Below are 143833 nucleotides of genomic sequence, written 5' to 3'. Positions count from 1 at the left end.
CTTGCGTACGACACGATCAATCGCATTGCTGAAGGTTCGGACACCGAGGTCGTCGAATCATCGTATACTCTCCAGGCTGAAGATGCCTGCCGTCCCTCGGAAAAGCATGCAGTGTGATCTCGTCTTCAATTACTGAAATACCAGGACAGTCCCTCACACAGCACCTTTTAGGCATTGTAGTTGATCACGTCAATTCACTGACTCCTCTTCTTCTACCTTTACGGCAACATTAAGCGATGAAAAGCAGATAAAGGAAACCTTGTCTGCTTGGATCGCTCGTGGAGGTGCGGAGAACAACAAAAATATTTTAAAAATATTACACGCGCTCGCGGTAAGCACGAGGAGGGATACAACTCACGTGACTTCCGCCGATGCCTGTTGGCCAATAGTTTGGCCAACAGCCAATAGGCGGAGCAAAGGCCGCCGCCAGCTCCGAATATTCCCCCCGCGCTTAGAGCGTAAACTAAATTTCTGACACAGCGTCGACCAATCAGGAGACCGCGACGTCACAATATTGCAAACGGCATTTAAAGCGTGCAATAGAAACGTTCAATCTCGGCCTCTCTACTCCATCTCACAAATGTCTGCACTAAAGACAAAGGCACAGGCGCGCGAGCCTAGCTCAGCAAAACGCTTTTGTTTGTACTAGAACTCGTGCATAGGAGGCACTTTCCAAAGCCACGCGCTCGTGCCCATGTCTTTGTCTGCACTGCTGATGCTTGTGCAGATGGAATATAGGTGACAGTTCGCTCTGGGCCGGCTGGGCCGGCTTGCTAGAACAGCGTCTAAGCTGAGGCTGGCTGAAAGAAGAAAAAAAAAAACAGTGGTGGGGCGCGCGAGCGTCTTGAGACGCGGAGTCCCGCTCGGCTCGTGCGCTGGCTTTGGCAGCGCTTTCTTTCCCCGCCTCGGCTGAGACGCTGTTTCTAGCAGGTCGGCCCTGGTTTGGAACGCACGTTCGTTTATTCTACACTCGAATATTGGCGTGACTAAAACCTCACATGCACAAAGTTTTCAGTCACCGAGAGCTAAACCTTTTCACTCTAGCGACGCTAAAACGGCTCAAATTAGTCGTGTCACAAACTTAGAGCACACCACCACCGCTAGGGGCTGTTTCGCGGCCTGTGGTTGGCCCCGAGATGCCCGCCTATTCAAACCAATATATGGCCAAACTCTCTCAATAAACGGCTCTGCCTCCCTTTAGAGTGCCTTCATACATACGCGCGCCTTTGCTTGAGTGGTGACATCTCAGCCATTTTTCCGCTCAATTGTTTTTCATGCCTTTTGAAGTGCGCGCAATCTGGTGTCACTCAGCTCGAGCGCGTAGCTTTGGCTAATGCATAGACGCCATTTTACCGCCCAAGTCATGCACCGAGTGCGCGAGAGCGTCACGCGCTGGCACATTCAGTGCAACAATGGATGTCTTCACCCTGAGACAGACAGACATGCAGGCACCCTACCTCCCTTCTGAACGCCCCGACACCTTGTGGTACAGTGTTACGTCACAGTGCTCTGGCGGGAACTTTGAATTGGGCCACGTATTTCTATTTTTATAAAAAAAAAAAAAAATTACGCACCTTTACAGGGAAATCTGTGCTTCGTATTAAGTGTGGCTACCAATGCAAGGAGATAGCCTGGCACGCGACATTCTAAACACGAATGTTTCGGTGACGACGACCTACGACGGTGAGTTTTCGTGGCAACCAAAGACACAAGGCTCGTCATAACGTAACGAAAGGAGTTGAACTCGGCTCAACTTTTCACACAGCACCGTTTTCTTACGTTACGTCCAAATCACCGAAACATTCTTGAATCGAATGTCGCGTGCCAGGCATACCTCCTCGAATTGGTAGCCACGCTTGATAGGAAGCACAGACATCCCTGTGGCTTGTACGTAAGCTTACGTAACCTATAAGTAAGGAGTCGGGGCTGTGTGAACCAGCCTTAGGGGCCGCAGTCACATTTTATAACACTTTATCAACCATATCTCACTACCACCGTCACCGCTGGGCCATACTAAGTAGTCGCCACCCAGCATTCCATTGTTCAATGAACGTTTAACCATCCCCATGCCTTCAGTACCGCTGGAGCCCTGAGCAGCTTTACACTCTGCAGGTGGAGTTTCACTTATACCCCTGTCAGACGGGCTAGTTTAGTGTCACTACAAGCGAGTGCACTTCAACCCGCCGAAACACACTCCAAGTGTGTTGGTGCTAAACGGGAAAACTTAGTGTCACTCCAAAATGATGGCAATGACGATGGGTAAGTGATGGGCACGCTAAATATTACAGTGCATACGCATTTTTTCATAAATAACTTCGTCGTCTTATTAGAAACACCTTACCACACATTGTTGCGCTGTCACGAGCTTTAATTCAAATTTAAATCCAACTTGATAATTACGATCAGCCATTACAAGCTAGTGATACACGTCCGCACGCCGGTACAATGCTCATCTATACTCTGTTTCACCTTGTGTCGTACCGCAGGAAAGGCTATAAGCGCGAGCTCCTTGCTCAGGGCACATCTCGGTGGCACAAGCTTTCGTGCGTTAAGAGTAGCTCCCAACGCTATGAGTTCGCGCTTCTAGCCTTTTCTGCGGTATAACATAAGGTGAAACGGAGTACAGATCGAAACGAGCAGAAGTAGGGATTGAACCCAGGATTCCTGGGTTCTGCAGCGCGAGCTTTCGCTCCGCGTGCTCCGAGCTGGTGTGCGCGAGCCCACTTGGCCACTCGCACGGTGGACACTCGCCACAACGAAACATCATGGAGTGTGTGGAGGACGAGCTGGAGGGCGATATCCGCGATGTTGGACAGCGGAAGCGCGTGATTGGGGCACTTTTCTCCGTGAGAGCCCAACGCCTTTCATATGAGAGGCAGCTGGACCTGGATGCCGACACACAGGGAAGAATGTCAAGTGAAATCGATAAGCAGCTGCAGGCCAATGCCTTCACCATAGCCGCTCTCATGACCGACAACCTACCCGGGATCAGTCGAGAACGGTGGACTTTCCAGAGGAACGAATGGTGGTTCGAAGACACCTTGCCCCATTTGGGCGAGTTCCATTTCAAACAAGCCTTTCGCGTCTTTCCTGCCATTTTCAGATTCCTGGCGGAGTCTCGCAGGTGCCTCCTGGCCGTCGCTGGCCGTCGCGCAGGGGCCAAGGCTGGAAACTAGATTAGCCGCTTGTTTTTCTACAATGCACTACTTTCCTGCCAACAGAAAACAAGTGCGCATCTAATATTACTCCTATCCAAATAATACTAATTTTACGTAGCGTTAATTTCTTCTATTATTTTTACTCCTTGAACACTGCTATCGAGATTACACACTTGGTCTACAGGAGCGAGCGTAGTGTGCTCCCCGAACTCACTTCATCGGAAGTGTGTTCTTCGGGCAGGACTGGGGATTGAGCTCAGGATCACTGGGTTCTCCAGCGCGAGCTTTCTCTCCACGTACTCCGATTTGGTGGGCGCTAGCCCACTCGGCCACCGATACCCCTTAATAAAGACACGTTAAAAAAATTAGACGTTACAATTCTCTTTAATGCCGAATTGGTGCGCAGCTCTTGAGAGGAGGGAGGAGGGGTACGAAGGGGAGGGTTATGCCAGCTGCTCCCCCTCTGTACCCTCCCATCCTCCTCTCCTATTCCCATCCCCCTTAGCGTAAAATATTCGCTAAATTTCTCGCTAAATTTCCCGCTAACTTTAGCCGGGAAATTTTCCCGCTGAATTAACGTGTGACGTCACATGACACGTCATCTGAAATTTTAAATGTGACGTCAAACGGGTAAAATTTTTCCTCTAAATTTAGCGGTAAAAGTTTCCGCCAAACTGAGAAAAACTTTTACCGCAAAATTTAGCGGGAAAAGTTTACCCTCGTGACGTCGCACGTGACGACACACGTGACGTCACATGTGACGTCATTTTGGGAAACAGCCCTTAATGCAACGCGCGGTTACGCCGACGCCACTTAACTCAGAAAGGTGTGCCTAGGAGCTTTGCTCTCAAACAACGTTGCATTAATGAACGATTTTTACGCCAATTGGATCATTCTGATCGGTCATCGCAAGCCAAGATAAAGAACAAAACATATCCAACTTTGGCGTTCCGTTTCGTTCCACGGAAGCCTACGAGGAGGCCCTGACACTGCCTAATCAGATCATAATTATCGTGTTGTCTCGAATAATTACATGCTGAAACAAAAGTAGACTCTATCATTCTCTGCTAACCAAGACAGCCATGAATGACTGACTTTGTCGTCGTCTTTTATAAATTCACCGCTGTGCTAATCTTGATTCAGGTAAGCCTAAACTCCAAGTCCACCCACTACTTTTTTTGCAATGCCACTCTTCTACATGTCGTCTCTTTAACGAATTTATTTTTCTTTATAAAAAAAAAAATTACGCAACGCTTTTGGTTTCTGAGTTGTTATGTTTTACTGTTGAAACACTCCTACTGATTCCACGCGCTCGATCGAGCGAAGTGAGTTCGTCAAACTCACTCCAAGCCAAGTGTGTCCCTCAGGAAGGAGCCGTGTGGCACACTACAGAAATGACACTAAGGGCGAAGTGTACTCGCTTGTAGTGACACTAAACTAGCCCGTCTGGCAGGGGTGTTAGAGATCGATGGCCGAGCGGGCTAGAAAACCTTGGATTTCATATATACTATCGGGGAAAAATGAAATGCGAACAGAAAAGCGCGTGGCTCGCGATACAGGCTGCGCCGCCTGGAAGTGAGCCTAGGTGCGAGGACGCGTGGCCTACTCCGCTGTGTTTAGACCCTTCGCTCGGCGCTCCCCAAGCTTCGGCATTGCACCTCTTACCGCTCATTCACACTGGAAGCGGATCTGCGTTCGCAACCGCTTTGCGAACGCGGATCCGCTTCCAGGGTGAAAGAGCGGTTAGTGCGCTGAAAGCTATCACCGCTATCTTTGCTCGCTCGGCGCGTGCGGTCCGAGGAAGCTCGCCGCTAAGCGCGCGCTGTGAGCGCGCGCTTTAGCTTTAGCTTGACGTCAGCGCGAATGCTGAGCGCGTGTTCACGTCGAGCATCCACAGTTCTTTTGCGGCGTGCACTCCACAACATCAAAATTGCCAGCCTTGGCAGCCTATTAATGTGAGCTCCTACTAAGCGTGCTGTCTGAACTGCGCCCTCAATTATAAATCCGCTTCGCGGTTGCAATTCGAACGCCAGTGTAAATGCACATAAATAGGGTGCCTCAATGTCTTTCTGTTTAGGGTGATGCCACCCTTTGTAGTACCCGATGCCGACAGCACGCGCTCACGGGGAAAATACAAAGAAATCGACGAAAACAAAATGTCGCCGTAGCACAGTCAGCGCCACAAACGCGTGCAGGGACACGCTCTTTCACGCGCTTCTGAACAAAAAATAAAAATAAACGTGTGTGACAAAATGGCGAGATGCCACCACCCTAAGCAAAGCGCACATGAAGGCACCCTACACATAAATAGCGGACACTTATAAAAGGCAACTCATAGGTAATTTCAGCCCCAGATACACCACCCACATTCCGGTATAGCTTTCTAAAGCAGAGCAAAGCGTCCGACGGCAATCGGAAACCCCTCCGAACAAGGCGCAGATAACCGCGTAAATTCGGAAACAGCGGCGGAAAAAGCGAGACGAGGACGTTGTCGTCGACGGCAGGTATTCCGGGCGCGAGCCTTTCAGCGCGATCTTGGTTTTCGGGGAACTCGATAGATAGCTTCATTCCTCTTCGAGTGGGTGCACAGACCAGTACAACCCGGAACGACAAGGCCCGCGAATTACGTCATCGCTTGTGGATTCCCGACCGTTCCCACAAGCGGTAAACACGCCGAAGCTCAATCCAGAGCCTCCGCAAAGCGGCAGGCGCGTCCACGTCTTGACCGTCTTGACGCACATGCTAACGTCGCGCTCGTTGTGTGACACTGCGAGACGCGCTGGCATCGACGCTGACGCAAGCTAGGAGGCCCTGCGTAGATCCACTAGTGATGATGTCAGAAGGGGAATTGATGCCGGCCTTTTCATCTAAGTGGTATTGTACGGACGCTCCGTGCACCGACTGTTGATGTGTCCCTGTCGGTGGTGCTTCACATAACATCGACAGAGTGTCGCGGCGGCAGCCAAAGCTCTCGCAGTTTCGATTTCCGGAAGGCGGCATGTGATTTCGTCGTCGATTTGTTTCATGCACACGGTCCTGCTGAGCTCGTTAATTCTTTCCGCCACGCAGGCGGTAATTACGATTACATAAATTGTAACATATACGTTTAAAGGTCCCAGGAAACAAGTGACAAAATAAGCGGCGTGCGCGTTCGGCAGACGCTGAAGCTTCCTTTTTTAATATATTTTTATCATATGGTGGGTGCATTTGGGTAAAAGAGGAGAGGGGACGGGGAAATATATCAAAGGAAACTTGACAAAATAAAAAAAAGGTACGAACTTTTAATAGACACATTAACACATTTTTCAAGTTGAATTGGGACTGGCGTTCTGACAATTTTTTTTTTATATAATTATGATTAAAATAATTTGTCCTTGTTCGGGACTTTTGTAGGAGTGGTCGCATAAATAAGTAAAGTGTTTTCGAATTTTATTCCTCTTGAAATTTGTAGGGTGCTTTTCGGGGGTCATTTTTTGCCGGAGATTTGGAGCTTAACGTAGTTTATTAATGATAGATTTCTGATTTTCTGAAGTTTGGTGTTAAATTTTGGTGTGAATTCAATTTTTAACAATTCATTACGAAAACGAAGATTATCCGGGCACAAACCTTCCCCACAATCACAATAACTCACCTGTATGAAATGATATTTCTTCAGCTGGATTGAACATTCGCCGCCTTGCCTTTAGTAATACTAACTGTTCGATAACTAAACTTGCAAACAAATGTTGATTTAAGTACCGTCGCTACTTTAAAATCACTGGATATATTTGACATAATATCTATAAAACTCGGTTTTTGGTGTAGTGACAGAGTCCTTAGGTCCCTCTCATGATCATAGGTTTCACCGTTATAAAAACACAACACCACCTTCTCTTTATAAGTTTAAACTGAAAACTAAAACAGTGTTTTTTGTCGTTCCCCAAAATTACGGGGACCCTTTGTCCCGAACAAAAGCTTGACGAGATAAACGGTGAACACCCTTTTGTCAATAATCCGAGATTTTAAAGGAAACTGAAGAGTCCTCTCCTCGTGACCGCTGACCCAAGTTGTTTGTAAAATACCGTACGTTTTTGTTTTGTTCTGTTTTTTTGCCATCGTTATATTGAAATTTGGAGTGTTTTTTCGTATAAATACTGATAGACAGATATTTTACCGTTGTGTGTGTGTGTGTGCTTTATTATTATTTTGTTGGATTTATCTGAAGGCCCAGAATTCGACGTATAAAAAAAAAGACAATAAACGTGGCAGATATTAGAGCAATCAAATATGTCGCATTGACACAGCAGTACATGCAAGCAGAAAGCAATTTCTCTCCGAACGTAGAATTTTGTTTTTGTTTACATTGCTGAGTTTTATATTTGTAAAAACGTTTGAGAGCTTTACCTGTGCCAAAAGACAACAAAATGATTTCATTAAAATGCCTCGCGCTGCAAAATTCAGGGATCCTTTCTGGGTCTTGCATGAGCATCGTATCGGCGTGCACGTTCCCGGGCTAGCAGTGATACTTCACTGAAAAAATTGGCCATCCATAGCAGGGACATCAGACGCCACTTTCAAAGGAAGACTGACTTTCTTATACAAATGAAATAAAAATTCAATTTACACACGTGAAAGAATTCTCGAATGCACCTATCGTATTGTGACATCGGGCACCAGGATCGGCAGTCGTCCCACGTAGTGCGTGCTACACCGAGAAAACCCGCGGAGGTCAAATGCAACTGAGACAGGCATTCGCAAAGTCGCATTTAACTTATGTCTGGCTTCGCTCCAGCAGAACAATGAACCGGCACAAAAGGATCTGGGGGAGAGAAAAATACGGCTGAAAATCACGAGCGTTAGGGAAGATAAAGAATCCGATGTACTACCTGGTAGCTTCCACGCGGCTTCTACCACGCGAGGCGGAAACAAAACAATCGTGCTTGCGCACGGGTACATACACGCATAGGCACGACAAAAAAAAAAAAAGGCTCAGTGTCACAAAACGGGTGCGACCGACAACACCCCGTAGAGGTATTTATTCCATAACTCGTGCGCTGGGGCTAATCCTCGAGTCCCGGGATGCCGGCGGCCTACCGATGCCAGCCTTGATCCGGTTGCCTCGTCGAGAGCGGACCCATTAGGACGGTGCCCGGGGCCAAGTCTTCGGGTCACGCTGGCTGCGCGCTCTGTGCGCAGCCAGCTGCTCTGCGCGCACAACCACGTCCTTCTGTAAAAAAAATAAAGAAAAAAAAGTTTTGCTTGCCAGTTTTGTCATGTGACCCGAAGTTAGGTCTTTGGAGAACGCCATTTTTGTTAACTCAAAAGGAACCGACGCGGACGGCTGCAGGGAGCGAAAGTATGCAAGCGAGGTGGTTAGGAAACATATGATCTAAAACCTGAGACATCGAGGAATGAAATAACGGACAAGACGACACAAAATTTATGCCGCCTTGTCTGCTATTTTCTATTTGTCTTTGTACCGGGTTATGTTTGGGTGAAAATATACCTTCCTTGTTGCACTCGAAAAAACTGTCTCTGTTGGTGGCTACTATTATCTCCCGTGCGGTACGCGGAAAAGGAAAGGATTGAGATCCCCGAATTTGTCCTAACTAATAAGAGCTTTCGGGTTTTAGCAAACCTGCGACTCAGATATTAGGCATGTGTGTAGGACTGCTGCAGCGGCATCTCTGAGGCTGCCTCCCAAATGTGCCGTCGGCAGGCGAAACAGTCCTTGCATGTGCTTAACCCTCTATGTGGATTCTAATGACTAATTCTCTCCGCATGTTTCTCAGAATGTGCTCAGAAATGATTTTTACCGCGAAAGTTACAAACCCGGCAAGAAATTCGAATAGTGACAGAAACTTTATGAGGCTAAATATCTTTCGGAAAAAGTTTTTCCGAGACGGGCAGACCTCCTCGTAGGGGATAATCAGTCTGCAATGGCAACCCGTAACCAGTTCCTCCACAAATTCGTGCATTAAAATTCTGAAAGTAAGTTTGCTATCATAAACTAAAACATAACGTTTGCTTTTTCTAAACATGGTTTCCTTCGACGGAACCTCATGAAATTCTTACACTAGATTTTTGGACTGAAGCTTGAAACAATAAATAATTTTACAGGTAGTATCCTGACGAACCTATAAGCTTCCACATAAGGTACAGCTTGTCCCATACAATATAGAACACCCATAAGCCTAGACAGTTTATGTGGTGGTGCTAAGCACACGTCGACCTTAGGAATATTATTTTTGAAAGGGAATAGAACAAAGCTTGATTTATTTTTTCACCCTAAACGATGTGAACCTGGCCAAAGCGAATCCTGCATACCCGTCTCAAACTGCCTCGTCGAATGGGTCTTTCATATTGCTGGGTACTGCATATTTCTCTTAGCAAGGAAAGAAGCCTTTGAGCTGAAGAATTGCGTACATTTACGTGCATATCTCGTTCAAAATCAATGAATAAAACCTTCAGTGACAAGGAGACCAAGACAATGTTTCCGCACAGAAGTGTGATTAGGGGTGGAACACTGGAATTTTGAACATTAGGCTTTGTGGTGCCCTTGGCGTGCTTGGTTCGAATTCTTCAGCCAAGGTCCCGAGTGATTTACAGCGCATGAAACGAGCGCTGCATAGACGCGTGCAGTTACCAATTTTCGGAATAGCACAAGCACTGCACGGGTGCCCACACTCAAACCGCTTGTACGTAAATTTGCGCAAACTTAAGAACCGTTCCTAGAAAGGATGTCTGATAAGGACCATTTTCAGCGAAAATGGCTGACGCTTTGCTCGCTCTCCAAAGAAATAAACTGGAGCGTTCTGGACTCTGGAGGTATAGACTTTTTTTTTTTCCTTTCGTCGTCAGTCACGTGGGTCTAATATGAGCGACAAAAACGAAAGTTAAACCTGGAATATGAGAGAAAATATAGGTAAGGCAAAACAGGAATGTGTGACAATCAAACATTTTTCGGGAACCCCTTCCAGCGGCGTTGAGACATCAAACCGATGTTTAAACCGCATACCAGAAGTGACGAAATTCAGGATGGCTGTGCCCTTGTGAAAAAGATGAATAGGTGACCATCGTTAGGGCAATTTTCCACGTGTTCTATCTTCCAAATTATTTCGCTCCCAACGTCGTTTGAAAAATTGCTAACACTTACGCAACCCGTATTGTGAAACACAGCGACAGCTGAGGTGTGACGCCGGAGCCACTAAGGTGTCATTTCGGAGAAGACGGACTGAATGAGCGGTAAAGGTGCAAGCACGCGCCATAGAGTCTGCATAGGCGTTTTGTATTAAAACGAGTAACACACCGGACGAAAATTCCAAAGCGTTTTGGAACCAATAAGGGTGTATTAAGTAGTGAGCATTTCAGCTGTCTGCGTAAGAGGGGAGCGTGTTTTCGTACGTCACTTCAAAACAAATAGTCACACGTGCTAAAGAAAAAGCGCCGAATAAACTGGGACAAGGAAGAATACAAGACGAAGTGCACTCTCCAGTTGAGGTTTATTTAAATAAACACAAAATATTATTATCATCTTACTGGCTATTTGTTTAGAAATTAAAACTCTGTATCTGTCAGGTGCATTGGTGAGGCACTGACGCACTTGCTTTCCCCTTTCTTTCTGATACAAAAAAAAAAAAAAAACATGGTAAAATTCTAGGGCACTTTTATCTGCGTATATCCCGAGAATTGTTGTTTGTGCTAATACTGGGTCACAAGGGCACCTATCCCAGTGCACTGCCAGATTGCCCGGCGCGGAGTGTTTTACTGACCATGCATGTTATCTTGCTACCGTGCATGACCATGCATGTTATCAGTTGCTCGTTATCTTGTCATCAGCGGCCCGTTGGCTGTTTAGGGGGAGTGCCGAAAACGGCCCGCGTCGATATGAAGCGCGGTCGACGGCGCGAACTCGCGAAGTGTCCCACTAACAGCTATCGCTATATCGTTGTAAAAACTGCGCTGGTTGGACGTGCGCACCAGAGACGCCCCAGACTCTAACGCTTGTGTATCGTATCGTGTTTTGCATGTGAAGCGGCGACATGTCAGAGAGAAACGGAATTTAACAATTGTCAATGCCCTATTGCACACTGGCCTGTATACATTTGTAAACATGGGACGGTGTATAGATATAGATTACATACTATTGGGACCTCTCGTGCACCACAGAAAAGTGTGCGAGGGTACGCTTCTTTCTTTCTTTAAAGGGAGGGTATTATATATATCTTGTGTTTTTGATATATGTTTCTCGCAAGCTGCTTTTTTGACGTAATAATTAGTTACATGAGGCCGCCTTTTTTTTTTTCACAGGTGTCCCGAAGTTTACGTTTTAGACTGCGCATGTTCGGGCCGCAGTACATGTACAAAAACTGTTCTATGGAAACTGTAAATGAAAGCCTACCTGTCGGTTTGCTGCTCCTCCAACTTGATACAGATGTTTTCTGGGACGATGGAACTTTCACAGCTATAATTGTCAGACCAATCGACCGATTCAAAATTCGGAAGTGTTAAAAAAGATTAAAAGAAAAAAAAATCATATAGTCTGGTTGAAACACGCGTGTCGAGAAATTAATTTCACGCGAAAAAAAATGAGCAATATTGACGGCGCAAGACGCGATTTAGACGGTAGTCATATCCTTTCCACTTGTTTTCTCTCTCGGAATTTCGGGCGCGTGGAGCAGAGGTGGATCGGCTTGGCCATCACGTTGAGGCGGAGAGAGTGTATGACCATCCTGTTTAGGTGCAAAGAGTGTACGACCATTTCGTGATGTCATGGAGTTTACGCGCAGAATTTGAAATAAATCTTGCGCCGTCAATATTGCTCTAAAAATATTTTTTTTTCGCGTAAAATTAATTTCTCGACACGCATGTCCCAATCAGACTGTTTAAAAAACATGTTTTTCTTATTTTCAGGGGCTCTATAAAGTACTGCCGTTGCCGACTAGCTTCAATTCAATGTAGCACGTAAAGTATCACTATCTCCCATCGTCCGGTTTACTTACAGAATGATCAAAATATGTGCCAAATATTATCCCCTGACAAGGTTGGCGCGCTTCCCCGAGAATACATTGCGCTTTAAATTGATGGTATAGTAGCGAGAACGGATACCTAATAGCAACTGTATCTGTGATAGCCTGATAAAGCATGTGAGGCCATTTATCGACATTCCAGTTGAAATTTCTGCCGCGATGGCATCCGGAGGATTGATTCATCGAGAGAGTCTCAAGATACCAGACAATCTGGCGTCAGCGAAGTTGTAGGTATTTTATAGCAACAAACACATCAGGGCCGATCCATACGCTCCAAGACATCGGCAGCGTCTGTCTACTTTACTAAAAAAAAAAAAAAAAAGTGATTGGGAGAGCACATCGCAGCCATCTACGGAGGCAGTTGGACCTAAAAAAAACAGTCTTTGCTGTGGCACTGGGCATGACGTTTTACCATGCTTACGGTGCTACAGCGCGCTTTTTTTTTTTTATTGTCGAAGCCTATTTTTTGTTTTGTCATTCGCCAAACTCCCTTCTTGGGTTGGAGCGATTGGCTCTTTCTTGGCGAGAACGTAGGCGCACCGAATTTCCTTACGCCGTGGTCCCACTCTTAATACCATCATGCAGAAGACAATCTGCAAACACTGTCTGAGGCTTGTCTTTCTTTCTTTTTTCTTTTTTTTGTAAACAATGCCGTCACGTTGGTCAAACATAAACTGTCTTCAGACATCTTCGAAGCATACTTATACGTATAGAGCAAACGAGCTTCGAGGATGTCTGAGGCCTGTCCGCAGACTATTTTGTCGCCATCTCCGCAGAGAAACTCCGTGTCTTTTGTACGGCGTATGCGAGCACAGTGTCTGCGACTTTGGTGTGCGTACCGGTGGCAAGGATTAATCTTGCAGGTATCCATGAATACTACGATCGAACATCGGCGTAAATAAACGAGCAATCGTCAAACGATATTATGAGGGGAAACAAATAACCGGGATAAAGTTTCGATTCCTTCGTTCTGTAAACACGGCCTTTGAAAGCAGCAGTGCGGCCGTTAAGTAGCCGCTTAAGGACCTCTCTCTTTTTTTGAGGAGAAGATGATGCCTCTGGTGCTGGGTTAACCGGTTCGTCCGCTCGTTCGCATGCGTCGGTTATCGCCGACACACGAGCGTGAAGCAATTTGACGCTGGCCGCGTGGACGCTCCGCGCAAACCTCACGCAGTCGCCAATCAAAGAAAAAAAAAACAAAAAAAAACTCTGTTTTGTTTTAGTTTTTCTTGTTCCGTGGCCGCGACCGACGGACGACCTCGCCGAACGCAATTTATGTTTTGACATTGAGAAGGAATCCTCCGGAGAATGTTGATCCCCGCTGTCTTTTAACCTGAACCTTTTACTCGGGAATATATATGCTGTTTCTTTTATTTCTCGTTCTTTTTCTGTGTTGTTGTCGTTCTTCACGTTAGACTCTAGGACACAATAAACACCTTAGACTCGAGGGTGCGTCCCACCATACAGTGTGACCCTTCTTCGAGTCTAACATGTTTATTGTTTGAGTCAACTACTTTATGTTTCAGCTTCGGAGTTGGTACGCTGTGCATCATGAATATGCCGTCAAGTTCCTCGTAGAACTAAATATACTATATGAAATCAATAGATGAATGAATGAATGAATGAATGAATGTGCAAATAAATAAATAAAATCCGTTTGCTGTAATCGCGAACAAAGAAAAACAGAAAACATTCCTGTACTTTGAACATAACGATATGCGGAGTGTTTCAGTATAGAAGTATATAAACTGGTTGACGACCGAAAACTGACCCAGGGATGTATCACTGACTGAGAAGAGTATGATGCATTACCGCGACTGGTTCAGAAACGAGTTACTGTAACCCAAGAATGCTACTGGGGTCAAATCTATCGACGAGATCTTAATTAACTTTTCTACGACAAATTTGACCTTTGCCTTGATTATATAACACCACCGCACCGCCTGACCGATAGGTTTGAGTTTGACACTGGAAGTAGTTTTCCTTATTATAAAAACGTATGCCTGTTTATCGCACCCGCATCTGTCCGATTATTTAGAAACTGTTCGTTGAAATTACGAAATCATTCACCACTCCAGGTCCTGCGTATGCTTATCAGGCAGCTCATTCAGGAAAAAAATATTTTTCCAAATTACTGAACTTAGAACAGAAAAGAAAAAAAAAAAAACTAGTATGTTGCTTACGAGAAACCTCCCAACATACGCACTCTGTTAAGATTTTTTTGTTGTTTTGTTTTTTGTTTCTTTTTATAAAATACGTTATAGCAATATTCGCTAAATTTGACGGGCGACACATCGCCCGTCGAATTTATCGGATTTCCTTGACTCCATGCATCCCGAACTTTGGTGGCCATACCAATAGCGCCACCGACGAAGCAAATGGCTCCCTCGAAGGTGGCGTCACATTCCCATTAGCTACCATGCATAAGTGACCATGTCACAATTACTGCATTACATCAATCAATAACGTTTTTGTCGGAATTCGCGGTATGGGTTTCATTACACAAACGATTGGCATAAGATTTGCCGACCCAAAACCAATTCTGCGAATAACGATTTTGTCAGGTTGAATGACAGCTTTCTACAGCGTTCTGAGTGACGGTCCTTATAAAGTTGTTAATGAAGCTCGCTCTTCGCCCAAGATGAGTGCATCTGGATGTCCCGCATATATAATGACTTAGATGTTTCACTGACCGAACGCTCAGGCAACCTAGACTAAAGGCGCAATAAAATGAACGCGAACATAACAAAAGAAGAGCCAAAGGTCAATGGTAGATCATCGACCAACTTGTTATTCAAAGTGAAAGAGCTCGGGGCACGACGAAGACGGCTTAAACTGTTGTATCGGCTCGCTTTTCAGGTGTATGGGATCAGCGTAAGTGTAACTTATTGCTACAGATATAGAGCGTATTTTGGAGCGTTCCCGAAGGCAATTAAGATTTCCGAAGTAATTTATCACGCGCTACTTAAAACGTTAGCGTGTAAAACCGGTAAAGGCTTTCTTTCTTCTTTCTGACAGGTGCGTACGCGCGTACAGAACCCCTCGAAACGGTTGGTGTGTGCGCCCCCTTTCAACGAGGAGCATTGTATATACTTTGTGTGGTTGAAAGCTTCACTTTTTTATTTTTTATTTTATTTTTATTGCCGCCATAGGTTTTTCAGTACACTTCGAAGCTCGGGCGGGCTTTCATCGATCCCACTCATATAACTTATACGAGGCTTCAAATGTCGGCCTTTTTTGTTGCTGTTTTTTTACTTTGGGGTGCTTATCGGCTAATGCCGCGTTCTAATTGGCAACTGAGCGATAATAAGATGGGCAGGACCCACCACGTCCTGCCCAGTGCCATGTTCTCGTTCATCTTATATCTGGCGAACAATGACCGCACATGTTTGTTTTTTTTTTTTGTGCAAGTTGTGAATTATATTATGCGGCCGCTTGGTCACCACGGGTAGCCTCTCTATAATTAGGGAGCTCATAAAATTCCGACTGCCAATGACTTTTCGCTGATTCGACGAAATAACGTTCGGCATATATTTATAGACTTGTATGGAAGCTCAGTAAACATTAACCACTACTTCGCTATTCAAGTAGGGTGTTCGCTTATTTATTTATTATTTTCTCTCGGTTTCAGTTTCTTGTGGCGTTCTCATTCCCAGAACCCGTCTTTGCTGCTGGGTCTGTAATCCCTCTCTGTGATTTTTTGTTTTCTTTTATGTCATAGGGCAAGATATCTTGTTCTTTTTTCCACCCACCACTTCCGCCAGACGGCGTAATTGGGAAAATCAACACGGGTCAGCCGACTGCCTCCGAGTGATCCGATCGCGCAAATCTGCCAAGGCCGTTCACGCATGCAGTCCAAGCACACACACGGAAAACTGTACACACACGAACACACACGCACGTCTTGGCCCAGCGTTCCCTCGGCATGCGCGCACTGGATGACTGGATACACGCCACTGCCGCGATTCCGGTGATTTTCCACTCACCACTTTTCATCTGCGGCGTGGGGTATGTATACGGGTATATACACCGAGCTCGCGCAATACGTTCCCACGTCATGTCTTACGAACGCGAAACGCATACAGCAAGTTTATCTCGCCGAAGGCATTCATCTGCCAAGGGTGCCAGTAATTTTGGACTTTTTGTCGAGTGCTGTCTGTTGGAAATTATTTTCCCAGCTTCCTTGCATGCGTGTGACGAACCGTGTATCCGCTCGTTAGGACGGATTCCATCGGTCCTGTCGGAATCGAGCACCACGTACGTACTCTTCCTCGCGAGGAAACTGCACTCCGTGTTGTCATTCTTATAGCTAGCCTACTGCAGAAGCTACTGTCCCGCTCAGCCAATAAAAACGCAAAGCGAAGGAGTCGACAGTGCACCGTCACCGTCGAAGTCCAAATTGTACTGAGACGGAGTATGAGGGCACTTTGGTATGAATGCGAGTTTTTCGCAACAGTTTTGGCTTTTAATTGAGAAAAGCACTTTATATATATAGACAGGAACACGCATCGATTGGTGCTCGCGGTTCGCCTGGTACCTGGGTGGCAAACGTCGTGTACTTTTTACTTCTATACCAATTACGCCGCCGCTATTCCACTCCCTAACCATCGGAAAGCAAGGATTGGCTGGCAGTTTTCTGCACTCTCATCCAGGTTTTCATATTGGCTTTACTTTTACGTAAAAGAGGCAGGTTACTGCAGCATGTACACTCTAACAAAACTCAGTGCGTCTACTTTCACGCACACCACTCCGAGAGCCAATCGCCACAACTTACGGAGGCAGCTCAGCGAATGACGATGCGGAAACATATGTTTAGACCAAAAAACGCAGTCTGAGTTGTGACATTAAGCAATGTAAAACTTCACGCTTGCATTGCTTAATGTCACAACTCAGACTGCGTTTTTTGGTCTAAACGTATCTTTCCGCATCGTCATTCGCTGAGCTGCCTCCGTGAGTTGCGGTGATTGGCTCTCCGAGGTGGTGTGCGTGAAAGTAGAAGCACAGACATTTTTTAGAGTGTACTATACATAGTGTGAGGTTTTGTTCCGGGAAAGACTGGGCAGGGCTTTGAAATTCAGGGGCCGCTGATTGTTTTGATGCATTTGAATATTCCCCCTTTTTGCTTTTCGTAAAAGTTATTTTTTGACCATTTGTCTGTCGCGTAGAATGGCGTCCTGTTTCGCTGTTATCGGTTACTTTGTTGTGTGCTTCATAAACGCATGCGCTGCCTTTAACATTATAAGCGTAAATAACGGTTCGATTTACCCGATTGGGGGGTCCGGTGACAGACGGAAACCCCTTAACTCGCTTACTGTTAACGACAATACCGTAACTAAATTGCATTTCGGTTGTATAATATGCTGTGTTGTATTCTTTTTTTCTTCGTGGAATTTCATCAGGAGCGCGTGTAAATCTCTCGCACGGCAAAGTCGAACATATTTCTTGGTTTTGTCACCCAATCTTTCCTGTTTTCTTGCGCCAGATGAGTGATTTGTCTGGGGACGCATTATCCTACAAGAAAATAATTCAAAGAAAAGAGACAGGGAATTTCCAGGTAGCTGACCGCCTGCGTTACACCTGCTTATGACTGTTTACGACGAGACGGTTGCTATAGCGACAGAGGCCTGCCCGACGCGTCGTATGGTGTAACACAAGGAGAGCATTCAAGCGTACTGAAAAGGAAATGTCAGAATTAGCCTTGAGTTGTTCAAACGTGGCCCTTTGTGCCCCCTTCTTGTACTCTTCAAACGTTGTCCGGCACTGCGCGATCTTCGCGAATAGTCGCTGCCGGCTCCTGGATAGCTGATGATTCAAACTCTAACCACGCTGTCGCCTTCATCTCTGCGCAGCCCCAGCAGTTTGGCAACGACAGTGCGAAGACGTCGTACTTCTTCAACGCACGGAGGACCGCCTACGTGCGCAACAAGTTCCCCATCATGCGACCGCGGTTGCGGACTACGACGTCTCGGCCCAGGAGGACCACAACGACGACGGAACCTCCGACTGATCCTCCACGTCTTGAGAACCTCCAGGTCAGATGTCTTTGCATTCTCACCACCGAGACTGACGAACTTGCGCAGTTTTCACGTGCGCCAAAGAACTGCAAGATTTGTAATGCCTAATTTACATGATACGATTTTATTTATGATATCGCAATCGCGACGTTGCTTTTGCGGCGAAAAACAGAACACGTGGTGGAAGGTGCGGTGCTTGACGTCGCAGCTGCAAAATTGCAAAAAAATCGCACGGTCTAAGTCAGGCTTGAGACACATCTTCCCTCAAAGGCCAGAACTGAAACGTTTTTTTAAAGGTCCCCTTGGCAGTCTTTTGACCAAATGAATTACATTTGCGTAATATAAGTAGAATATTTTTTTTTTATATTACATGTCAATACCATTATTAGCCCCTTTACAACACGCCGGGCAAAGTACAGATATCTTAGGCTAAGAACTGAATCAGGGCATCATATCGAATTGCTAAACCATGGCCTTTTTTTTCTCTGAAAGCTATGAGGTAGCACTAACAGTGGCATGTGCGCTATGTAGCATGATGGTCGATAGTTTCGTGTTTATGTAACACGAATTAACAATATCACCAAGTGATGGGAACTACAGGGGTAGATCCTTTACCACTAAACTGAAATTAGATTTATAACCTTTTTCACAATTCACACTTCACATAGTCGTCAGCGCGAATAAAATTATTTAATTTACGATCACCCGATTTATGCGCAGAAACGTATCACATACTGCAAAAGGCACTAAGAATAAGCTCTCATGAAACACTCACAATGAACCCTCTGTTTTTCTATGGATTTTTTTTTTCATCTTTTAGAACACGTTTAGCTTTCGTTGATTGTAATAGTTATGCTGTGTGTGAATGAAGCGTTCTTTTTCAGTAATTTCAACAAAACCTCAACTGTGAGATAACGCATCCGTCTTTCCGTATTCCCCTGTCCCGTTTTTTCCCCACGCCTTCTTCGCTGCTTTTCTGATCCACCTAATGAAGCTACTCCAGGCTTGGGTTACTTTCGAAGTTGACAATATAATGCCAGTTAAACAATTGGAACAATTGGTGAGTGGTAGCCGCGCAACAAGAAGTCCACGGGAATGTCGTTCTCAACAGTCCTTGGCTAAGGCGAGATTTCGGAAGTCACTGATTTGCAGTGTTGGGTAAAGTACATCTAAGAAGTACTTAAAGTAACGTACAAAGTAAGTGAGAAGTTATGTACTTCAAGTAAAGTAGTAAGTACACCGGGTGCAATGAAGCTACGTACTATAATTACTAAATATAATACTAAAGTACTAATACATAGTAATAGTACTTTACTTTGAAAGTACTATAAGTACTTTCAAAGTAAAGTACAAGCACTTTATTTTTAACACAATCCATCGGGATGCCCCTTCATTCCCCTATACTGTATTTTCTCTTACTGATGCGCATTACCCTAAGGGTAGTCGGGGATGCATCAGTTGTTTTCGGAAATGGCGGCGAATATTGGATAAAGTCAAGTGGCTTCCGAAATGACAAAGCATAATTTTTTTATACACATTTAACAAGACTACATTTTGGGAATGTACTTTGAAGTCGTGAGTTCGACTTTCCTCGGAAAGTACCACAAAAAGAACATTTTAGGTAAAGCACAAGTACATACTAAGAGAATGTATTGCAAGTAAAGTAAAGTTTTCTAAGCATACTTGACGTAGTACCTTAAGTACAATTTACTTTAAAATACTTCCCAACAGTGCTGATTTTCCTAAAAAATTGGTCCAACACATTAATACACACGTCTGAACAAGTAACCCAAATTACAAGCCGCAATAATCCCTGCTAATCCTCGTGCGATGGCAACTTCATAGAGCAACAACCGTCCGTAAAGCTTAATCCTGAAATAGAACCTCGCATCTTCTATATCTTAAGCCGCATTCACACTACTCATAGATCACACGAAAGACTGTTCGCTGCAGACATCATGACAAAATTATCTGAGCACACACCTCAAGCATCTTCGGAGCATGTTGGCTTCGTATATGCTTCAAACACGTCTGCAGACTGTCTCTTGCATGATGTACAAGCAGTGTGACCGCGGCATTAAGATGTCAGTGAAGGTAGCCAACGTCCGTTGCCATGACTGCAGGTGAAGCGTCAAGCGGTGCTGGACACTGTGCTCAAGCAGGCGGACATCTTCGAGCTGTCCTCCTCCGACTTCAGCCCCGCGGTCGCGTGGCCCGTGCCTCGGCGGCCGGCGTCCCGCAGGTTCCGACCCAACTCCGTGACGCCCTCGTCCACGTCCCGGCCTCTGCTCAAGCTGCGGCAGCCCAAGCCCACCAGGCCCCCGGCGTACTCGCTGGACGGCTTCGTGCCCAAACCGTCCATCATCCGGGTGACCACGACGGAGGCTCCGCTGCATATCAAGAGGCTGTACGCGACCGCCAAAACGACGGAGGCGCCCTACCGAAAGAGCTACTCCAAGTTCGGCTCCAAGAAGTCCAAGGTATGTGAGCGCTATAAGCTGATCACGTGCCGGCTTGCACCGTGCCGTGTTCCAGTGGGCTGCAAGACGCTTCGTCTTTATACCACTAGACGCTATGAGTGTTTTGATTCGCTCGAGCAGGCTGGCGAGTGAACCTGTCGACACAGCTTCCGCTTTTAGCCTCCAGGGGCCGTCAATTTCGTTGGAGTTGCCAGTACATAGAGCTTGCATTCATCTCAAATCAGCGGCCATTGTGGTTGCCTTGCTTCTGACAGCGGACAATCTGCAGCATACATTTCGCACCGCTGAATTCGTTTTTCTCAACAGGAACAAGTAAGAAGACCACCAGCATGGTGGTGATCACGTCACGTGTAAGCGATGGCATGCAAATGAACAAGTTTCATTTGTGCTCGTCCTCGTTGAACACTCTAAAAAAAAAAAAAGCCTGAGCGTCTACTTTCCCGCACCCCCAACACTCGGAAAGCCAATCACCGCAACTTACGGAGGTAGCTCAGCGAATGACGTTGCCGAAACATATGTTTAGTCCAAATGCAAGGGTGACGTTTGGCATTGCTTAATGTCACAACTCAGACTGCGTTTTTTAATCTAAACATATGTTTTGGCATCGTCATTCGCTGAGCTGCCTCCGTAAGTTGCGGTGATTGGCTCTCCGAGCGTTGGTGCGGAAAAGTAGACGCACGGGCTTTTTTTAGAGTAAAATCTCGTGACAGGTTCTGAGTCTGGCAGGGGACACGAATACGGATAAATCCCCGTATCTGTCTGGGTCAACTCGCTTAAAACAAAATAAGCAAAGGTATTTTTCTTGAAGAGGAGAAAGAACAAAACAGAAAAACGGAAAGGTTAATCTAGGGTGAGTGTTTCGGCTGGCTACGCTGTGCTGGGGGCGACAGTGAGAGGAATAGGGAGAATGTTGGCAAAATTATGGCGAAATCTATAGCCTATTGAAGAATGGAATCTATAGTTTTTAAGCATCAGCGTGACAAAGGTAAAACTGTTTGTTTTGTTTTGATCGCTTGCCGAGGTAAAAGTTGAGTCCATTAATCAGGCAGCGACTCTCATGGCCGCACAGCGGCCCCGATCGCCAATGAGTTTACAGTAAGCCACGCCAAGTCAAGTCGAGGCTGCAGGCGCTCTTATCGGAGCTTGAACAGTTGATTGGGGAATAGACGTTTTGCTAATTTACCCAAGCAGCATACTCCGAGTGTATTTACACGCGCTGTGACACGTGCTGGCGTCTGCAGTAGGAACTGTTCCAAGCATAAATCTAAAACAAATGACTTTTTGAACGTGTGTACGTCAAAGCATCATTTGTGGTTATTTACTTTGAAACCTTTGAGCAAATAAGGCGAGCGTGTGCCGTGTGTGTGCTGGCATTAACAACGTTCACCTTGGTGCTTGGGTAATTTGGTAATAGGTTTATTCCGCAGGCGGGTTCATGGTGAGTTTGGAACGCTTTTTTTGTTCAATGTCTATTTTATTTTTCACGTGCTTACCAACAGCCCGAAGGCCTTTGCGGTAAAACATCTTTATGCGCAGGCATGCGCAATCTAGCATTTGGTATCCTACAGGCGCATCCGTGAAGTGCTTTTGGATTTCTGCAAACCTCCCAGCGGTGCAATACGAGCTCTTCATCCGCAACATATCCGCATGAGGTTAAAATGCGCTCGAGCATCTGGGCCCACAATAGAATTGGGACCCTTGCTCCAAGTTGTTCAAAAAGCCTAGAACGGTCAATGAGAATGTCTGTAAAACAGACGGAGATGTTGACTGCATCTTAGAGTATTTAATATCTTCATTTCTTTTAGTTGATCAAACATTCAAGAAGATACAGTCGTGTACGAGACACAGGTTTTATTAAAAACGCATAGAACCGAATCTTTTTTTCGTTACACTTAAACAACGGAAGACTATACTCTCATTTCCCATTCATACACTTTTGGCAAGAAGATTTTCCGTCGTCTACTCCTTGAACCGCACGCTACAACCAACTCGGTGCTGCGGACGTTTTGTATACACGGTATTTTATTGTCTGCAGAGTCCGCTCTTGCACTAATCAAGAAGACTCAGCGACGAAAAACCATTTGCCTCTCGAGTTCACTGTGCGCTTCAACTTGCCGTGAAGCCAGACTTGCAGCTACTATAAGCAATCAAATTGCTTGTAATCGATTACATTTTGAAGTAATCTTGTATACATGTTATTACTTTTATTGGGAAGTAATTGCGGCGGTAATTCAATACCTTCCCCTTCCTTGTGGCGCCCTTTGTTTCTGCAAGTGTCGTACCGAGGAATACTCGAATCAAGTCTCCTAAACGCGGATTTTCTACCAAAATCGGTGTATTAAGAGAGGAGTAGTTTGTAAATTCCCCGATTCTAAATCAATATTGAACTGTACGTAAAGCCTGTTTTCAAACCGTTAGAACAGTGTGTCGTTTTGAAAATTGGCAATAATCGGAGATGGTTTTTTCATCTTCTTTTTTTTTTTCCTTCTTCAAATAACGGTGAATTATTTTTTCTGACAAGTAATCGAGTAATATATTTGAATTTTTTTTAAACCAAGGTTAATTATAATTTTAATCGATTGCTTTTTTTTTTTTTTTCTTAGTAGCGTGTAGAAGATTGCGGTGGCGCATCTTAAGGCTGGTTCAGACATCTGCGTTGGTTGCATTCGCATGCAACCGAAACAACCGTAAGGACAAAGTGACTGGGACAAGTGTTCGCCGTATAAAGCATGGCAAGCGATGCGAGGGGTAGCTTTGCGAAACAATCCATGAGTCCCGGTTGTTGCGGTGTTTTGGTCGTTACGGCTGTTTCGGTTGCGTGCTAACGCAACCATTGCAAATGTGTGAACCAGCCTTTAGGCCTTATTTGAGAAAAAACAATTGGCGCGTCTTGTTTCGCGCAGCCGTTGACGAACGACTACGACGACGACAGCCAGTACCGGAAGCCGTACAAGCACCGGGACTCGAGCAGCCGCAAGTCGTCCAACCGGATCATGTCGAACCGGGGCCCGCGCAAGGGTATCCCGGGCATCGACTACCCCAGCTTCCACCGCATCCCGGCCACCTCGTTCGATTGCAACGAGAAGCAGTTCCCGGGCATGTACGCCGACACCGATGCGGGCTGCCAGGTACTAGACGCACGCACTCGGACGACGAAAACACAACATACGCGTGACTCTGCTTATAGTTTACTGCACTAGCGGACGAGTAGACGTGCGGAACCAAACCTAGACGTACACTATTAGCGACCTGCCGCTTTATTGTCACTCAAAACCAAAAAAAAAAAAAAAAACATGATTTTTTTTTTTTTTAAGCTAAAGGGCTATTCACACGAGAGAGAAATCCCGGGGATTTCTCCGCGGCACGCGCATCCTGCGCCGAAAACGTCAGGCTTTGCGATGTGCAAAAGCCTCGCGTTTTCGTCTCTTGATGCGCGCGTGCCAGGAGAAATCCCAGGGATTTCTCCCTCGTGTGAATACCACTTAAGTAATCCAGATTGCTTTTATTTAAATCGTCGCAGCTAAAAATTAGTCACTCGCTATGTGTATTTTAAACGTGTCATATTTGATTGACGAATCCGTTTGGTCGCTGATAACAATGCGGAAGAAATAAGTGTTGTAAATTTAAAGCACAACTTAATCAACAACTTCTCACTAAAAAAAATATACAGCTTTATTTTTTTAGTTAGCTAACAACTTATATTTGCTTTTCTCGCGATCTGATTTTGTTCTATATATGATATTAGTACCTTTCTAGCTTCTGTTTCACGTTCGGATTTGCTCGCAATGTATAGACTCTAAAAAGAGTCTGTGCGTCTACTTTCACGCACAGCACTCGGAGAACCAATCAGCGCAACTTACGGAGGCAGCTCAGCGAATGACGATGCCGAAACATCTGTTTAGACCAAAAAACGCAGACCGAGTTGTGACATTAAGCAATGCAAGCGTGACGTTTTGTATTGCTTAATGTCACAACTCAGACTGCGTTTTTTGGTCTAAACATATGTTTCGGCATCATCATTCACTGAGCTGCCGCTGTAAGTTGCACTGATTGGCTCTCCGAGTGTTGTGCGTGAAGGTAGACGCGCAGACTTTTTTTAGAGAGTAGGACGTCGTGGTAACTGACGGACGAACTAGAAGGTAGAAAGAAAGTTCACAGTGAGCATATTTGCTGAAAAAAGCAAAGCTTTTTTTTGTGTTTGGCTTTTGTGTGTTTTTGTGTGTGTGTGGCTCAATGATTCTCCAATTTACATAGAGAACGAATTCACATAGAAAGCATCAAATGATAGACAAACCGTAAATAAAACAAAACTGTATTCGGAAATATTTTTACGGAAAAGGTTCGATTTAAATCGTCACACTAACACTGGCTCGATATAAATCACGATTTAAATTGCGATTTCAATTATCTCGATTTTTATTCTCCACCCTGCCGACAACTTGAGAACCTCGGGGCGTGGCGAGTTCTGTGAGCATCTCATTATCGCTCGGCAGTTCAGTCAGGTCGCGGCATCGGCCAATTCGTTGAAGTACGAATCACGATAGAATCATTAGCATAATAAGCCACTCCCCGAATTTCTCGAGCTGTCGGCGACACAAGAAATTGTTCGCTCTAGTCTGTCCGGCCTTCCATGACTATCGTCCCGAGAAGGATTCCTTCTAAGAGAAATTTTGTTGCACGTATGCTTAGGCAGCGGGGAGTCAGTCAGCCCCCGGCGGGCGTCTGGTGTCTCGGCTGTGGTCGGAAAACGGAGAGCTTTGAGCCGCGGACGGGGCTCAAAACTCTCCGCAAAACACTCTTTGAGTGCTTTGCGGGTAACGCGCAGGCCTTTTTTAGTGCGTACAGGGTTGTTAAGAAACAAAGCCTTACGAAAGCTGCATTAATCTGGTTCGTGCAGGTGAGCTATACCACTAGGGAATCATGATATATAGGGTAAGTCGTGACGACGAGTCAGATAATTAACTGAGATCTGTTCATCAACGTTTAATTCGTGAAAATAAATATAGGATACCAAAAGACCGCTCTCACAGCCAGTTTCAGAATTACGCCACCGCTGCCGCTATGCATCGTGGGGTCTGTAGTCTTTCTGAAGGCCTGCGCGAGAAAAAAACACGAAGCGGCACAAACTGTCTCGGGCACTAGTGCCTGCCCCTTAGGAACTACAGTTTCGGTGACGTCCCACATGCGTGGAACGCTTAGTGAGGTCGGTCGATTAGAAACTTGATGAGAGTCGTCAAAAAACAACCAAATGGGTAACTTGAGAAAGGTTTGAGGAGCGTTAAAGTAATCAATCGTGCGAGTGGCGCAAGGCTAGAGGTACGAAAAGACGGATAATGCCACCATAATGAATTTAACCCCAGCGGAGAAAAAGGTTCTGACAGTGGTCGAAAAAAAACAAAAACAAACAAGGACAGACAACGTCTCTATTGAAATCATTATGGTGAACTTCCACCAGGTCGTCGGCGCACTGACTGTATTTTCGATAATACCATCACCGTGCGATCTTCGTCGGCGCTTTCGCGTCGCCTGCCTTGAGCTAGCTGTTGCACGAGCAGTAACTTTGGTGCACCACCGCACCTCCCGCGCGCTCCATGTGTTTATTAAATTGATTTTGGTAGTTTTGGATTACGCTCAACAAATTTCTACTCTGAGCAAGGTTTATTTTCGCTACTTAAGAAGTTAGTTAAGAGATTTTAGTTCAGTAATCAACTTATCGCGAAGATCAGCCCCCTTGGCCGTATAACTCACCTCCACAGACAGCGTTAATGTAGCTTCGGGCTTTTTTTTAAACAAATTTGTTAAGTTTAGGAATACACCCTGTACATATTGCATCCTCGTGTTCTTAGCATATAATTTTTTTACATACATTATTATGTGTTAGGTAAAATAAAAATGAGTAGCGAGCAGACTTCTTAAGAGAACCGGCGCCGTAAAATGTCTGTTTCCGGGGAGCGCATGTTGTTCCCTGTCGGGTGCCGGAACTGAAAACAAAATACGAAGTATACTAACCATTCTGTCATTTAACAACTTCGAAATAAAACAGCATCTGAACAATTGGAACTATTAAGGCTTGTTCACACATGCAGCGGAGCGCTACAAGCATAGCGCTGACCTCGCGCTAAGCGCGTGCTGACGGGAGCGTCCACCAGCTTTGTATCGCACCGTCAGAACTGTTGCTCATGGCAGACGATAAGTAGCTGACGACACGTGAGCAGCGCTACATTAGCGCTTCGCTGCATGTGAAAACAGGCCTTTATAGTTAAATTGAAAGGTTTCTGCGGAAGTCATTACATTCTAGAATAAAAATATATATATATAAAAAATGGCATGATTTTTTTTCTTTCAGCAAGCTAGTTTCCCCTATTGAATAAACAACCAAATTTGCTCATTATATTCTTGCTTATTTAATTTATTTTTCTTCTTACGTAAAAAGACCGTAATTTCGCTCACTTCGTACTTCAGTCGAGGTGAATTGCACCCTAGAGTGATTCGATGATTAGTCGCAGGCGCGACCTCAATGCCTTCTTCCGAGTGTCGGCGGGGCAGACCCTAGTAATAACTGCAATAGAACAACGTTAAAGGAAGGGGAAAACGAAAAACAAAAAAGAAAGAGAACAGGAAATCTGACACGTTTTGGATACTCACTTCGTTTGTTATGCCGGCTAAGGTTCCCCACCGAGCAATCTTTGCGGTAACGGCGGCGATTACTGCGCATACAATAACACGGTTATGGGAAGCTTGGGCGTCCGCAGCTTGAATCTGCGTTACAGCTTTCTTTCGCCCCGGTCAGCGCGCGTCGGCGGTACGAAAAAGTGTAAATTTATTGCCAGTTTGTCCAATTTTCCTCTCGATCTGGGACTAAAACAGCCGGTCCTCCGGCAAGATGCAGAAAGAGACGCGCAACCCGAGAGAACCGAGAGGACTAAAGTCCCTCGATGTTTTTTTCACCAGGGACGTTAGAGAGGACGACTTGCTGGCGCCCTCTCTTGCCGGAAGTTCAGATGAATCCACCTGCGCAGAACGCGCGCGCCACGCTTGAAATTCTTTCTCGAGTTTTATGCGTCGCTCAGTTTATACCCGGCATCAACATTTTCTTTTTTCCTGCGTTGTCAAGGTTAACGTAGTCTCCTTCATCGCTGTCCAAGCTGCTTGCGCGAGCGCGTGCACGTGAATGACCCGCAAGGAGAAGCCAGACGTTCCTCGCAGATAGGGCGGGGCTGGGGAACCGTAGAAACTACGCTAACAACACTGACTCAGCTGACTTCAGCTCTGACAATGCAGCATGTTGACTCCGTTCCAGTGTTTACGAAAACAGAGCCCACGCGTGTTGCTGACCACAGGCTATCACACACGTGTTCGTTGCTTCGGAAAGCGAGCAAAGCGCGCGCCGTACGCACGTACACGCAAAATTGGAATGGTCTATAGCCCCAGCGTGGTGAGCAGGAGGCACCTCGGTCGGTCAGCACTGCTGGTGGCCGTAAAGCGCAACTTTGAGCAGTCAATGGCACCGAACAATTGCTCACGAGCGCCGCGCGTCAAGTTCGGCGGGGCACTCTAATTCAAATGCTTTATTTCTCTCCACTTGAAGAGGGGAAGCAGCGAAAAAGTATCTCAGTGTTGCTTTTATACAGCAGCAAAGGACATACACGCAGACACGCAGCAGCAGAGGACATACACACATATACGCACAGTATAATGTGTTATGCAACGCCGACGGCATCCCGGTGTCAGCTTATAGTATACGATTGCGGTTTACGGAAACAGCATCTAACCATCGGGCATATTTTCAGCAAATCTTTGGAGTCACCGACTGTTAAATTAAGAAAAGTTTTTAATTACCCTTAAAAAATAAAACAATTAACCAGTTATTATGCTTGCGTCGTTGTGACAAACGTAAGCGAGACAAAATCGCGGCGCGTCGAAATTAGAAGGCGACAACTGCAACCGGCCTCCAGACTTTTACTGTCCGCACCAAAAAAAGGCGGGAAGTCGCGTCATGAACCACGATACATGCGCGTGTGGTTTATTCACCGTGCTCTCCATCGCAGGTCTGGCACATGTGCACCGGGGTTCCCAACCTGGGGGCACGGCACAGCTTCCTCTGCCCCAACGGCACCATCTTCAACGAGCGTCGCGGCGTGTGCGACTGGTGGTACAACGTGGAATGCAGCGAGTTCAGCTTCTGAGAACGCCGCCGCCCGCAACCTCCGCTCCCCGTCTCTCCAGACGTCCATCCTCACGCCAGATTTCCCGTGTCAAAGTCCGGCGGTCCCTCACGCGACGAAGCCCACGGCCGCCGGGTCTTCAAATCTGCGACCCTCCAAGTGCACAAGACCGTCGTGGCAAAAAGAAAATGTTACGCGGTTCTATCGCTGTCATCCTCGGAGTTACGGTTGTGGCTAGCTATTAGTGGCTAGAAACGGTGACGAGGTGTTATTATTATTTTTGTTTTTTTTGCCCGTCGCATCGTTCGCGTTGTGTCCAGGTATGCGTTTGTTCGTGGTTTGTGTAAATCTCTGCCAAGCGATTTCGTGCACCAGCTTCCTCACTCTTTCTCTTTGTTTCTATCTCGGCGCTATTGGGGGATTGCGAAAATTGAAGACAGCCTGTGTCCGGTATGCGATCACGTTATTGTTGTGCTATGTACACTGTCAACTCAGGATCGGTTTAAGACCCGATGTGTGTCGCGTCCCGTTCCGCATTTCGTTTCCCGACATTAGGGAGAAGAAAGGTTTAGGCAGGTCGAACGCTATTTGTGTGTGTGTATGTTGTTTGTATGTAGTACAATAGTGTGTCCAAAAAATGGCGGCTCCGGACGCAGGTTTGTTGTTCCCTCGCACCTGTGTAGTACTACAGTTTCGAAAGCGTCAGAGGTGGCTCGCGTAAGGTACGGTCGACGCGATGTCTTGAAAGAAGTGTCGTGTCTTCAAATCTACAGCCTGCGTTTTTGTTCACTCATAAACGTGGGATCTTTTTTCTTTTCCTCCCCTCTTTTTTTTTTTTTTGTTTCCTTTCCCCGTACTCTCTCTCTCTTTCTCTATCATTATGGTAGATTATATTATTTATATGGTTGATATGTTAGTTTACTTATAAACGGACCCCCTGCGGCCATCTTAAAAGAACGTATTTCACATAAATTGTTGTCGTTATATATATATATATATATATATAAAAGGCGCACGAGGGAACAATGTCACTCCTCAATTTTATCTCATATGTGCAATGATGTTTAGGGATAACAACACCCGTAATTTACCCTTGTTAAAAGCACAAGGACCAGCCTATCCGGCAATTAATGCAGATAACTTCATGTCTGCAAAATACTAGCCGTAAAATGGTTAGTGGTAGTGGTGTAATAGTTAGGCGCAATTAAAGTCAGGTCTAAGCTATAAGGAGAGAAGGAAACATACTTCATATAAGCACTAAAAATGATGAGTAATCGAGATAATATAACTTCATAAGCACAGATTCTATTATTACACACTAAATTTAAAGTTATAGGAGTTTTTTTTTTTTTTCTAGTGTGGTTTTGAAGATCTTTTATATTCCTCGATTGTTCGTAAACGTCGCAGGAGAGCCAATTTTTTGTTTCAATTTTATTCTTTCTTTCAATAACAGAAATATTAATAAAGGCATATTGCTCTTTTCAAGATGGCCGCCGTTGGACCGCATATGAAGATTTTCGCAGATAAATCTTTTATTTTTTTAGGAGTTTCCTTTATTGTTGACTGAAGTGACTGATTTTATTAGCAGGCACCTAATTGTTTCTGAATTCCTTCTAATAACACGGGGGAGAGTTGACTCACCTTGTATTTCCCTCCTGTTCTTTTTTTTTTTTTTTTTTGTCGTCAGTTTGCTGTGTGTGTTTTACCCGTTTTTGTACGTCTTCCTCAGGTTTCTGTAGGGGTTTGCTCTTTACGCTCGTATACCTATTTATTGAGTGGTGCTGCTGAACTGATTACTTCTTGGGTATCTTCCCTACACCTATTTCTCTTCCTTAGTGTTCCTCGAGTAGGTCATTATCTCCTCCCAGAAACGTTCGTCCACCGCACACCTTACGTAACAACATAAACTTTCTTTATCGTCATTATACCTTAACAAAATCACTTTGGGCCAATGGTAATGTACGGTTTTGTAAAGGGTAGCGTGATCTTTTCATTGCCTATTGTCGCCACATTCGTCAAACACGTATGCATCGGAAACAGAATTGTGTGCCGATACTTGAGGGTCTTTGCAACAGCTCGATCAGGGTCATGGGGTTTTCGGAACGTATTTGCAATACGAGGTTTGAAGAGGATGCGAAACCGTCCGTCGTCTGCAGAACTCCTTTACTAGAGAATACATCTTACACCGCGAAAATCCAATGGCCTTGGAGCCGACAGCTGTGTAGTGCCACCATGAGAGCGCTGGGTTTGGCTCTGCACAGGCTGGGTAGACTGACTTTCAGAAAGGGTTTATGGGGAGTGATGGCTGCCGCCATTTATCGTCGTGGAAACTCGTCGAGACAGCGCAGACAGCCGTCTCTGGTGTCTCGGCGGTTCCGGTAGCTCGGTGCGTCGGCGGCAGCCCTCTCAACCCACTATCCTCCTCTCCGTGCGGCAACGCACGCATGCGCATAAACAACCAATCTGCGCAGGAGTTGGCCGCCATTAAATTGCAAGCGCTCGCCAGGGTTATAGTTAATCGCTCCCTCCCCTAAATCTAGGCTCTCTTAAACAAAAAAATAGACAGGTGGCGCCTCTTATGGATCGCACCCAGTATTACTACCGTTTCGAACCTGTTCACCCGTGTCTTTTCTCGATGGCTCGAAATCACGAATTCCTAGAAAGAGGCACCTGCGGGTTCCGTCACCTCGCTATAACGCGCTTCATCGATGTAATACACGAACATTTGCCTTAAACACGTTCCTCTTGTCTCGTTGTCCCTTTTTAACGGTTATTCACCATTGACATGTTCATTCTAAATGGATTCTACGGAGGATAGGGAAATATCTGATGAGCTACGCTCAGACCACACGGATGTCTCCCAGCTGCAAAAAAAAAAGTAAAAAAAAAGTGTTTTGGAGTTTGGTCACCTTGCTTCCCGCCTTCGCCGTTTTACAGCGGAGTCCTATTTGTAGCCTGAAAAAAAAAAAGAAAAGAATCGCTCTAAAAAAGGAAAACAAAAGGGGGAGGCAGAAATTTTACTACATCCGTTAAACTTCTTCCTTTGTGACACAGCGCTCTTCTTTTTCTCGTACTGTATATATTTGATACCGACGAATAAATGTTGTTACGAAACAGTGTTTTTTTTTTCTTCTTACTGGCAAGTCTTATTTTATTTATCTAAAATATATTACTGCACTCCATGCTGCTGCAAGCCTGCATGCAGTAAACGTTTTTGGTGTACCGGTGCTACGAAACCATGGGCACCTCTTTGATGTGCCTCCAAAAACGAAGTGCAACCGACAATGGCCACGCACTAGAAATATACTAACGCCTCCTAACAACAAAGCAAAGTAAGAAAACAAAAAAGTCCGAGGACATTTAAGCATTTTTTTATGAGTTGTGAATGCGAAAGCATGAATGTCGCTCTTCCGCTCCCTTAGTTCGTTTATACGGCGCGTAGTGCGCGGACAGCCACATTTCGGCACTGCCGAAGTAGCGGCCGACTGTCGAAGCGCGCGCGGTCTCGGGAAGTGGCCGCGCCGCGCTGAGCTCGGCCGTACAACCCCTGCGGAGTTTGCACGGGCGGGATATGGGGCCAGGCCGTCACCACCGCAACTCGCCGGGTCGTTTTCCGTGGCTTTTTGCGCTGCTTCAAAGCTGGGGGGCTTCAGAACGCGGCTTCTCTAGTGGCTGTTTTTGGAACTACGATGCACGAGAGCCAATGGGAGCCTCGTTCCTTGATGACGTGCGCCAGCCAATGGGAGCTTATCCATCAGAGATCGGCTTCACTTTGCTGCTTTTGGAGAGGTGAATTTACCTAAGTGTCCCGATACCGCCCTGCAGTTTGTATGTAGTGTTTACCGCAGAAAAGCCGAATGAAATATACAATTAAATTATCAGAAAGAGTAAACAAAAAGACGGACAAGACGAGAAATCTTTCGTCTCGTCTTTTTCGTCTCGTCTCGTCTTGTCCGTCTTTTTGTTTATTCTTTCTGATAATTTAATCATCGCCAACGCGCTCATTAGTGCCACTAAATAAGCTACGCTTCAGAATAACGACACTTGGCCATATTGCGTTTTAAAATGATGCTGCCAGTTATCTGAAGCTTTATCTGAAATCACGGGAAACGCTTTTCCGGCCTCCACAAATGTTTAAACAGTTCGCGACAAAGCAAAGCAATATTATATGAGCTTCCTAACACAGAATCTAATGCTGAGGAAGTCACACTTTTGAATCATGACGATCGGCAGTTGCGTCTGCTCTGCATACTAGCCAAAACGGCGGCGCCCACAACAATGCCTGGGAACGGAGTGCCGATACCCGAAGCGCAGCTCATTTAGTTGCTCTAACGCTCACCATAACTTTAGTCGAAATATACAACTTTTTTTGCGCGTTCACCAAACCGATCACGATGCTTCTAAGTATAAAATCCCCCCCCCCCCCCCCACAAAAAAAAAAAAAAAGCTGTGTGATTAATTTTTTACAAAGTTTAGAACTCAATAGGGACAAAGACGACAACAGTGACATCTACCATCTTTCCTATTTTCTTCAACCCATGAGCAATCCTGTTGTAAATACGAAAGCACAGCACCTTTGTTTATTTTTTCTTTGGAAACGCCTACCGCATTTACACCGCCTTCTGTTTAATTTTCTTTATTAAAGTGTCTGCAACCGAGGTCAGAAGATGTTCAAGATACCCCACCGTCCGAAGACGGGAAAGTTGAGCGTCGACGCCCCTTTTTACTAATTTGGAATGGGCAGATCGGTAAGTTAAAAATTTTTAGTCCACCAGGGTCATATGACCAACAAACGCGATCTTCTGAAAAATGAAAACGGGGGTCGAGGAAACGCATGGACCAATTTTCCGCCAGCTCGTTTCTCAAGACTGATGGGGCCAGGCAGTTACCAAGTACAGACAATATATTTTACACCAAGTGCTGGCGTCATTGTTAGTACAATCTAAAACCACAGGAAAGCTGTCAACGTACCTACAAACTTTGACCACTTTTGCACCGTCTGAAAGGTCAAAGAGGTCTCTGTCGTGATGTGCAAAATCGCTGAGAATGGGTGTAATGCAAGACTTCACGCTCCCTTCATTTGTGCAAAGGTTGTCCCATGTCGCGAAAGTTGATTTAAGATAAAAGAAGAGTAATTTGAGAACGCCACTGACTGAAACGGCTGTCACATCCTGGAAGGCGACCGACCCATAATTATCTATGCACTCCTCGACACTTTACAGCCATTTTCTAAGAGGTGACGAATAAAAACAAATCTTTGACCATGCTCGAACAACGTATCGAGCAACTTCTCATGCAAGTAGAGCTTTTACTCCAGCACCAAGTTCAACGTCGTCAAGACCCGACCCCGGAGAGGGACCCCGAGGCCACACCACTTACCTCTCGCGCCCCTACGCCCGTTCCAACAAATATTAGCTACCTTGAGCGCATCATCTACGAGATGGGCGAACGCCTCAACAGCCGCTTGATCGACCTCGATCAGCGCATCTACGCCATCGAAGTAGCAAAGCGACAGGCGCGCAAAAAGCCCAAACAGTGCACCTTACCCCGCACCTCCGGCGACACGTCCCTTCCCCTCCAAATTGATGATGACTAACCCCCCATCGCCCAAGAACTCATCCGCACCCCCACCCCCGCTAACCGTATGGCAGTGGAACTGTCGCTCGTTTCGCAACAAGAAACCATCGCTCACTCTCCTCGCCCTTCAACACTCGCCAGACCTCATCGCCCTTCAAGAAACGAATACGGACAACGTGTCGCTTCGGGGTTACACGACATATGCCACTGATCCAACATCCCGAACAGCCGTCCTTGTTCAAGCCACCCAAACCGCCCAAAGGCACACTCTACCTACAACGATAGATTATACTTTCGTCGAGCTCCTACCCCGTAAAAAGACAGAAGCCAGCCTGTGCGTCCTTAACATCTACAGTCCTCCAACACAGCCTCTCCCGGCGATCGACCGCCTTTTACGAATCGTCCGCCAACGTACCAGGGGCCACAAACTCGTGGTCCTCGGGGACTTCAATGCCCAGCATACGGCCTGGGGCTACCCCAGAAACAACAAAAAGGGTACAAGCTTACACGAAGCTACTCTACAAAATCAACTCTGCCTATGTAACTCCCTTCACACTCCCACTAGAATTGGCAACAGCGTCTCGCAGGATACGACCCCCGACCTGACGTTTACGTACAACATCAAACGGGCGACGTGGTCGCGCCTGGACGAAACTCTGGGCAGTGACCATTACATAATGCAGCTCCAAATCCCACACCAAAGGGCCAGGAGCCAAAAAATTGGCACGGCACGCATCACCAATTGGAAAAATTTCCGAGAAGCAACTCCCACCGGTCCCATCATAAGCCTCGAGGATTGGACTGCCCAGCTCCTTGAGAAGGCACGGGAAAACGCCAAGGAACTTTCCCTTACGCAGGACAATCCCGCCATCGACGCCCATCTCCTCCACCTCAGGGACGCTCGTAGCGGGCTACTCAGACGGTGGAAGAAAAACAAGACAAACCGCAAACTGAAGACCCGCATTGCAAAACTAACGGCAGAAGCGGAAGCATACGCCCTCCAACTTAGCCAGTTAAACTGGATGCAACTTTGTGATAAACTCAAAGGAACACATGGGGACCCGCCGAACTTGGCACCTGCTACGCTCCCTGTTGGGGACCGGCGAGTCCAAGGCGGTCACGACCCACCAACTCCGCGATTAATTCACAACCACCCGGGTACTGAAGCCGATTGTTAGATGAACTCAAACAACCTTTGGCGGCCCCATCTCATGCCCAACCCAAGCGGGCACCAGACTACACGGGTGACCCCAACCCTGAAATGGACGAACTGTTCTCACTTGCTGAAATCGAGGCGGCGGTGTACACTCTCACCCGCAACACCACCCCGGGTCGAGACAAAATACCCAACAAGCTACTTCGAAACCTCGATCACCTTGTACTGGAAAATCTGCTAAACTATATCAACGACTGCTGGCTGGCGGGCTCCCTGCCTCCTCAGTGGAAACACGCGGACGTCACTCTTATTCCAAAACCCGGCAAACCCCTGAACCCCAAGAATCTCAGGCCCATCTCCCTCACTTCCTGCGTTGGCAAGCTGTTCGAACACATGGTCCATAACCGGCTGTCGCCTCACATTGAGGACAAAGGCTACTTCCCCGACACAATGTACGGCTTTCGCCCGCATCTGTCCACCCAGGACATACTGCTGCAGCTCAAGGAGGAAGTGCTGGACAGCTTGAATAACCACAGCAAGCGGTCGATCTTGACCCTAGACATTAAGGGGGCATTCGACAACATTTCACACCAGGCCATCCTTCAAGGCGTTGCATCCACTAACTGTGGCGAGCGCACATACAAATACTTCGCCTCATTTCTCACCAACCGCACGGCAACAGTAGGTATCGGACACCTTCGATCCGACACGTTCACAACCATACCAAAAGGCACACCACAAGGGTCGGTAGTGTCCGCCCTACTGTTTAACATCGCCATGAAGGACTTGCCACCCCTACTACAAGCCATCCCGAACCTACATCACGGCATCTACGCAGACGATCTAACACTCTGCCCCTACAAAAATATGTATGGACGTCCTATGTCTATTCTTTTGCCGTTCTATTACCCCTTTGTCCATCCTATGGATTCCTGTAGACAGTTCTTAGACCGTCTATGTACCACTGGTTTGCCACAGGATGGACACAACAACGCTATAGGGATCTTCGCGAAAGAAAAAGTTTTTCATTCCTTCCTATTTCCGTTCTATGGTCCTGGTGAGTCTATGGATATCCTACTGCCTTTCTATGGTGTGAGCTATATATTGGTACATTAATAGAGTGTTGCCGGGTAGACGTTTTATTTAGGTGTAGCGAGGTGTCCGAGTTAAAGAGTTGTTAATTAAGTTCCGGGTATCAATATGTTACATTGATGTCTGGAGGCATATCCAACCTCAGGGTATATTCATTGTGCAGATGGAAGTGTTTAGTATGTGCCGGAATAATGTTTTTACTTTCTCAGTGGGAGGTAGATATATGTGGGTCGCTGCGGCCCCCGTAGATAGTCGCAACTCTCACAACCCATAGGGGGCGCACTGGTGCCTATCAAAATTGCGGTCATCTGGATGATCGTCGTAAAACAGCGGTATACTAGGCTGGGTCTGCGCGCGACGCGTAAGTAATTCTAGTTATGCTGTATACGCGCAGTAACAAAACCTTACTTTATGTTTTTTTTTTTTTTTTTTCACGTCAGGAAAGTGCATGCAAGCCATTTTATTATAAGGCCAATCATCCAGGAGCCAGGGAGTGCGATTCTCACACCGCGGTACCACCATCGGTTAAAGTGGCTTCTCTATGGACCCCGTAGAGACTCCGTGCAAACCCTGTATGGCTTCTCTGCAGACTCCATAAGGAGCCCGTGTAGACCCTGTATGTCTTCCCTGTGGACCCTGTATGGCTTCCCTGTGAACCCCGTACGTACTCCCTATAGACCTTGTATGGCTCCTTTGCAGACCCCTAAGGACCCTACACTCTTTAAAATGACTTTTACAGAGCACGTTTTTGCATAAAAACAAATGGGAAAAAGCTCTTTTTGTAGAAACTTTTATTGGAGATAGTACAAAATGACAAGGGCGTGATGTTTGCATACAGTTTTAGCTTACAGGGTTTTGCGGCACAATTAATATTTCTTTTTACAGCCATGCCTCACCGGCGACTTCAGGTAGCGCGTCCCGACTTGGGTGCGTCCTAACTTCGGTTGTAATTCGCGGCGCGTCCGCCTGGGAGCCGGGGTTGGCATCCCTGAAACCCCTCTTCTACCGTATATGTTTTGGCGCCAAAGTGGCCGATTAAAGCCAAAGCAGAACAGTCTCATGCTGTCGAATATCGATAGTCCCAAACCAGCAAACGCGGTCGTGCAGTTATCCGAGTGGCCGCTGCGGGTGGAATGGTGGCGTTGCGATCGCAATTAGTTCGGTTTTTGAGTACAGATCGGTGCCGCTTTTTCAGAGCAAGCTCTTTAGCGTTTCCCAAATGACTTGCTCTAGAAACGTAGGTCGGTGCGGACCCCGTAGCAGACCCCCTGCAGACTGAGTGGCTTCTCTGCGGACCCTGTAGGGACTCCCTGTAGACCTTGTATGGCTTCTCTGCAGACCCCTTGAGGACCCTGTGTAGACCTTGTATGGCTTCCTTGTGGACTCCCTAGGGATTCCTTGTAGACTTCGTATGGGTTTTCTGCAGACACCCTATAGACACCGTAAAGACCTTGTGTAGACACCCTATGGAGTCCCTATAAACTCTATATGGCGTCTTACCATAGAGAGGGTATAGGATGACTACACATCATCCATAGAATAGGACGTCCATAGAATGTCTGTCGGCCAATATTCTATAGGGCAGCCATAGGACGACTTCACGGAGGCAACAGAGGTCGTGGACTGCCTATAGACGCCTTTTGTTCTGCCTATGGACGCTGCTCTATAGAACGTTCTAGAAGTGTCCATACATATTTTTGTAAGGGTGGGTCCCCACCGGATCACCGGGGGGCCAGCAATACGCACTTCAAGCAGCCATCCAGGTGACCCAACAATACCTGCAACCCAGGGGACTTGAATGCGCCCCAGAAAAATCTGCCCTTCTAACGCTGTGCAAGAGAACATACAAGAAAAACAAAGACCCCATACCAGATTCAGAGCTCACCATTGACAACCAACCCGTCCCCAACGTCCCACACCTTCGCATCTTGGGCCTGAACATACCAAAAGATGGCTCAGGCGCCCAGACCATCCTCTTCCTGCAGCGCACACTCACTCAACTCATGCACCTCATCCGCAGAGTCTCCCATCGCCACTTTGGACTACAAGAAACGGACACTATACGCATCATTCAAGCTATCCTCATCAGCCGAGTCACGTACGGGACACCGTACTTGGCCCTGAAATCCTCGGAGAAGGAGAAACTCAACGTTGCCATTCGCCAAGCCTACAAGGCCGCCCTGGGACTACCCCTAAAGACGGCCACACGAAAACTCCTGCAGCTCGGCGTTCATAATCCATGGGAGGAAATACAAGAAGCCCATCGAGTCTCACAATTCACCCGACTCAAACTCACATCGGTAGGAAGAGCTACGGAAGAGCTACGCTCAGCCGGCTCGGCTACAGGCCTCCTACAGAATGCGAGCAGAAGAAACGCATCCCTCTCGCCATCCGACATTCCATCAAAGTCGCACCTATCCCAAGAAACATGCATCCCATCTACAACAAGGCACGCCGAGAAGCCCGTATACGAGCCCTCAAAACCCAATACGAACACTACCCGGATTCTTCTTTTACTCGCTACACGGATGCTTCCCCGTACGCCAAACAACCAGCCCACGCCGTGAGCGTCACCGACGCCCAATGCAAAGAACTGACGACAGCTACAATCCTCACTACGTCTATCGAGACAGCAGAAGAGGTCGCCATTGCTTTGGCGGCCACCACTGGCAACGAGTATATCACTGTACTGACCGACCCTCAAGCCGCTTGCCGCAACTTCCTACTTGGCCGCATATCACCAGCGGCCCTCAAAGTTCTACAAAACGTACGTCAGCTCCCGGAACTCCATATCGTCTGGACCCCCGGACACGAGTCCTTCGAGGGAAACGAAGCGGCACACGCCGCTGCCCGCGCTCATATACACCGGGCCGTTTCTCAAGAAGGCAACGACACGCAAACCCCGTGCACTTTCAAACCCACTCCTAAAAATACGCGGACATCCTCGCTCATTACCGCCACGAACGACGACAGTTCCCGCCACCGCACCCCCACCTATCCAGAGCCGAAGCCACCTCTTTTCGTCAGCTACAAACTAACTCGCATTCCCACGGCACTCTACTGCACGCCATGTACCCCACCCTATATCCTGCTACCTTCAACTTTTGCTCCCAGCCTGGCACCCTGTACCACATGGTCTGGGAGTGTCAGCAAACCCCATCCCTTGCCCCCAACCCTCACGCAACCTACGAGCAGTGGGTGGACCAGCTGACCAGTTCCGACCTCTCAGCCCAGCGTATAGCCTGGTGGAGAGAGCCTGGAAAGCCAGCGCGGACCAGGGCTTCCCGGACTAGAGGAGGCCCCCCACCGGGCGGGCGCCCAACCATCAGCGCCTGAAGCTCTATTTATTAAAAGTTTATTCCTCCTCCTCCATGTTGAATTAATCTGAGACTGAGGTAAAAGAAAAATATCAATAAGTTTTTAATGTTTCTCTTCTACCCCAGTCTCAGGTTAACTCAACATGGTTAATATTGACCAGCTCGCCTGCACCCTTACTATATTTTCTAAGATCTATGATATCTGCTTAGCAGGCGTTAAAGCTTTGGTCGTTATGGTAATTTAAAGACCCAATGAATTTGTTGGAGTCTTTTAGAACCCGATTTTTGCCAGGTCCCTTTTTCGGAAGCCAACCCTCAATTCTCATAAAGTCATGAGCTAATGTGGCGATGCAGGCGAGTTGGTTATGCATGTTGAAAGTAGTGAAAGCGCACAATAAAGACAAATACGAAGACGGAGAGGCAAAGCTCGTCTTGTTTGCCTCTCCGTCTTCGTATTTGTCTTTATTGTGCGCTTTCACTACTTTCAAAGTCATGAGGTGTGCATTGTAGTTCAGAAGAAGCTCCTCCTACCACTTTCCACTTTAGTAGAACGAACGCTTAAAAGGAGGCGACATCCGCTCCAAGTTTTTTTCTGTTAAAGTGGAAATAGGAGGAAGGAGCTTACCTGTAGTGGAAGCCAAGCTGGAGAGAGAGGAAAGCCGCGTTTGTACGAGTTCTGACTAGTGACAGGCGAATCTTCAAGGGCATGAAAAGCAACGTTTGAAACGCACAAAAGAGGGTTCGGGTAAAGGCCTGTCCAAACCAGAGGTCGGCATTTTAGGTCGCCCTCACTTACCCTCACCCTCACAGCCACACTCACCTAAGCCCCTCACTTACCCTCACCCTCACAGCCACACTCACCTAAGCCCCTCACTCACCCTCACCCTCACAGCTACACTCACCTACAGCCCCTCACTCACCCTCACCCTCACAGTCACACTCACCTTCAGCACTTCACTCACCCTCACTGAACCTCACGGCCCTCACGCACTCACCGCCCTCACGGCCCTCATGCCCCTCACGGCCCTCACGCCCCTCACGCCCCTCACCACCCTCACGGCCCTCACGCCCCTCACTCACTCATGGCCCTCACGCCACTCACCGCCCTCACGCCACTCACCGCCCTCACGGCCCTCACCGCCCTCACGGCCCTGACGCACTCATAGCCCTCACCGTCCTCACCGCCCTCACCGCCCTCACGGCCCTCGCGGCCCTCACGCACTCATAGCCCTCACGCCACTCACCGCCCTCACGGCCCTCACCGCCCTCACGGCCCTCACCGCCCTCACGGCCCTCACGGCCCTCACGGCCCTCACGGCCCTCACGGCTCTCACGCCACTCACCGCCCTCACGCCACTCATGGCCCTCACGCCACTCAGGCCAGCTTCAGATGGGGCAATTTCGCCCAGAAACTTTACGTCGCAACACCAGCAACACGCGCCGCCCGCGATCACACGCAGCAACCAATTGCTGCAATTTGCCATCGTCATCATAAAATTTTATTTTTCTTGCACTATTTAGACACAATTACGCGTTATAAACGTGTTTGTATGCATTTAAATCTCGTTAAGAAAACTAATGCACGTTTCTGAAACAGTTTATTTCCAAAAAACGATCGAGTTCAAACGAGAACCAAGTCTTTCGGTGTCATCATCACCGGCACGAGGTATCACGTGAAAATTTTGCGTCCCTGATTAGATGCAGCCGCTTCAAACGTATTCGAATTGCTCCGAGTTGCTTACTTATTTCGAGCCGGACCCGATCTCAGCAATTCGTGTCGATCCAGGGAAAGCTAGAGAACAACCCGCCATTAACACCAAAAATGCTGAGAAAGATGCTCGATCTGAAGGGGGGCTCACTGCCCTCACGGCCCTCACACCACCTCATGCACTCACCGCCCTCACGGCCCTCACGCCTCTCATGCCACTCACTGCCCTCACGCACTCATGGCCCTCACACCCCTCACGCATTCACCGCCCTCACACCGCTCACGCACTCGTGGCCCTCACGCCACTCACCGCCCTCACGCCCCTCACGCACTCATGGCCCTCATACCCCTTACCGCCCTCACCGCCCTCATGGCCCTCACGACCCTCACGGCCCTCACCGCCCTCACGGCGCCCTCACGGCCCTCACGGCCCTCACAGCCCTCACGGCCCTCACCGCCCTCACAGCCCTCACGGCCCTCACGGCCCTCACTCACCCTCACACTCATGAATTTTCCTGGTTCAGAAACTCATCACCCTCACCTCACCTGTGAAGATGAGGGTGAGTGAGGGTGAGTGAGGGCCCTCATGAGTGAGGTTTGCCGAGGTATGGTCCAAACAGGCTACTACAAAAATCGTCAGGCCACACGACTCCTGCAAAAATCGTCAAAATTGAAGCGTCCGGTAGTCGTGTCGTATGTCTGCACACCGGCCAAGCCAAATTCATGACTTTCCTCCTCGCCTCCTCCACTTTTCTTTGACGTCGGTGCTCGTCAGACTTGACGTCACAGGTCACCTGCCAATGGTGTGCCCAATGCCTGTCTATCTCCCCCGGCTCACGATGTCGCCGACCTTGCTACCGCCGTCACCTCGGCAGGAAGATCAAAGAGGTCCGGCTTCGGGTGGATTTGGGAGATTCCTGCGTCGAAGCGCGCGTTTTGACCGCCCTGACTCAGCTTTCTTCCTTAGCGTAGAAAATTTGAAGGTTCGAAAAGCTTCGAACTTTCTAGTGCAAGGTCGAAAATTCGAAAATCCTCGATTTTTTGGTCTATGAAGGTCGAAAGTTCGACAAGCATCGAGTTTTGCAGCGTAATAAATTCGAAAGATCGAAAAGAATCGAAATTTTTAGCGTCATAAGTTCGACGGTTCGAAAAGCGTCGAACTTCTTAGTTTATAACAAGTTCAAAAACTCGACTTCTGTCGAATTTTACAATATAGAAAGTCGAAAAAATGAAATCTTTCGAAGCTTTCGAACCGTTTGATTCGATAGTCGAAACTTGGCTTCGAAAAGAGTTCGCGGCATCCCTAGTTGGAAACAAGAGCCGCGGGAATCCAATCCAATCCACAGAACTGCTGGAAGATGACACGACCAAATACTTCAAGTATTTGACAAGCGTGTGAATCGCCCTTGACGCTCTTGTCCCTGTTTTTTTGGTATCGTGTACCGTTGTCAGAAGGGTAGCCAGGTAGGTAAACAAAGGGCTCCGGATAGGTTATGTGCAGCGTAAGCGAAGGCAACGCCAGACGAAGAGACGGGCGCTAGCAACACCGTATAGAAGACAAGGCCGCAGTGCAGACATTTTTGCGTGACCAGCGAAGGCCATTGTTGGACACAGATTGGAAACAAGTGCTGCGTCGGCGCTCTGCTTCGAGTCAAGCGTGAGCCGAACGTTGACGCAATCGTCATGTCCATACTGTGCCCAGCGTTGGCCTTCGCTGATGACGCCATCTCATTCAGCACTACGGCTTTGTTATCAAGGAGGCAAGCTTGGGCAAGCACTAGGAAGGCGGGACAGGAAAGGAGGGTAGTGAGAGGAAAAGGGAAGAAAGGGAGAACGTTAGAGGGGAAACGATATTTCTCTCCTCCTCCCCAGCCTTCCTAGTGCTTGGCCTTTATCCCCTCGCATGGGAGGAGGAAGCAGACGGGACGCTAGATAGAGGAGGAGGTTTCCTCACATATTTTCGAGGAAGCCTCCTCCAGTAAAAAAAAGAAAGCCCAAATCCGCTTATAATAAGCAGAACTGGCCACCCTGGAGTGCCTCCAGAAAATTATCGCGACAGGCGGTGGAGCTTCGCGAAAGAGTAGAAAAAGTCGGAGCTATGATCTGTCTATTTTTACACGGGCCACAGTTTGCAATTTGTTTTTTTCAGCAAACTGTGGTATGTTTTACAAATCTTGCATTGTTCGCGGGTAAATGTGCAGAAATTGCACCGGTATTTGCAGTGTCTATCTGGGGCTCCACGTGGGAGCGATCAAGTAGGACGAATCTTTTCCGGCGCGTACTTTGACGCACTTGTTTTTACGCCAGGTTGTTAATCGGTTCATGTATTTTCGGGACATAAGTGACCCCTTTTTGCGCACCGTTTGTCAAGTGAAAGTTGCTAGCAGGTTGCCTAAGTTGATTGTTTCCACGTCTTCGATGTCGGGTTGGTATTCATGGATATTTAAAGGAAGTCGTCGCCTCATGTAAATTTCTGTTATCTCGTTTTTCAGTTGAGTATTTGAGTGAAGTTCCTAGGAAAAGATTGTATAAGGCTGTGTGCAATACTGTGTTCCTTGTACCTCTATACAGAGCCTTAGACTGTGCAGGCCCAGGGCAGGATGTCTTGAAACGCGTTAAAGGGGCCCTGCAATGACTTTTTGACTGGTTTTTAATTTGCACTGAACCTGAGCGTACCGAACGTAGTAACTTAATCCAACTTTTCTTTTCTCAAATTTCGCTTTATTTTAAAAGTTATAGGCAAATTAGAATTACAAAAACAAGCAAAAAATAACCTCCTTCATGACGTCGTAGGTCCTGGCTTGAGTGGCCTTGAACTAGAGGAGGAGTAGTGAGCTCATCGAGCTATGGTGAGCGCACACGGCTGCCGCGCTCCGTGTCGACGGCTCGAGAGGGCGCCACTAAAGCACGTGTTGGATAGGCTGTATGAAGCGGGCGGCCAGGGCAGCTCGCATTGCATTTGCAGCGCGACTAAACACTAATTCGGCATAACATTTCGTTGGCCACAAGCGACAGTAAACACGGGGTAAAGATCAGTTCAAAACGGGAGCCACTTCGCGCTGACGCACCGCCAAATGGCCAAATCGCCAGCAGGGCCCGCGCCGAAGGCCTTCGGAACGCTCGGAACCGGTCGGATTCTTGAGCCAGTATACGACCACAGCGCCGCCGCGTACATCCGGGGCTTTTCTACACTCCTCGTTTGGCGGAGCCTCATCCCACTAGCCTTTTCTAGTATGCGCCGTTTTTTTCCGCCGCTTGGTAGCGGGTATGTCGACGGGTCATTTCTCGTTTCCATACTTTCTAAACTGCATTTGTTTCTTTTCTGATCTAAAATAGTGAACAAAAACTACTTTCATACATAATTGAAACGGTTCGCGACACTTATATTTTGTATCTTGACTAAAAAAAAGCTCTTAGCGGCTTTGACCAGTGGCAAGCCCAGGACCAAAGACGTCACATTTTGAGCGCTTTCGGTACCGCGGGTCGCCCTTGTCGGTGGAGGAGGTTTCCGCGTCGTCCGGTTAAAATATGACGCACTGATATTTAGTTACTCTCTCCGTGCCCGCTGGCTTGCCTTAACCCCGAGAGACGTGGAAACCGCAAAAAAGGTAGACGCTTAAATATGATTGCAGGGCCCCTTTAAAGGGACACTGACAGGGTATTTATGCTCGCCGAGGTTGTTAGTTGTACGTGACATATGAGGGCTCAACTACCCAGAACAGAATTTGCGGCTCGAAATTCGGTTTCTTTCCGCCCGAAAACCGCCGATCAAGAACTGGCCGGTTCGAGTCTCGCTCACTCTCTTTTCCGCGGTCACGGGCCATTTTCTAAGGTATCGATGCGACCACCAAATTTAATCAAAGTCATGGGTCACTGAAGGCACACACTCAATATTAAAAATAGAAAAAAATATGAAACCCATTTTTTGTGGCTTCTAAAAAGCTGCAAATACGTTGATTGAAAAAAAAAGTTCCACAGACAACCGGAAGCATTCTGTGCGTTCGTCGTTTCGCGTATCGTGGGACTCGCGGGGACGGCGATGGCAGCGGACGACGGGCGTGGGACCTCTATTTCAGAACTGTCGTTCGCGGTACCGGCGAATTCTGTCTACCGTTAAAAGAGAAATTTGGGACTGATCAAAAGAATTGGTATTCATCCCGTACGACACGCCCGGCCACCAAGCCGATTTGCACGAAGACGTCGCCGAGCCGTCGCTCCCTTCTCGTGGCTGAAGACAACGCTCGCGCAAACGTCAAGCACGACGTGTCTACTTCGAGTTGAGTATGCACGCGTACGATTTCTTTACTAGGTGCGAATGTCCCAAAGCGTGGTGCTTCCCGACTTCGACCCGGGAGCGCTTTTGCTAAAGAAAAATCGACAGCAAACTTTCAAACTTACAGTTTACCGGCTGAATTATTACTAAGGAAAGAGATCCACCAGAAACGAGATGCCCCAGTAGCTCAGTGATTCCACGCCCGGCGCTCGCCAGCGACGGTTGTGTAATCATGCTCTCCCAAGGAGCGGCGATAACGGCCCTCGCAGGCCGCGGAAACTCTGTCTTTGCTTCCACCGACGACTACCGTGTTGTTCTGCCCCCGCTTCCTTCAAGAAGTGTTGCGCTGAACTCCGTTCTACTTCATGGCGACGTCTCCGGAAGACCGTACAAGATTTCTGATTTCCGGGCAGAGCTGGAGCGCCTGGACGTGATGGCCGACATCGACGCATTTGGAGGATACCAGATGAACCACGTCTGGATGCTCTCTCTGAAGACGGCGGAATCTAAGCGGCGTGTGGTAGAGGCGGCGGAGCTCTCCGTAAAAGGCAAGCGCTGTGTGATCATCGACCCCGACAACGCGGATGTTCGCGTGAAGCTGCACTGGGTTCCTTTTCACGTCACCGACGAGGTTGTGCGGAAGGCCCTGGAGCCTTTCGGAAAGGTGAACGGAATCACCCGTGACGTCTGGAGAGCCGATGGCTTCGCGGGCATCCAGTCCACGACTAGGCTGGCTCGGCTAAGCCCAAAGGAGGGCGTATCCCTGGACCGCCTTCCACATCAGTTGAGGATCGCTGGCGGGAACGTCTTGGTGATTGTACCAGGGCGCTCACCGCTCTGCCTGCGGTGTAAGGGCACAGGACACATACGCCGCGAATGTCGCGTACCGAAGTGCGAAAAGTGTGGACGCTTCGGGCATGAGCGCGTCAACTGTGTGGTGACGTATGCCACCGTCACCGAGGCAACCATCGAAAACGAAGCGTCGAGCCTCGAAATGGACGAGGAGGAGGCTGAGAAGGCAGCAGAGGGCGCGGAGCACATCGTCGCAGTACCGGCCACGAAGCCGGGTCAAACGGAAGCTGAAAGTGCGCCGCCCGAGAAGCAGCAGACGGCACCGGTTCCGACGAGTCCCCCTGCTTCGGCTCCCGCGGCATCGACGGGGAGCAATCCCGGCAAAAGGGACTTCAAGGTTCCAATGCGAGACGTCAAGAAGAAGGGCCAGGCATCTAATTGGGCGGACGACCAGGACGGCACGGCGGAGTGGGCGACGGACGACGACCCCGAGCTGAGTGACTCTGGGGAGAACTTCAAGCTCCCGTCGGACCAGCGCTCCGAGGACGACGGCCAAGTGCAGCGGTCGGGCCTCAAATGGCAGAAGGTCACTAAACCCCGACGGGCCAGGTTCAACCCCGCCACGCGACTTCCGACGGAGGAACATGGCCGGAAGCCACCGGAGTAGGTGGGGTTCTTTTCGTTCATTCCTATTCGATTCTCGGTTCGCTGAGACGTTCGCAATGTTTTTACTGACGCTGCCAGTGACCCTCCCTTTATAGAAATCAAAGGAAACATAAAGCGTCTCAAGTTTGCCACGCTAAACTGCGTTAGTGTACAAGCGCAACAACGCAAACAGTGGGTGCTGAACTTTCTTCTTGAAAAGAAGATAGACGTATTGTTTTTGCAAGAAACCAAACTTTCGACAAATGCACAAGTTGAAGCCATGGCTCGTTTTGTGGCGCGTCACTACGCAATCTTAGTGTCCGTCGCAAACGGCCAAAGCGCTGGAACGGCGGTAATGGTTAAAAAAGGGAGAGGAATAAATGTATGCCCCGAGTGGGAAACAGATAAGAATGGCCGGATCTGCAGTATTGACGTCATTTATCATAACGAAATGTACAAGTGTGTGTCGGTTTACGCTCCGAATGACTCGGCGAGTCGGAAAGAATTTTTTGCGTCTTTGCGACAGTACCTGGATACTCCATGCAAAACAGTGCTTGGCGGAGACTTTAATTGTGTCATGAAAGCGGTGGACTGTTCGAAAGGCGCAAGGGCAGACTCAAGTTTGGTCGAGTTGCGCAAGCTACTGCGTGACTTTGATCTTCAAGACGTCACAGAGCTGACGGAAACCGCCTTCCCTGGGTACACACACTGGCAGGGAGACTGTCACGCACGGCTAGATCGAATCTACGTATCAAGCGAACTCGCCGCAGCTAGCCTGACCTATAAAGCTGTCCCGGTAGCTTTCTCTGATCACGCCTGCGTCATCATGACAATGGGAAAGGTCGTCCGCAGAAACGTCACGTCATCATGGTGGAGTGGCTGGAAACTGAATGACGCACTTTTGGAAGACGAGCAGCTCTGCAAAACGATAAAACAGATAATTCAAGAAGCCAAAGGAAACCACTCGACGAACGCAGTACAATGGGGACAGCTGAAAGAAGAAGTTAAGTTGACCACGTACAGATACGGCCGAGAAAAGGCTGCCCACGGACGTGCCGAGAAGCGCGAACTCATGCAAACCCTCTCAACACTGATTCACGAGGAGAACAAGACTCCTGGCGTCTTCACTGAAGACATCAAAGATTGCAAGGGACGACTTCTCGAAATACTCGAGAAGCAGTACCGGGGAGCTATGATCCGGTGTCGCACGCTTGCGTTGGAAAGAGACGAAGAACCAAGAAAAGTTTTTAAAACGAAGGAAAGGCAGCGCTCTGCTCAGAAGCGCGTTACGTCGCTCCGAGTCCTGGATACCATTCTGACAGAGAAAGAAGATATTGAAAACGCTTTCGTCTCAGCGTACAAGGATTTGTTTACGGAAAAAGACCACCTTCAGCCGCTCCGGGTACCCGGAGTGCCGCTTCCGAAGGTGTCGGAGGAGCTGCGAGAGGAAATCAACACGAAGATTTCCGTCGCAGAAATCGAATGGGCCGTAAAAAAACTCGCCCCACGGAAGTCTCCGGGGATCGATGGTCTAGGCGGCGTTTTCTACAAGACGTTCCTGAGCGAACTTGCCCCGATCCTCTGTGACGTCTTCGAAGACATTCGGCGACGGAACCTGATGCCACCATCCATGCGACAGGCTCTGACAGTTCTCATACCGAAGAAGCATGGTGGGAGAGAACCCAGTCTGGACAGCTTTCGTCCCATCAGCCTTCTGACCACGGATTACAAGGTGCTGGCCAAGGTAATTGCCCGACGGCTGGACGCTGGCCTACGTGACGTCGTAGGCGGACACCAAACCTACGGCCTCAAAGGCAGGACTATCGCCACAAATCTGCACACCATGCGAGTCGCGTGCGAAGCGGCGCAGGTCCTCGGCCAGCCCCTCGCAGCACTTCAAGTAGACCTGAGCAAGGCCTTCGATCGTGTATCGCACTCATTCCTCTTCGGCATTCTTGAGAGCTGCGGGGTTGGAGCGCGGCTTCTGAAGTACGTGAAGCTGTGCTACCGGGACGTGTCGACTTGCCTGCTTGTGAACGGAAACAGGACTGCCTCCATCCCCATCAGCAGATCGGTGCGACAGGGGTGCCCAATGTCGCCCATTTTGTTCGCGCTCTACCTCGAACCTATGTGCAGAGCTATCGCGGGTGACGTGAACATTCGTGGATTAACTCTGCCGGGAGGCTCCGTAAATGTGCTTGCGTATGCGGACGATTTAACAGTGCTGTGCTCTTCGAAAAGTCAAGTGCAGGCGGCGGTTCAACATATCGGCGCCTTCTGCACTGCCTCCGGTGCCCAAATGAACCCGGGGAAGTCAAAGGGAGCGTGGCTTGGCGAATGGGGCTCCAAGCCGGAACAATTTCTTGGCATAAGTTTTGCGGACTCGGTGACGAACTATTTAGGAGTGAATTTGAATCCGGAGCGTCTCAGCACGGGACGTGGTGGAATCGATCTGAACCGTCTAAATGTCAAAGTGTTAGAGTGGCACGGTAGGCAGATGTCTCTGCCTACTCGGGCTTTTGTCTGCAATGCTGTTTTTTTTCCAACCATATGGTATCCAGCCCAAGTGGGACCATGTGCACAAAGTGAGATTTGCAAAGTGCACCGCTTTCTTGCCACCTTTGTGTGGGAATCACTGTTTGAGCGCATGAGACGCGACAACTTGTTTTTGAGCCAAAAGAAAGGTGGCCTGGGGTTAGTAAACGTTGAACTTAAGTTAAAAGTTCACCGTTTTATGTTTTTCAGAAGTCAGAGGAACGACATTGTTTTATCCTCCTTCAGAGTGCTCGGAGGTAATTTTTTAGGAGAGTGGCTAGAAGGTGAGGCTGGATCTTCCCGTTCGCGGATCTTAAAATTCTACAAAGAAATTGAAGCAGCGATTAAGTTTTTTAAGGACCGCTTCTCTGATGAGTACCTTGACAAGGTGAAACGAAAGACCCTGTACTGGGACACGCTCGACATGCTAATTCCTGTCCCACTGTATCGGATGTGGGGAGGAACAGCAGTGGAATCGGATGTTTTCAAACGGCTCCGACGCTATCCCGTAAGAACAGCTACAAAAAATTTTTTCTTGCGTCTACATCTGAGGGTTCTCCCGGTAAAAACATGGTTGGTGCAAAAGGGTTTTTTCGTACTGTGGTCCACGAATTGCGCGCTTTGTCCTTTTCCAGAGACTCTTGAACATGTTATCCTATTTTGCACAAATGCTGAACTTTTTTGGGCACAGCTGCGGGCGGCACTAGAAGTTGATCTGTATGTGTCGTGGCGAAGTGCAATGTTTCTTGAGTGTGGGACGGGAAGAGATAGTCGAGCCTTTGAGGTTCTGACCATCCTTGGTTTGCACGCGTTGTGGAGGTCAAGAACGGATCACCTTCATGTTGTCGAAGGAGGGAAACCAGCTTGGAGGCATTTTTTGGATGGTTTTGTGTATGCCAGCTCGCTGGTAGCGACGACAGAGCAGGATGGGCTTGAGTGTTGGGAAACACTGAAGGCTCGGCTCGGAGTGCGCGGGCTCTCTGCCATCACCAAGTAGAGGCACGCCATTTGCTTTGCGGCGGTCTCCAGGGTTAGTACTGCCTATTCATTTGCGGCCTTTGAACTGCGGATTAGACACGTGAACTGTTGTGTCGCTTTGTGTTACTTTGCACGCTGCACACTGTGTTATGCTGTTTTGTGTTTTTTTCTGCACTTTGAGTGCATGAGGAAGTGTGAACGAATTTTTTTAAACATGTACATAAAAATCAATTTTAAATTAAAAAAAAAAAAAAAAAAAAAAAAAAAAAAAAAAAAAAAAGCCCCAGTAGCTCAGTGGGAAAGACGTCCGCTTCACACACCGAAGGTCCGGGTTCGATCCCCCGTGATTTTTTTTTTTTTTTTTGCAAACAATTTCTGATGTTTACATATCTTTTTCTTTTTTTTACAATCATCACTGAAGAAACAAACAAAAAAAAATAACAAACAAATGTTGTGGACGATACTTCGCTGAATTAAACGGTATGGGATTTCCGTTTTGACACCTGCGAACTCAATGTAATCACTTTCCACAAAGTGCAAGGAGCATATAAATCAGGTAGCGTCCGCTTTCCGAGGTGCCCGTAAATGTTCTAGAGGAATTGCAGCCAGCCATTGGTCCCGATCCCGTTGATCTTTCGACAATGCCACTTTTTTTCGGATGCAGGACATGTGAGCCAGCTCTTCACGCAACATCTGGGGTTTATTCTTTTCGGGGCCGATCATGGAAATTCACCACGGGCACTCACTACTCATCTCTAACTCCTCAATGTACAAAACAACTCATCTTGGAGTACATAACAACGAGCGGAACAAACATAACTGCAAAAGAATGGCACGGCAAGCAGTTCCCGCACGCCGCATGTCGTGTCGTCTGCTACCGGAGAGGAGAAAAACAACAAAAAAAAAAAGCACGGTCGGGTGTAGCCACGTGACTTCCGCCAGTCACTCTCTTCTCTCCACTTCTCCGACCTCCGTCGGGTTTCGGTTTCGGTTTCGAGCAGTTGCGTCTTTTGGCTTTATTAAAGAAATACGCTACTCTGTTGCAAAATATTAATTGGGTAGTCCTCCGACACCATAATGAAGCGCCTGGCAAAAAATAAAAATTTTTTTTTGGGGGGTGTCAGTGTCCCTTTAAGAGTATGGTGGTGCCCGCAGGCACCAAGACTTTCTTCTTTATATTACATTCAGGTACACTGCCGGTCAAGACGTGTCTAAACGAGAGGGGACTTTTTGTACCGTGGGGGGATCACTGTTTTTTATGCAAGAAGCCAGAGACGGTCGAACACGTGTTTCTTGAGTGCTGGGATGGGGTCTTCTTCTGGGACGTCCTGCAACGTACCCTGAAGAAGGACCTCACCCTAGACGCGCATGGAATCCGTTATTTTTCGGTTAAAAACGAGGAAGGTTTTCCCTTTGACCTGGCTATGCTGTTGGGTCTACACAGTATTTGGAAGTCCCGAATGGCTGTACACAATGCTGACAATAATGTACGGGAGGCGCGGGAATATTTTCGTGAAAGTGTATCTTTGTTAGTTGAAGTCAACAGAGCACAGAAGTGCGAGCCCGAGTGGCTTCCGCGCGTTGAGGCACTTTTGTCCATGAAACAATGTTAGCCCCCGGCGCCAGTCACTTCGGACTGGTTTAGTTTAGCCCTGCCCTGTTTCCTATGTTTTGAGAAATACGCCTGGCCTATTTGACAATGTAAAAAATTCTGGCACAAAAAAAAAAAAAAGAAAAAAAGATCGGTGGCCGGGTGGGCTAGCGGACACCAGCTCGGAGCACGTGGAGCGAAAGCTCGCGCTGCAGAACCCAGGATCCTGGGTTCAATCCCCACACCTGCCCGTTTCGATCTGGATGAGGATCGTACCAGCGTGCGGTCAATTGTACTGCACTGACTAAATTTCTCATCTACAGCTGGGAGACTCGTCGCCCGTTGAGGCAGACCAAGTTCTAGGCTGAATGAACATACACACAACCCAATTTTTTTTAAACTTTTTAGTATCTTCAACGAAGTGTCTTGAACACCAAGGCATGGTTCTTCGTGGTTGCCTCGTGCTGTAGCACTGTGGCGACAGCTTTCTGCCTTTCGCGATCCTGTGTGCAAGCGTGCGAAGACTCATAGACGCAGCGCTTTGGCGAGCCAAAAAAGCTTTAATCAGGCCGCGAGACTGGTGAAACTTGCTTCCGACGAGTTGTGCCTTTTTCCTGCGGCACTACGCTTCCGTAAAAATGTCCACGTGTTCTCAACGGCAACTCTCACGACTTACGCGACGCTTTCAAGAATTTCTTCGGCGAGTGACGACAAACGAGTAGAAAATCTGTCTTCAGCACGCTGCCGCCAGCCTCCTCAACGCTCCAAAAAACGCGATTTTAGGCATGCAAGATGGCCATCCGGTGGCTCCTCTCGCGCTGCAGCAATCAGATCAGCGGAATAAATTATTATTATTATTATTATTATTATTATTAATATTATTATTATTATTATTATTATTAGACTGGTTGCTGTCTGCTTCAATTTGCATCACGAAAGCAGCATGTAAGTACACTAGCGCCTCTGCAAAAAGCCGAGGCACACAGCATTTTCTTTTTTAACAAATGAACCAACATGCACTAAATACTTTAGTTTCTTTTATATAGCCTGGAATACATTTCGGATGTTTCAATTTCTTTTTGAAATTTAGCATTGCGCTTTTCGAACAAACAAATTCTTCCATGAACGTCGAGAAAATCATTTTCGTCTGACAACACTGATTCACAAAGACGTCGACGGAGGAGGAAGCGAAATAGCGCTGCCGGTCGTCTTTCTCGGGTAAGAAAGTGTAATATTCGATGATAACCTGAAGTAGCTGTATTTCTAGAGTGTTAGGGAGCGCCTCTAACAACCCGCGACCACTTTCTTCTTGCATTTGCATCATTACCAGTGTTACGGAGGTTCATCCCCTTCTACGTCACCCGTGGTGTCGTGTCGCTTATTTACACGGATGAGTTGAGAGAACTCGGACTACGTGTCATTTTAACGTCCTTCACTGCCTGTACAAAATCGCATGTGTACCACCGCAACGAAACCGTCCTAGACCAGCCACCGATGCTTCCCATGCTCACTGCTTTGATATTGATAGTGTTTACCTCGTTTGCGAAGCGTGTCGTGGTTGACTCATAGAGGTCGAAAATCCTATTGCAGCATCATGAACACCTACCACTCGTCAGCGAACGAGGAAGCCAGCACGTTCCCTCATTTAGACCTGACTGGGAAGCTGATAATAAAAGCACAGCTAGGAGACGACATTCGACGGATTCCCATTCACAACGAGGACATCACCTACGATGAGCTGATACTGATGATGCAGAGAGTTTTCCGCGGAAAACTGACGAGCAGCGACGAAGTGACAGTGAAGTATAAAGACGAAGGTAAGTCGTTGTTCGTACTGGTGTTTTTCAGTATTTTTCGTTGAGGCTCGTAATCATTTGTTGACCTTGCTCTTATCACCCACACAGACGGAGACCTGATAACCATATTTGACAGCTCCGACTTGTCATTCGCGTGCCAGTGCAGCCGAATCCTTAAGCTGACGATATTCGGTAACAATTACTGAAGTTGGCACGATTTACGTGGTAGTTTGCTACGAGGGCTGCGAGCCACACCCACTTGTGGGCTTTGCTCATGCAGTTGTTTTCCTCTAGTGAACCACCAGCCAGTGCCATTGGAGCCTGATGAGATCAAGCACCTGAGGAAAGAGCTTCAAGACATCAGGAACATAGTGAACCGGCTGTTGGACAAGTTCGAGCCACGCACCTTTGTACCCGCCAGCTCCGAGGCCGAAGAAAATTCAAGTTAGTGGTTTGTTTCTTTTGGCTCTTGGATGAACCATGCAGAGATTTCAGGTATGCATGACAATTTTGTTGATTTTTTTCTTCAAGATATTGTTTAGTAGAAAGTTTCATTATAATGTAATCATTCCAACTACAAGGGGGAGCATGAGAAAAAAAAAAAAGCACAAGCTACCTGCGCTTTTATTTTTTAGTGAAAGGGGTCGTTTATCAGAATATGCGACTTATACAACGGTGCTACCTAGGTGGGAAAATACTGTATGTGCTGAGTGTAGCCCTAAGGACCAGCACATTGGCAGGCCTTGCAAAATTTTAACTGTAAACATACGTAGTTGAAATTGGGCATGCAAACGGGTTTTGCAAAGAGTTTTATGTCTGTTTTTTAGAACTGAACTCTGAAGTGGTGAAATAATTTAAAAGAGCAGAAACGGCGGCCGTGCATTTCCTATGTCCTATACATTACTCGTGTTTACAAAGAAACGAGCGTCCCTAGTGGCCACCATTGGTGCCGTGCATGCGCGATGGGGTGTGGGCAAGAAGCTCGCCGTCCCAGATCAACAAACCATTAGAATGTGATGTTGTCGGCATTAGTGTGAGACACCAAGCTCTATTTTGCATTGTTACTGTTGATACCACGTCTTCCTAGCTATGTCTCACATCTCCAGCGAAATTATTGAGGCTCAATGCATTGCAAAACTTCTCTTAAATAATGTGACATGCGGCAATTCAACTTGTATGAACGCTGCTGAATGGAGGCTAAAACCTGATTAACATGATGAGAGTGTTTGCTAATTTCAGTTGCAATGTCGCTCGCGCTGCAAAACCCTGAACGGTAGCTGCAATGCTCGACGTCGATACTGAAAATCGCAAGCAGAATCGGACCAAGTGACTCCTCGGGCATAACAAGTCTGTGATGGACACTGATAACAATAATCAACATCTGCTTGTATCTATTGTTTACACCAAGCCTTCTTATCCTAAACAAGCTTCAAAAAACTTAAAAGTCTGAGGCCTGCACTTCTTATTGCAATTACCAGGTCAACGTTTGGTCTGTGTGCCACTGTCGTTTGAACGAGCACAAACAGTTCGAACAAGCAGACGAGTTTGAAAAAGCAAGCACCAGTTAGAATGATGAAACGGCTGTCTGAATGTGACGACACACTGGACATGGTCGGCGGGTGGTCCGAACAACTTGGCGGTTTTCCTGCGTTCATGTTGGAACAAAACAAATAAATCTGATGACCACAAGTATCTGTGAATTCAACGGAATGCCCATCCCATACAGCGACTTCCGCCCGCACCTCCAGTCCAGAACTGTGCCCGATGCACCACCACCGCTTGATGTAACAGAGTTGAGTTGGTGTATACCAGACGTGTCGTTTACACACTACTTTGCGAGCTTGCTCCCAGGCAGTCATCGTCGATATATTTCGTTAAAACTATTGCTTGTCATGATTACCCTGCTTGTTTCCAGCCTCTACAATGCCGTTATCAGCATTTTTGCACTCGGCAAACTGCCCGTGAACGAGCTCGCAAACCAGTGTGCAGACAACGAACGGCCTGGTATAGGACATAAAAAATGCACAGCCGCCATTTTAGCTTTATATTTAATATGTCACCACGTCCGAGTTGTGCTAAAAGAAATTTAGACATAAAACTTCTTGCAAAACAATGTTTCTGTGCCATATATTAGGCATGTACGTTTGGAATTTAAATTTTGCAAGGTGTGCCAAATGTGCTGGTCCACACCCTGTGTGATCGTGGAATTTATGCTGCAGATCTCCACAGTGCTGTTGGACATGAAATCGACGTGCTTGACAGGGGCTCAGGAAGCCCAATAGAGTCACTTATTTTGCAAAAATCTATTTAAACAAACTTGTGCAGCCAATTGTACCACACTGCGACATCTTTGCACATGTTATGGCGGTTTCCGATCGTCGTTGTGGCACGCTTTGGGATCGCCTTTACGGAGCGTTCATCTGCCATTTGGCGATTGGCAAGAACTTGTATAGCTTCTGTGTTTTCTTGTTTCGGAAGGGTGCCGCTTCCAGATGTGCCCCAGATCCTGGGAGAACCCGCTCCTCCAAAATCTGTAGATTTGGCTGGAACCCAGCTTTTGGCATGCACATTGCTTTCTTTTTCGCTGATCGTGTTGGAACACACACTGCGGGAACAATCTGCCATGTTTATTGTTTATATAATTTCGTGCACAGTGAAGCATTGCTTCTATTTTTTGTGTGTGTTTAGCACAGTTGAAAGAGTGCCACGGGACGGCATTCTCCAGTGATGTCGATTGCAAATATCCAGGAGGACTATCACAGCAGAGCTGTTAAGGGCTAGTTTCCCCAGGATCGTGACCCCGCAAAGAAATGTCGACACAAAACACTGGTTGCCGCCGTCGCTCATAGATGGCGGTAGCTGTCCAGAGTGTTGTGTTTGCCAGTTGTCCGCTTGCCGCCGTCGCTCATTGATGGCGCAACCTTTCAAGCCTTTCCACTCTGGCTTGCCGACTTGCGGCCGGCCATTACTTCATTCCCACTATAGTAAAGCTTCTCTGGTTCTCTTTCTCCACCAAAGTAGAAAGGCTGAAAGTTTTTTTTAGGTTGCTTTTCATTTTATCAGGTTGCTCTTCAATTGCTGGTAGAGTGTCTTGGCCTAACCGAGAAAGGATTCACTCATGCTTTCGGGGTTCTTGCTGCGTTAGCCGGCTGATCGAGTGTCCCTGTGTTTTCACAATGTTTATCTCTAGTGTAAATGTTATTAGCACTAGCTGGACCCACAAACGTGTTCGTGCAACGGGATGCGTTCCAAACTGAGATTGTCTAAAACTTGTGACCAATGGTTTCGGCCTTTGCTTTGATAGGGATAATAGCTATTACTCAACACTGACCATTTGCCCTCATTGCCTGCTTCTTAATCACTTTATTTTTTTAACATTTGCGTGGCTCTAAAGCATTTACAGACGTCCGGCGACTGTCATTTTGTTGAGTCGAGCATAGAAAACTGTCTGGGGGCACTTGTGTTGACACTGCGGTCATTGAAAGTTGTCTTGCGTCGCTCATTTTTTTAAATACATTTGACTGCACTGTGGCCTACTTCAAGCACATGCTGTGATAGTGTAAAAGCACATACTTTTCGGGGGAAAGGTGTTTGCCTCTTTTATCGGCCGCTCCCAGAGGAAAGATTATCTTGTCTTGGTGGATTTGAAGGTGCATCGGCTCTGCACAGATCACATGCTTCAGCGCTGATTTAAGTCGTTTCTCCAAAACAACGATTGGGAATTGCCATCAGATTGCACAGGACACCGAAAAGAAAACTGCTGTATAGAATAATGGAGCACAGGAGACTTCATAGGTGTTGCCTTCTAAAAGTATGCAGACAGTAGTTAATGCAGAAGTGGTCTTGGCACTTCTGGTTTAAACATTCAAAATATCTGTCCGTGGCATGCTACATGTATAGACACGAGGCATCAATATCTTCCCGGGGTGGTCTAAAAGAGGATTGAAAAGCTTGCTTTTGTTTCATAGCGAAAGATTTGTATATTTGTTTTTTGCAATCCTTCGTGCTTCCTGCATTCGTTGAAGGTATATTTTTCGGCCGACGTGCAGGCAGCACTTTCTGCTAGGCAGAAAACCCTTCTCCAATTTCCTTCTTTCTACTTGCATTCTTCCCTCACCCGAAGAAGCGAGTCCTGGAGCTACTTCCCTTCGATAAGGGGAAGCAGTTTCATTCTTTCTGGCAAGGGAAGAAAGAATTGAGCGCAGTTTACTCTTTCCTGCTTGTTTGTCAGCCTTTAGAGGTACCTGCGTGGTCTCTAACCCCGGTCGATTGTTGCAGGTCAGACCGGGTCACGTGCTGCCAAGGCAGTCGCCCCAAAGGAATTCGACCCTCTTGTCTCGAAGCAAGCCGCCGGTGACGACCCCAACGCACAAGGCAAAACAAAGGCTTCCCACACTGCCGAAGGTAAGCACGACACTCCACCCCCAGTGATGCCCAAGAAAGCCCTTTTAAGGAGCTCCAGGTGGATACTAATGTTTTAGTACTGTGCCTGGTACGCAATTGAGTGTCCTATCCTGCCTGTACATCCAAAGTTATCTCGAAGTGGCAGCAAGTTGAGTCATCCAGAGCCTGTGTGTCCCAGTGTCGGATGTCACGATCCTGTCGGCTGGGCGTAGAAATGCCAGTGAAAAAGGCAAGGAGATGCGGGGGTCGCTGTCGTCTCACTGTCCCGTCTCGCGTCTGCTTTGATTTCCACCGACTGGCAGGCTACCGAACGCCTTACAGCAGAACGGACGCCTGTCGCATCCACTTTTCCCCCGCTGTACCGCTGCCAGGATCACAGCCGGCAGTAGTGCGACACTTATACTACATTATTGGGCAGAAATCGAGGGGTCACTGTTGAGGATGTGGTAAATGTGCCGGTCAGATATACGCCTCGGGCACAATGGTTTTCCTAAGAAAAAAAAAAAGTACCTGAAAACACCCTAAAGGCAGCCGTTACCTCATTCACTCTTGCCAGGACCAAATGGCAGTTATGGTCAGATGTCTCCGCTATAGCCCCAGGGGTTCGATTTTGGTCACTGCGAGATATAATTTGCCTGTCGCGGAAAAATCGAACATGGCATTCACAGGCGGTTTGTCTGCTAACACGTGCGAAGAATGTAATTTGTCTGCTACGAAGCGTGATTCGCCGAAGAACATAAAGCAAGAAAACGCAGTATGCAGTGATGTGATTGCTGCGCCAATTGTGCCAAACTGCACCGAGGGCCTAACCCTGCTACATCCTGCTACATTTTGTCAAAATATCCGTAATCTGCGCCAAGCCTGTGCCAAAGGGCCAGTTTTGGTCGCCTTTCAACACCGAAACTAAACTGAATGCCATAATTGAGCATGCGTGAGCTAGGTGGCGCAAGCGGCCGCCCGACAGACTGTTTCGCGCTCGTTGTCTCGTGGGTCTCGTCTCGCGGCTGACGCAAGCGTGCAGGGTACCAGCCATACCGTCATGCTGTGAAACGAAACCACGTTTTTGCGTGGCGGGAGTTACTTTGTTACTTTATGAGCTGAGGCACTCGCTTCTGAAAGCAAAGGCTGTGGGAAAACTATATTTGGTCTCTGCCTGCCAGTCACCGTGTTCGCGCGACGTCGAGTGTTACCGTCCCCACGTTGCTGCAGATATGGTGCTTTTTAAACTGTAACGTAAGGACTGCCGTATGTTCATCAACATTCCTGTTCTTGTTTAAATCACACGCTACTACAAAAATTCATCTCTCTTTAACTCAAAGACTGCTGTGTCGAACTTCGAAGTATTAACTACCTATAGTTTCTCTCTGTGGTATTTCTTTCGAGAGGGACCCCGGTACGGGAAAAATCTGCCGTGAAAGAAAGCTGGTGAAGAGAAGTGAACTAAAGCAAAGAATGCAATGTCTGCACGCTGAGCCCGCACAGCGCGCTCGTTTGTCTTGAGTTCAGTCGTTGCACAAAGCGCTCCAAGAACTTTTTGACCCTGGCTCGCATTGACTTGCATCGAGGTGCTCAGGTTCTTTTTTTCTGTGTGTTTAGCTTGTACCTTGCCTGCCAGACTGGCAAGCGTGTGCCTCTGGACTGTTTTTTGTCGTATGCTGGGCAGTTATATTTTGCATACAATTTTGGGAACCAGTTGGTGACGGAGCGGAGTGCCATATCACATGAGCGAATGATGCTCTAGCGAACAGGGACATTTGAGCGTATTGACGTTTTAGCGAATAACGGGGGCGCACGTTAACCCACCCCCCGCGCTGCGCTTACGCCGCTTCGCGTCGACAGTGGGGACAGTCTGCGGCGGCTCCTTACAAAAATGTGAACCCACTTAGCCCACCCGAAAACGCCGCTTTGCGGCGTCCGACTATTCGCTAAAGTGTGATGCGGTGAAACGTGGACGTTCGCGAAAACGTCATTCGATCAGGTCAGTGCCTCCCCGGAGGGGTGTGGTTTCCGTTTCGTTCGAACAGCCACCTCTGCTCGCGTGACGAAGCACGTGCAACTGCAAGCCTTCCGAAGTTGCCCTCATGTCCATGCGAACATGTATGCACGACAGAGGCACCAGCCGGGACGCTTGCAATCCATTGTTTTACATTTACTTACTTTTTACGAAACTTTGGCACATCGGCATCCAGTAAAACGTTTTTAGGGATTGCTCGGCAACGCCCACAGCAATGTATGTACACTTGTGGGATGTCTCATGTCTCTTTAGAGGCGTTGCAAGTGGACATTCATTACTAGCCGAAGGCAAAGCGAGGCTTGCAGCAGCCTTGCACAAAGTTTCGAAAGGCAAAAAGAAAAGCACCTTCTAATCGTAATGCACCTTTGCCTTGTGTACAATTTCGCATTGCATTGCAGTAGTTACATGTTTCATCAGCCAGAGACTGCCTCCATATATTATATAACTGGTCAACCTAATGCTGTGATATTTATTACTAAGCTGGTCATTTTCAAATGAGGTTGAATATGTGCAGTTTGGTTCATATTTATCTATAAGGGGTACATATATATGTATCATTTAACTGAAGCATTGCAAAATGTATGACATTGGCATTTCAGTTACATGTTGAAAGACTCCCAGGTGGTCTAACTTGACCGTAATTTGTTTATTGCAGCGAGCAAAATACCCTTCGTTTGTCCAGGACTTAAAACAAATATTTTTATTTTTATGAGAATATCTGCTCCAAAAAACACTTTTGCTGCTCCAAAACACTTTTTTGGCTGCTCCAAAAGCCACTGTTTCTGCCCCAAAACACTGTTTTTGCTGCTCCAAAAGCCACTCTTTCTGCTCCATAACACTATTTTGGCTGCTCCGAAAGGTGCTACAAAATAGCTTAGGCCAATCACATCACTGAGTATGTCATGTGCTAACAGACTGGAAACAGTTTTGTTGAACTAAGTGCCACGGTGAGTTGAGATCGGACACGTTCCTAAATTGCATTCGTCTGCTACCTCGCGTTAGAAGCTAGTAATAACTTGCACTTTGTTTGCAAACCTCGTGTTGTTCCGCTGCCATGCACAACCTAACATCGATCAGTGGACGAAGTAGCACCAACGACAAGCACATCAGAGGCTGCAAGACCTTTCACTATTTGTATGTTGGTGAGACATTCTCACAAAAAAATATTGCCCAATTGTGAAGTTGCAAATGGGTCGAAGAGGTCCTATTCATTGGTTGATTACGTGCAAGCTGTGGCGCCACGTCCAATCGGCAACCGAGGACGCTCTTGCTCTTACCTTGATCAAGATAGGGCTCCAGGGCAGTAAACAGGGGGCACTGTGGTCAGCTGCTGCTATTCAGCGCAGTTGGTGGCCTAAAGGGTCAACTTTGGGCTGGATATGCCACGGATTGATGGGACACGAGCGCTGCATCACAGTTTGGCAAGCCACCCGGGATGTTTTAAGCACGAGATATGAGGTCCACTGATTGTGGTCGTGTTCGGTCCCGGAGCTCCAAGGATTTCCCATTAGGTGCCTCTACCTGTTGAACCAGATTTTATTTTTGGGTCGAGTTTGGCAGGGAGGGGTGTTGCCTGAACGTGCAGGAGCACTAAATCTTCCACTCAGACAGTGGTTGCCCTATGGAGTTTCTATTGAAACAACAAGATCTCTGGAAAGAACAATATTTCCAAAAAATAATATTTGTTTGTGTGCTTATGATTTGTTCACTGTTTTTGTAGAAGTTTCATTTAAAGCTCAATGGACAAAGAGGGCAGAGCTGTAGAGTTTAGCCTAGATTAGTCAAAGTTGCTAGCTTTAATTAGCAAAAGCAATTGCCTCGATCTGGACAGCGCTACTCCAATCTGATCTCGTGACATGCATTTCCAGGCGAGAATGGTCGTGTGGGCACACCTGACAGCATTTCAAGCTTGGATTCTGCAACGGCTAGTCAGCAAAGACAACTCCAGCAGGCGGCGCAGCAGCAACAGATGCTTATGCAGCAGCAACATTATCAACTGCCCACTGGAGGCTATATGCCTCAACAGTCGGCTCAGCAGCCCTACCCTTCACAAGGCAAGACGTGCAACCTTATTAATGCTTAGTAGGCTTTCTCTACATCTGGGGTCTCAAACCCATTTGAGCATGGGGGCCAGGTGCTTACCCCTGAAAGGTTGAGGGACAGCTTGGGGGAGGGAACATCTTGGGGCACAAAAAAGCCAGAGCGTTGCTTCAGATTGTAATGCAACTGAGTCCATCTGCTACCCCACAGATTTTCTAGAAGAGTGACCTTGTGTTTTCTATCTCTGCTAAAGTTGCCATTTTGCCAGTAACACCAGTAGCTTTGAATTGTGAATTGAATCTACTTTTTACCTGTATCTGATGTGATAACAAGATGTAAAATGTTGGCAACCCAAGAACGTACTGGCATTGTTAAAAAGAAAAAGAGGGTACACTCAAATGGGAGTTCTCACTTTTCTGGCGATTTTAACTCAAGATTTGCAACAGCAAAGGATTGCAGCCTGAACTCCTGGTTTTCACAGTTGCTCTTGCCACACGACAGTTTGCGATGCCGAAGAGTTTCCTTGAGCAGTGGCCAGGGCCGGATTAAGGGATGGGCTAAGGGGGCTTCAGCCCTGACCCCCAGGCTGTCAGGGGGCCCCATGCTGGCCCTTGGAAATATGAAAAGAAAGCTCAGACAGAACAGAAGAAACACTCAATGGGGCCTCTGGTGCAATGGCCTTCTTCTCTTTTTTTTTTTTTTAAACAGGAATACACAGATGCCATAAAGTTTCCGTCTCTAGACAAGCTGCCATTTGTGAGCTCGTAAAAGAGCGTAACAGAACAACAGAATGTAAGACGGCCTCCCGTGCCTTTTGTTAGACTGGGTCTTTTTTAATGGAAGCTCGATGGAAGGACGGTTATGGAGCTTTCTTTTGTACCTACGGGACCCCTTCGGCATGTTTTACGGACAATTACGGGCAGGAAGTTAAGCAAGCGTTGCCAAAGACTATTCGGGCAACACAGATGGTTCACACGTGTTGATTTAAACCTTTTTGCGAAACTCCATATGGAGTTTATTGCAGAATGATAAGTTTGAAACTAGCGAAGGTGTCTGTGAATCTTCCGGACACCGTCTCTATAACCACCAGCAAACAGGTGTTTCAAGGAGCCGGTTCTTGAGATGCCCCTCAACAGTTTTCGATGGGTACTGACTGCAAGCAAGTGCTCTAGAGTCGGTGTCTGTCCTGCCATTGCAACTGAACACTCTTCCTTACAGCGACTGATATGAATACTGCAATGGTTTAATCAACGTCTGAGGTATAACCTCTTATTTTTTAACTTTGAGTCATACATCAAAATGGCTGGCGAGGTCTAAATTACTGCATTTAAAAAGAACAAGATTACTACTAAATCTGAATAAAACATTTTCCCCATTCAAAAAGACAGCGTATAGATACAAAACGAAAAATCTTCTCGATCTAATGATAAATTTTTTAAATGTAAGTATGCACGAACGACGGTGGTCGATGTTGTAGATTCGCTCGCAGTTTCTCCTATGGTTTAAATGTAAAAGTCTGTTCGTTTGTGAAACGAGGGTTCAGTTATTAGAAGAGTGTTTACGAAGTAGTTTGATCCCATAAAGACTGCTTCAACCAACAAATTTTTTTTTCTTACCCATGCCGCTTTTTTCACAGTTCATACTAGTAATTAATTAACAGGGGGCTAGTTGGAAGTTATAAAACTTCCAATAATTGGAAACAATTGCAAGAATGCGGGCTCTAGATTTTCGTGACGGTTGTCGAGTTGCAAGGCATGCCTATTAGGGGAAGGGAAATTAGAATGGGAATTTTGCAGGTATCTTTTCGATTGCTGCATAACTCAATTCATCTGTGATTAATGATGTCTCTAGACATGTTAGCAAGAGGGTCACCTGTGCTGCAAGTCGACATCATGATAAATTTGTTTAAACTGGCCCGGGCATGTACTCTATACATCTAGCAGCAACTCTAGTCAAACTAGGTCATGAATAAAATCACCATTTTGAATGGAAGCATTTTTTTTTTTGTTAAGCTGCTGGATGTGAATGAAACATCCTAATATTTTCCACAGTGTTTATTTGATTTCATTTTTATACCTCAAAATTACTGTATTGTAAAGTGCTAGAGCGGTTGATTATTTACGAAGTAGCTTCCAATCACCAATCGCATTTGTCTCATTGTCAGCAAGGAAAACTTGAATTCCATTGAATCTATGGATCTAAACAAGGCTCGACAATAGTCACAAGTAGAAACATCTTGATTTAACAAGTAGAAATATACACATTTTCCGTCATCATCTTTACCTCCAGCACCACCACCAACATCATTGTCACCACCACCACTATGGTTATTATTATTATCATCATCGGTAGGGGCCCCAAATGCCATAATTTGGCACCGGCAGGGGCTCATGCTTGTAGCCTTGAGTGGGATTGTCGTAGGGGTGATTTACATGAGGAACATATGAGGAGCAAAGATAAAAAAACAGCAATAATCATTGCAAGCAAAAATAAATATTTGTGTGAAACATGTTTAGCAGAAATGGAGGGTTCGACGACATGAGACAGTTGGGAACCTGCCATTTCTATAGCACTCGAGACATGAAAACGGAGGCTCACAGCCATGGGATACTAGGGGAGCCGCTTTCTAGGAAATCGTGGGCTGCATGTTTGAGATCCCTGCTGTACATGATGTAAAATGTTAACATTGAAGCTGGCACTGCATTCTGAGAGCTTACTGCATAAAACTCTTCATTCACTTGTTACATTAGGGCAAATGCCATGGTCCCCTTGACCCCAATAAGGATGACAGAGCTCTCTACAGGACGAATGGTCTCCGGCGGTGGCTTTTCTTGGTGCCTCGCTCTGCCTGCTATGATTAGCTTCTGCCATTTATCAGCTTTTGCTGGAAATGAGATTAAATTTCGAAAGTATAGTATGCTAGTGCTTTATATCTTGTTTTGTGTACACTATCTCCAATTCTTTACTCGATGAAATCATCACTTTAATCTGTCTTATCTGTCTGTGTGTGTCTTTCTTACCGAGTAGGTCCTCCGCCACAGCAGCAGCAACAGCAACAGCCGCAGCAGCCCCAGCAGCATCCTCAGGCACCTCCGGTGGGCTACGGGGCACCCATGGCGGCACCCCGAGGTGCTCCAGCACCGGGCCTTCCTCCCACGTCTCAGCCGGTGGCCTACGGGCAGATGCCCTACCCACAGACTTCTGCTGCCCAAGGGTGAGATACTTTGGGGCTTCCTTTGAACTGACGTGCATTGACTACAGATAGGTAAAAACAGGAGTGCTCGCTGCAAACAGATGATACACTCTTTTGTCTGGTCCCTGCGCCTGTCGGGAGATGGCACCGCAAGTTCCAAACATCGATAAATTGGTCGTTTGTGAACATGTATGCCATTGACCCTGGCAAGTTTGTTGGTCTCTTTTTTCTGAGGAAATGTGCGATACCTTGAAATTTCCACCGCTTAGGTACCATATTTACTCGCATAGTGAATGCATATTTTTTCCCCGAGAAATTGGCACATATTTAGGGGGTGCGTTCATTATGTGGGGTAAAATTTTTGCATTTATACACTTTGCGCAAATGTCATCGTAGGTGCCATTATCACATGGCAGTGTACTGTGGCACGTCTCGACTGACGGAGGCGCACCCGCAACTTATCATGGGAGCACCACAGTCCCCGTGCTAATTGCGAACCTTTTCTGGGGCGCTTTTGGTGTGCCTTTTGCTGAAGGAAAAGCGACCTACGAAGCTCCTTTAGCACGAAGAGCGACACGACCGGTCTTAGGCCTAACCACTTTCACGATTTCACTGTCCGAAAGCGGACCACAGACGTGTACGTTAACATCAATGGATCCGATGGGCGAAGCATGTTAGGGGGCTGGGCTATTCCTCAACCCCAGCTTCATTAGGTGTGCGCGCTGCTCGGTTTCACGGTTGATCACTTCCACAACTAAGCACTTGCAGCCATTACGAGAGCAGCTTGGCTTGGCTTGACTTGGCCCGGCCGCTTCGTAGCTAGCTGAGTTGGACGCAGTTCGATACTCGCGGAGCCGAAATTTAAAAGTGCGTTCATTATGCGAGGGAGAAAAAAAAACTTTTAGCCTTTCCACTCTGGTGAAAAGGGAGACCAGTGAAGCTGGTACTATGGTCAGACGACCTCAAGGGCGACGCCCAAGGACGACGTCTCGGACGACCTCAAGAACGATGTCTAAGACGACCTCAAGGACGACTTTTAAAACGACCTCGAGAATGACACCTAGAGGACGACCTCAGGGACGACATCTAGACGACCTCAAGGACGACGACATCTAGGACGACCTCAAGGACGACTTCTAAAACGACCTTGAGAACGACGCCTAGAGGACGATCTCAGGGGCGACCTCAAGGACGACGTCTAGAACGACCTCAAAGATGACTTCTAGGATGATTTTGAAGACAACGTCTAGGACTACCTCAAGGATGACTTCTAGGACAACCTCTCGGACGACATCAAGGTTGAACTCAAGGACGACCTCAAAGACAACTTCTAGGACGACCTCTCGGACAATCTCAAGGACAACTTCTGGGACGACGCCTAGAGAAATTCAGCCTTTCCACTCTGGTGAAAACCAGAGTGGAAAGCCTGGAAAGGTTGTTGCCATCTATGAGCAAGGCCGGCAAGCCGATTGTCTGGTTGCCACCATCGCTCATAGATGGCGGTAGCTGTCCAGAGTTTTGTGTCGACATTTCTTTGTGGGGGACACAATCCTGGGGGAACTAGCCCTTAACAGCTCCGCTGTAAAAGTCAAAATCTTGATTCCCATTGTGGGGCGTGCATTCATTATGCGAGTAAATATGGTACATACCATATAATCGCGTGTATGCGCCGCACCCCCTTGTTTTTGAGGCGTGCCGACTGTAATGCATGAAAGGTTTTGTGAAAATATATCGCTAGGTGGGCACTAGCCACCGCCCGAGCAAGTAGCGGCACGTCTCCGCATCTCCGATATTTCCTCTCCACTCATCCGTATCCCCGTATGGCACCATGGCTGCAGACCTCGATCGTGGTCGGCCGCACCGTCGGGATGAGTTTATGTTGCGGCCGGAAGAAATTGAAAAAAGATAAAGAATATGTCAGCTTCCGTGGCAAGCGCGAGGAATGGGGATTCAGCGGGCTCGGCTCGCGCGTGCACTCAGGTTTCTGATCGCCACTGTACGCTCTGGGGAGGTTTTCTTTTGTTCTTATAGTGTCAAAGCGTCGTGATTTGTCTGCCTTTTCGCGCAATCAGAGCTATGGGCCAGTACCACTTCAACAGTCATTCGGGATTCAAGTCGAAAGTTGCCGCGCATGCTATCAAGTACAAAAAAAAAAAAAAAGATGCTTATTGCGCAGTATGTAAACTAATTAAATCCGAGTGACGATTCAGTCCAAATTCTGGAGTGAAGGCATTTTCGACCAGTGCAGCCGAGCGCGCTCATGTACGTTCATTTCGCAATGTGGATAAAGATTTTATTCTTTTTTTACCCGTGTATGGGCCGCACCTTGAAAATTTGCCCTCAAATCGGTAAAAAATAGTGCGGCCCTTACACGAGTTTATACAGTAAGTAAAAGACCCAACAGGACACAGGTGGCTCGGCGACTGATGGAGCTCCTCCCCAGGCAATCCAAAAGCTTCAAATTGCCAAGATCTTGAACAGGAAAAAGAGTGTTCATGTTTCTCTTGGCAAATAATACCATGCAGTTAATATTGTTGATATGTTGGCTTGTTGCGGCTGATAATGTCTGATGATAGAGCTGATGCTCCGGGTTTTTTTCTTTCTCATATTGATGTGGGGACTGTGACATATTAATTTGGATCAGGTGATTTAATAGTTGGGTTTGTTTATGTATTATATTTACTAGATATTCAAAACAATGAAAGTTAAAAATGCAGGCAAGCTGGTGAACGAACTTCATATTTTTTAATAACCGCACATCACTAGAGCTACAGACAGCAACAACAGATAGCTACGCACGATACCAACAGTTACAGCCCGTTTGTCGGAGTTCCCTGTCCCACCTGGTGGAAGCGACACAGAATACAGGGACAAGGAAACTTGTTTCCTAGTGGGACTGGAGTTGTCAACAAAACACTTTAAAATTCACAGACAAACAGAGTCGGGTGACACGGTTTTTGTGTTCCGCTCTTTGGACGGAAAATGCACCGACAAACACGGTGAAAGTAGAGACGATTACTTTCCGTCTTAATTAAAGCTTTCGCTTAGTTTTCATTTGCCATGGGCAACTTTCCGCAAACCGTCATAACTATCAACACCAAACTTTTTTTCAACTAGAATTCCTGAATTGTATCTTGTTTGGGTCATTCGATGCATTCGAGGGGAGCGCCACGAAATTTCACATATATTTCGAGGATGTTCATATTCAAATGATCAAGGAGGGGGCGTTTCTTGGGGGACATACGCCATCCCGACTATCACAGAGCGTGATGACAAGTCTCTTGCCTGCCGAAATGGCTTTGCAGAACGTCGTGTCCTACTCTGTGGTGAGCGACCTTACTTTGATCAGTCCTCGAACATCGGCGTATCCATCTTGATGTAGCAGTCATGGACACGTTGCTACTAAAATATAACAGTGTTACAGTTATAGTTAACTTAGGCAAAAGAAAGTAACTCTGTTACAGTTACAGTTACGATATTGAACGAGTAACTAGTTACAGTTGCTTCGCTAAAGCAATGCCGTTACTTCATCGTTACTTTACAAAAAACAAAAAAGAGAAAACATTGAAAAGGAACTTTTCTTAATATGCCTTTAAATTATCAAAAAAACTGCTCCGACTTTACTCAACAAGATTAACAATTTAATCAAACGTTTCGTCTCCCATCCGGGAAACATCGTCTGACGATGTTTCCCGGATGGGAGACGAAACGTTTGATTAAATTGTTAATCTTGTTGAGTAAAGTCGGAGCAGTTTTTTTGATCATTATGATTTCCGGCTTTTGGAATATTTTTGCCTTTAAATTAGCATAGATTTGTTATAAGACATTGTGTTGTTCACGGTAGTGAATCTAATCATTTTGAAAAGCTAAGGTTTTCTTAATAATGAATATTAACATGTTTGGTTCTTCCTATTTCAATATTTACCATGAATAGCTCCTTGAACAAGACCATAATTTAAGGCAGTATCCAAGTAAATCCACTATGTGATAAATAATTTAGTCTTTTTTTGTCAAAATTACAGGCGACTTTGGTTTTTTAAAATTTTAACATAGCAGATACCTGGTCTCTAAAAAACATTAAAATATGCACGACCACCATAAGGTACACACAAACACAACAGCACGCGTCCAGATTTCGTGGATATCCAAGCATGGTGCCAGTTTACAATCGATCAATTCTAATTTCAGATTTCTTTGATGAGACGAAATCGGACGGAAGCAATAAAAATCGTGCAAATGTGAATTCAATAATAATATGTCATACCTTGCATTCAGCTTTGTAGATGTTTTCTTATGCCACTCTAATCCACTCGTCGGTCGAATTGTTTTCTATTGTGTGCGCACAATCTTTCATCAAACACAAAGCTTCCCTTGAAAATTTGGTGAGCAATGTTGCGGCAACATTCCTCCGTCAAAATAACCACTGATCGAGGTACAAACGACTACTGCATGTAGAATTCCAAACGGCTGTTGCAATCTTTTCTCCGGCACTTCCGAATCAGATCGAACACGCTTGTGCTTGTCCATCTCACCACCCAAAATAGAAGAGGCCACCCGGAAAGCCCACGACGTGAATATCTATAAATCAACTGGTGCCAAGTGCCCACGTCCCTGCTAGGGGCAGTCTTTCGATTTTAGGAAAACACACAAACAAGCAGAACGACACACAATTTCGAGCAAATACTCTTTTCAAGTGACGGGACTTGAGAAGGGACAAGCAGTGGGTGACGGGAGGCAAGGCCAGTAATTGGGTTGTAAAAACAAAAAGGAAGGAAGAGAAAATAGGCCTGAAGTTGAGAACCTGCAAGAGTGCATCTGGGAGTTGGACGATTCGAATTAGAGGGGAAGGAAACATATGCTTGGCGTCAAGAAGACGAGGTTCGGAAAATCGGTTGTTTTGTAAGCCTGCGGGCATTTGGGACGACAATCAAAGAAAACTGTCCGCTGCGAAAAGCACTCGTTGCATCCGTCAGACGAAGAAAAGAAAAACGTTTTCGAGATGCCGCTTTTGTGTCTTTATATTTTTATTTTTTTCCCTCTTGCTCCAGACGTTTTCTGCAGCAGTTTTTGCTGAGCCCTTCCTGTACCAGGACTTGGGACTCTCTCACAAGTTGCTAGACGATTTGGTGGTCGTGTTTGCAATATGTTTGCACATAAATCTGAGAAGTAACTGTGACTGCATTACTTTTTAGTTACTTTTGAAAAATAGTAACGAGTTACAGTTACAAGTTACTGAAAAAGAAGTAACTATAGCCGGTGACAGGTCAAGAACGAAGTGGAAGCTCCTCCCACCCCTTTCCACTTCAGCGGAGCGAACGGTGGAGAAGAGGTTGCCTCTTATCCCACGTTCGCTCTACTAAAGTGGAAAGAGGTGAGAGGAGCTGCCACATCGTTCTTCACCTGTCACCGACTATAGTCACCGGTAACGCGTAACTACTGGGTGTATCAAGGAGTGGCCAGGCTCCTTAAATCGACCGCAAAATTTGGTTTCTTAACGTATTGTGCTACGACTTTGTGTAGCGTTGCCCACAGATGGTGCATTTTTTCATAAAATTTGCAAAGAGCAAACTTACCTGAGGAAAAAGTAAAGAAAGAAAAAGGCTTAGCTCCTATGGAAATGCGGCGAAGCCAAAGGTCTGCAAACAATATGGCGCCGTTTCGCACGGGAGACGAGATGGCGCAAGCGGTCGCGATGCCAACTGCGCCAACGAATGAGCATACGGCGCCGAGAGCCGGCGTTTTTAGTAGACAATCTTTTCGACTCAAAAGCGGAGCGCGTTCCGCAGGCGGCGACAGTCGCAGAAACAAAAACAGGCGTGGTAACAACAATGAACTGCCAAGCAGACGACATCGGTACCCCGAAGAAAACAGCCTAAATATCCCGACAAACCATTTTTCTAACCGATTATGTGTCCATTCAATATGTTTTATCAGTAAGGATGATAAAATAATTCATTGGCAACTGATATCAGAAAAGCTCACGCCGCTTTTGAGTTGAAAAGATTGTCTGCTAAAGACGTCGGCTCTCGGCGCCGTATGCTCGTTCGTTGGCGCAGTTGGCATCGCGGCCGCTTGTGCCTGTGTCGTCTCTTGTCTCCCGTGCGAAACGGTGCCGCATTGTTTTGAAGACCTTTGGCTTCGCCATTTTTCCATAGGAGCTAAACCTTTTTCTCTCTTAACTTTTTCCTTCGGTAAGTCCGATCTTTGCAAATTTTACGAAAAAAAATGCCATCTGTGGGCAACGCTGCACAAAGTTGTAGCACGATACGTTAAGAAACCAAATTTTGCGGTCGATTTAAAGAGCCTGGCCACTCTTTGGTACACCCAGTAGTTCCTGCACAACTGCGATGAAGAGACATAGAGCTCAGCATTTTGAAACATAATTTCGCGCACCAGGCTTTCTCAAGCAAAACCAGCCACAGCAAATTCCTTTTCGCAACACAACCGCCAGCGAGCAAGCCACGAGCGCTACGGGCTGTCAAGGCACGGGAGGGAGCAGAAATGCTCGTTGATGGCGTTTGGCTGCTCGGCTTCTCCCAAGGCTGAGCGGTCGAACGAACCATAGGAGGAAGGTTGGGAAGAAAGGCAGCAGAGGGTAGAGCAGGTGAGGATAAGTTTGTCTCCCAGAGATGTGGTTTGGTGGGACTGCTCGCGGCACTTCAAGTAGGACGGCGAACAAGAAGTTGTCTGTCGTCGATTGTTTGTCTGTGGTTTCCGGGGGTGTTTGTCGCTACAGTTGTAGTACAGGATCAGCGACACAGAACTTTGTGGTATCGCCAGACAAAAATGGGTGTTTGTCGCTCTAGTGGGACGAGGCTATTAGTATAGTACATCCAGGGGCGGATTCAGGCATTTCCTGAGGGGGGGGTCAGGTGTTGGTCAGTGTACCACATGTTTAGGAACCCCCTCTCCCTCGTTTTGCGCCCTAAATTTTACACACGGAGAAATCAAGAGGGGGGCCAGGGCATCCGGATCCCCCCTCTAAATTTGCCCCTGAGTACATCCAAAAGTACACTTCATTGTCTTAAAGGTCGAACAACAAGCAGAAAAAAGGAAGCTTACTCTCGCTAGTAGCCAGCCCTTGTTTTTCTCCTCTATGTCTTTCACGCAACAGAAAAGAAGGAAAGAACACCTCCTTTTCACGTTTAGGATTAGAAAGATGAGTCCAGCAGCCAGATAAAAAGAAAGCAGAAGCCGTGTCTTCTCACCCTGACCTTGAAGCATCCACTTCGACCCTCGAACTTGAAGCACCCTAGGCCGACAGTGCAGTGGAAGCTACATGTTTATCGTACCAGTCATAAGCCTATCTCTCCCAGTCTTGGGTAAGTTACTTTTAAAAAGTAATTCGTTACAGTTACAGTTACTTTCAGAAAAAAGTAGCGAAGTTAACCGTTGCAGTACCTTTTGAAAACTAACGGCATTACTTTTCTATAACGCAAAAAAATATATTAGAGAAAACTAGAAAACGCCCCTCACAACGTTTTATTGCATAAAATTAAAAAGTATGCTTTTTACTTCATATTGTAACTTAACAGCAGTTGCTCCTCAAAGTTGGTGTTTGAAAGTTTCCACGCCAGAGTAGTAACGCAAATCAAAATACGAAACATGCGCAGTGCGGAGTAGTAGCGCTAATCAAAATATGAGACATGCGCAGTGCCCTCCACGTGTACTGTTGTTTCAAGGTTGATTGACACGATTAAAAAGCGCTTGCACAGAAAGAAGAAAAACCACAACATAGATGGTGCTTCAAGACACTAAGATATAAGTGTTGAGTCACAAAGTACAAGCGTGTGCGTAAAGATAACTAGATATTTTTTCATAAAATCTACACGTGGCTATATTCGGGTCGTGACTCGCGAGAAAAAACATATTCGCACCTTCGTGCAAGGCCAACTTGACACTCGAAATGTCGGAATAGACGATTTGGAAAGTGCAAGGAATGGCTAAATTGCACTCATTCAGTGATATATTATTCATAAAACACTGGAAAGTAACGACAAAAGTAACATTGTTACTTTCATCGTTACTTTAGAAAAAGTAATAGAACTACAGTTACAAGTTACATTTTTAAAAAGTAACTCGTTACAGTTACAAGTTACCAAAAAAGTAACAAAGCTACAGTAACGCATTACTAGTAACGCGTTACTACCCAAGACTGACCTCTCCCCACGGGATTACACTCCCACATACCTACGCTCAGCGAGCGGGGTCTGGCGATGAAAGGAAGCGGTTGATTGGTCTAGTGAACGCTTAGCTCCCACTGCACTGTCAGCTTTCGGCTGAACAGAGAATAAACTAAAACTCAAGTGAGCATAGCCACTATTTGTCTCTCATGCTGGCGCCTCAACAGCGCCAATCATGTTTCCTAGAACTGTTCCGAGATCATCTTCCTTTTCATCCCTATTTTCTACTTGGCGATCAACCCTTGGTACCGTTCAATCGAGTTATAAAATTCCTGCATAAAACTGGCCTTTTACACCAGCTGTAGCTTGCAGTTATTTTAGATTGCATTTCTAAGCTCCTTATAAAAACCTCTGTTTTGGCGCAATATGGCCTAAGTTGCTCTTGCACCATTAAACCCCCAACCATCATCATCATGCTGGCGCCTGCTTGCCCCATCAAGTTCCTCCCATGATTCATTAATTTCAACAACTGTCTAGAAACCATCTTATCGCCAAGAGAACCCCAACTACAGCTTTTTTCGTGAACAATAACTTCATTTCCAATGCAGTTCTTTAGTTTTAGCTTTTTTTTTTTTTACTAGACAACGACATAGGGTTTTTTACTATTTTAGCAACTGCATCAAATACTAAAAAAAAACGAATTTTTGCGGAAAAAAAAAAAAAAAAAGCTAATTCGCCAAAGTTCACAATTAAAATATGAAGAAAAAAAAATTTCACGCAAATATGTCACTCTCTCATACCAGCAAGTAACTCCCTATCATAAAATGTTGTGCCCACTAAATATTCCTGAAATACATACTTAGTGACATCCATGAAATTATGTGGCTGCGAAAATAGTCGTTTACAGCACAACAGACGTCGAGGTCTCCCAGACTTTATTCCATGTTTGTCTCAAAGGAAAGAATCTGACGACGGCCTAAAATAATATGCATGCCAGAGAAACGCTAAACTGATGCACAGCATCAGCTTAGTGTTTCTGGCTGAGGTTGGCATGGTTGGTGATAGAGTTTTAGTAGATTGTTCCGATGACTCTGATAGCGATATCTGATATTCTACCGAAGCCTTTGCTCATGCGTCATATTGCTACTTCTACCTTTTTTTAAAAACAGCAAGCACTGAAAATGAAGATGATTCACAAAATACCATTGGCATGAAAACTCTGCTGTGCCCGTCCTAAACACCTCGGTGTTCTTACACAACCCCTCGATAAGCAAAACAATGGCTTACTATGACATGCATGTCATTGTCATTTGTCGGTGACGTATGTATGCTCTTAAACATACACTGTGCCGCTGAAACTTGGCTTGGTACTTAATGAAAAAAATCTGAATACTCAACCAGCAACTGAGTGTCTCCAGCCCTATAAGATCAGAAAGAACTCCGTTTACCCCTGAGCTGACGGTGCAGTGGGAATTACACGGTCGCTGAACCAATCAACAAAAGGGAAAACATTGTTCAAGAAACAGGGACGAAGTAGAAGTGAACACAGGACAAGCGCTGTCCTGTGTTCACTTCTACTTCGTCCCTGTTTTTTGCGCACTGTTTTCACAATTGTCTGTATGAACCAGCTACCCCACATCGCCATCATAAATCAATTATCAGCTGCCCTTTCGTCACTTGACTCCTCTCCCTGTTCGTGCGTATAGGCAGGAGCATAATCAAATGGCTAAAACTAGGCATAGGACTGGTTCTACGAGCATGCAGCTTGTGGCGTACTGTCAGCTTAGGGATGAACGAAGTATGGTCCTTCTCGAAATGAAACTCGTGAGCCCGTCACAATATAGCCTGAAAATCGTCCATCAAAACAGAAAGACAGAGTCGTAACATTGTCAGAGTCAAGCGATAGCAACAGCCCTTTTTGGGGGTCGTAGGCCGTGTAGACGCTTAGCATGCGAGAAAAACGTAAAGAATTGAGAAGGGGAAATAGGAGGGGGATACGAAAGAAGCAAGATAAATTTTCGGCCGGGAAGACTATTTTGGCGTGTCAAGTTTTTTACCGTTTTAAGTTTTGGGGACTTTCTGACCCTCAACTGTTTATGGGAGGACACTACCCAAAAAGGTCAACTTTTGAACCTTCGGCTTAATATGAATGAAATTTACAGCATATGTCGGCAGTTTGGAGGCAGAATGCAGTTTAAAGTTTCATCGGTGTACATGAATTATAAGAGAAAGTATAGTTGTTTCTATCAGGAACACATTGACATTGTTTAGGAAAACTATCGTTAGAAAAATTGTGCGATACCCTACATTTTCCTTCACTAGATGCATAGCAGGAATGCCTGGAGAGTGCAACTGTGAAAACAAAGTTTCAAAAAAGTTATTTATTTTATGTTAACAATGCACTGAAAAATCAAATAAATTTTTTGCCTTTTATCTTGTCGACAAAATCTTGACATGTTTTCTAACAGACATCCACAAAGTAAAAAACAATGCCACAGCTGCACTGCCCATTGAATTCCACTTAAGAAAAACCATGACTCATTGCAGTTGGCCAAGCCAGAGTTAAAAAGGCAAGCAACTTTGTGCACCCCGAGTCCCTCAAGTTCATCTGCTTGAGGAAGTTCTAGACAGCTTGCTTGCGAGTTGTTGCTGTTTGTCAAACCAAGGTAAATACAATGAAGTTTAAAGCAATCTTATTCAGATCGAAAAATAAACCCATTTCAATAAATTACACTCTCTTGCTAGGTATGTCATCAATCGAACTAGTCAGCCAGCATAAAACTTTAGGCATATTTTTTTTTCAGAGAATATGACGGTGGGATTGTCATGTAAATTATTTGATAGCTAAACTCTCTCAGATTGTTGATATTGTTTGTCGTTGCCGCAATGTTTTACCACTCAACATTAAACTTAAAATTTATTACGCATTATTTCAATCTCACTTAACTTATTGTCACCTTGTATGGGCTACTACAACAAAAACAAACCTTAAAAACATACTATTACTACAAAAGAGAATAATACGATATATTGCTGATGTTTCCTACACAGACCACACAGAACTTTTATTTTTTAAATATCAAATGATTCCGGTTGAACGCATGTATGAGTATCGTTGGCTTTATTCCATTCGTTTCTCCTCCACACTATTCATTGATTTCTTATTCATATTTCTGAGCTTGTAAGGCATAGCAGTTATGTCAACATACGCCTCAGAGAAGCATGGGTCTTCCCTTGTTCCCGCACAAACTACAACTTACGAACTTCACATTATAATGTACCACTTGTTTTAAATAAATGCCTCACAAACAACATAAACATATACACGATTAGCAAACGAGACTTGCGCTCTTATATCTTCATTGTTCCCTAACTTAGTGTTATAATGTTTGCAGAGTTCTGATTTTTAATTTTTTAATTAATTTTTTTGTTTCATCAAATATTACGCTAGTGGTGTGTTGCACTACCAAGCTGCTGCCAATGTACGAAGGGTCCCAGACCCAGTCAAACTGTCTCAACAGCTTTTTGTCTGGGACTCCTTCCAGTGTTTCTGGAAATAAAGCTTTGATTTTATTTGATCTGTGATCAAAGGGATTTGTGGACTTCACTACAGGCCCTCTGGCAACCAGAAGGATGGCAATGACCTTTTTAATTGCAAATCGCTCAAGAATGTACGTGACTCTTTTACATTACGGTAATCGGAAAATTCCTTTCGTATGGTGGGCAATTAAATTGTCTTAAAATATGCCCTGAAGTGTAATTTTTGAATGAATGCATAAGTGGCAAGGTTTTGCACCATGATACTGCTATGTTTGCTGATGTCAGGTACCTCATTAACCACTCCCCAGTTCTCATGCCCGTTTCTAAGGAGCAATATATCGACTTTGCACTGGATGAATTCAGGCCCAGTTCAGTTGCCTCCAGTTCAAAGACCTTCCAGCTGAAAAATGTTCGGACATGCAGATGGGTATACAACAGTGCAGTCATCATTCTTCAGGACAATGGCAGCATTTTTAAGTGAACTAAAAGTTTCAAAAGCTGTGTTTGGAGTGCCAACACTTTTGCGTGGCAAGGCAGAATGCAAAAGAGTCCTCTTGAAAGTTCTAAAGCTTGCCTGTTATTATTTGTATTGTGAAGTATAGACCAGCAAAACTGGGCTCACACCCAGTTTTGCTGGTCACCTCGGAAAAGACTGCTATCGAATGTTAAATGGGAAAGCATACCTGCCAAGTCTCCCGTACTACCCAGGAGACTCCCGAATTTTGACCAATTTGTATGGTTGTACGATTGGCAGAAAAATCCCCTGGAGAACTCAAATTGCTTAAACAAGGAGTCTCTGCTGTTGCAACAAACGGCTGCAATGATAGCGAGGCCCAGCTGTATGTCGCTAGCATGAGCAGTGCAATATAAATCTAATGACATTGCCTTGATGGAAATTTGTTATTAATATTTATTTTTAAAAACCGCAACTCCCCCCCCCCCCGCCTGGCTTAGAAATTCTCCCGGATTTGGCTTCTCTGCACTTGGCAGGTATGGGAAAGGCAGCCAGTCTCTTTAACAACACCCCCCAATATATTATGGCATCAGGAGACTACCCAATAAAAATTTTGCTTCCGAGTCACATATATTTTTAATAAGCCGAAACACAAGCATGGAAGCTCATGGCCGGAAATCACGTGGCTACATCCGACTGCATTTTCTTTCTCCGGTTTGTGAAGCAGATGACGGCGACAAATTTGCTTGCACCATTTGTCGTGTGATTGCTTTGCACTTGTATCCCTTCTGCTCGACGTTCTGCACTTGAAGATCGGTTGGCCGGTACCGCGAACGACAGTTCCGAAGAAGCAGTCCCATGTCCGTCGTGCACCGCCATCACGTCGTCCAGTCCGCGGTGCGTCGCCATATTGAGAATGACATGCACATCTACGATGCTTTCTGTGATTTGTCCAACAATTTTTTTAATGCGAAAGCATTAACTGTCTCATGGAGCGAGCTGACGTCATCAGTTTGAAGCGTGAAAACGGCTCCTGGTTTCTGCGATCCCAATAGGAGCAATTCGCCTTCGGTTCCATTGGCTGGCACGCGTCGACAGGCCTCCCATTGGCCGCTGCGCCATGGCCTCCGAGATCCCGAAGCGCATGCGCGCTAGTACGCAGCAGACGACAAAGGGAGCGGACGAGCAGACGACAAAGGGAGCGGACGAGCGGCTTGCATGCTTTCGCATTCACAACTCGTAAGAAATTCTCAAGTGTACCTCGAGCTTTTTTTGGTCAACAGATTTGCAGCTTCCTGGAAGCCACAAAAAATGGGGTTTATATTCTTTTCTATTTTTAATATTGAATGTGTACCTTAGATGACTCACGACTTTGAATATATTTGATATGCATCAGTTTGAACGTCACGTGACCGTAGAAAAGAAAGTGAGTGCGCCTGAAACCGGCCGATTCTCGACCGGCGGTTTTCGGGCAGAAAGAATACAAATTTCGATCCACAAATTGTGTTCTGGGTAGTTGGGCTCTTGTCGGTAATGTTCAAATAAAAACCTTGATGAGCATAAATACCCTGTCACTGTCCCTTTAAGGATCATGCTTCAAAATGCAACGAGTCTGTTTTCCATCGAGTTTTTTAGTGGTAAGCCAAAATTCCAGTATGTCATTAACCGTTTTTAGTATCCTTGTATCCACTGTAATTCTTTCAGCCTTGTCGACTTGGCAGCACTGCTGCTCCCAAGATGATAGTCTACCTTTTCCTATTTTTGTTATGTATATAGTATATAATTTTTTTTTTTTTTTGTAGAAATACGCAGGGATAACTGCCGGAGCTGCAATGCCTTAAGCTATGGTTGCCGAAGCTCTTGCACTCATTTCTTCTTTACTGCTAGATTAAATTGCTCTTGAGTACAGTCAAGCAGAATAAATTGACTGCATTTGTTTGTGCCAGTGTTTGTTCCCTATTCACCTCAGGTGATGCTATTCGAAACACTGCAGGTACCCAAATAACCAGGCAGGATGACTAGTTACTGCTATAAAATGTTTCCCCGCATTTTTCTACGCAGTAGCCACGGACCCGGCTTTCCGGCCGGTGGAGCGCCCATGCCTGGCGCCCAGCCATCGCAGGCCCCGCAGGCCGGCCAAGGACCCTACGGGGCGCCCCCTGCCCCCCAGGGCTACCAGGGCTACCCCCCTCCCCACCAGGTGCCCTCGTCCCAGGCGGGGCCCTATGGGCCGAGCCCAAGCCCGTCCCCCGTCAACGCCGGGCCGGGCAATCCCTATGCGAGGGGTGGCGCTCTGCCAACCTCCTACCCACGTCCCGCCCCCAATTATCCCCAGGGGTACCAGTAATTCTCTTTTGAAATCGTGGCTTGCTTCTTCTGTTTGGTGATGCATGTTGCCAGAGGGGCCATTCTCGAAATAAACTGACATTCAGTTGGTCCATCGAGTGTGTAAGCCTAAGAACTGATGTTTGTAGCGCTCTGCTGCGGTGGGCCTGCAGTGTTCTAGAATACGTCTGCCCTGCTGGCTCTGCGCCCATATCTGGCTTTCGGTAACCCGCAGGTGCCCCCTTTATGAAAAGTGGCTTGCACCTCATGTTTTTGCAGAACGAGAATAAACTAATGTTCTGTAGGTGAGAAGTAGCAGTACCAAATTTGCCTGTGTTTTCGGTGTTTCTGCTCTGTGGAAGGTCACTTCGGATGGGGTGTGTTTATAAGTACCACGACTGGCCTGGCATGCTAACGAAGTGCGAGTCTTGGAGATTGATGTAAAGTTGTAAGGCTTCGAAATTACTGATTGCTGGTTTTCTATGGGGGGCTGGCGTCTACGTAGGTGCTTATCACTTCCATGGTTTTCTTAGTTGAAGCATATCTCATTGTGTGCGGTACCTATTTGTGTGCACGCTTTGTTAATTTAACTGATTATAATGTCAATTATACTTTTTCTATAACAGTCTGTCCAAGGTGATAAGGCTGTGAATTTATACTTCGGGAATGCTGAACATCTGCTACACTTTTACTGCCATGGCAGGAGTATGGACCACTGTCAGACATTTTATTATTTTGAGAAACTCCTTGAACAATAGGTAATCACAGCATCTTTAAAGTATTTGTACTTTTAGTATGTGAAACTTTCAGACATTCTAAGGGCAGCTTTCATTGAGCTGTGTCACTGGATTGATACTAATACGACCACCTACAGCATATTACAGAACAAACTTCATATTTTTGCTCTGGTTGTACGTTGCTTGACTACTGTTAATTTTTCTGCTTTAGCACATTCCACTCATTTTTTGTGCTTCTGTGTGTAAATACTAGGCATTCAAACTGCTTTGTTTTTATGCCCGTCATTGCACTGTAGACCTGTATATCTGGTGAAAATTTGCTTTTCACATTCATTAGTTAAAGGATAATGAATAAATAATGTGCTAACAAGTTCTTGCCTTCTACAGTGTATGCTACGTTCTTTTTAGTAGTTTTGTTCGTTGTTTTTGCTAATTTGTTTTCTGAATGTAATAAAGATATGACTGGATAAGTGGCTGGTGGCTCTGTTCTGATAAAGTCATGCACGCGAGTCCAGGAGTATTTTGGTTTTGGAGTGCAGCTCGTAGGTGCTTGTTTCTGGCTTAAGGCAGCGACGCCGTCGCCGTCTGCGTAATTGCGCGTTGCATTTTGGGACGTTTCCCATTATGACGTCACGTGTGACGTCAAGAGGTTAATATTTTCCCGCTAAATTTGGCGGGAAATTTTTCCGCTAAATTTAGCCGGGAAATTTTCGCATTGAATTTAGAAAAAATTTACCCTCGTGACGTCACACATGACCACGTGTTACGTGACGTCACTGTGACCATCCCCTCTTCCTCAAGAGCTGCGCTCTAATTCGGCATTGCAGAAAATTGTAAACGTCTCATTTTTTTTTTTTTTGTTGTTGCTCCTCAACATGTGCAAGGTACACTCTCCGGCAATATGAAAGACCCACTGGGAGCGCGTGGCCGAGGCGGTGGCTGGCGGGGGCGCTGCGAGCGCTCCGGGCAATTCCATTCTGCTTCGAGGGGAGGACGCTCACTCGGGGCTCAGCACAATCTGATAAGCGCGTTTCGCTTCAGCTGAGCCCGAGTGAGCGTCCTTTCCTCGAAGCAGAATGGAACTGCCCGGAGCGCTCGCAGCGCCCCCGCCAGCCACCGCCTCGGCCACGCGCTCCCAGTGGGTCTTTCATATTGCCGGAGACTGTACGTAATCAAAAAGATATTGCAAAACAAAAAATTAAAAAGAAAAAATATATATATATATATATATTTTTTTTTATTTACACATACTGCAGGCCTTGAACAGGCCCCTGCAGGTGTGGGGTACATACGAGCAACAAAACTACATATAAGAAACAAGAAATACATGGCAACCATATATTACTTAGAACGGCATATATAGAGATGTTTTTTTGTTTTTTTTTAAGCTTTACAGATTTGTTTCAAAAAAGCCGTGAAAGTTACACTTATGTGGTTTGTGCAGGCGAGTTATACGGCCAGGGGGACATTATGTGGGGTGGCTAATCTTTGCGATAAGTCGGCTAATTAATTAAAATTCGTTAATTAACTTTTTAATTAGTGAATAGACATGGTTCCAATTAGAAACTTACTGAGCGAAAACGTTCTTTCGAATGATATACACGAACCAACGTTATTAGATTAGCTCAGTTACGGCACTGCTCATAGACGCTGCATGCACGAGCAGTACAGTGCGCGATTTGTGAGTTGAGGGGGAAAGCTAAAAACGAAAAAGTTGAAAAATCGTTTCATGACCCCTTTAACTTGAGGGCGGGGGGACTTTTTTTGCTGCTGCATCCAGGGGCTGGGTGAGCCGGGATAAGCTACGGGCCTATCCGGCCTAGAGTGCCTACATGTTCGCTTTAAGCGGGACATGAAGGCACCCTAATCCGGCCCAGAGCCTCTCATTCTGATCCGGCCCGAAGATGCAGCAACAAAAGGAGTCCCCCGCCGTCAAGTTAAGAGTGGAAGAGGGCGAAATTGGAGCTGGGGCTGGGGCGAGAGGATTTTCAACAATCCTTCTTTCCCTCTTCTGCAATGCTTTTGGGAGGACGCGGAGTCTTGTGATCTAGGGTACCTTCTTGTGCGCTTCGCATAGAGTGGAGTGATGCCATGGAGAATAGAAGGGTAGGACAGGCATGACGGTCAGCCGCGTAGCCTCCACAAGGCATGCTCCCTTGACGCCTCGCCTCTTTCTCATGTTTCTCCTTACTCTCACCACATCACGTGACCGTAGCTAGCCTTCGTCTAGCCTTCGATCTGATAAAACCTACCAGACGGAGCGCGCGCAAGCCTGCAAGGGATCCTCCTACAATCAACCATCCATCTCGCACGTGACATGTCATGCGCACCAATCGCCAGACAGATCTGTGGTCACGCTAGGCACAAAATCATTAAACTTTTTATGACTAGGCTTCACCAATATTGCAACGTGCCCCCTCCTAGTACTTTTAACCTCATTGAGTGATGCCAACTGCCTGTTTCCCTTTCCCGCACCCTCTTCCACCGCCATTTTGTTCCTCTTATTGTTTCCCCGTGCGCCGGAAAGTGGCCTTTGTGTCCATCGGTCCTCCGATCTGAGGAGGAAAATGCTAATCCTCCCTCCGTGGGTTCCACAACGCTGCTCCGAACTTGTGAGATAAGGTGCTTGTTTGCGGGAGGGTTATAAGCCCCACGGATTATCGCCGAGGAACAAAATGGCTGCTGGTTTGTCGGCGAGTGGCATTACAAAGGGTGGCACCACCCTAGCAAAGTGCACATGAAGGCTCCCTATTGTGATCGAAAGACAAGGCAACACACACGCGCGCGCGCTGTCATAAACTTGCAGACATTCTAAGGGCCCGTGTAGTTGCGTTTTGACAGAACGTCTTCAGCCATGGCAGCGGCTTACAGCGTCTGTAGAGTGTTTTGTGCTATCTTAGTAAACACAACAATAAGATAGCAAAGAAGAGAAATTTTCGCAGTGCAAGATCTGGATGTCAATTCTTTGAAGAGGATGGGGTAAAATCCTCCAGTTCGTGCATTTCCTGTTTTTAGCCACATTTGGAGTTGACCGATTTTCTCGAACTCGTTAGTATTGTTGCAGCACGGGTAAGTGCTTCGCAGAAATCGTGAGTCTGGTATGAATAGGGACAACGTAGCTAGGCTTCTCAAGACGCCCTTCCGCCAACATGGGCAACTGGTGCGCTCAATATCTTGGCTATTTTTTTTTTTTCTTCAATTTAATGTGTTTTTTGGTGTTTTTTTTTACGAGAATAAATTAAAGTCTGCCAGTGAAGTCACAAGTTTACTTTGGTCAGCCGGACGTAGAACCGTCGTGATAGCGGTGCAACAAGCTTGGTGGCACAAACATTTCCACTTCATCGCGAATATATAGATTTTAGGGACTTCAAGGTACTAATAAATAAAATAAATAAAATATAAATATTCGCATATAATTTGTTGTAGTAGCGATTACAAGTTTTCGTCCCGTGTTTGTGGGAAAATTTCAGCTAAAGTTCCTAGCACTTGTGTATTATTTTGATTAGCAGAATACCTGAACTTGAGCCCAATAGTCAAATGCGGCATAAAATGATGTCTGCTGGAATCAAAAGATCATCTCGTATCTGGCTTTGGGCAAAAATGCCGGCGTGCAAGGTACACTTCGCAGCGCCGTAACTTTAAAGGAAACAAAACAATGCAACATTTTTTTTTTTTGTGAATAAACACTATAATAGAGTAGGGAACTATCACCGTGAATTAAAACAATCGAAAGTATTTTTTTAGTTGTTTCTTGAAATTTCTGAGCTTTGTTCTTCAAGGCAAGTTTAGAGCCGTATATATATATATATATATATATATATATATATATATATATATATATATATATATATATATATATATATATATATATATATATATATATATAGTTTTTTTTTTTTTTTTTTTCAGGGAAAGCAATGTTTTATATACAATTCGAAAGAACGTTTCAAAAAGAATATGTGACATAAAGTTCAATGTTGTAGCTGTTCAATTTCTTTAGACAACGGCTCAGAAATCTAGTGACAAAACAAAGGAGTCAAGTTTGCGCATTTTTGACGCGAGATATATAATCTCCACAATACTGTAAATATTTGCATCGATAGTTCCCATGGACTATCGTAAGTACAAGTTATTTGCGATTTCTGATATTTGTATTTTGCGCAGTAGGTGTCACCAAACATGACATAAACTTCGAAAATCAAATATGCCGTTCTTGCGCATTAAAAAAATTTTGTTCTCTTAGTAAATTACGCTCTTCACAACATATTTTTAATTACGTTTCTTACGCATGTTGAGGAATAGCATGTAAAAACATAACAAAAAAGAAAATACGTCCGGACTTGCGTGCATGATCTTATCTGCACGGAGCCCAAGTGCCCTCTGGCGATACTATGGATGGCATCATTTTTTCCTATGCATATATATGTTTGATAAACTTGGATTATATATATATTTCCCAGGGTTTGCCAAGTGAACTACGAAAAATATGTGTTACATATCAGAGTTTTTCCTCATTCTGTTAACTTTCATGGGCTCTGCACAGAGCCCATATCGATAAAAGGACACGATATTATCAGCATCTTCTCTGTGTTTGGGATCTTAACTCCGCAAGTGTGTCGTAGAGCCGGCTTATCTTGGGTTGGGAAGAATTTGACCTTGCAGTTGCTTTGCGCTTTGTTCGAACCACCGCAAGGTGGTGGGCCTGGCACAGACATTCTTGCTACTGTCGATGTTATCCAGCACAGACACCAACACACACCTTGTGTACTACTACAAAAAAAAAAAAAAAAAAAGAAAGAAAGAACTTGGTTAATTTTTTTCCGGCCACAGGACGTTATTTTTCTGCTCCTCCCACATCTGTTTAGAACTACGAAACAATTTCACTGATCCTGTGCCCGTTGCATAGATGTGGAATTGGATTGGTAACAATGACAGGTTCGACATGCCTTAATCGATTTATCAATTAAGACCTGCTGTACCGACCTGATAGCAAACTTCTTAACATTGCAGCAAGATTACCCAACTAAAAACAAAACAAAAATGAAACGCGTTCCAGACAAGAGAAGGAAACTTCCTGTCTTGTACTAGTATTTCACAGAACAGGACCAGCTACGCGTCCTCAAGTGCCTCTACCTCGGAGCTATTTTTAAAGACGTTTATAGATAAACAATACAGCATGCGTGCGGTGTGCTTCAGTTTCAAAACTACTGATGGAAGAAGTGTTGGCTCACAACTCTAGGGCCCTCTGTACTACAATTTAAGAGAAGTCATTTAGACGTTTGAGCAAGCGTTTTGTCCCCTTATTTCTGCCGTTCACAAACTAGAATAATAATTAACAAAAAAAAAAGTTTTTCAGTTGCTCATGTTACAGTTCCGTCTGACCGTCTGGGTCAACTTGCGTCACGAACGAGTTCACGTGGCAAGAATTTACGTGCTGTACCAAGTCGATCCGTACCCAGTTGGGTCAAATGGTTTCCAGCGCATGACGTTATGAGGTCCACGAACTCAAGCTGTCGTGTATTACCTGTTAAAACAGAGATCAGATGCGTGCTTTCGAACGAAAGCAGGACATATCAGATCACCATGTCAACTCTTCAGTGCGGATGTTCAGTTTTAATGGCCCAATGTCAGTTTTATGCGCAACACGGAAGGAATTTAATTTCGCCAGTTCGCTGAGCGAGCGAGTTCGTTTCTGACTTATATACTCTGCCGTTTCATGGTCTCAGAAACGATTACACCTGCTAAAATTAGCTTAAATAGTTCCAGTCACCGGGAACGCTAACAAGTTCTGTGAATAACAGAAGTAAACAAACAAGGGTGGGTTGGGGTGGGGGCGGGGGGGGGGGGGGGGGGGGGGGGTACTGCAACGGCTCTGTATTTCTCATCAAAATATTTTATTTTGCGGTGTACGCTGTTTAGTTACAAAACCAGGTAGGCAGTCCGTTGTTTCAAGGTTCACTGGAAGTGCACGATTTCATCTTCGAGGCTCTTGTCTTCTTGGTGAGCGGAGAAAGTAACCTCTCCACTGAAAGCCTTGTGCGCACGGATATGGATGTGCTGGTCGGCGCCAACGCGAACCTAGAATGAAAGTAAAGAAAATAGAAAAAATAAAGCGTTAGTTTGAAAGCGGAAACGCTAGACATAACTCAATCCCGCTTCTCTCCGCAATCATTTAGCGAGCGATACGCGCACAGATGTGTAATAAGGCGCGAAAAGAAATTCAGCGGTATCCGAACTGCAAAGTTAGTATACATACTTTGATGAAGTAATTGACGCCGTTCACGAGTTGCGTCTTGTATTTGAGGGGCGTGAACTCTGCAAAGGTCTTGCCAGCACGAGATTCCACCTCCGGACGGACCTACGATACGAACATATACGCCCATCGAGCACAAGACACACGAGTTGTCTTTGTGTGCTTTCGCGGGTTTTGTTACCTTTTCGCAGATTTCTCTCGCGGTGTCGTCGGCATCCTTGACTTGCTCAGACACTCCTCCTACCATAATCGGCATCTTAACAGTATACTTTGCGATCGAAATGTGCTTCGCTACGAAACGGAGCCGAAACTGCAACAGGCGATAAGTAACTATGACTCACAAACACGAGCCTCGAGCGGCGGACGAGCGGAAAGTGGGCGTGACAAAATCAAAGAATTACTCCAACCGGTGGACATGGTGCTGCCATCTCTCTTCTAAAGAAACAACTATAAGGTAGGTTGTGCCATCTACTGGTAGTGAGGGCAGGCACTGTAAGAATACTTGGTGTTTGTTCGCTGCAAGAGGTGGCAGCACAGTAGCCAAGCTTGCAGGCGAGCTGGTGAATGTATTTTGTTGATTTGGCGGTGCGAGTAATAAATATGTAAAGTCCCCGCGAAAAAATAAGTTGTTAAAGTTTTCAAGCCCTTGCAATGGACATTCATTCGATTTATTTTTTACCTGTATCGTATACAGTTTGATGCGCTTCTTCCCCTTATCCCCACATGCACACACGAACGCACACATTCACACACGGGAAAAAAAAACAGGGACTTTACGTGGATTGTACGCTGCGGAATGCGGGCGTGTGCTCGATGTGCTCAATGTTGCGGCACGGGCTCCCGCTAGCAACACGAAACTCTTGGATACTACATATCAGGTACTACCTACGAAAAGCCCGATTTTAGGGAGTTTTAGTAGACCGTGTTTTCCCCTCCGCTAACCCTCCGCTACGAAGAATGGCCTTGGCTGTAGAGTTCCGGGTAGCGGAGGGGGAAACACGGTCTACTAAAACTCGCTATTAACGAAACTGTCAAAACGCGGATGATTATGAAATAAATAATAAATAAATAATGTTTGATCATTAAGTTTGCCATGTAACTTAATATTTATTTATTTATTATTCTGGAGAAGACCGTTCCATTCAGTGGCAGGAATTGAAGTGTTTACTCCATTTTGAAATGTGTACCAATTCCTCGTCTAAAAAAAAAAAAAAAATTAAAGTATGCAACAATAAAAAAAGCGTGCCAAAAAAGAAAAAAAAAAGAGGCCGATTTACAGAATTTATGGTTGGGTCCAAAGAGATGCATCTTTATAGATTACGTCTAGATTAAAAATGTTGTATACGCAGTGTTACGCACTGCACGCCGCGGAAATGTAAAATTAATTGATGGCGGTAGATTTTGCACTTTTCTTAAAAGCCTCAATAAAAAGTAGAAAAAGGTGGGATCTAGTCGGCGATGCCCCGAGGATAAGAACAGCTCTAAGAAAAAAGTCAAAGGTAGGAATAGGCGCGTGAGCATCTCCTTACACATTTGCAAGTTCGTCTGCTCCTTGCACAGCTCGTGCGTTTGTTTAACAGTAATAAATATTGTGTTGTAGCTATGTGTATACAGCCGGAAGTTAGTCAGCCTTAATGGGCGTCTTGTGTCTCTGCTGGAGATGAGAAATTTAGCCAGTGCAGTACAACCAGTGATACACGACCGCACGCCGGGGCGATGCTCATCGAAATCGAAACGGGCAGGGGGGGGGGATCGAACCCAAGATCTCTGGGTTCTGCAGCGCGAACTTGTCTCTACACTTGCTAAACTAAACGCTAACCCAATCGGCCATCGTTAACCCTTTGCTTAGTCAAATGCTCCCATGCGCATGCTTTCGTTTCCTTTCCAGCCTGATCCAATGGCAGCGCGCGCTCAGCCGCTTGGCTGCCTCGTCATTGCTAGTTCCCTGCGCGTTTGATTGACGTGCCCTTTCTTGCCTTCTGATACACTGAAGACACATCTTGAAACACTTCCTCGCCGTATTGGTTCATGGGGTCAATCAACGCAGTGACACGGCACACTGGCAACGGCTGACTAGCCGGGACGAATCGAAGCATCATTCCCCAGCTGATGACTTTTCAAACGTTAACGAAGGTTTCCTGACCAATTGCGGCCTATGATGACAATGTTGTGTCACAAAGGGAGGCGGCAAAGGAAGCTATTCAAGGGGTACATAAGGCGCGGTGCTGCCGCGGGGGCCTTGTTTTTCGCTGTTCGACTGTCTCGTGAGGTCAAGATGAGCGGTTCCTTTTATCTACTGATAGTGTTTTCACTTTGTTGCCGCCGCGTTGGTGGGATTTCTAAACGGTTTGTTCCTTTCGAAGATGAGGGCGAGCCCACACATTCGCTACCTGAAGAAAGATCCGCTGATCAGCGCAGCTTCGCTGAACTGAACTCCCTCTTTAGGCCTAGAGTTAGTGCCTCAACTCGCCCAACCCTGCGGCTCGAGACTCTTGCCCCATCAGCAGCTCCGTTGCCCCCTTTGACAGATGGCAGACCCGGGGCTTTTCCTGATAGCGCTGTCCACCGTACCGGCAGCACGCAAAGCACGTCGCACGCAGTCAGTTTGGCAGCTGAAGACCACGGAAGGGAGACGCCCCGGATTGTCACAACCAGCATCCCCCAGATCACTACTGTCCCAGCAACTGCCAGCACAAATTTGCCTTTGGAGCAGCCTATTTCTACGGTGACTAATGTCTCCACCGCGACGTCGTCAGCGCTTGACACCGCCGTTACTTCGCACTCTCCGACGACGAAAGCAGCTGAGGAAGGCCTGTCAGGACTTGCGGGGTCACCAATGCGACGAGCTGTTCTGGGAAACAGTACGATGTCTGCAATCGGCCTCACACAGGAGACTTCAACAATGGCCACTAGTTCAATGCTCGTGAACGTCGCCTTTCGACCTTCGTTGGGCCCAACTACAAATACCGCAAGTGCGTCTTCCGGTGCAACGAACATCACAACTCTAGGTGCTTCTACGATTCCTACCACGACAATGACCGCGTCCCCCGAATCCGACCTTAAGACTACTCATCAACCAGTGGCAACGTCAACCTCGGGTATGGCCCTCGGCGAGAATTTGGAACATTCAGCGCCACACCAGACTCAACCGATGGTGCCAGCTGAGCAGACATTACCGGTATCGCAGCCTGCAACGTCCACGATTAGGTTTCCTGAATCCAAGCTCACGGTCACTGGTCAACCAGAGCCGACATTTATGATCAGCACTGGCGCAAGTTTGGGACACCCAGCGCCACTCCGGCCTCCAGTGGTGGTACCAACTATGCCGGCAGTACCGGTGCCATCACTGCCTCCACAGCGACTGCCGACCCCGCCACAGCCCGTACCAACCGAAACCGCCCCATTTTTCAGGCCAACGGAACCGGCTCAGCCTGTGGTACCAGCGGTCCCCTCGCAGCAGCCAACACAACCACCCTTGCCTGTGGTACCGACAGAACCGCAGGTACCCCCACAGCCTGTAGTGGTGCCGGAAGAGCCAGCAATGATTCCACATCCTGTTGTTCCTCCGCACGTGGTAACGGACGGATACATCAGGACCATAATCCAGCACGACGCAGATGACTATGGTCCGTTCGTCCCTCACAAGACTATTGAAGAACTAGTCGTTGACGAGGACGACCACCTGAAACAAGGGTCCTGCGGCAAATGTCAGCGGAAGCTTCACTATTGTGTCCAGAAGTGTTTCAGTCAACACAGCTGCGAAGCCGAGACGGGTGCGTAGTTTATCTTTTTCGCATTCTTTCTTTGGTATGTGTGCGCCGTACATGCCAGCTCGTTTTTCTTGCAAAACAATATCTTGTTTTATTCGCGACTGTTTGCGCGTTGCATAAGGCACTGTTCGTAATTGTTAAATTCTCTCGCTCCTGTCCTTTCCAGTCCTGTCCTGCCCTAGGATCGACGCACCCTGCTTCGCTCCTTTTGAGAAGGAACATGATCAGTGCCAGGTTGCTGCGGACTGCGAGGGAGTTCACCACTTGTGCTGTCTCGTCGGTTGTTCCAGGAAATGTGTGCCCGGCCTGCTCTTTCCCATCGGAGCGCATCCTTAGTACCTTAGCGTGGCGTCCGGCAAGCTCTAGTCTGCACTTTATTGTTTGCTCGCGTGCAGCTATTCTGAAAAATCTTTGTAAAGTCGGCAGTAATAGGCTGCGGTACACGACAGCGCCAGTCAAAATGAGTATTTATTGCGGCGTGCGGCTTCCATTGCAAGGTCCACGCGTCGCCCATTTTTCGTTTGCTTCCGTGTGGCACGCACGAGATAACGGGGACCGGCGCGAGGAGCCGCGATGCGTTATCTGGGTTCTGGAGTGTAATCCAACATGACTGGGAGTACGCCATGACACGCATGCTCAAAGCGTGGATCTTGGAGAGCGGCAGCGCTCCCATGTCCTGCAAACTCGTTGTTCTTGTTGCTGCTGCCGACTGTACTATATATAACTTTTTAATGTTTGGCTGCGCACACTTGTGTGTGCCGTTGTGCCTCACTCAATTTTACTGTTTCATGTAATAAACACTTTTATGGGCCCTTGGATATTCTTTCACCCTTATATTTCTTGCACAACGTACCGTCCTGAATCGATGTGGGTAGAACGTAAAATTCTTATCCTTTCCACGCTTATCCTTTTCGGCACGAAAAGGATAAGCGTGGAAAGGATAAGAATTTTACATTCTCGCTTGTTTCATCCCCCCCCTCCCCCCCTCCTCTGATATTGGCGTATATTTTACCCGTAAAAGTTAAATCGACTGCACGTTTTCAAGTTGGTTGTCAACAGACGCGAATTTTTGGGAGTGAATCCTACAAGTGAGAACGTAAAATTGATTTCTATATTGCCCGTCCTGCATGCATTCTAGCAGCAGCGTGAACGATACCGGTGAGTCATTCAGCACGGGGATGTTTCACCAGTTAACGCATCAGTAGTACTGGAGTCCTCCAACGAAAATAATCTGAAGTCCAGGAAGAACCTCGAAGCCAAGTAGACATAGAAACGTGGCCGTCGCCAGGGTTCCTCTCCGCATAAGTGCGATTTCATTGAGATGGCTCGGTATGGTGTGGAGGATTCTGTACACGGCATTTATGTCCGCTCGGTATTTTTTCAGGAACGTCAAAGTGAACAAGGGCAAGAACTGTAAAAAACAAAACAAAAAACATGAATCCGGCACCGGCTAGTCCTCTGTGACGAGCCAAAGCCCGGTGACCACACATGACCACGTTTACAGCGTTGACGAAGTTATTCCAAAGTCTCCTTCAATGAAAATGCTACTGGGTTAGCATTAGCAAAGATGTTTACACCAATGAGCTTAAAAGAAACGCGCAAAAAGGCTTGTATGTACGAACGAGTCCTCGCTATCATGGAAGTCTGGAAAAGTCTGGGAAATTCCGATCATTCGTGGTGCAGCTGGTTCCTCGCAGGGACTACGGTACGTTCTAAGTCGGAATGGAAGAAACAATTGCCCGTCCCAGAACCACGTTGGCGAAGGTAAGTTCTTTACCCAATAAATTAGCTATCCGTACGCGACCACGGCAAAAGAGAATTTATGGCCCTACGAATAGCTTCCAACTCGTGCTACGCTGCCTTACAATTCTTCGTGTAAGCTCTTGCTGTTCATTACGCCGTTACCTATCCAACAACACTTGATCGCGGGGTCGCATGATGTTTCTACGTAGATGAGTAACCATATTAGGCTCGGAAGGGACACCCATACCTTTTGATGGCACTGTAGAGACGCTTAGTGAGGCACTGGTGCTATAGACGCTTTAAAGGGGTACTCCACCGATTTTTTGAGCTACCTCGACTAACTATATTTTCTGACTCCCCGGCCTTTACTCTCTCCGGTATGCTATTTAGAATCGCGAAATTCATAATAGTTATTGCGAAATCGGCAAATGAAAATGATGCAAAAACCAACATTCAAATATACGCGCGCTTTTCAGGGCCGTGACGTCAGTGGCAGGCAGGCTTGCCAGTCGAGCAAGCAGCCAAAAAATAGAATATGCCAATCATTTGTTCCGTGCTGGAGCGCGGGTACTGCAGCGAGCTTCCCAAGCATTCATTTGACACCATGAAACTGCTTCGAATCAGTTTAAAACGAAATCTACAGCCCAAAGAGTGAACCCCTGCCTTCCACTGACGTCACTTTTTCACTGTTGCCAGTAGAGACTTCGAGCTTGAAAAACACGGTGAGGACCAAAACTGTAAATTCAATAACTTCGCGAAAAAAACAATATTTTGACCTAATATTTGGGATACTATTTTCGCGATGTTTGTTGGTTAGTTTAGCAAAATTTCAAGCAAATCGGAGACAATGAAAAAATCGGTGGAGTAGCCCTTTAAACACGCGCCAGATTACAGCCGCCATTGCTGACCTTTTCTTGTTTTACCGAGCCTACACAAAGACCAGTGCTGGGGAGAAGGACACAGTAGAATCTAAATGGCAATAGTCTGTTCTGCTGTGGTAAGGACGATGTGAAGTAAACAGATCACGAGGAAACAAAAACTGAAGGTCGGTTATGGTGGCGCCCATGCACATTGAGCATTAAGTTTACGTACATATATAGTTCCGCAAACATTTGCCGTCATGTCGTTGCACGCGTGTTTTGGTAGCGGGCAGTTCCCGAGTCGGCGTCTTGTTATTTTTCACCGGCATCGTTAAAAGAATAATAAAAAAAAAAAAGAACTTAGTTGGCGTCGTTGTGACCGAAGTATCGTTAATAGCGTCCCTATCGTCACAACTGACTGGCGAAAATGTCGCGTCATTTTTAATGAAGAGTGCCGCCTCGCCCGTGACAGGATGCGCCTCTGCCGCTGTCGTATAGTTCTGCTGGGTCGATCTCGGCCTCAGGGCAAGTGGAACGCCGGAACCATCCGCGTGACAAAGTGTCACACCCATCCGACGAAATAATGTAAAAAAACATTCAATCAACGCAAAAAACAAAACAAAACAAAAATAACAACAACAACAACAACAACAACACACGTTTTGTTTTATAGAGTTCGGCTAACAAAACATATTCTGTGCTAAAAAAAAAAAAAAATGTGTCGTGCAGAAGCAGCGACCAGCAGCGCTCGCTACCCGCTGAAATATTATGGAGGCAATTTTACGTCGCTGATGTCTTGCGGCAACTTGGCGGCCAACAGAGATAAACATACGCTTAAAAAAAAACAAAAAAAAAAACAAAAAAAAACCAAAAAAAACATGAACAAAGAAACACAGGAGAGAGATGGCCGTGCCATTTAGTCATGTAGTTGCCTTCTTCACAAAAAGAGGGAACAGGCTGTGTGAAATTGTTGTGGCGCCAGGTTGGTCAGGTGGTCACCGCCAACCGTGTATCGTAAATCTTCAGTGCGCGTGCTTTAAGCAAAGCACGACCATTGGGGATGTCTCGTTTGTTCTCGAAACACAAGGTGGCTTGTTAGCACTGCTCGAAGTTTAAGAGGGACAGTAGAGAATGTTTCAGGAGAGGTGAAATGCTAGCGCTCGTTACGCTGTAGAAAGCGGTGAGCATATGTGCTGCAGACCTTATACCCCCCGTGATTTGTGGGCAGTTAGAAGAACATGGAAGTTATGTTATCAATAGTTATTTCATTTTTCTGCGTCATAAAAATCTCTGTTTTTTTCGTCTACCGTCACCTCTAAACCATGAATCACGATGTTCAAAACCCGAGACTGTAATAAGAAAAAAAAAAAAAGAACGAACAAACAAAAGAAAACAAGCAAAAAACATTGAAGTCGAAAAAAAAAAAAAAAAGGCACAGGAGAAGAGCGAGAAAAAATAAACGATTCAGCTGCGTTTGAAACGTCAATTCTCATGTGCTTTTTTGTTTCGACTTCAAAGTTTCATAATTTTTCCTTCACCTCAGTCTCGGGTTTTAAATATCATATATATTTATTACTCATATGTTTAATAATAATAATATCGAGTGCTGTGTTCCCGATTATAAAGTAATATGCTACGCTGATGGCACTACATTATTTTTTACCGGCTACATATGTAATGAAATTGAACTTGGAACAAACCGTTTACATTCTAAACTATGTCTCTGGACTGATGTAAATAGGCTAAAAATGAACACAAACAAAACCAAATGTATGCCATTCCCGGCCAAAAACATGACATTTCGATATAAGCTAAATATCACTTTGGCTGCGACGTGATCCAAGTAGTGAAAACATTCAAAATATTGGATGTTATCTATGCAGACACGTTATCGTAGAATGAACGCATAGATTACATTCACCAATAAGCCAGAAAGGCAGTAGACGCACTATCTAGACACTGCTCACTATTTCCAACTTTTATCAAGCTGATAACTTTTTATGGCCTTGTTCAGTCACACTTTGTTATGGGCCACCACCACCCTACAGAATATAAAAAAAAACTTCCGACTCTGCAAAAAAAGAAAGGAAGAAAAAAAAAATGCACTACGTGTGGTCGCTAATATGCCATACTTCTCCCACACAGGCGCTCTATTTACACGAGTTAATGTAGTAAGCTTGCCAGACCTTCATAACTACCGCCTTCTAACCACGTATAAATCTGGATTAAAAGTCATACGAAGCTAGTTTCTACAAGTTACAAAACTACCTGAAAGCACTAACGCCCATCGTACGCGTCAATGTAAAAAAAAAAAAAATGGTTTGTACCCACCCCTCGTACCAACAACGGCATTGCATCTGTCAGATGCATTCTTCTATGTCTACTAAACACATTTCAGGAACGGCAAGATTTGTAATTTGATGGTCTATTCATTCCGTCCTCTGCATTGTGAGCATCATTTATTCATTCAATAGTTTTCATTGTGTGCTTTGTTAACGACTGCATAAGTGATGATAAACTATCATCATCAAGGTCCCCTCGTTTTATCAGTGCTTGCATCACTGATCTCCATCGTATACAGCTGGCTGGATCGGGTATCGAGGCTTGTCTTGCAGGTGCAGAGCGGCACCACCAGCAGCCATCGTTTGACACCAGCTAATGCATGGGACTTTATGGGAGAAATGAGAAAAGCCACAATTTCTTACCTTAGTAGGCTGTTCTCGACAATGAACATTTTATCGTGTTTTCCGGGAATGACAGTTAATATTCTGGGCGCAAATATCTAAAGCGGCAGAATAACAATCTTTTAAAAATATTTGTTTTGCGGTTGAGGGTCAATGGTTGTGACTTTGTCGGGAATAATCTGTGGTGTGTTTATGCGGTTCAATGAGACCAGGGTTGCCGGGAGTCAATGTGGAGTCGTTCGTGACCTCAGATTATCAGAGCTTAGCAGACGATAAGTGAGATTGCCTTTGCTGGGGACATTCGCATCGTTTCGAGCGCTTGTACTGAGTACTTCTGGTGCAAGCTTTTCCTTTGAACTGCTTCGAGGGCTTCTGTGACTCGAAACTCGGAGCTGTCGCTCATTTGTTGAACGTGTTATTTATTTAGAAATTGGAGCAAGCGACGCTGGCACAGTCGGTTGTGCTCCGGCACATTTGATATTTTTTTAATGCGCACGCTTGACAAATAGCGATTATATTAGGACCGAAGCACGTCATAAAATACTCGCATTCGAGCACCGCGTAGAAGCTTCAATATTCCTATTTTTGTGTGTTTCTCTTATAAACATGCGTGTATTGGGTGGTGCTGTCAAGCAATGGCCGCCGGTGGTGCCACCGGCATGCTCCCGTTCCGCGATCCAGCTATACCGGCTATACTACAATAGAGATCAGTGGCTTAATTCTGTAATGAAGTACACATGTCAGGCATTCTCTTGTCCCGATTAAAAAGTACTTCACCCCCCCCCCCCCCCTTTAAAGAAAAGGAAGAAAGAATTTACACAAACAACAAAGATGCAGCCAACATTGCAAAAATACGCTAATGTTTCGAAGAATCCATCATTATATATTATGCCTCTAGGTTGAGTGATGGCTGTAGATGATGGAAATACGAAGGGGTTTGCCTGGACCAGTTGCTGAAGCGGGCTATTGCGTAACCTCTATGTTAAAAATGCGGTATGCACCGTACACCGTCCGTGGAAATGTACAAATAAATGATGACTGCTGAATAAGGACGCCTCTATAAAGCCTTCATTTATTAAAGAAGAAGAGTGAAATCTATTCGCGATGTCGCAAGGAAAATAACAATGTACACCAAATTTCCAAGTGGCTGGAAATGTTCGCTTGAGGCTGGTGTAGCACATCATAATCGGTCCTACACGGCAGGGTTGGGATGCAGTGCTCTCTTCGTGGTCTCGGGAAAGGCTCCGATGCTGCCTGCTGACAGCCTGCTTGGGATTGCTGAATGAATAGATATAAGGAACGTAGAAAGACAGATGATCAACAAGAAAACTATCGCTATCAGATGAAACGGCATTCAGATAAGCGACACAAGACTGAGCTTCCAAAGCTACGGGTGGGTGACTTTGTCTTGGTCCGGAAAGGCCTGCCAGGATTTGCTTCACAGTTCAAGGGGCCTTACCAAGTCATCAAAACCGCAGTGCAAGAAGCGCTTCTCAGAACGGTGTGGTACACTGGACCGAACAACACGGTATAGAAGTAGTGCTGATTACCAGCATCTTTAAATATCATTCCAGGAGGAATGAATTGACCGATCTCACCAGGCGTTTGGCGCATGCGTGACGCCGCCATAAATTTTAGTTCACAGGAGGCAAACGGTAGTGCACGAGAGGGCTTGTGCCGGCTCGTGCTCTACACGCGCAGAGCCCCACCGAGGTTATCGCACGTGCCGAAATACTAAAGTTACCTATATTCATTGCGGCAGCGGTGGACAGTCAATCTGGTTGGTGAGATCGGTCTATTCACAAGCCAAAAAGACGGAAGAAGACCAAAAAAAAAAAAAAAGAAGATTAAGCAGCGCAAAATCTCTAGGGTGTCCGAATAATAAAAAAAAGAAGAACGTTGGGAATTAAGATGGCGATAAATGCGTTTTGACATTTCTTCGGAACGCAACAAACAGTAAGAAGAAGACGACGAAGTTCGAATCCTCGTTCTCTTCTCATGGTGGTCTGAAAGAATCGCCGTACTTACCGGCCCCGCGTGACCACTCTCAGCGCACATTCGAAGACGAAGTTTGTTACACTCCCAAGTTTATATGATTGCCGAAAAATCCCGTCAGTCTCAACGCAGCATCCGGGATGAAGCTGAACGTCGCCACCTTCCTCTTCCTGGCGCTCGTAGGTGCGTCTTTCGAGCTCGACTTTTAACATAATGCACGTCACCCGCCTCGCATCGGCGCTCCTATACTACTTCGGCCGAATCGCCTGTCTATAACGGGGCCGTAGGACGCCATTCTAATCGGAGCATTCTAACTTCCCATTTGACTCTTTCATGACGGCCATATACAGAACATGCAATGAAAGACAGGGAAGACGATCTAACACCCCTTGATCTGTTTGCGTTCGGTTTACAACTGGAGTCAAATGCGCCCACGCACAGGGCCTGTGCCCCGTGCGGTCTTTGGGAACTGATGTCGGCGCAGCAATGAAATGAGCTGCTCTTGGAGGCAAATGACGATGTAGCACACGCTCGTGGCACGTGTATCAGGCGATCGTACAACCTTGGTAATCGGTACTTGTAAGAAACTTGTGTTATCAATGGCCGTGAGGCTTTCGTGTCATGCGGGCAGATATCTCGGTCCATCGGCACCTCGAAAAAGTTAACACATGGCTTGTTCTGACTTCACATCAATGGTCATTGTGAAAGACGTGGCTGTTGCGCGGGTACCTTCTGTGTAGAATATAGCATTTTACACCGCCGATGTCTTTTTCTTGGCAATAACAAGTAAGAATGACGGTAGGCAGGCATGTAGCCAGGATTTTGTTTCGGGGAGGGGGGGGGGGGGGGGGGGGGGGAGGCCGCCCATGACAAAATGCTGTATGAGGGGGAGGGGGAGACGAGTCCCTAGCAAAATGGAAGATTTCGGGGAGGGGGGGGGGGGGGGGGCGGGCCCCATGGGCCGCCGCCCTGGCTACGTGCCTGACCATAGGTACAGTATGATGAAGCCACTTGCAAGCCATGTAAACAGCTCGCCGCTAACGCATGTTTATTGGTATAAAGTTTGGCAAAGGTCGTAACGGTTTAGTAGTCTTGCCTGCTTGCAAAAGAAAACAAAGCTTTTCTTGGCGATTCATACCAGCTTCCGCAGTAACGCCTTTTCACTGACGTACTTTTTTTGGGCAAAGAGTAACGCTCAGTTAAACGAAAGAGAGGACTGCAAATACCGTGCACTCGAAGTAGCTGCGAGCCGTGGTGCCTGTGTTTTTTCTGATCACTACTACTGCGTTCGTTGAGCTCCAACTGGAGACTTCTAAAGAGTTCTGGGGGATAGCATGGGGCCGTGGAACAGAAAACAGAGTAGCCGAAGGATACATATAAAAACAGACAGCGCAAAGAGACCAGGGTACGTGGAAGGTTAGCACAATTTTCTTAGAGTGCACGTATCAAGTAAATTAGAACCCATTTTAAATCAATCGTTACGATCTCTTTTGCAAGGGACGAGAATGTGGCATGGCCACAAAGGTGCGGTTAGATGCCGATTTTCTTTTTCAACATACCTGAACGCGTGTAGCGTGTCCCATAGGGATCATGGCACTGGCGTTGTGAGGTACCAACGGGGCTGCAAAGCACCAAATTCTAAGCAAAAGAGACGGCACTTTGTTTAAAGAAAAACTAAAGTTGTTGTGTATTTTAGAAAAAAAAAAAAACACTTAAATTGTCTTTATTTGGTTTCCAGGATTACGAATATATATATACATATATATATATATATATATATATATAAAAATATACTTCAGATAGATGCGCCAAGTAGCCACAAAAGCGCTTTCAAGATAGCGCTGAAGCCCCTCCTTCCCGTCGCGTTCGGTGCGAGAAGGAAATCATGACGTGTTTAAAACCTCTGGGTATGACGTCATACCCAGCGGCCGTTTCGTTTTCGGTTTTTCCCCACGTCTATCGATACGTTCGGGTCAAACGCTCGTGATATTGAAATTAGCGGGACAAAAATACGCAAGAATTTACCTTTTGTGAAGTTAAAACTGTGAAAGAAATTTTGAAGATATATTAAAATTCTCTTACCTCGTCTTTGATGATTCGATAGTACACCTACACACGACTCGACATCAGCACGCGTGCGTATAATATTAACTCGTATAGTACCTCGCTTTTCCACCGCAATGTATGTGTGCACTTTGAGGTGTGTTAGTGCTGCTGTCCGATTCGCCATTTCGCGTGGCATATTGGCAGTTTCTGTCTCGGAATTTCGTTCATGGGACCACATCTTGTGTTGAGCCGACATGGCGTGGCTAAGGGTCGTGGGGTGGTGTTGTTTCGCAGCCGGGACGGCGTGTGCTGAGTTGGCGCCGCCGATCCTCGACAGCAGCGGCAGGCGCAAGTCGCCGTTCTACATGTTCTCCAAGCCTGCGGAAAGTCGTCCTTCCTGCGTATTCGGCGCGGTATGACGACACATTCCTTGGGTATCAAGCAGGGTGGCCCAGCTGGCGGGTTTGAGAAACGCCCCACCTTTCTCGAGCTGTCGAAATCAGTGAGGTGGAACCACGTCGCTGGAAAAGCCAAATGTTGGCTAATTGAAAAAAAAAGAAGTAATTAGGAGAAAAGAAATTTGAAAGCAGTATTTATTTGACTACTCTCTCCTTTTTTTTAAACATGAAACGTCACATGTAAATTTAAATATAAATTCAGTATACTTTGACAGCGAGACAGCCTTTTATTGGTCATAGTGTCCGGAATGCAGATGGATTCAAATACAACAATAATCCCTTTTATTATTTTTTTATTCAGAATCATACAGCCTCACCGTCACGGGTTAACACGAGTGACAGGTTAAAACAACTCAGACATCTCCTGAGCAAAGAAAACTTTCAAGGCTACATAATTCCATCCGAAGATGCTCACAAGGTAAGCCTCAGCTGGGTGCAATTCCTCGAGTATTCATGTCACGCCATACAACTCAAATAACAGCGACTACTCTTTGCCTCGCGTGATGACGCAAGCTTTGGGTATACCCGGGAGGAAGATTTCAATGTCTCGTAATTCTCGCAGAGTGAATTTGTTCCGAATCACTACAAGAGGAGGCAGTACATTACCGGATTCAGTGGAGACACCGGTAAGTTAGGGCTCGAGACATTACGACTGCAGATGTAAGTGAGTGATAATAACTAGTCCCCTTTTTCTTTCGTAATTTGAGCATCTTCAGTAGTCACGTGCTTCCGTGCACCGTGTCGCCAGCATCACATAGATGGTGGTTTATTCGCAGGAACTGCCGTGGTTCTGAAAAATTCTGCGGCCCTATGGGTAGAAGGCCGGTACATGCTTCAAGCTGAAGAACAGCTGGACTGCAACTGGGTCTTGATGAACGGCGGCCAAACGGACGTGCCTGTCATTGAGGAGTGGTTCAAAAGCAATCTCCACGGCAGTTCAAAAGTGGCCATCGACTCTAGAGTCGTGCCCTTTCAGGAGGTACGTTCGATCATGGGTTTTGCGAAAAATAGGTAGGTGTTTAAAAAGATCACCACATTGTCGCTTTCAGTACCGCAAAATGGAGGAAAACCTGCATCCTTTCGGAATTGAGTTGGTTGGTGAGCCCCGAAATCTGGTGGACGAGATTTGGACTACTGCGGAAGGCAGACCAGCCGAGAGTAACGCCAGCATCACTGTTCATAACATTGAATTTGCTGGTGCGTACCTTTTTGTGAAATAGTGTGTGAACAATCTCAAGGAACTATTTTTTTATATGTAAAGTAGTTTTCGAGGGAGAGTCTCGCCCGTTGTGAAATGACGTATTTTTGGTCAGCTTTAATCTTCTTTTTTTTTTTCCTCTGAGCGCGGCGAGATTTTAAATAATTCTGAATAGAAGATTACGTCTCATGATCAAATAGCAAATTGCCATCTGAAGAAACACACTTAGAAACTCGCAAGCTGTTTCGTCATTGTCCCCCGTTTGAGTCTCATTATGGGACTCACGACGTTATTAATAAATGATGTAAAACAAGAACTTACCTTGAGCGTTTGGCTGATGGTGGCGAAAAATGAAAAATTGACGAAGAGGCATCGCGTGGAATTTTATTGAGGCAGTACGATTGTATATGATTCGCTTGAGTGAGTAAGAACTTTAAGATACCTATACATTTCAACATGAGCGTAACGTCAGTGGCAAACGCTTACGCAGAAAACACAGGAGACATTACTGTTGCTCACGCTTCCCATGGAATTATTTGTAAGTGCGTGTTATTTCAAATGTTTCTTATCAAATACTGTACACGCTTTTTGCCTTTTTTACTATTTATCTATATTATATTGTTTAAAATAATTATTAAGCATCGTTTCTCGACAGAATAACTCGTCTCTACGTTGCGTTTTTTTTTTTTTTTTACATTTGTCTACATATTTTTTTGCGGTTCTCACGGGCAAAAGTGAGGGTGAAGAAATGAACAGCCGTGTATTGTGGCCCGTCCAAAATAAAATTGAATTTCGCAGGGGAGAGTTGGCAGGACAAGGTTCGTAAAGTGCGTGAATTTCTCAAGAAGTCGGGCATTGACGCCATCTTCATAACGGATCTTGGAGAAATTGCATGTGAGTGTTGCGACAGCGTCGGTTTATAGAGTACGCTGCTGACAGCGTGCAAAATGGTGGCGAAACCACTTGACTCTTGCCTTCTCGTCCGCCTACGCAGGGTTGTACAATCTACGTGGAAATGACGTGCCGTACACCCCAGTGTTCGAAGCCTTCGTGTTCTTATCGCAAGACGAACAGAAGTAAGACTCACTGCATTATACTTTTTTTTTTTTTTTTTTTTTTTTTTTTTACGTACCGTAAATTTTTGATCGGCACGATTCTAACGAATTGTCTGCTACTGAACAACGTATTTGCAGACTTTACGTTAACGGTAAGAAATTGACTTCTGAAGTTCGAAACTACCTCATCACGGAGGAATGCAACAACTGGGCATGCGTGCAGGTACGAAGAGAGTGTTAAACATTCTTGGCTTGAGAGTTTTTATTTTCTCTCTTCAGCGCTGCGTTGGAACCAGCACGACCTTTAATTTTTTTTATGCCGTTTACATTTCAGTGGAAGAACTATCGACTGGTTTATAATGAAATGAATGTCAATGGGAACTCTGTGAACAGACTGTTAGTGTCGCCGTTCTGCAGTTATGCTATCTGTGGACACATCGACGTCGTAAGATGCTTTCCGTCTATTGATTACGTCAGTTAGACGAAACGAAAGGCATGCAACACTCAGAAATAAGGAGCCCTAAAAATAACCTCATATTTATTCGCAGGACAAACTCGTCGTCAGTGAAGCACCCGTGAAAATGATGATGACCGTGAAGAACAACATCGAACTACGGGGTTTGAAAAACGCTCACGTAAATTTTAGGTTTTCGTTCTTCCCGTTCTTGCACTCGTGCAAAAGACTTGGTTGTGGTGCAAGTTTTAACATCCGAATAACATAACTGTCACCTCTTTTTTTCGTTTCAGCTGAAAGATTCGATAGTCTTCGTGATCCTTCTAGCTCGCATGGAAAAAGACTTCCTCGCCAACAAACCATGGACCGAAGTAAAGATTATCCACGAGTTGGCCCGCCTGCGAAGGTAAATATCCTCTGTCGCAACACTATCGTAATACATAAAGCAGATCTTACTCACTCACTTAAGAGGCCAAGTAATAGTAGGAAGTTAATTGTTATGACTTAGGTAAAGCTTCACATTGTTTAGTAAGAAAACAGTGATTAAGGAATATGAACCGTACAAGGAACACTAAAAATATGCTTTTCCTTTGCTTTCATCTGTGGTACTAGAAAAGTAGATTACTGACAGCTACAAATAATAATAATAATAAAGGCGGGAAAAAAGAGCACGGGCCGAGCTCATACTTTAAAGCGCCGTTCACACATATGAAACCGAGTAAGACCGAGAGGGACCAGACCGGTTTTAAGCCTCTTGCGACGTCTTAGGAGCGGATGCGATGCTGCGTAGCTGGTCCTAAGACGTCGTACCTTTCTCTCTCGGTCTTATTCGGTTGTAAGTGTGTGAACGGCGCTTAATCGAGTATGCAGTGTTAAGTGAATGTATTAAATGTCGTGATCAGTGTAGCATCTCAGCTTTCCAAGTGCTCCGCTGCAAAGCATTACCGCACGACTACTTTTGAGGGTTCAGAGCTCTTCGGACCCTTCACGATACCTTTCATTGGCATGCTCGTACTCCTGTCATTTGTGAGCTTGGCATTTAGCGTGTGTCTATTGTGAAGCATATCGCAGTAACGGACATTATTACCTGGCTGGCGGAAAATATGTCCACAATCCCTGCTCTTATGAAGTTCTCTTATCTGCCTTGTGATGATGCCCGAAGTTACTATAATAAGCGCACGATATTATTATTTTCTTGTTTTCATTTACAGATCATAAGCTTTCACTGAGTGCCGATCGTTCTGAATCTTAGCTTGAGATTAGAAGCAACTACATTTGAGCTCCGTCTATCGGGCCTGTATTGCATGTCCAATGATGTTTCACGTTTGTGACGTCACCATGAGATGACTCTTACGAAACGCAACGTTAATGATTTAAACACACACACACACGAAAAAAAAAAAAAAACTAATTTTGATAGAAGCTCGAGCCCCATACTTACCTTACATTCCTATGGTTCACCCGGCACGTAAAACTATTTCAGCACTTTTATGTCGACCCTCTGATGCTTATTTGATGTTTATTGCGCGGAGCGTCAGGTTCATCGTAATTTATATTATATCTTGTGTGGCATTTATGGTCGAAGAGAGTGTACTCAAATCATATATGTTCAAGTACCTTCCTGTTAGCTTTTTTGTTTTTATCAAATCATTAATTTTTATATTACTTAGGAGTCGCCACGGGAACACTCTAAAATTAAGGTCTGTATGTCCGCTTTTTGTTTCCAGAACGCAAGACAACAATTCAGGGTGAACAATAGAACGATCCCTGCGACTGACGAAGCACGGAATATAAACTTTGAAATGTACGCAAAGGCAATGATCATGGCGTTTCACTTGCTTATTTTTGTTGAGCCCACCGAAGTTTTTAGATCTGCCTGTATTATGAGCTTCGATGTTCGCTTGGATCATTCTGATGTCCGCCATAATTAGTTGCCTCGTGTTTTACAGGAAAACCAACTCACAGACCTTTCTTTTTTCTTAGGGAGAAGGCCGTGGCCTTTTAATACTCTGGTAATGACAGACATGCTTGCACGTAAACGTTTGAAAGCAAGCACATCCAATAAACCAGACTTAAGGTCAGAAAGGGCACAGTACATTCACCGGTCTGGCGAGTGCGGGCACTTCTTTATTAACAGGGCTTAAGGATCGGGTGATGTCCACACAGCAACAGTAAAATGACTGCGTCTAGAGGCCGTACTAGCAAAAGTTAGCGCTAAGAAATAATATAGGCCTACTGCTAATCGGCGTCTGTCGCAAAAAAAAGAAAGAAAAGGTATGCACCGTTTTAATTTCATTGTCACGTCATTGGCCGCAGAAGACATGCTGGCTTATGATGGCATTCCTATATAGTTTTGGTAATTGGCTCCTGCTTGTCCTCATCAGGTGATTTATTTGTCTCATAGAATGCCTACATATATAACAAGAATACCGGCTCTGTCACACCCCATCATAAATTATCAGTGGTAATACTCTGCGCACACATTAGTGCCTGAAAGCGTCTTAACGTGTTCTGCTATATTTTGCGCGTATTCTGGCTTCAGAAAGAAGCGTTTATCATTTATGATCGGCATCTTCAGAGTATTCGAATAGTTCTCGTCAATGGGGCAAGGGGAAATCGATAATAAAATGTCCCTCGGTTTCCATGCATGGTGAAGTCAGCAGCACCACTACCGAGGTGAGAGCTTCAGCACGGTGGCCGCCGTTGGGCCTCACACATCTATGGTCAACTACGCCACCAGGACCAGGGACCCCGGTGTCGTGCTCAACGGCAGCGTGATCCTCATCGACTCCGGGGCTCAGTACCTGTAAGAAACGTGTAACGTAAAAATAACGGCGCATGTGCGAATGTTAAGCTCTACATTTGTTCCAATGTCTTCAAATATGTTCCAAAGGATGCCCCGGTGGGGCGAGGTTTGTAACTCAAGAGATCAAAAATAATATCTAAAAATGAGTGCAGGCCTGAAGACAAAGAACGGGCCTCTTTTTTCTTGAAAACAAAATTTTCGGCGTAAAGAAAACAAGTCATTTCGTGTCTTTTTTTTTTTTTATGAAGAAGGTTTTGATGTATTTAATGTGTCCAAAAAGTATCCATAGATGGGGAGCAGAACGCCCGATTAGGCCTCCAAACTTCTCATACCCTAGTTACATGGGCACCCTTAGCCGCAGTTAAGTGTGCCTGAGGTCAGACTTAACTGCGGTTGTGCCCGACGGGCATCCTTAACCGCAGTTACGCCTGAGTATTGTTATCAGTGACTGCCTTAGTTAAACGGGCACCCTTAAATCGCAGTTAAGCAGGACCTGTGTTACATTACTAGTCACGCCGTATACTTGTCAAGACGTCTTACTATAAAAAAGAAGTGACCAAAAAGGCCTCTCGACTGCGGTTTGGTTAGAGAGCAGGCACGCATAAATGACAGCCATAATCGGGTACAGGCTAAGGATTGAGAGCGCACTCCTCCTCCATCTCGAGCTTTCTGCCTTTGGGAACGCTTCGTTGCACGCGCCACGAAGCCCGGGGAAAGACAACAAGCGCGAGATGGAGGCACAGCGTCCACTGAATTCTTAAAGGCCCGTTCACACACTTGCAACTGAGTGGGACCGATTGAGACAAGACCGGTTTTCAAGCCTCTTGCGACGGCTTAGGACCGGATGCGCTGCTGCGGAGCAGGTTCTAAGCCGTCGTAAGAGGCTTGAAAACCGGTCTTGTCTCAGCCGGTCCTACTCGGTTGCAAGTGTGTAAACGGGATTTTAGCCCGTCACCGACCACATAATAGTATTTTATATTCACTCCCCACTATTCGCCTTTCTTTGCTACAACTCAAGTGTTTTACTTCTTTTCTCCTTTCTTTCTTTCTTTTTTTTTTTTTTTTTGCTCCTGCGGATTTGGTTCGCAGAGGCAAAACTCGTGAAGCTTGACAACGTCTTAGCCTCCTCTTGACGTACAATGAATTACACAGAAAGGAACCAGAGTACACAAGCAAACACTTTCCATGGGGGCTATCAAATTCTATACGGGAAAGCACGAAAAATGGCATACTTGTGCAAAAGAAATTATTATACAATATTGTTCTGTGATAAAAAATAAATAAACTACAGTAAAAACAAATATACATAAATGTACAACGAGAATATCAAATAGAATTTAGAAAACAAAAACGCACATAACAAATTAAGATCTATATAATTAAGAAATAACTGTATGCGCTAACTTACGATATGATCTGAGAAGCAAAAACAAAATTAGAAACCTACAGCTGTACATAAATAAAACCAGAAACACTCGATGCAGTAATCATTTCCGATACAGCAAAAAGGCCCAAAAACATTAAGAGAAGCCAAATACCATTGGCAACAAGATACGCTCTAGTATTCTGTTTAAACTGACAGTGCCCTTCGATCTCTTGTATATCCAGAGTGAACAGGCAGGTGGTTCTGTCATGTAATGTTCATAATATGAACATCGCGACCGACAGGGAAGAAGAATGACTGGACGACACAGCGCTCGTGTCGTTCAGTCTTTCTTCGTCCTTGTCAGTCGCGTTGTTTAAATTATGAATACGTGCCAACTAGCCCAGATATCCGTTCTGTTAAAATGTAATGTTGTACGGAGGTTTACTTTGTTTGGGTTGTTAAAGTTAAAACAATTTTTAGTTATGTTTTATTTTATTTTTGATTCCAACGATTAGAGTGTGGGAGAAACATATTATCTTCCACCAGGGACGGTACCACCGACATCGCCAGGACAGTTTATTATGGAGTTCCGTCAAAATACGAAAAGGTGAGTGCTCGTTTTACTTCGAGAACGTGTAATATATATATCGAGCATTACAAGCGTGTTTTTCTTTTATTATCTTCTTTTAGGAGATTTACACGAGGGTCCTGATCGGGATGATTGACCTGTTTCTCACGGTATTTCCTGAAGGCACCAAAGGTATGGCTCTAAAAGCGATGTCTTTCATAACAGCTTTAAAGCTTTCTAACTATAAGTTAGCCTTCATCCAGTGTTTAACCTCTGCTCCCAAATCAGGAATGAAGTGTGTCGGCAGTAGAGTATATTCATGCAGCGGATCATATATTCCGGTTGCTTTCAGCTTTGAACGTGCATCCTCAATAAGAAAGTCGTATACCTTACCGACGAAAGGAACGAATTGCAGGCGTGCGTTACTTGTAAGAACACAAATTCTAAAAAAAAAAAAAAAAATTGGGTTTTGTGTGTGTTTATGCAGCCTAGAACTTGGTCTGCCTCACAGGGGCGACGAGTCTCTCAGCTGTAGATGAGAAATTTAGCCAGTGCGGTACAGCCGCTAGCCTAGGGTCTTTAACGTGCACCACGCAGTAGTGATACACGACCGCACGCCGGCACGATGCTCATCCAGATCGAAACGGGCAGGGGTGGGGCTCGAACCCAGGATCCCTGGGTTCTGCAGCGTGGCCAGGCTTTCTGCGTGCTTTGCTACCTAATTAGTTTTTGGTACGGTCAGTTGTTCAGTCAAAATTCTTCACAGATTAGCGCGAACGAGGATCGATTTTTCTAAATATGGGAACTTCTATCTCCTATTTTAACGACTGAAAACAGATATATTATCGAAATATGCCAGCGATGACGCATAATTAAAAAAATATTTTAGGTAATTAATTTGCTTGTTATCACGTTAGACTCGTACTCGTAATTCCCCGGGGCAGTGATGTGAATTTGAAACAACTACAAAAAAGTAGTAATTGTTCTTAATTTCTACTTCCTTTCTGCCGAGCTACCCGCTTCCTGGAGTAAACTGTATCGGCTGACATGTAAAAATATTAGTTCTCTGATTATTTTTAGCAAAGAAAAACGTCATTTATGATAATAAATAAAATGCCGAAATTAAAGAAAGAAAAGAAAGTAGAGTTGGTTTTGCGGAGCCTTTGAAACAAGGTTCCTCTTTTATATATATTTTTTATTTTTTCGTCTACAGACATTTCTCTGGACGTTGTCGCACGGCGGTCACTCTGGAGCGTAGGACTAGACTTTCTTCACGGCGTCAGTCACGGACTGGGCTCTTACATGTCGGCCCACGAACGTAAGCCACAAAAGTAGTAATAATTACTAATTTTGCTTTCATGATCCCTCGTTTCTGTTCGCTCATGCGCCGATGCGTAATGTAGCAGTGTGTAAAAGCGCACAATTAAGTGTTAGGAATAATAGTAAGAAAATGCTTTATTCCGCTGCTTTCATATAAAATACAATGACTGAAATCAGAGAGCCGTTTGCAAACCAACCAAGTCTCCATAATAAAAAGAAAGCGTAGACCTGTTTGCCGTAATGTTTGTTGCTTAGCAACATTTACCCTCGTTTCTTTTTCTTTTTTTTTTAACGTTCAAACCGAGTCAACCAGCTTAAGTTTCAATCTTATCATTACTATCGGTGCTACACTATATCACTGCGCACAATGCAGACGCTTCTTGAAGATTGAGCGTATGCAGATTAGTCTTAAACAAGGTAATTTCCTTAAATCTTGTATGCTGCGCTACTAACTAGTTGCTTAAGAAACGGATACTTAAAGCCGTTGCCAAGCTCTCTAGAAAGCGGAGTCAAAGCACACGTCATCCTAGCAGCCCGTGATCCGGACCTGGTCCGACAGCGAATAATTATCAGTCGGGTTGTGAAGTGTGTACGCGTTGATCAAAAGGCGGATCAACTGAGTTTTTGTTTTTCTTTTTTTTTTTCCCGTTCAGATCCACCACTTATATCACCGCTTAGCAGAGGATACCCTCTCCTGGCTGGTATGGTCTTGTCGAATGGTAAGCCCTCAAGATCAATTCACGTGCTTGCTCGAAAGTGCGTTGGAGCTATTACTACCACCACAAAAAATAAACTGCGTCGAAGCAGGGCGATAGACATGGAGCCTGAGTATGCCATATGCACACTAAAATAAGTTTCCAGTGAGCAATGAACCTAATTCTGATTAAACAAAATCTGAAATTTCAGAAAGGAAAGCCTATAAATAATGAAGCAAAGTTTATTTGAAGATACGTGTCAAAATTGTTTACTAAACATTTAGGGGAAAAAATGGTTCTTTAAAGGTTCTTTAGTTATAATATATATATATATATATATATATATATATAAACAAAGACCGACCGTCACTTCTCAGTCACTTCTCTAAAATGTTTGACTTAGTATTTTTAGTACTCAACCTTCGTTGTAGAACTTTAGATTGTTCCTAAAAAAATATATCACGCCATTTACTCTCCTCCATGCGCACAAAAACAGTAGCTGCTCACTCTAGACAGACTTTATTCGTCATTGTTTCATCAAACTTACAGAGCCGGGTTTCTACGAAGAAGATAAGTTTGGCATAAGACTGGAGACAACCATGGCAGTCAGCTCCTTTAACACCTCTGTAAGTCTATCTTTCCAGAACCCTGCCACTATAGTAATCAGCTAGTGAATTCTCTAAGAAACCTAGCGGCGTACTGTTAATCGAGTTGTCGTGGCCCTCCAGTACAGATTCATGTCCCAGAGGTTCTGTCGGTTCGAGCCCATCACGTTCGTGCCGTTTGATGCCAACCTCATTAGCTGGGAACTGCTGAGCAGAACACAGGTTTGAACATTCCTTGCTTAAATCTTGGTGATTTATGCGATTCTGAAGTTTGGCCTTGCTTGACCTGCCAAAGAATGGGCACTGTTAGCGAACCCGTACACACAAATAAATTAATGACCAGTTCTCATCGCGTCCTTCGTGGAGTGTTTAAACTCGGGTTGATGTGCGCACGGAGAATGTTCTACTCTAAACATTTTTTCAGGTACGCTTTATAAACATATGTTCGTAAAAAAAAATTAGTTTTTTTATTACGTGCTTAGAAAACGTCTTATCTGTACATTTGAACACAATATGCCGTTGGCACTTTCAATATTTAAACAAAGAGCTTGCCTACAACTGGTAATGTACTTGAGTGAAAGCCCTCTAAACCTCGTAAAATGATGTCAATATTATGATCGCATATTCTTTAGAACACGAAACAGCAGAAAATGTTTAGGTTTGTGCGGTGCCCGGGTAGGAGGGGGGGGGGGGGGGGGGTTGGAAGAAGAGTAATCTTATAACGACGTTCCAGCCCCTGGTCACAGCAATTGAGAAAATATGGCCTCAGCCAAGCATATTATACTCCCAGAGAAAAACAAAAAAACATCCCAGATAATGGTAAAATTCACACGTAAAAAAAAAAGGGAACTTTAAGAGTGTACAGTTGAGGAGAGAAACACACGATAACTGATATAAACTTTACGCGGGACAGTGTGTCTGACGACGCAACTTCATGGCGCGAATATGCTGCCCGCTGTCGCGAAATTTCGGCCGGTGGCGTTCGCTTAGCGCGCGGCGTCAGAACAGTGGCCGCTACAGAGCGAACGTAGTGTCGGACGAAGTTCGTCAGTTGTACGGCACACATGCGCTTCACGTAGTCCATCCCTAACGTTATGGTGTGTTCTCTACGGGAAAAGCGACTGACAGATCTGAGATCGTCGTTTTTGTATCGCTTGCTGCCTTCATCCGTGCAAACGCGTGCAGCTTTGGCAGGCTTGAGGAAAAAAAAAAAAAGTCGTGAATGAAGAGAAGCACGGCGGCGATCATACTTTCCGCTTGGAATCGCGTATCGTCTGTTGCAACATAATATCTGCAAAAGAAGTTGCGCCACGAAATGTCCTACTCAACAAAAACACATAGTTTTCCTGACACCACGGAATGGGACACCGCGAAACATGCGCTTCTATAACTACACACATGTTCTTACAAATTAACTGCATGCGCTCTATCGAATTGTCTGATCAGTGGTCTATATAGACGCTGACAAAGTGAAAACTTCGGGGAGGACCTTCTGTTGTCCCGCCTTCAGCACGAGTGCCACGAGCTTCTTATCGTTGACAACGCTTCGGCAACTTGCGTACCCCGAGCTCGCGAAGCAGCATAAGCACAAAGTAAGGCAACAACCGGATGCTAGAGGCTGGGAATTCTAACGACAATTCCTGCCGTTCTCACTTCCTCAGTAACTAGAGCACCCGGCACTGAGCGGTAGCTTGCCAGAAGCAGGTCAATGACACATAAGCGGTCTTTTGTGTGCGAGGAGTTCTGCTTTTTGCGATAAGGAACCTCTTCTGCAGATTCCATTTTGCAACAGATTTAGCTCAGCGTGCGATAAAAACCAGCCCGGAGGCGCGAGCTTGCAACTCTCGCCAGTGCATAATGCGGCAGCGATAAGCTTATGACCGATCACTGCATGTGCTCAGCGCCCTGAATAACGTCGCTTGCGAAATAAATCAGGTGAAAGCTTGCGGTTGGCACTCCCTTGAAAAAAACGCACACACACAACAAGGAAGAAGTTTTGTGAACTAACTGCCTCGCTTAAATGGTGCACTTTAGGTGGAGTGGCTGAACGACTACAACGCGCGTACCTTGGACATGGTGGGCAGCGAGCTGAAGCGAATGAAGAACTCCGAGGCGCTGACCTGGCTGCAGGCGAAGACGTTCAAGGTCGAGCTCAAGAACTCTTCTGGGCCCATTCTACGCGTCTCGGGGCATCACGGCATGACACACCCGAATGGTGCTGATGGAGACCACTCAAAGTACCTGGATCGAAAATCGCACGGTGCAGGTTCCTCTGGCTGGAACTCGGCGCCATCGAGCCTTCGACCGACGCGGACATTGCTGGTGTGCGTGGCTGGTGCCACTCTTCACCTGGCTTCGAAGCTGTGCTTCTGCTACTAAGTGGTACGCGTCTGGTAACGATGTGGACATTAGGGTCAGCGTGAACATGTATACTGAGCGTGTCAGGCTTCTTTGGGTTTACGTCGGTCTTCTTGGGTGGTGGTTGCATCTTTTATCTGTGTCAACTTATGAGTTTCGCGTGAACGAAGACAGTAAAGCTATCGCGTTATTTCGTGTGCAGAAGAACCGTGTCCCATGAGTTTATCTGTCAGTTCGGAGGTGCGGTAACACGCCTTGTGGGACTACTGTTTTTGAAGTACGAAACGAGAATGGTGCAGGTCATCATTACTGCCTCCATGTTCAGATTATAAAACTTTGCAGCTTTGAGGATCGCGGCCTTTGCGGCAATCTGGAAATCGAACAGAAACGCCTGCTCTAAGAAAGCGACTTGGTCCGGGGTCTGCCGCTGCGGTCACTTCGTCCAGCGCGTTGTGAGACATTCCACTGGCCTGGCACACGTCCAGAAACAAAAAAAGGAAAAAGCATAAAAAAATAATCATGAGAACACAGTCATAGAAGAAACGCGTCATCTTCACGTGTCCTGTTGTACTATCTAATTGCAAGAGCTCGGTTATCACGCCACATATTCCCACCATGAACAGATCGTGCCAAATGAAGGTCAGCAGAGAGGCAACTCTGTCGCTTTCGATTACCATGAGGGAGACGTCAGCGTGCTGGATCCGTAAATATTGAAGCGATCGCGCACAGTGATTCTAGCTTTTCAATTCTCGAAACCTTATGTGAACAGACGCGAACTTGTAGAAGATAATCCAACGTGTGAAATAGTTGAATTCAATCCCTAAATTAGCCATCGAAATTATCAGCCTAGCCAACAAGGCATGCAGTGTAGCAGCTGCGTGCAGGATACCGGTGAGTCCAATTCCGCCATGAACACAGCGAACCAGAAAACGCACAAGTATAATTCTCGAGTCCTCGAGCGAGAAGTTTGTAAAGATTAGGATGAACCTCGAAGCAAAGCAAAGGCACAAAAACGTGGTCATTGCCAGGGCTCCTCTCCGTGTAAATGCGGCTTCGTTTGGATGGCTCAGGATGGTGCGGGGGACAGTGCAGTAGCGTGTTAATTTACGGTCGTTGTTTTCTCAGGAACGCCAAAGTGAAAAGGGTCACGAACGGTCTGACAAAGAGCATGAATCCGGCACCGACTAGTTTTATGCACATCAGCCAAAGCCCGGCGACCGTACTGTAGATAGTGATGACTACGTTTAGAGCGTGAACGAGGTTATTCCAAAGTTTGTCGCAGGGGGCAGAAGATCTCGTCAGGTTGTCATTAGAGGAGATGCATATACTCATGAACGGGAAGATACGCATGAAAGGCTTGTATTGCACGAGCGAGTCATCGGCGCCTTGGAAGTATGAAACAATCCGATCATGGCGCAGACTGCTCCTCGCAGGGTCTGCGGTCGTATAAGTGGAACGAACGAAACGAGTGCCTTTCCTGTTGAACCATGTTGGTGCCGTCACGCGCAAAAGTAATTTCTTCAAAACGGACCAGCTCTTCGTACGCGACCTCAGGAAAAAGATGATTTATGGTGGCCCTACGAATAGCTCCCTAATTACACTACGGTGCCGTACAATTCTTCGTCGCATGTAAGCTCGTGTAGTTTTTATCACTCCGCGAATCATGCTGAACAACCTGTCATTGCGAGTCGCATGCTGTTCCTACATTGGTAAAGGAAGATACAAAGCTCGGGAGGTACATCCAGACTTTTTGATGGCGCTGTCGAGACGCTTAGTTGGGCAGTGATGTTTTACGCTGCGCATTAAGCTCGCTTGCAAATAGGCACCGCAAACATTTGTCATCCTGTTGTTGCGCGCGGCCTCTGGTAGCAGGGCAGTTCCTAAGTCGGCGTCTTGTTATTTTTCTCCGGCATCGTTTGAAAGAAAACAACGTATATGGAGCCGTTGCGACCAAAGTGTCGTTAATAACGTCCCTTGGAACGTCGCAGCTGGCAGGCGAAAAGGTCGCGGCAGTTTTTACGAAGAGCGGCGCCTCGCCCGTGACAGGATGCGCTTCTGGCCCTGTCGTATAGCTCTGCTGGGTCGATCTCGGCTTCCAGGGCAGGCGCAACGCCGGAACCGCCCGCGTGACAAAGTATCACGCCCCGTCAGCCGAAATACTCTGAACCGCATTCGAGCGCCACGCCGTAAAAAAAGTACGTTGGGTCGAGCAGAAGCAGCGACCAACATCGCTCGCTACATGCTGAAAGATCATGGGGACAGTTTTATGTCAGTGACGTTCCGTTCCAACCTGGCAACCCTCTAGGGGAAAAAAACAAAACAAAGCAACAGAAACGCCCATAACCAAGAAGAAAAAAAGGAAACAGAAGAAAAAAAAAAGTGTGTGTGTGTGTGTGTGGGGGGGGGGGGGGGGGGGGGGAAGGGGGGGTATGTGAGATATGTTTTTTTTCTTTTTTTCTCTCGACCTGCCAGCACGTGGTTGCTTACTTCGGGGAAAGAGGGGTAGGCTCTGCAAGGTCCTTCGGCTACTCGGCGTACCTGGTCACCACCACAATGCGCATAAATCTGCTGCGCGAGTGTTTTTATAGAAGGGCAACCTTTAGCGGTGTCTCGCATCTTTTAGGAACGTATGGCAGCTTGTTAGTGCTCGATAGGTTTAAGAGGGACAGTTAAAAGCGCTTCACGAGGTTCCGAAATGCTGGCGCTTGTTACGACGTAGGAAGCGGTGGGCGTATATGCTACAGGCCCCTAAGTTCTAAAGAGCTGTGATTTGAGGCCGGTCAGTAAGACAGGTAAGTTATGAGAGCACAATTTCTTCTTTTGTTCTGCGACGTAAAAGTTATTCTAGCGTCGCCCCTACATCATTTGTTTAGGAAATATTCCTTCCTTTTATCACTGCTTGCATTTTAATATTAAGTGCATATATTACGTGCCCTACCGCCTGCTTTTTTTTTGTAGCAGCTATCAATTATATTCATACTTTAAAGGGGCGGTGCAACGATATTCAATTGGAATGTTTTTTTGTTTTTTTTTTCACTTTACATGAGCTTACCGGCACTAGTGGGACTCAATAATTTTTGCACGCAACGCCACTGACCAAAAAACTCCTTTGTTGCGCTGTAATTTCGAGGACAAAACAGAGTGTTTTCATTCAATCTCTCCTTCACAAAACCTGATGACCTAGCTGGGCGGTAGCAGTACCGCCCAGTGACGATATTTGTATTGCGGCTCATAGATTGGACCCGAGCATGGCGTGGACACTCGATTTGGGCTCGTGATAATCGATAGCTCGAGACGCATTCGGGTAGTGTCCTGTGTCCAATCGCTGCAACGACGACAACAGCCGAACCATAAGGATGTCTGGAACTCAGCGCGTGTCCATTGCCTTGCCAACCCCTGCGCATGGCTATGATCAACATTGGCGGCATATAGACGCTTTACACACGCGCCAAATTACAGCCGCCATTGCTGCCCTTCTCTTGTCTTTCCCAGTTGCCGAGCCACTAAAGCGGACGTTGACAAGCCTCCAGAAAGGCCAATGCTGCGGACAAGGACACTTCAGAAACTAAAATGGCAATAACCTGCCCCGCTATGGTAACGATGAAGTGAAGTAAATGTAATAATAGGAAACAAGAACTGAAGGTCGGTTATGGCGGCGCCCATGCACAGCTGCTGCAAAGCGTCTATAATCGGCTCCAGATCACGTGGCCGCTCGTTCTGGCTGCGAGTTGAGGGGGCGAACTCTGCTCGTTTTTCTTTTTTTTTTTCTGTGACTTCGATTGCGTGTGGTGTCAAACGAACAGGTATTTCACAGGTCATTAACGTCAGGGATCCGTTCTAAGCGGTATTTGCGCAAAATACAAAAATCGTTGCATCGCCCCTTTAATAGGGTACTCACGTTTTGAATGCCAATACACCAGGTGATTGGAAAATGTTCATGAATATATCTGCTGGTCGTCGATAGGATAACATACTATAGGAAATATTCTCGAAAAAAGTGATTAAATGTGATGGACCACAATCACGAAACTAACAAAGCATCAGTCCCAAACAAAAGTTTACCGAAATGCCATTCGCTTGTTGCATCCCTCGGAACCCTGGATATCAACCAACTTTAACTCGATTATCAGGTTAAGCTATCATCGCAACAAAAAAACTCCATCTCAACTTTTCCGCGACCTCCACTGTATCGTGAGAGCGATTCTTTCGAAACATGGGAACTGAACGACGCCCCGTCAGGAACTGTCTGAGCACGTATACGCTCTCAATCTCTTTGCCCCGCCTAGCCCGGAGGTCGAACGAGATACAAAAAAAAGGAAATCACGAAAACGAAGAGTCACTCACTTAGAAGCCGAGAATGCCTTATTAAGGATCCGTTGTGGGAGCTTTATGGGCCGGAAAAATCGGGCCACACGGCGGGCACAAAAGGGGACCTCGAGGCCCGGCCGGCATCCATCTACGTCAAGCCGCGTTCGTCAGATAGCGTCAGCGATAGCAGAGAAGAGAGGGGAGCTCTGCTGTAGCGCAAGCATGTGCACGGTGGGACGCTTCAGCAACAAACGAGTAGTTCCCGACTTGGGCGCTCGAGAAACTTTCTCCGCCCTTTGAAGAGCGCGCTTTCTTTGGGAAGAGCGTGTACTATGTATCGCCGCGCGATTGGTGCCAAGCGGTTCCAGCAACGAAAGCCACGCGGGAAGATGACAAAGGCTCCTTAATGATGTAACGGTACTGGCTTCAAGGACCTCGCTGCCAGTGCCTTTTTAAATGCTGCCGAGGAGAAGGGGAGAATACGTTAGGAATGGGAGGTCGGAAAAGGGGGAGGGAGGGTTCTCGTTCACAGCTCGTTGTATCGCTGTCCAACGTTTGAAACTTACGGTGTTCTGCCTAAAGCCCGTTCTGCCAAATTTGAGATTAATGTTAAAACCAAAACTGTAGCTTGTTACATTTGTGTTTTTCTTAAAGCTTCATTTTTTTTTGGCATTTTTTTGTTGTTGCTTAGGTTTATCTGTTTGCGAAAGCTCCGTCCTCTTATTATATCTTTCATATGCGTGAAGATACCCACTGACAGCCCAAACCAAAGCCGATGCCTCTCGAGGCATCGGGTTTGGTTTGGGCTGTCATTGGTTATCTTCACGCATATGAAAGGAAATACACCTATCTCTCTTTCTCTACCGTCGTATTGGACGCTGGAATAAAGTAGACATTGCACTGAATTAGGCATCTTTACCACAAAAATGAGGAAATCACAGCAACCTGTTAGTAAATTCAACAATTTAGTAATTGCCGAAGGGTAGTTAACATCCGGGCAGATACGGGATTTTTTTATTTGTACTTACTGAAGGTTACACCCGGGGCGGCTGAGACCAAAAACCAGGGCGCCAAGGGCGCTCATTCTTTTGGTTTTTATATAGTCTGAAAGCGTCTGAAATAAAACAAGGTTATAATTTATAAAGAAGCTTGTGGGACCTCTAAAAAAACATGTTGAGAAGTACAATTGATGTCTCTTACGAAAACTCAAACCGAAAAACGGGACAAACGGTACTGCAAAGAGAGTGCCAACATCTCCGAAACACAAATCTCATTTATTGAAAAAAGAAGCGAAAGGTACCGACAAAACCAACTGAGATCGGAATTAACAATAAAACCTAGATTAATTGAAGATTATTGCTCCCCAGCAGTGATTCAGGCCATATGAAGAGGAATGCACAGTGGGCTTGTCAACAATCTAGAAAAACATTTGATAAGCGTGCACGATGAATTCATATCAACGCCAGCAGCCATCATACGAGAACGGACCATCTTCGTAATTCTGGTCCAGCTCGCTTGCCCCTTCGCATTTAACTTCATTATCGGCATATAATGTTAGAACTAGAAATGATGTTCTTACCATAGTCACCACGCGTGCATACAGTAACATAGGATTCAGACCCCAAAGCATATTGAACAGTTATCACAACAATATAAAAAGAAAACGTGATCACAACCTCTGTAGAAGAGGGACTAAAAAGACTCCGAGCCTGCCAGGATTCGAACCTGGAATCTTCTGATCCGTAGTCAGACGCGTTATCCGTTGCGCCACAGGCCCGCGCGTTGGTGTCGCTGCACGAAAAAGTTGTGACATCAGACAGTTCGCAGAACAACTGGCCGCAAAGGCTTTATGGCGTACTGATCACTCCTTTTTTTCCACCGACCAGTACGAACACGAAGCCTCTACCCCGAAATACCAAAACACACACGAAAAACGCAAGCTACGAATGAACCAGAACGTAGCATCATGCTTCCCCAAAGTTTCGGTGACGGCGAAAACTTGGCAAGTCGCACGCTAATTCCTCAGCAGCAAAAGAAAAAAAAAAAAAATACAACAAACATCACACAACAGTGATCGACAACGTAACTCGCCAAGAAATTCTACACGTCAACAAGGAGAAGGAACACACACGATACGCACGACTGCGTCGGGCCGTGCCAAAAGAAGAAACGTCCCGTGCCAAAACTCGCGATGGACAAGCGAGCCTCCGTTTGGGCAGCACTAAACACCACGACCCACGTACATACACACGCACACTGGCACAGAGCAAGGAAAACACGCCAGTGTCTTTCCCCCTATTGGCACGGCGTTTCGTCAGGGCGCGTTCCGACCCCGCCTTGGCTCGCGGACTTTGATGAATGCGCGGTCATCGCTCACCAAAGCTGTCAGGCGTCGCAGGGCGAAGTCCCGGCCGTCTAGCCCCCTCCCAAAGATTTCGAGCTTCAATAGCAGCGGGCCGTGCTCACCCCTGTCTGTCGCAAGTCCGGAAGAACTCAGCCGTGGAGCGGGACTTCCTCCTGGCTTCCAGATAAGCGAACTTCACTCTCCGCTACTAGCGAGCGAGACTCCAACTGAAAGAAAGTGAGGAATACAAAAAGAAGGAATTATAAGAAAAACCGAAAGTCAGCAGGATTAAAGGTCCTTCCAGAACCTTTATCCGCCCACTAAAATCACGTCGCTGAACAATAAGGAGTGGGGGAGGTCGAAACGGAAGGAGACGCAGGGTTTGTGCCCCAAACAATAGTCGAACTCGGGTCCATCTTCCCTCCCTCCCTTCTCGGACGTGTGGAGCAGCACAGGCCCCGGGTTTCGTCTTTCTTTTTTTTTTTTTAATTTTTTTTCTTCTCGGAAGCAGTCTTGTGGCACAATGGGACGGTATAATCACAAAGCGATTTCGTTCCAATAAAATAACCGGACAAGAGTGTGTGCATGAAGGAGGCTATATACTGGTCACGGAATAAAAGGATGGCGATTATCGAGACACACTCTATATACTATAAGCTCAGAAATTTTGCTCTTTTTATCTTTGTTGCTTGCGTGTTTCTTTTTTTTTTTTTGTATCTAAAGCGAGGATGCACGTTTGGTTTGAAAAGCCTGCTGCCGAAGTTGTCTGGTAGTGTCCTCCTGCTGGTGATGGTGGATGGAAGCCCTTTGATGCGTTTAGGGCAAGAGTTTTGAATCGGAGTGTTAAGCGCCGTTCACACTCTTGCGACCGAGTAAGACAGAGAGAGACCAGACCGGTTCTTAAGCCTTTTGCGACTTCTTAGGACCGGATGGGATGCAGCGGAGCTGGTCCTAAGAGATCGCAAGAGGCTTAAAAACCAGTCTGGTCTCTCGGTCTTACTCGGTCGCAAGAGTGTGAACGGGCCTTTAGCATCTAATGAACACGATCCTCAACGTTTCTCGGGCTAGTGATGGATGGTGGAATGCAGAAATCTTACTTGGAGATGATGGATACATTTAAGATGCATTTCTTCCCATTGCTTATTTTTCGCGCCTTCCTGTTAGGGTTTGTGTAGACTGCAGCCAAAGCTACAAGCGCGAGCTAGCCCGCGCTCCTGTCTTTGAGACGTGCATTTCTAGCGCGAGTGCTTGTTCTGTGGTAGAACGTATCAAAGCAGCGATATTGAGCTCTCGTGCTTGTGGCATTGGTTACCGTCTCAGCTTAAGCGTGAACGGCGCATAAGCGGCGAGATGATTTTCGGTTGCACCCTCGTACGGTTACCTCTCGTGACGTCATCACCTTGCGAACAACAAGTTCGATTGTGTTTGCAATCACCATGGTGGAAGCTTGAAATCATTGCGTTCTGAATCTAACACTGCCAACACCGTCCAAATTGAAGTTCTAACATTACCCTTATTTCTGTCTATGATAAATCCTTTGCCGACGTCATACTTAGCATTCGGCCAATCGTGGAAGGCCGACCACAGCGACTCTTTCGATCGAACACGTTGCCAATAGACGTGTTTGGATCTTGTTTTGCTCGTTTCGACATCCTCGTTTTATAGCTGAAGTGTTTTGGAGCTTGTACCGCCGACTTCTTCAAACCTCATTTTAACCTTTCGTGAGAAAATAGCTTGTAGACGCCGAAGCTTCTAGAAGTTCGAACCTATCCCAGCAGTGAATTCACCTTCCCTCTACAATGGATGACGCATATATACGTCTCCAGGCTATACCGGTTCTAACAGGGTAAAATTAATAACAGAACGACACTCTAATCTAAGCCGAAGTGGCGAAGCTGTCAGCATGTTAAAAGAACTCACTATATCTTGCAGTAGCGACCGACCCAATTCTAAATTAAACCCAGCTCATGAAAAATTAAATACCGTCTGGTAATGCTCGATGATTGGAGAGGTACGGATTGACAAAAATCATCTTGATTGCAAAGCGAATAACGATAATAATGCCAGCAGAAGTAGAACAAGGGAGACAAAGGGCAAACACACATCTCCAAACATAGCCAGGTGATCTATGGCATTGGAAATGAAGAGGTCTCTGGTTCGACACCAGGACCGGGCGGATATTCTCAATCGAGCATTATTCACCCCTAGCTGTGTTTGGAGATTTGTGTTCGTCCTTTGTCGCGATTATTCCCCTTCTCCAGGGACTCTTATCGTTATTCTTGTAGAGCTCGCTTGCACCTTTGGATGAATTGCATTATCGTCAAATACTTATCGAGATTTTCATTTTGTGGCAAAGATGTACAAATGCTGTGCATAATTATCTTTCTGGAAAACACTTCCAACAAGTAGCATCGAGGGCATTAACAAACCCGTAGTTGTCTCGAATCGTCCGATCAAGCGATCAAAATTTCACGATGATTACAAACACACTAGCTAAAAAAAACACACAAAAAACTCAGTTAATTATATTCTTTAAGAACGCGCGCCGCCTCTTTTACGCAGCACAGTCTCCCCCACCAATCACGCACATATATAAAAAAAACAGAAAAAGCGCCGGATCACGCCGCCGTAACTGGTGCATGATTGGTTTAGGCGGTAATTGCGAACGCGGAATGACGATGCACTTTTGGTGCTACTTGATTCGCTCCAGCGGGTAGCATTGCTTGTCTGCGGCCGGTCTTAATGTGAAACGAAGTATATATGATGTACTTATCCCCATAATTTTTGTCTTTTTTACAACATATTTTTATGAGTTTTTCGCCAAGTACATTTCACATGATGTCGGTGTGTTTTTTTCGTGCGCTTCAAACGCTTCTGGCCGGTATTTTCAGCGGCTGTTTTCAGCCGCCACCGCCATGCGAAGTGTTTTCTCTTTTGAACCGTCGTGTGTCGTCTTGGCTATACCCCGGCGGGGAGTCGTCTGCTTTTGGCCGGAATCGTGGGAAACTCGCCCGTCCAGACGCACGCGAACCATTCTTCGGCAGGGTCGGTCGGAGGACTCGGCCGGGAGGAAACTTTGCTTGCTCTACTCGTTTTATTCTTCTCTCTTCTTCTTCTTCTATCTGGACTTGAACTTATGTGGGGACATGTCGTCGATCTGCATAGTGCCTGCCCGCGTGGCCACCGACAGCGGTCGGTCGCCCAACCCTTCGATGGCGGGCTTGCTCGCTGCGGTCGCTTCCCCGTGCCACACAAAGGCCCGGATGTTTGTCGAAGGTTTTGAGAGAGTTATAATTATGGAGCGAGGACGCTCTGTGGACCGAGCACGCGCTGCTGGGGGTGAGGACATGGTGCGAGTACTTGTGGAAAAGTAAAGCAAGTTTTCGTTAATGTCTGAAACCTCCTCGAATTCGGAACCGGGCGAGAGTCGACACGAGTCTGGGGTTGTAATTTTTTTTTCTCTCGCCGTGTAGAAGCATTGTTGACATCTCTCGTTGCAATATAATCTCGCGTAGTAGAAATCGCAGTTACAATTTGAATTAAAAATACCTATTCTTTTTTTTTTTGTTTTCTTTAGTGAGGTAAGTGTATTTGCCGAGATTGTTTATTTAAAATACCCTAAAGGGCGTTTCAAACAATACACCGCACCGCAACACCAAATCAACACTATAATAGGAACAGCGCTGATGTAACGCTGACTTCAACGTAACCTAGCGCTCATCAATAATGTAGCGCGAATTTTGCGGTGCATCAGCAAGGTCAGCGAAATTTTCACCGATGAGGTAGCGCTGTTGCGTACCTGTGAACAGGCCTTTATCAGCGAGAAGTTAGTGTCGACTACAAAGGCATGTGCCGATAATTGCCTCGATAATTTGAAACAAGTTTAATTAACGCAAGGTCGTTTATTTGAAAATATTCGACGGCTGGGTAGTTACTCGTAAGGCCCTACGGTTCATATATAGGAGTCGGAAGCATTCAAGCTATTAAACGACACGAAAAATAACATTCTAAGTAACTTATTGGTTTTTACTCTGTTTACTTACATTGTAGGGCACGCAGTGTATTTCTAATACAGTGTATTAGAAATGGGGAGTGCTGTGATCAAGCCCTTATTTCCATTAGACTATGGAAAAAAATGAAAGCCGTTTACAACTCCCTGTGTCGCCGAATTAGACCGCAGCTCTTGAGGAGGAGGAGGGAAAGGTACTGAGGGTCACGTGCTCTAGGGGGGGGGGGGGGGGTCACGTGACCTTGAGGGTCGCGTGACCCCCAGGTCACGTGACCCCCAGAGAAATTTTTCCGCTAGATTTAGCGGGGAAATTTTTCGCTAAATTTAGCGGGGAAATTCATTCATAATGCACCGCGCGGTTACGCCGACGGCGACGCCGCTCAAGCCGGAAACGGGTGCCTAAGAGCTGCGTTCTAAAAAGTGGCGTCCTTTCATAACTTGTCCTCTCAACGAGTCGTCTGTAGGATCCTTTATATTACCGGACCTCGACGGCGTATTTTCCTGAGTCGAGCGTCCCGATAAGGAGGTACAAGAGCGATGATAAGCTAACCCATGATCGTTGAGCGTGCCGAACAAGCAGTGGTAGAAATTTATTTCCGCCCCGTGGAGGTGCTGATTTCTGATACAGTCAAGTGGCTGCATGTTTGGAACCAGGCACGGAAAAAGGATCCTTTGTCGTCTTGTTTATGTACCGCATTCACACCAATAGCCTCACTGACGTTTGGTGCTCGTAACGGTTCAAAGTTAGTTTGAGTCACTACACTAATATTGCTCTCTGCTGCTCCGTTTTATAACAGCGCTGTCGAAGTCGTTCACACAAGCGTGTGACTTGATGTAGTGTCTCATTCGCGCGCGCTGTCGGGAGAATGAGACACCATAGGTAAAAAAACAACGCGCTCACTGTAGCAGCCTCGACAAAACTTTTCATTTCGTGAGAAAGTGAGTATACTTGCAGGTATACTTCAGAAAATCTATATGATAATAAAATCACGAAGTGAGCAAGTCAATATTTCCTGCCAAGTCATTTTTTTTGCTCAAGGATCAAAGGTGTCAAACATTTGGTTTTTCGTGTCACCGTAAACAACTAAGAATGTGAGAAGAGTGCTCTGACATCTTTGATGCAAAAGGAAAACAAAAAACGAAAACAAAAACAAAAAAGAAGACAAAGCGGGTTGGTGAAGATACAAGAATCAAATATATACTAACACTTAGGGACAAGCACTATGCCGTCTGTCCTTGTCTATAAGTGTTTTTATTTCTTTTGATTCTTGAACTTTGATGCGAGTCTAATTTCAGCAGCCCTATTTCGCGTAATACCCCATTTTTCTTTTAAAGTAGCGTAAGGGTGTAAAAATGGTGCGCGAGGGTGCTGCCTATGCGGTGCGGAGAAGCGACAAAAACACGTTTGGAACCACTTTAGCGAAGGCTGTTTTACCGACTTCGTCGACTAATTCGGCCTGTATCGATGCTTTCTTACCGGCGTTGGCGGTAACCGCGTTACCTGTAACGCGGTAATTTTTCGGTAACGTAGTAACGTACTCGTTACATTCTCGAAACAGTAACGTTGAACGTATTTACGTTACTTATTTCGAGTAACGGGTAACGTAGTCACGTTACTCTCCTTTCGAAGACTTGAAAAAAAGTACACTTGATTTTTTTTTCGTGTTTCTATACTTGGTTTTAGCTTAAAGGGGTCATGAAACGATTTTGCTACTTCTTCCTCCTTAGCTTTAATCCTCAACTCAAATGCGAATTGTGAAATCACGTGGTCGTGACATTCCTTCGGCACCGGTGCGATGACTCCTAGCTTCCACCATGCTTTTTATGCACACCATAGAACTTGTCCTTCCCAGTGACAATAAATTCCGTCAGGGCACTCATTGGCCACGAACGCGAATCCAAATATTCGTCGACGGATTGATTGTTGACGAGCGCATACGTCCGAGTGACGCAGTTCTCGTGTCCAATGCGTGAGCTGGGCTCTGCTGACGTCAGTTTGGCGCCGGTGACGCGCTTTTGGAACCGCGGATGTATCATAGTGAAAAGGCGGAGAGCTTTCGAAGGCAAGAAGGTACAAAATAGTCCGCTATATTTCCAAATGTTCGTACCGAAAAGCTGCTTTTGACTTTCTTGCCTCTTTCTTTTGGCCAACGAAACGATATGCGATTAGTAAAGTCCCAATTTAAAATCATTCATCCCAACCCAAAATTCGTTTCATGACACCTTTAAGTCTAGACGCAGACGATGCTACGTGCTGATGCTACGTGTCACCATAATGGTGTCCTTCATGTTCTATCATTCCTGAACCAATAAAAAAAAGAAACCGCTGTTACCGTTAAGTTATAAAGAAAGTAAAGCAAGAGTAACGTGCGTTACTTTTTATCGGGAATGGTAACGCGTACCTTTTATTCTGAGGCAACGTAGGTCGCTAACGCTTTCCTTTATTTTGCAAGTAACGAGTAACGTACTTAGCTATGTTGAATTAACCTAAGACTGGGGTAGAGAGAGAGCATCAAAACGTAAAAGGGACAGAACATAGACTTGAGACGTCGTCCGGTCTATGTTCTGTCCCTTCTACGTTTTGATGCTTCTTCTCTACCCCAGTCTCAGGTTAATTCAACATGGTTAATATTCACCAGCTCGCCTGCACTCGTACGATTTTTTCTATGTACCCATAATGCACCGCGCGGTTACGCCGACGGCGACGGCGACGCCGCTCAAGCCGGCAACGGGCGCCTAAGAGCTGCGGCAACGGGCGCCTAAGAGCTGCGCTCTAAAAGTAGCTAATACTTTTAGAGCGCAGCTCTTAGGCGCCCGTTGCCGGCTTGAGCGGCGTCGCCGTCGCCGTCGGCGTAACCGTACGGCGACGCCGCTCAAGCCGGCAACGGGCGCCTAAGAGCTGCGCTCTAAAAGTAGCTAATACTTTTAGAGCGCAGCTCTTAGGCGCCCGTTGCCGGCTTGAGCGGCGTCGCCGTCGCCGTCGGCGTAACCGTGCGGTGCATTATGGGTAAATTTTCCCGAAGGAACCCGAGGTCCTCCCGAAAGACCTCGGGTTCCTTCAAAAGGACCTCGGGAGAACCTCGGGTTCCTTCGGTAGGACCTCGGGAGAACCTCGGTTTCCTTCGGGAGGACCTCGGGTTTCTTCGGGAGGACCTCGGGAGAACCTCGGGTTCCTTCAGGAGAACCTCGGGAGGACTTCGGGTACCTTCGGGAGGACCTCGGGAGGACCTCGGGTTCCTTCGGGAGGACCTCGGGAAAACCTCAAGTTCCTTCGGGATGACCTCGAGAGAACCTCGGGTTCTTTCGGGAGCACCTCGGGAGAACCTCAGGTTCCTTCGAGAGGACCTCGGGAGGACTTCGGGTTTCCATAGGGAGGACCTCGGGAGGACCTCGGAAGGACCTCGGGTTCCTTCGGGAGGACCTCGGAAGGACCTCGGGTTCCTCCGGGAGGACCTCGGAAGGACCTCGGGTTTTTTCGGGAGGACTTCGGGAGGACCTCAGGTTCCTTCGGGAGGACCTCGGGTACCTTCGTTGACCTCGGGGAGAAGGGGTCACGTGATCCCCCCCGAGATCACGTGACCACGTCACCCCCCTCCCCCGAGGTCCGTGACCCCCCGAGGTCACGTGCCCCCCCCCCCACCCCCCCCACCCCGAGGTCAGGTGACCCCCGCGGAGGAGATTGAAGAATGAGGGGAGGGGGAGGAAAAGGTAGGAGGTGGAGGTGTATAGCCTCCCCTCAGTACCCTTCCCTCCTCCTCCTCAAGAGCTGCGCTCTAATTCGGCGTTACAGGGAGTTGTAAACGGCTTTCACTTTTTGTATAAACATATAAATAAAAATAAAATAAAAAAATTATCTAATTTAAAATATTAGAACTTATAAAGTTCTAATATAATATAAAATTAACTTATATAGTTAATATATAAGCAACTTAATACATTAACAGTACATAATACAGTTTGAATGTCAAAAGTCATTCAAACTAGCAAAAGGCAATATCGTGTCTATGTCGGGGTGTCTGCGATCACGGAGTACACTTGGACGTACTTAGCTACTTTTTCTTCGGTAACGCCTACAACAGTGCTTCTTATCTAGCAGACAAAGTGCATCAACGGCAATTTTGCTACTTCTTATGCCAATAAGCCTCCTGTATTGCGCAGAGAGGGCTGCGAAAAGCGCCTTGTTTTGGGTAGTACAAACTTATGCGTCTCAAACTGTCACAAGCATATTCGCGACTCCAGCAAAACGGACGCCGCCAAGCGGGAAAACCGGGAACCAGTCGGTCCGGGTCGCTCCGCGCCCCGCCGCGTCTCTGGTGGCTTTCACGGACACGTGCTGTCGGCGCGGGAGCGAGCAATGTAATTTGACGAAGGTCCGAAAATTTCTTAAGTTTGCCTGAGTGTTCATTAGTGTGGTGAAGCCTCAGTAGATTGTTTTTTTCCATCACGTGTTTGAAAGCCCGTTTACTTCACAACACACGGGCGCGTGCTTTCAAGTTTTTCGATGGGGAGGAATCACGGAAAAACGTTTTGATTTCTTGTCTGTCTCTAATCACATTCAAAGTGACGACTGCTTGGTAACTGATAAGTGGTTTCTTTATAAGGATGTAGAATAGTGGACTGAGGTCGACAGACAAAGTGTTTCACTGGAGGGAGCACCAATGTTGCAGTCAAGTGAATGGGAAGGTTCGATAGCTGCTTTCCTTGAGTTTGGTTGTGCTCGATTAGCTTCAAGTTGATTTGAGCCACTAACGCCGGCCGGTCCGTTGGCTATTCATCTTGGCTGCTTTTCGGCGAAAAAGACCACACTGAAGGAGCTGGGCTAATTTCGCAATTACTTCATTCAGAAAACCTGATCGCTGCATATGATTAATGAGGGAAATTATCTGCTTTCATAAGGTGCGGGACGCGTCTCGCAAAGTTAGAAGCTGCCATGTCATTAGGATCTATCGCGTCTCCAATATTTGTTTATAACCCCTGTCGAAGCCAGCAGCAATATACATCTACATTGCTCAAATTGACCGGCCACAAAAAAAAAAAAAAAAAAAAAATATTTTATCCGTTTAGGATTTGAAGTCAAGTTCAATACAGAGAGTTCTGAGTGAATCTCCAAAAACTCTTTTCAGTTTTTCCGCATTCGTCTCCGTTCTACCGGCTAGAACCATTTGGCTAAGTTTAAGTATAGTATCTCTTAGTTAGTCAACTAAGTTCATATTTCAACCGAAAGAATATACTAATATCGTTTTAGTGGGACCATAGTACGTAATATAATACATAATCCGCATATTCGTCAAAATTACTTCCTGATTGCTACTAAAACCTTAATTGAAAGACGAGTATCAGCTGCTTACTGAAGCGCCAGCGGGTTTACATGCTCCTTGGCTGAAGAAGCGCTTGCTTAATTTTCGTAATTTTCCTGCAGCCTGTGTTCTTGACCGAGCAGACGACTGGAGCTGTTTCTTTAAACGCGGACACGCACAAAAGCTCAATTTCGCGGACAGATAAGTCGCATGGTCGAGGCATGCGAGTTAGCTAAAAATTACTCTCGATGGAACAATTTTGTAGCCCTCGCCGCTTTTCTTAGATGATCAAAACTAATTAGAGACTATTACCGTTTCTCCGGAGCCCATAGTTTCGGTTTGAACGAAGTCTCCGAAACGAAAGTTTGACATGAAAAGAACAAAAAACAAAACTATGCTCGGCAAGTTTATGCGCACCGGCTACACTTAACCGCCTCAGTTCAAATACCTATAAAATTAGGCATTAAACAAAAGAAAATATGTTGAATTGAATGCGCCACACATTCAGGCGGCCCGGCCGAGCCGACTCGACCTAGACCCAGCCGCCATGTTTGTTTTGTGGTGGCGCCCCCTATAGGTCGCTGGAGTCGCGAATAGAAGCGTGCCTGCTCTGGGGGGGGGGGGGGGGGGGGGGGGGGGGCGGGGGGAGTGCGGGGTGCGGAGCACGATTACGAAAAAAATACAAAGAAACGGCGAAAATTCGAACGCCGTCGTAGCACCGTTTAAAGTTAAGACGCAAGAGCCTTAGAGATGTTGTTTTAGATGTTCCAGAAAAAAAGAAAAAAAAAAAAGAAAAGAGGCGTTGCTATTTAAGACATACTGACGTCGACACACAGATATAGAAGACGCGCACCCCAGCGGCGGTGGCATGAATCCTGCACTTTCGATTGTTTTATGACTTTCAATCTAGCCGATTTCGGATGTTAAAAAGTCTTTTGGAAAAGTGTTCTTCTGTTCTTCAGCACTTCAAAGACGGAAAAAGCTGAGGGAAGACGCCACAAGTAGTGCAAGGCCCAATCAGGTGAGCTTTTGGTACCCAAAGAGAGGGCGCCACCCTTTGTTCAAAGCTTCATCGTGGGGCACCTTTATTAAGAAAAAAAAAAACAACACAATTTTATTTATAGCCAAGGCGGTCACTAAAGAGATAACTGCATTTCAACTGTCAGGCATACAACACAAAAGAGACAGTTAGCAAGGTCGTGTTTCTGGTTTCATGCGTGCTTCGTGGCATCTGTGAATGCTTTTTTTTTGCGGTATGGAAAAAGGGTATGTGGGCGAGTTGCGTGAAAACTTCTAAGTAAGTCATTAAACGCTTATGAAGCTCTTTTTGTGGTTTTGAATTTTCCATGTGAAGGGTGCTGCTCGAACACATTGGGAGAAACCGGTGAAAAAATAATTACTCTGTTCCTTCTGGCTTCGAAGTTAAGAACTGTTTCTCCAAACTGTAATTTTCATACTCGCGAGAAGTGTTTATTATTTTTTCGATTGGTGGAACCAGGTCAAAAAGTCCACCTTTCGCAAATAGGCAGTGAGTACTAGTCGCTAGTCCAAATAATGTGAGTTAATTTGCTACAGGAGCACCAAATATTTTTAATTTTAACATCTGAATCTATGTTTTCTAAGCGCCACAACAATTCCCAGATCATAATAATTGGCGGCCAATTGTCTTAAAAAGACCCTGATAAAAAAAAAAAAAAAAACGCAACACGCTTTTGTTTAAAAAAAAGCGTTGACAGTCCATTTTTAATGTGAGAAAAAAATGTAGGTTTTAATACTAATTCTCTGTTGCATAAAAAAGTGACGCTGGTTCAGACGATTTGTTTAAATTATATAAAAAAAATTAAACCCGTTTACGACTCCCTGTAACGCCGAATTAGAGCGCAGCTGTTGAGGATGAGGAGGGGAACGTACGGAGAGGAGGCTATGCCCCTCCTCCTCTCCTCTCATTTAGGAAAAAATTTTCCGCTAATTTTAGCTGGGAAATAATTCCGCTAAATATAGCGGGAAACTTTTTCCGCTAAATATAGCGGGAAAAGTTTTCAGCTAAATTTAGCGGGGAAAATTTTCCGATAAATTTGGCGGGAAATATATTCCGCTAAATTTGGAGGGAAAATTTTTGCCGCTAAATTTAGCAGGGAATTTTTCAGCTAAATATAGCGGGGAAATTTTTCCGCTAAATTTAGTGGCGAAAATTTCCCGCTAAACTTAGCGGGGAAACTTTTGCGCTAAATTTAGCGGGGAAAATTTTGAGCTAAATTCAGCGGGGAAAATTTTGAGCTAAATTTAGCGGGGAAATTTTACGCTAAATGTAGCGGTGAATTTTACCCATAATGCACCGCGCGGTTACGCCGACGCGGACGCCGCTGAAGCCGGAAACGGGCGCCTTAGAGCTGCGCTCTAAAAAACCTAAGATAATAAAAGGTGACCCTGCTGTCGCATGCACGTGTCGGCCGCCGATATCCACCTGGCTCGTTGGTCTAGGGGTATGATTCTCGCTTAGGGTGCGAGAGGTCCCGGGTTCAAATCCCGGACGAGCCCAATTTTTTTTCGTAGTTTTTTCAAACAAATGCATTTTTTGTTGACTCTCCGATACTATTGAAAAAGAATTATTAATCTGGATTTTTTGTTACAACATTCTTGGAAAATATTAACGAAAATGCCCGTTGATACATTTTGTCTGCGTATCCTTCCCACCCAATGCACGTTTGGTTTCTGCCTGCAACTCATTGCGTACCGCCGCGAAATGCGCAATTGAATGTTATATTCGCTTTTTGTAGCATTCACCCTTTCAGTAGATAACCAATTTGAGGAAGTAGCGGAGTTGTGGGGCATTGAATTTCACACCACTACACGCAAAAAGACTTGTCTGACAAGAACTTACAAGAATAAATAAGTATATAACATATCTCTTCGAATTTGCCAACCTGCTAAGCAAAAAAATATTACTAATTGTTATTTATACCTTCATCTTGTTCCGTTTTCACACGGATACACCTGTGGCACCGGTATACGTTGTTACCCTTTGTTTCCCAATCAATAGGCTCTGATGGCCTGACAGCGGCACACACACACAGCTATGGCGCGATCACTGAACACGACTGCTGTAGATAATATTGCAATTAGAGTTCATTCTAGTCTCGTCAATTAGGTACAAATTCTAAGAAAATTGCTTCTCCCAAAATGCGTGTATCTGTTGATTGTTAATTTATAATATGTATTTATTACAAAAAAAACAACAACAACAATATCACAAGTATTGGAGCAGCCAGGCTGCCAAAACGACATAAAAAATAAAAAATAAAGCATTATTTTAACATGTCGCCCAGGATGTAAAGCAATTGATAAGCAAAACATCGTGCGGCTGAGTATTCTGCACTGCTGACAATTTCGGTATGCATTTCGGGGAAAAACCAAATTTTTCTCTACAAGCGAAATTAGAGCTTTCAGAGAGACCTAATCCACCAAGGTAAATAATAAAAAAATGTTTTGTAATCGGGATTTATATAATAATAATTTAAGTCGTGACTTGGATTGCACTGAGTCGACTATGGTGATTTAAATAAAACACTTTCGCCGTAAACAACCCCTAACATATTTTTTATTTAATTTTGACTATCATTTCGTGCTTTTTATGGACATTCGGTTAGCATTTAAAACAAAAAAGTATCAGGCAAAAACGATTTTATATCAGGCAGTCGTTTTTTGTTTAATTATCTATTGACAATAATTATGTTTTTCTTAAACTGAAGTGTTTTAAATTATATAAATTTATTTATATAATTATATACCTGATTTACATAAGCTTTAAAAAAATATATTTTTTTCTACCTTGTCATCGGCATAAAGCAAGCACGTGTCATTAGAGCGGATTATGTGATTGACACCCATGCCATTTCCATGCCATGTCACCCATGCCAAAAATCAAGCAATGTCAATAATGCGTGACCTGATTTGGCCACAAGGTTCATTTTATTAAGAAGAATTAAAAGAAAAGACATCCAATAATAGCGCTTACCGTGTTCGCTTCAGTGCCGAAATGAGTTCACCGAAGGAACGCGGTGTTTCGGCTGTGGGAACCTTCGTTGCAGCCAAAAGTGCGGACGCAACGCCACATCGTGTCATTTGATTTAAAAAACCTCCAGCCGCTATTGAAGGACTTACAAAAAAAAAAGAAAAAGAAAAAGCGTATGGCTCACTTTTGCTATCATTCTATTCATATCCTTACAATCATACTATCTCAAAAGCATAAGTTGCAGATTAAAAAAAGAAAAAGAAGAAGAAAAAAAAAAGAAAAACGTTTTTGTGGTGCCTAAGGGGCTGTCATAAAATGGGTGCGACGACATATAAAACGCAGCATCAGGTTAAAAGCATACCCATACCATGGCTATTACTTGGTATGGACGTAACACAAACAAAATTCCGTCTGAAAAAAATAAAATATCCAGTCGGAATTTTGTTTTGTGTCGCCTGAGGGGATGAAGCGTGCGAGGAGTCGGGTTTAAATACTAAAAAGAAACGAGTACCCATTTTTTTTTTAGTAATAATTGTTGGACTTGAGTTTAAGTCCTCGAAAAATAAAAACGGAATACGATCAGTATGTTTTTTTCTTTTTGTCAACCCCCAGTACGCGAAAGTGTCTCCAAATATTTTGACATACAAATAAAGATGGCGCAGAAACAATGCGAATTACGAGATCGGTCGATTGAGGACTGCAGTCATTTCGTTTTGCTTTCGCTTCAAATTTACGTTTTCCACAGCGAGGGGGAAAGTACAACAACAACGAATACAAAAACCGCGAAGAAAAAAAAAAATCGACTCGGAGAAAACAAGCGACACTTGTCGCTGTGCTTGTATTTTTAGAAAAAAGAAATTGAAATGTTTATCCCCCTCCCCGTAACCGAAAACGTTTTTGGTCAAATAAAATTAAAAAGAAAAAAAGTGCGAGAAGTGGGAGGGAGATTCACGAACGGAGCGCCATGCGGAGGAGGGTGAGAAAAACGAGAGGGAATCCTGCCGTGATTGCTTTCAATTGAGTTTGGGCAGGCGCTCATACCTGTCCGGATTGCGTTATGGAAGTGAGACGTCGCGACACGGACGGCTCTGGCACCCTGCTCACGCTCCGGCTGTCCCGCCAAGGAGCCCGCTCGCGTCGACGCTGTTGGTCAAGTGGCGGCACGTCCTCCTAACTCGCTTTGTCCTCCTTTTTTTCCGGCGGTCCGTACAAGCGGCCCCGCGGATCCCGCTTGTCAAGGACCCGAAAACACTCACAACAAGCGGCACTGAAAACGAGCCAGCCCCTCAGGAAGGGAGAGGTGTTGTGCGGGACGCCTCAAAAACGTCGTTCAATTTGGGGCCGGGAAGCGCCCGCTGCCTTCGGCGCTAGCTGCCGCGTTCGATCCCGCTTTCTTTGTTTCTATCGTTTTATTAGTGTTATTTCCGGTTTTAAAGTCTCGTACTACATGAAGTAGAGAGTTTGACTCTTCCTCTTCACTTCTCTCTCTCTCTCTTTCTCTCGTTCTCGTCATCTTCCATTGAGTTTATGAGTTTCGTCAACTCAGGTCGTTTGTTGTTCGCTCGCTCGGCTTCTTCGTCCGTTAGCTTTTGTCTGTTGGGATGGCTGCCCTAGCGACGGGGAAGTCGACGAACAACGGACGTGACGTTTGTTATTCGTTGACTTTCCCCGCGTGATTCGAATATGGGGACGCTATAAAAATCCGACTTCGCGATTACGTTTTAATATTGCACGGTACTTTTGAGATTCTCTTTTTTTTCTTTTCTTTTCTACAACGGCGTTGGAAGGCAGAAGTTGCTATGTCCCTTTGATCGCGAAAATAAGTTTTAGCTTCGTCCTGTTTGTTCTTTTATTCGGGGAAGAAGAAGGTCTTCTTTATTTATTTCTATATATATTTTTTTAATATCTATTCCACTGTTGTGGGTAGGCAGTTTCTGAGAGCATGGAATTTAGTCGCTTCTCAAGAAGCTGGACTTCCGGACTTCGTGAGTGTCCGTCGATCGGTTGCTGCCACGTCGCGACAAGCACCGCTCGGTGTCTTACCAGAAGGTAGGATTATATGTGACGCTCTGTCGTGTAAATGAGACATACCCCTTTCTTTCTTTCTTTTCTCTGTTTAGAACTACACAACAACTCCGAGAGAAAATATTAAAACAAAAAAAACGTTACTTCATAAGCGCAGCATGCGCACCGGTTACCCCTCGTTTTTCTTTCTCGTGCCTTGATAGCCCTGTGCGAAACGTCGAGACTTCAGTATCGGATTTGTTACGTTTCCGGCATAGCCCAGAATTCAAACATGGGCATTTCTTTTTACTTCGTTTTAAAGTTAAACATATGTATATCGAGGCACGAGAGAGTCTACGGAATATTACAATCAGCTATATTTCGCTATGCCTGATGATAACGCCGGGAATAAAGATTGGAGGCTATTGTCATCGACAAGGCGAGAACGGTAGGGCGTCTCCTTCGAATGCCCGGTCGTCAACACGCGCTCGTCGCCTTCCGCAGTGCTTTGGTTTTGGTGCGTTGGCCTTCCTTTATGCTTCGAAGCTGCGAAGCTTGCACTGGGAGTAGTCAACGAAGGACCTCCCTGCAGTGCTCATCTTGTCGGTGACCATGTTAGTTAATGATGCAGACGAGCGTTTAATGAATATTTATATTACCATGTACCATTGAAGGGGATCCGTACTGGGACTTGCCGTCATCATTTTTTGCTGTGAAATATTGTTTTCGTCGTTTAAATTCGTACCTAAATTGCACCATGGGAATCAGGCACAATTATGTAAACGTGTGGCCGCTCGTGTAAAACGCTTTTTTCACTGTCCGTGAAACATTGAGGTTGGGAAATGCTGGCCAGCAAAGGCAGGGGAATGAGCCCTCGTGAAAACGGAGTCTTCTGCTCTTGCACGCTATGCTCTTGCACTTGTGCCTTTGCAATCGCTGCACATAACTGTCGACCTCTTAATTGTTTTCTTGTCACCACCAACTCTCATGTGCTGATTGTTTTATGCGCAAATATAAAAATTTGCAGGCTGAAAATGACATTTAATTTAAAGAAATTCGGCCTGTCTCTCTTTTAGAGCACCATTCGGAATATATTTTGGGCAATGAACCATGTTGAACCTGAGACTGGGGTAGAGAGGAAACATGAAGACGTAGAAGACATCGTCCTGCCTATGTGTTGTCTCTTCTACATTTTGGTGTTTGCTCCCCAGTCTCAGGTTAATTCAACATGGTTAATATTCACCAGCTCGCCTGGACGCTTGCGATATTTGTTTGGGCAATGATTGGCGTAGCAAAACTTGTATTTCTCGTTCGCTCTACGACTACGCGTACTTCTTGCATTTGAGATCTATTTTTTTTTTTAAATACGTAAACAGGTATGTTCTAGACATTGATGAAGATTATGAATTTATATTAGAAAATATTTTATGTATTAAACACGGTAAGGAAAGTTTTGTTGCCTACTCAGAGTAGAAAAATACAAGGCGAGCCCTATTAAAGACGGTTAGCCTCCCTGTTATTTATTGGCTCCCTTTCCAAGTAGGACGGGCAGACTGATTATCAATGTGGCCAATACGCTTCCCTAAATCTAAAAAAAAAAATGCCCACAACGAGTCTTCAAAAAGGAAACGGTTCGCTAGTTGCATCATATCAAAATGAGATATTCTGAACACGCAGTATTTCGGCTACTAAATACAAAACCGAGCCGTCATACTACGTAATCCTTCCTGGGGCACTAAACGATCAAGAACTAGACTGCTGAATATGCAGATAAAATCGCAGTGAGGATCGGCAGAAGGCTTTAGGTACTATTTGTAGACGATTTAAGCATACCCGTGGATATTTCCTTCTAGAAACAAACACACACACAGACGCACACACATACACGCACGCACACACGCACGCACGCACGCACATCCTCACACACAGATGGATGGTGGATTCGGCAATATATGGGGATTTTTGTCATGTCTTTCTGGACCTACTTTCACGATTTCGTCTTTAGGACTCCAGCTGCTCTGAATATCTGATTAGCTCGAGAAGGCTGTCGAGCGAACCTGCCGTCACAGTTTCTGTTCTAGCCGCTAGGTGCCGTCGAGTTCGCTGGGGTCGCCAATACAGATTATTTTTAGATAGATCAATAACCCAAGACTCTCAATGATAAGTTGAAAACATAACTCACTTGGTATAAAAATAAATATAAAAAATGTCGGTGTTCGTAATAATTGTGCTGTGTGTATGTTTATAAAGCCTAGAGCTTAGTGTGCCTCAAGGGGCGACTTGTCTCCCAGCTGTAGATGAGCAATTTAGCCAGTGCGGTACAACGGCTAACCTGGGGTCTTTAACATGCACCACGCAGTAGTGATACACGACCGCACGCCGGCGCAATGCTCATTCAGATCGAAACGGGCAGTGGTGGGGATTGTACTCAGGATACCTGGGTTCTGCAGCGCGAGCTTTCGCTCCACGTTTTACTCTAAGCTGGTTTGCGAAAGGGGACCGGTGGCCCATTCGGCCAACGGTTCCCTTTCCTTACTTTCTTAAAGTAGACCACAAAAAAAAAAAAAGAAAAGAAAAAGCAGCAACAACAAGAAGAATACTTGAAATATTAGAGGTGCGGCTATTTTCCGAATCGCCCTATTCCAGCATCACTGCCAAGGGGCATTTTAGAAATATAAAAATAAGCAAAAACTCTAGAATTCATAACAGACTAAAAAACACATACAAACTATACCACTACTTGCGTGACCCTTACACCCCCCTCCCCCCCCCCCCCCCCCCCCCCTCCCCACACACACACACACACACGAACACACACCGGTGGATGTAAGAAGTTCCACGCACCCCGTTCGCGGTGTCACGCGCCACCAAATTTGCTGGCGGACATCCAATACTGATGGATCGACTAAAAACGGGGGCCGGTAGGGGATAGTGGTGGAGCCAGTGGGTTCGCAACCGGAGTTCCCCCATCGACTTGTTCGGAAGGAGGGAAGGTGTCTAAATAGGGTGAGCACAGGACGGTGTGCGTGTGGAGGACTGTACGGTCTGTGTTTGGAGGGGGGTGGGTGGGGGGCATCGCCTCGTGCCGCCTCATTTCCGTTTCCGGTTAGAACAGCTCGGCCGTGTACGTGCCATGCTCATGCGCGCACTCCTCGGACGTGTGAACGACGGCGTAAGTATGTCGGACTACTACACAAAGCGGCCGTCATCATTAAACGGGAATCCGGCTTTGTTTTGCTAATGTAGACATGCCACGCAGGCTCCAGAGGGGTGAAAAACTGTGGCGTGTTTGACGCACGCCATAGTTTGTACCGCCCAGGCTTTTATAACGGACAAGTATGTAACAGATAAAAAATGACACCGTTAATTGGATTGTAGATGGTTGAGCGTGTTGGTTATGTTCCTCTTTCCTTATCGTAAATTGGTTGGATTGCTTTCTACTTTTACTTAATTCAGGGAAGAAAGTCGTTGGTATTTTATTTCAGGCAGAAAATAATGAGTAATGCAGTTTAATTGCTTATTAAGAGAATAATGATTTTTGGTAGTTTTCTTTGCGAGTGGCGGTGGCACTAAGGTGTTTTCATCGTATATTATGCGCAAGGTTTCTAACCTTTCATTAAATTTTTCAGCCTCAGGGTGAAGCTTTTGGGTCACTAGCGCGAATATAGTCCCCCTAATAAGTCGTGCGTGGCACTTTTGAACAAATAATCAGAGACACAGCTAAAGCATCGTGCAATATCAGCTATCTGATTTCCAGCAACAAATAACCTGGTCTAGATTATATGCAAAATCCATTAGGCTTGCAGGCTTACGTAGCAGATAAACATGGAGCCGAATAATATTAAAATAGTGTCAAGGAGCCAGGACGGAAGCCCCGAAGTAATAACAGAAAAACTGCGATGAGACCCGCGACGACGAAATAAATTATTGCGGTTGCTCGTGTCGGGCTGTGCAACATTCTAACGCTGAATTTGAAGCGTCGTGCATCCATCGCTCATTCACGTAGTTTTTCACGCGTTTCGTTTTGAGCCGACATTCAGTTCACATCCTTACCGCATTGCTGCGTGAGAAATTGCAAGCACTTCTACTCTACGTGTAAAACTTAGTTGTAGCAGCCGACCAAAAGCATGACAATAAAAAAGTTGTTGTATGTATATCAAATGTTCGGATTCCGATAACGGGGCCCGATACTCCCCTGCCCCCTTTAAGCATGCATCCTATGGTTAATATGTACTCTTAATGAGGTGCGAGCGCCGAGATCAATCCACTGAAGCTCCCTATACTTTGGTCGCAATACTCCGTTTCGTCTCCGAGCGCTACCGACGCTACAAGGGTCGATCAGTTGTCTTGAAAAGCGCTGAATCACGGCATGTTTCGGATTTCTATGAGTGCGTTGCCGCCAATAATAATAATAATAATAGCTTTATTTACCATGTATAAGCATGGTGGGGGCTGAGGAAAAAAGCTGTCCAAGCAGCTTGACTGGTCCTCAGCCCCCCTTAGGTACATAAAGTGGCGAGAAAGACATTTAAAAGAACACAAGAAATTATGTAATAATACAAGGTACTTTTATCATAACAATGAACAACAGACAACTATCAGCAATACATGAAAAAAGGATAGCACTGGCTTACAAAAGAAATCGGGAAGTTGTACACAAGACAAGAAAGGGAAAACTATCCAAAATATTCTAGGATGCTTCAACACAATATATATATATATACATACACATATACATACATACACATATATACACATGCACATACATACAAACACACACATATTATACACAAGTACATACACATAACCATAGACGCACATATATATAGACACATACACACAGACATACATAGGTGTGTTTTTATGCTTCGTACATTGCGCGAAGTTCACTATATCTGCAAGTGTACAGATCAAAATGAACGTGGTGATAGTTGTTTAAAAGGGATGGTAAAAGATAACGGAGACATTTTTTCCGGATTTTAGTCGAGTTTTAGGGACTACCCAGCTCTCTTTGTGTCTTGTACAGTAACTAGAGGTTTTTATTTGAAGTTGCGAAAGATTGCGTATATTACTTATATTTCTCTGTGTTTCTAATTTATAGCGAGCACTCAAACGATATCTGTATCGGTTGTGTGCCCTGATAACGCGAGAACGACGAAGGAAAATTGAACTTGGTGTTCCATAAGGGGCGTTAAAGATGTGGCGAACATATTTCTTTTGTAATAAATAAATACACTGTAGGTTTGAAGATGTAGTTGTCCCCCACTCTAGTTGCCAATAGTTTAAGTGTGAGTAAAACAGTGAATTATAAAGAAGAAATTTAACTTGTGAGGGAAGGAGGTATCGAATGCGTCCAATTATGCCAGTAATTTGCGCTATTTTTGTTAGCAAGTAGTTTACATGAGCGTCCCATAGCATGTCGGCAGAAAATATGATACCGAGACGCCTGAAATTATCTACCTCTTCTATACGACGTGAATTAAGGAAGATTTCTGGATGTGTAGGAACGGGCTTGTTTTTGGGTCTGAATATAACCGCCTTTGTCTTTCTTTCATTTACTTGCATAGCATTAGCTGCCAACCAGTTCTCGAGTGTTTTCATTGTATTATTACATCGATCTATAAGTTCATGAATGTCATGGCCAGAGAAAAATATGCTAGTGTCATCCGCATATACTATAAATTTGGCTGTGGGGCTAATATTTACAATATCGTTAAGATAAACGTTGAAGAGTAGTGGCCCTAATATGCTGCCCTGTGGCACACCACAAAGTACTGGTTGCGCCTTTGAGCGCATATTGTTAATATGGACAACCTGTTTTCGATTAGATAAATAAGATTTTAGAAGCAACAAAACCCGTCCTCGGATACCGTAGCAGTTCAGCTTTTCAAGCAAAATGGCATGATTTACTAAGTCAAAAGCCTTTGAAAAATCTACGAATACACCAAGAACGATGGCTTTGTTTTCAAATTGTGTGAGTATATATTCTTTTTGCTCAAGTAATGCTAGTTCACTTGATTTGTTTTTACAAAAGCCGAATTGGTGTGGCGTCAAGAAGTTATACTTATCAATAAATCCCGAAAGTCTCGAGTGCAAAAGTTTTTCAAATACCTTTGAAAAAACTGGCAGGATGGAAATTGACCTATAGTTTCCCAGATCATTTCTATCTCCCTTTTTGTAAAGTACTGTAATCTTTGCTTTTTGCATATTTGATGGGAAGACAGCTGTCTCTAAACAGGTGCTAAATATCTCAGTGAGGATAGGCGCGATTATATCAGCTACATGCTTTACAGGCCGTACCTGGAGACCATCAATATCACAGCTACTGCTATTATTTAGACTTTTGATTACTGATATCACCTCAGGCGCGGTGACCGGTTGTAGAAACATTGATTTGTCATTTCGAATGCTCACATATTCGAGAGCAGCCGACGAGTTACCACGTGTAGTCAGGTTTGCGAAGAAATCATTAAAAGCGTCAGCTAATTCGGCTCCAGACAATTCCCTTCCATTCACTCGTAGTTTCGAGATAGGAGCATGCGGAGAACCACGATTTAATAGTTCGTTTAGTCTGGACCATAACACGTCATGGCGATTGTTTTTATCGCTTAAAGCAGTGGAGTGGTATTCTGTCCGCGCAGATCGCAGCTTTTTTGTCAATTTATTACGGTACTGTTAAAACGTCTTCAAATCATCAGGTGCACGAGTATTCAGGAAGCATCTGTATAGCTTGTCACTAATTTTCGTTTCTTTACGCAGCTCTGGCGTAATCCACGGCGTCCTTGTTTTTCGACAGTGTTTACGTTCTTTAATAGGGAAGTGGTCGGTATATAGCTTTTTTGAAAATGTCATTAAACTTATCGTAAGCATCATTCGCCTCACTGAATGTATCTGAATTCTGTTCCAATTTTCCCGCTGCAATGCAACGCAGAAAGAATCAAGGGCTTTCTCCGTAATTGATTGGTATAGAATTTTAGGGCCTTTGTTAGCTGCTAGTTGAGTTCTTTCCACACAAAGGAACACAGGGAGACGGTCACTAACGCTGCAGGTTATAACTCCAGCCTTAGCGTACGACTGCAATGAATTTGTAATAAACAGATCACGGACGGATTGGCATTCGGCTGTGACTTTAGTCGGAACATTAATCATGTTGACAAAACCATGAGATGTTATTGCAGTGATCCAATCAAGCGTGAAGAATGCGTCGTGACATCGCGATTTTGTCTGTGAGTTAGAGTTTGTGTTACAACTAGCTTTTGGCCCCGCACGGGCTTCGAATGAAACGGAGTACAATTTACTATACTTCGTTTCAGCTTCGGTCCGAGCGCGGCCGATGTTATGAGCCGGAGGGCCAATCAAACTGCGGAGAAGGCACAACGTCCTGGCATGCTCTCTGCAGTTGATAGGACCAGCCGGTATTCGCAGTCTCTCTGTGCGTGCTCCTCCGCCAGCTAGTCTTATCAAGCGCAGAGAGCACGCCATGACGCTACGCTTTCTGCGGTGTTTGATTGGCCCTTCGGCTCATAACACCGGCCGCGCTCGGACCGAAGCTGAAACGAAGTATAGTTGAGCAGCAAGGACACGTCAGTGCCGCTCCTGTCCATCCTGTCGCTTTTAAGCGGCGTGTTCGCATTATCCGAAGGGCCTAACTGAGTGAGTGGCCATCCCGTCCCCATGCCGCGAAAGAGCTCTTCCGCCCCCGCAGGAGTTTTTGGCAGCGATTTCACGCTTTATCTGAGACCCCGACCGGTCTGCGGCCAGCTCCCGAGGGACGGTTTCCGTTTCTGTCTGTTCCCTCCGTTCCGTGGCCGCAGCGCCATCTGCCGCTGCCGGAAGACACGTACCCTCACGCTGTAACCTGCATGGCCCTATGCTAGACTTGGGGGCCCGGTGGCGGGGTTGAAGGTAAGAAATATTCCCACTTTTCGGCGCAGAATAAGTTAAGTACCAAGTACAATTCGCTTATATGGCTCGCTCCTGCATGTATAGAGATGCATGCATGTGTAGGAACTACCATTGAACTGAAGTCAGTCGCCCGAGACAAGGGCGAACCAGGGGCGAAGTTCCCTGGTGGATTTTGTTTTAAAACATCAGATTCGTTGTACGAATGTTTAGACAGAGGGATGCTAGTGTTCATATATAGATTAACAAATCGGCCTGTGCGGTACATACGACATTTAACGTGAATCGCGCAGTAGTTATTACGCAGCAGGGGTGTCAAACCTCCACGCAACAGAGATCTCAAGACTTCAGGACCAGCAGCCTACCTCTGACGAATAAGATGTACGTTACCTTGTGGTTTCGTGCTCTGGAAGGCGTACATCTAGAATTTTACTCATTCTATTTTGATGCACTTGGAGTTCATAGGCAAGATGAGCATTTCCCCGAGTACCTATCAGTTTCACCGTGCAACAAGCAACTTATAAATATAATTATAAAAAAAAAAATTCAGGAAGATTTTTTGTTGGATTTTTCGGGAATGCTTAGCATGTCCATTAGAAACGCCCTTT

General features: G+C 45.8%; 4 protein-coding genes and 2 non-coding genes across 7 annotated transcripts; 4 read left to right on the top strand and 2 right to left on the bottom strand.

Annotated features, from left to right (window-relative positions):
• The first annotated feature begins 17332 nt into the window (after positions 1 to 17332).
• Positions 17333 to 28889, top strand: LOC8052172. The gene is made up of 5 exons (XM_029985331.3): positions 17333 to 17410; positions 18016 to 18198; positions 20304 to 20660; positions 23564 to 23788; positions 28709 to 28889. Exons 1-5 carry the CDS (start codon positions 17333 to 17335, stop codon positions 28844 to 28846), a joined length of 981 nt encoding a protein of 326 aa, XP_029841191.3. The 3' UTR covers positions 28847 to 28889.
• Positions 28890 to 53884: 24995 nt separating this feature from the next.
• On the top strand, positions 53885 to 81588 carry LOC8033939 (protein TFG). Of its 2 annotated transcripts, none has more exons than XM_029985304.4 (7): positions 53885 to 54306; positions 54394 to 54477; positions 54580 to 54729; positions 58564 to 58689; positions 62572 to 62757; positions 65771 to 65957; positions 80118 to 81588. In XM_029985304.4, exons 1-7 carry the CDS (start codon positions 54084 to 54086, stop codon positions 80398 to 80400), a joined length of 1239 nt encoding a protein of 412 aa, XP_029841164.3. In that variant the 5' UTR covers positions 53885 to 54083; the 3' UTR covers positions 80401 to 81588. The 2 variants fall into 2 exon arrangements, with proteins under 2 accessions (XP_029841164.3, XP_029841161.3); XM_029985301.4 differs by having other exon boundaries at positions 53896 to 54306; positions 80115 to 81588.
• A 5404-nt stretch (positions 81589 to 86992) lies between these two features.
• Positions 86993 to 87744, bottom strand: LOC115324653 (cystatin-B). Its single transcript, XM_029985269.4, has 3 exons — positions 87550 to 87744; positions 87372 to 87473; positions 86993 to 87193 (listed from the first exon to the last, which is right to left on the bottom strand). Exons 1-3 carry the CDS (start codon positions 87622 to 87624, stop codon positions 87071 to 87073), a joined length of 300 nt encoding a protein of 99 aa, XP_029841129.2. The 5' UTR covers positions 87625 to 87744; the 3' UTR covers positions 86993 to 87070.
• A 12976-nt stretch (positions 87745 to 100720) lies between these two features.
• Positions 100721 to 113370, top strand: LOC8035367 (probable Xaa-Pro aminopeptidase P). The gene is made up of 19 exons (XM_029985341.3): positions 100721 to 100879; positions 101226 to 101342; positions 101487 to 101550; positions 101701 to 101903; positions 101974 to 102121; positions 102921 to 103016; positions 103117 to 103198; positions 103316 to 103400; positions 103512 to 103622; positions 103726 to 103812; positions 103925 to 104037; positions 106288 to 106437; positions 108350 to 108410; positions 108494 to 108563; positions 109585 to 109689; positions 110345 to 110410; positions 110936 to 111012; positions 111115 to 111213; positions 113026 to 113370. Exons 1-19 carry the CDS (start codon positions 100721 to 100723, stop codon positions 113368 to 113370), a joined length of 2238 nt encoding a protein of 745 aa, XP_029841201.3.
• Positions 113371 to 119361: 5991 nt separating this feature from the next.
• Trnar-acg lies at positions 119362 to 119434 on the bottom strand. Its single transcript has one exon. It is a non-coding gene; the product is annotated as a tRNA-Arg (tRNA).
• A 12339-nt stretch (positions 119435 to 131773) lies between these two features.
• Positions 131774 to 131845, top strand: Trnap-agg. The gene has a single exon. It is a non-coding gene; the product is annotated as a tRNA-Pro (tRNA).
• The last annotated feature ends 11988 nt before the right edge of the window (positions 131846 to 143833 follow it).

This window comes from Ixodes scapularis, unplaced genomic scaffold (genome assembly GCF_016920785.2).
Source record: "Ixodes scapularis isolate PalLabHiFi unplaced genomic scaffold, ASM1692078v2 PGA_scaffold2__306_contigs__length_199485367, whole genome shotgun sequence".
NCBI classification, from domain to species: Eukaryota; Metazoa; Arthropoda; class Arachnida; order Ixodida; family Ixodidae; genus Ixodes; species Ixodes scapularis.
The sequence above is the reverse complement of the archived record's forward strand: the minus strand, read 5'-3'. Positions and strand labels throughout refer to the sequence as shown.

Excerpts from the sequence above, each read along its gene's own strand:
- LOC8052172 (XM_029985331.3), top strand. The coding sequence starts at position 17,333 with ATGGCGTCCTGTTTCGCTGTTATCGGTTACTTTGTTGTGTGCTTCATA. Across the intron at positions 20,661-23,563 it reads TCGGCTCCAAGAAGTCCAAG|CCGTTGACGAACGACTACGA; the intron begins GTATGTGAGCGC and ends TGTTTCGCGCAG. Across the intron at positions 23,789-28,708 it reads ACACCGATGCGGGCTGCCAG|GTCTGGCACATGTGCACCGG; the intron begins GTACTAGACGCA and ends TCTCCATCGCAG.
- LOC8033939 (XM_029985301.4), top strand. The coding sequence starts at position 54,084 with ATGAACACCTACCACTCGTCAGCGAACGAGGAAGCCAGCACGTTCCCT. Across the intron at positions 54,307-54,393 it reads AGTGAAGTATAAAGACGAAG|ACGGAGACCTGATAACCATA; the intron begins GTAAGTCGTTGT and ends TCACCCACACAG. Across the intron at positions 58,690-62,571 it reads GGCTTCCCACACTGCCGAAG|GCGAGAATGGTCGTGTGGGC; the intron begins GTAAGCACGACA and ends ATGCATTTCCAG.
- LOC115324653 (XM_029985269.4), bottom strand. The coding sequence starts at position 87,624 with ATGCCGATTATGGTAGGAGGAGTGTCTGAGCAAGTCAAGGATGCCGAC. Across the intron at positions 87,474-87,549 it reads CGAGAGAAATCTGCGAAAAG|GTCCGTCCGGAGGTGGAATC; the intron begins GTAACAAAACCC and ends TTCGTATCGTAG. Across the intron at positions 87,194-87,371 it reads GCGTCAATTACTTCATCAAA|GTTCGCGTTGGCGCCGACCA; the intron begins GTATGTATACTA and ends CTTTCATTCTAG.
- LOC8035367 (XM_029985341.3), top strand. The coding sequence starts at position 100,721 with ATGGCGTGGCTAAGGGTCGTGGGGTGGTGTTGTTTCGCAGCCGGGACG. Across the intron at positions 110,411-110,935 it reads TGGTATGGTCTTGTCGAATG|AGCCGGGTTTCTACGAAGAA; the intron begins GTAAGCCCTCAA and ends TCAAACTTACAG. Across the intron at positions 111,214-113,025 it reads AACTGCTGAGCAGAACACAG|GTGGAGTGGCTGAACGACTA; the intron begins GTTTGAACATTC and ends GGTGCACTTTAG.